The sequence below is a fragment of the Pinus tabuliformis genome, chromosome 8, assembly GCF_031772625.1.
Source record: "Pinus tabuliformis cultivar Carrire ecotype Pingquan chromosome 8, CPIR1, whole genome shotgun sequence".
Classification (NCBI taxonomy): domain Eukaryota; kingdom Viridiplantae; phylum Streptophyta; class Pinopsida; order Pinales; family Pinaceae; genus Pinus; species Pinus tabuliformis.
In genome coordinates this window covers 1,476,454,534-1,476,598,712 of record NC_142294.1, presented here as the reverse complement: position 1 = coordinate 1,476,598,712, position 144,179 = coordinate 1,476,454,534, and the positions used below count along the sequence as shown (strand labels likewise).

Sequence of the window (144,179 nt, the reverse complement as noted above, 5' to 3'; positions counted from 1 at the left end):
TTAATTAAAGTGATAAGAATGGTTATTATGAATTGTACTTTGAGAGTTATCATACATTGGGAAGCTTTCTTTAACCCAAATAAGGAGGAATTTGTGGCGACATTGGTTTGGGTTCAGTTGTACTTTCTCTCAATTGATTTTTGGATACCAGAAATACTAGAAGGCATAGGACAGGTGCTTAAACATTTTTCAAAGTCTCTGAGTTTACTAAACGAGGGAGGAATATGTCTTATGCCCAACTATGTGTATATATGAACACCTCTCAACCTCTACTAGAATCCATAGTTAGGGTGAAATATGGAATTGACCAATTGATTAAGAACATGTTCCATTCAGAGGTTGCCTCTGCCACGAGCATGGCCATTTGATTCGAGATTGTCCAATGTGACGGAAGGAGCAAGAAACAAGGAATCTTTTGGGAAACAATGGTTTCACTAAGTCCACTACAAAGAGACATAACCAGAAGAACCATAACCCTTCAAATGTTAAGTTGATGGAAGTCAAGAACTCCTTCTTTGATTTGGATGCCATGGAGGAAGACTTTAACAAAGCATAGGACACATAAATGGTTGATAAATCTTCAGAATTTGCTTCGAACAAACATGCCCAAAAGTGAAAATTGGAGAATGAAACTACTCAATAAGGGGACACTAAATTATTTTCTTTACCAGGTTTTGAAGAATTTGCCCTGTTGTTAATGCAAGATCTGAATGAACTCTCAGAAGAAGAACACATGTTTTTTAGTATGGTGCATTAAGGGAATTTTAAGGTCTAAAATGGACCTCCTGAGAAAAATGTACAACCAAAATAAACTTTATAAGAACCAATATGATTCAAGATGATGATGTCAACCATGGGGAATGATTCACCATTTTTGGAGTAAAAAAGTTAAAAGATTAAAAAACAATAAAATAATAAAACTACTTTTTCAACTCTTATTTTCAACTTATATCCCTAAGTTTTTACTCAAATTTCAAGCAGGAGAACTCGTTGGATGCAAAATTTAATTTCTCATCCAAAGAGTACCTATGTTGCATACTTTTGATGGACCTTGCTACACGAAAAATGCGAAATACATGAAAAAATATTATTACAATCACGTTTTTCATGTATTTCTCATTTTTCGTGTAGCAGGATCCATCAAAAATATGCAACATGGATACTCCTTGGATGAGGAATCAAATTTTGCATCTAACGAGTGTTGCCACTCGAAATTTTGAGTAAACACATAGGGAGATAAGTTGAAAATACGAGTTGAAAAATAGTTTTTTATTTTTTCCTTTAAAATTTGATGATGTAATTTAATCTTATTTTATTATTTCCAATATTATTTTATAATTTCTTTACGAGGCTCATTTTAGACCTCAAAATTCCCCTAATGAATGAGTGGGCCAAACAAGATCTGAGGGAGTTAACAAAGGAAAATCGGGAGCAATATGCTAATGGTTACCTCAATTGTAAAACAAAACGACGTCAATCTCTATGAGCTCACTCTTTACAGGTCCTCAAAGAGAAAGGGAAATAAATCCGCCTTAAGGATCTCACCAAAGAGCTCAAAAAGAATAGAAGAAAGTATGAAAGAAGAAATGCAGAATTGTCAAGCCAGGTAGTAACTCCACGAATTAATTCATTGATTTCATTTAGGTGGGTGTTTATTATATACATGAGGGAGAGGCTATTCATTTCATCTCCCGGTGACTATTCATATTCTCCATTATTTATTTACATTAATTTCAGTTATTCATCCAATCCTGATGATTAGGTGTCAACATTCCCCCCCTTAATCTGAGAGATGTTCGTGAGTCCAAGTATCGTTTTGAATCTTTCAAGCTTTTCTCTTCCAAGCGCTTTGGTGAAGATGTCTGTAATTTTCTCGTTCGTGGAACAATGGCAGAGATGGATTGTTTTGGCCTCAACATGATGTCGAATCAGATGATATTTAGTATTGATGTGCTTCATTCGATCATGGAACTTTGGGTTCTTGGCCAACTTGATTGCAGAGGTATTATCAATTCATGAGTGGAGTTGATTGTACTTGTTTTACCTGCAAATCTTCAAGAATTTTCCTGAGCCACACAATTTCTTTTGTTACCTCAGCTGCTGCCACGTATTCTGCTTCTGTTGTGGAATTTGTTGGAACTTATTGTTTGCATGATCTCCAGGAGACAGATCCTGATCCAAGACTCATAGCATATCCTGACATATATACCCCAATTTTTTTGTCTCCATCGAAGTCTGAATTAGAGTATCCAATCAAGCTGAAGTCATCCACCTGTGCATACTTGATTCCAAAGTTTTGAGTTCCCTTTAAGTACCTTAGAACTTTTTTTCAGCAGACCAATGTCCCTCACAAGGCTTTTGCATAAACTTGGAGAGGATTCCAACAGCAAACGAAATGTATGGTCTAGTAGTAGTTAGGTAGTTGAGATTTCCTACAAGCTGTCTATACTTTGTTGCATCCTCAAATTCTTTTCCTTCAATAGATGTGAGCATTAAGTTTTGTTCCATTGGAGTAGTAAGAGGATTGCATTCTATCATGCCAAACCTGTTCAACAGATCTCCAATGTACTTCTTTTGAGAAAGAAATATGGACTTCGGATGCTGAGTTACTTCAATACCAAGATAGTAATGAACATAGCCCAAATCAGTCATTTCAAAACTTTTCCCCAATTCCTTCTTTATGGATGCAATGTAGCTTTCATTGTTCCTTGTCATCAAAAGATCATCTACATACACCACAAGATATACAACAGTTTTGCCAACCTTCTTGACAAATAAAGTTGCATCATCAAGATCATAATGTTTGAAATTGAGTTTCAGAAGATGCTCAGTTAGTTTTTCATACCAGGCTCATGGTGCTTGTTTGAGGCCATACAAGGATTTCACAAGTTTTCATACTTTATTTTCATGTCCTTTCACTGCGAATCCTTCAGGCTGAGACATAAAAAAAAATTCTTTTAGATCTCCATTCAAGAAAGCAATTTTTACATCCATTTGATGGACTTTCCAACCGTTTTGAGCTGTTAAGGCAAAGAGTGTCCGGATGGTAGCCCATTTTGCTGTGGGGGCGAAAGTCTCCTCATAATCGACCCCTTCCTTCTGTGCAAAGCCTTTTGCCACAAGCCTGGCTTTGTGCTTGTCAAGTAAGCCATCAGCTTTATACTTTTTCTTGTAGACCCACTTGCAGCCAATTGGTCTTGTTCCTAATGGAGGATCAACTAGCTTCCAAGTGTCATTCTTTATGAGGGCATCATACTCCTTTTGCATCGCTTCTTTCCATTCATCATGAGAAGCAACTTTTTTGAAGGAAGTTGGTTCAAAATCTTTAGACAAGTTCAATTCACAATCATAAGAAACATCCATATCAATAGGTGAATTAGAGTCATCTACATCACTTCCATTTTGCCGGTTTGAATTTCTAGTTCCTGTCTTTCCAACCTCATTAGGATGAACACTTTCAAATGTCTTTGTCAGCCACTTTGGGGGACCTTTCTCATATGGTCCAGGCTACTTCGTTGATTGAGTTGGGACTGAATCAAGATTGAGTCTCCCAATTCTATCAATCACATCACTTAAAGCATCATCCGTTGTTGGAGTTTCATGCAGGGGAGAGTGTTCTTCAGAAGAAGATTCCACATGTTGATCTAGTATAGGAATCCCCCCTTTAAGATGTGGAATCTGATTATCAAATTCTTGAAATGATTTTACATTTGTGAATCTATCCAAGTGATCAAGTTGCCACTCAACGACATTGTTAGTTTTGGATGATTCAAGAAAAATTACATCTCTAGATACAACAAGCTTTTTATTGACTTCATCACAGAGACAGTATGCTTTGGAGGTGTTTGAATACCCCAGGAAGATACACTTATGACTTCTAGCACCAAGTTTGTTTTATGTACCTTTGGTATCAAGGCATAACAAGTGAAATCAAAGACCCTGAGATGCTTTACCGAAGGAACGTGCCCATACCACATTTCATATGGAGTCTTGTTTCTAATAGCATTAGATGGGCATCTATTCTTTGTATATGCAGCACATAGAACAACATCAGCCCAAAACATTATCTTTACATTTTTGAAGAAGAGCATGGAGCGTACCATATTTAATATTGTCCTATTCATTCTTTCAGCGACACCATTCTATTGGGGATTATAAGGTACAGTTGTTTGATGTTTGATCCCATGTTGGCAAATATAGTTTTCAAATTCATTTGATGTGCATTCTTTTCCATTATCAGTGCGAATAGACCCAATATGAGATTGTGCATCATTTTCAATCCATTTATGAAAGTTCTTGAATGTTTGAAAAGCATTTGATTTGTTCTTCAATAAATAAACCCAACACATTCTGGTGTAGTCATCAATAAATGTCACCATATATTTATTTCCATTTGCAGAAGGAACAGTTATTGGACCACATAAATCTGAATGAATGAGTTCAAATTTTCTATGTGCTCTTGAATGTGAATCATGAAAACACTGTTTGCTATGCTTTCCTAGAATGCAAGCATCACATTGCTTAAATTTCCTAGGAATTGTAGGCAAACTAGCAACACCATTTTTCTTCAACAAGCGGAGGTTGTCATAGTTCAAATGTCCAACTCTAGCATGCCATAATAAACTTGATGGAAGTGTACCTTCTTCATGATGAGAATTGTATGTGAAATGTTGTACACGAGCAGAGGTACCTTGCAGCTTGAAAAGCCTTTCTTCTTCTATTCCCTCATGAGAAGTGAGTGGTCATATGCTTTTCTCACCTCAAGCTTGCCATCAAACATATGAATGGAGTGACCTTGCTGGCGGATGTGGACCAAGGACAAAAAGTTTCTCTTCAGCTGTGGGAGATAGAGAACATGATGCAGAAGAAAGTCTGGAAGACCAAGCAATTTAAGCCTCATTGTGCCAAGCCTTGATGGCTTGATTTTTGATTGATCTGCAAAGTATACTTCTCCATCAACAATGTCAGTAAATTCTTCAAAAAAAAAATTTCTATGAGTCATGTGGCAAGTTGCTCCTGAATCAAGCAACCAATCATTTTTCGAAGAAGCAAGTGAAGCATTAAATAAATCTTCATTTACTCCAATATTACATTGTGTTGTGCCACAACATAGTGAGCGGATTTAGGTGCTTTACCTTTGTCTGTATCATCAATTTTACCTTTCTCTTGGTTTCTTTGCTGCTCAATTTTGTCCCATGGTAGCTTGCATGTAGAGGCATCATGTGATCCATTTCTTTTGCAGTGTATGCAGTGCAAATCTGCCTTTTCTCCTTGAGAGTGCCTACCCCCCTGCCTCTGAAATATCTTCCTCTTCCTCTTCGACCACCTCTTCCTTTGGAAGAATCTTGAGCAGGATTCTTTTCTTTATGAGCAAGGCACACAGCCTCTTCAAAAGATTCAGGGGTTGTCTTCTTTCCAAAAGCTTTCTCTTTTTCAGCAAACTTTTTCACAAGAGAGTCAAAAGTGATATCTTTGAGATTTCCATTTGCTTGCAATGACTCAAGATAATTGAAGTAAGTAGGATAAAGTGCCTTGAGAAAAGCGATAAGAGGAATATCCAATTCAACCTTAGTGGATTTGATATCATGCATTATAGATTTCATTTCGGATGCAAGAGCAAGAGGATCATTTTTTTGCAATTCAAGAGTGAAGAGTTTAATCATGAGTTGAACAACTTCAAGTGCAGAATGTGAGTCATAGAGTTCTTTCAGCTTTTGTAAGGCTTCAAAAGTAGTTGAAAATGGCGAAATATAACAACTCACCTCTTCATTTACAGACACTGCAATTAATGCATAAGCTTTGCTGTTCTTGTTTTCCCAAATGGCGAGCTCTTTGTCTGAGGTAGGTTGTTCTGGCTCTTTGTCTTCGTCTCCAACACACACTCATTTCCACAACTCATTGAAAATGAGGGTGTGTTTTATTATCCAAGACCACTTAGAATAGTTCTCATTTCCAGTGAGAACTATTCCCACAATGGATACGATTGAATGCATTGTAAAATCTTGTACTGTAAAAAAATGTGTACTGTAAAAGATACTTCTGCTGGCAAAAATGTGTTTCAGAATAATACAACCTTATTCTTTCTTCTTGATTAGGTAAGAATTTTATTTAATTTACAAGAGTAAAACTGTATTCTATATAGAATATCAACTGCTCAAACACCTATCATAACTTGAATTCTGATGTAAATACAATTGATGTAAATTGTAAAAAAAAATGGACAGATGCTTTTCACCGCACACAGGTGTGCTGATCACACTCTATTATCACGCTCTTAAATAAATCTTCATTAAATATTGGAATTTATCAAAAAAATGGACGGATGCTTTTCACCGCACGCAGGTGTGCTGATCACACTCTATTATCACGCTCTTAAATAAATCTCTGATACCATCAACGCAGCAGTGTTTCATGCACCATTCACGCAGTAAACTTGATACCATCAACGCAACAGTGTTTCACGCACCATTCACGCAGTAAACTTGATACCATCAACACAACAACGTTTCACTCTTCAACGTTACACTCTCGCAGCAGTGTTCCTTCACACTTCAATGGTACACTCTCGCAACAACGTTTCTTCACGCTTCAACAATACACTCTCGCAACAACGTTCCTTCGCGCAGGTATGGTGCGCAACACTCCCTCACACTTCAACAATTACTGGCAAGGGAAGGCGAAGCAATTACTGGTAAGGGTATAAAGGATATTTCATTCCTAGTAACTAGCAATCTTTGAAAGAGCGAGCCATGGCGGAGAATCATAACACACAAGATGAGATATCATTGCCACATGCAGATACAGATTATGGCACGAGTTTGAAAATCAAAGGCGGTAGACTGTAAAGAGATGGGCACAGGATTTCAACCGAGAACGTTCAATCATACGGAGAACGATTTTCGAAAACCACCCTCTGCAATCGAACGCTGTTGCCAGGTCAGAGGTGTCAGTTCTGAAATATGGGAAGAACAGGAAAATAGGCAGAAAATGGAGTTACAAGGGCAGAAATACTAAAAATAGGACTGGCTCTGATACCATGTCAGTCCAGGTAGTAACTCCACGAATTAATTCATTGATTTCATTTAGGTTGGTGTTTATTATATACATGAGGGAGAGGCTGTTCATTTCATCTCCCGGTGACTATTCATATTCTCCATTACTTATTTACATTAATTTTAGTTATTCACCCAATCCTGATGATTAGGTGTCAACAAGAATATCAGAGAAAATTTAGCTAATTCTAGCCAGGTAACAATCTTATCAGAGCTAATCCCACATCAACCCAATCTTTCATCATGAATTTGTTCTCATGGAACATTAGGGGGCTTCATAGCAAAGGGAAGCAACACTATCTCAAAGAAAGGATTAAGATGGAAAAACCACCAATTGTTATTCTATAGGAAACAAAAATAATGGGTGATAAAATGACTCAAATTGTAGCACAATGTTGGAAAGGTTGTCAATCAATGTCCCTTGACGCGAGGGCTAGTTCAAGGGGTTTGGATGTATGGTGGAACCCTAGTGAGGTAGTTTTTCAAGACTGGATGGCCAATACTAGAGTTTTGACGAGAAGGCTCCAATATGTAGGGACGAAAGAGTGCATTTTCTTAACAAAAGTTTAAGGTTCTTCTTCTGTTGGGGACAAGATCCATTTTTTGAAGCAACTTGTGGACACTAAAAAAATGGTAAGAGACTCCTTATGGATTTCCGGTGGAGATTTCAACCTCATAATATCGCTGGAGGAGAAAAAAGGAGTACGAATGCTAGACAAAGTATCGATTGCCTTTGATGGATGTATAGAGCAATTGCAATTGATGGATATACCAACAATCAATGGTCTATTTACATGGAATAACCGTCATGGAGGAACACATCAAATAACTAGTTGGTTGGATTGTTTTCTTCTTTCAGAGGGAATTTTAGACAATGATATTTTTGTCGAAGCAATAATTTTTGCATGCATGAGGTTAGACCATTGGCCAATCAGACTAGAGCTCAACTTGAAGGAAGCCCCCCTTAACCATACATTCTGGTTTGAAAGCTTCTAGTTTCAGGCCCCCGAGTTTGTCAACCTTTTAAATAAATGGTCGTTGGATATGGATATCTAAGGTAAGTCTAAAATGCAAACCTTCTAGCTCAAGTTAAAGGCGTTAAAGCTTAAAATAAAACAACAGAACAAACAAGTTTTTGGTAACATTTTTTAGGATAAGATAGCCTTGAAAGGGAAAATGGCAAGGATACAACAACATATGATTCTTGAAGGTAGATCTCTAGAGTTGGCGGTAGAAGTGGAGATGACTCTTCACAAACTGAAACAAAGATGTCAACAAGAAGAAGCACTTTGGAAGCAAAAATTGAAGGTATAATGGCTTAAGGAAGGGGAACATAATTCAAAGTTTTTCCATAATACCATGATACATCATTGTCATATCAATAGAATCTTCTCTATTCTCACTAATGGTGGTGAAAGGAAATTGAACATGAATTGGTAACTTATTATAATGATATTTTAACTGAGAATTCCTCCCAGGGACAACCATCTATTATTGTAGTTCTTCAACATATCCCACGTATAGTCAGTAAGGACTAGAACATCGCCATGATGAGAACAATTTCTTTTCAAGAGGTGGAGATGATGGTCATGCATATGGCCAAAAATAAGGCACTTCGCCCTAGCGACTTTACTTCAGATTTTTTCAAGCGTGTTGGGGATTCCTAGGCGAGGAGATTCACGAACTAGTAGAAGAATCGAGACAGACCAAATTTATTAAGGTTGCACTTAATGAAATGTTCTTCACCCTCATTCCAAAAGTAGGTCACTCAGATGTCCCCAATGGCTTTGACTAATGTGATATACACAATTATTTCATCAATAATTGTCAGTTCCAATGCTTCCACTTCTAATATCACCCAACCAGACTGTTTTTGTTTAGGGTCGAAATATTGCAGATCGAATCATTATGGTGCAAGAGATTATTCATTGTCTCAGGGTGACAAAGCACCCAATTATGATTATTAAACTCAACTTGTCCAAATCTTATGATTGGATAAGTTGGACTTATTTGTTTCAGTTTCTTCGAGCTTATGGTTTCTCTAGACAATGGATATCTTGGGTGTCATCTCTTATATCTATTGTTTTATTTTCTATCCTCATCAATGGGTCACCTTTGTCCACCTTTACCTCTTCCATAGGTTTGAGGCAAGGTGATATGCTATCACTTTTTCTATTTATATTATCAACGAAAGGGCTCAGGAGAATGTTGCAAAAATCATGTGATTTGGGGTATACATGGTCTACCTTTATATGGTGTCAATATTCCTATCTTGCATCAATAATTTGTTGATGATGTAGTCCTCTTTGGGATACCCACTATGAAAGAGATGAAAGTAGTAAGAAAAATTCTACATACTTTCATGGATGCATCCAGAACAATTGTAAACAAGGATAAATCAAATATCAGTTTTTTCAATTGCCCAAAGGTTATTCAGATACATTTGACCCGAATTTTGGGTTTTAAAAGGGGCCATCTGCCTTCCAAATACTTGGGGGTACCTCTTGTTACATAGGTGGCAACCTAGGAACATCAAATAGAAGGAACTCAGAAAAAGGTTAGTAATTGGACTTTCCGGGCTCTTAATTTTCAGAGCCACCTCATATTGCTCAAAGCAGTATTAAAGGCAATTCCAAATTATTAGTTAGTGGTTATGCCTATCCCAAGATCAGTTTATCAATGTCATCATTCAATATGGAGTGACTTTTTGTAGAGCGGTGAAATGTGCAAGTGGGCCTTGTAGGATGGAATAAATTAAAAATACCAAAATCGATGGGAGGATTGGGTCTTCGGGATCCACAACTGACCAACTCTGCTTATGGTATGAAGTTATGGTGGCTTTGGGTTCAGGGAGGCCCTCAAATTTGGCTAAGTATTTTTTTTTTTCACACTCAAGAGGAGTGATTACATTTTGATGGTAACATCAAAGGAACCGATATCTAGAACTGGGAGCAGGAAGGCAAGGATCTTGTTAGACGGTATGCATTTTGGGATGCCAAAGCAAGAATGATCGCATCCTTCTGGGAGGATTCTTGGCAATAAATACCTTTCTTGGGGGAGATTGAGAGGCTTTAACTGATTAAAATTCTTTCAAAATCCCTGGGTGCTCATAAGCTAGTAGATTTTTGGAAACCACTAGAGGAAAAGCAACAATGGAGACAATGGAAGGACAAATCGACTGGCCAAGAATGACATCTACCCCTGGGAGGAGTTCTAAGAAATACTTGATAATAGACAAATTAGAGTCTCTCAGTAGCAAGATATTATACGTTGGGGGAAACAATCATCTGACACCTTCTCACTAAAAGAAGCATATTTCTTACTTGCAAGGCCTCAAATAACTAATAATGAAATTCTCTGGAAACAGTTGTGGGATGGCTCATGGTGGCCAAAGCCCTCAACTTTTCTCTGGTTGATTGCTTGGGGTTGCACTCTCACCTCAGATCGCCTATGAAAAAAGGGTTATGAGGACCCATCTTCATGTCCACTATGTTTTTAAGGAGAAGAGTCAACTGGAAACACATTTTCATTACTTGTCCCTTTGCAAAATGTATTTGGAAACTCATACCAAAAATATTTAGATGCAGTTTACCCTACTCGGGAGATGTTAAAACTTTATCAAATCAATGGTTTGGTAGAGGGTTTAAGAATCCTATTTTTTTACAAGCTTGGCAATTGGCTCTTGGCTTCACCCTATGGAACTTGTGGAAAGAAAGAAACTTGAGAGTGTTGGAAATGAAGAAAAGGACTACATATTCATTAAAAGAAATCATCCTTCTCAACATTTAGGAGACTCTTTTGGTGTCCTCCTTCACTACGAAAAATTGGTCAGCTGATGAGTTTGAGGATTTTTAAAAGTCTTTATCTTCACCACTCTATGTTGATACCCTCTCCAACTACTGCACCAAGTTCTAAGTATAAAAATGAAAATTCATTTACACCTCCTTTGAGAGCCTTCATGAAATTGAGTTCTGATGGCACTTCCAAGGGAAACATGAAACAGTTGGCTATAGCGGGATCAACCGAGATGAAAATTCCTACCCTATGGCATCGCAACTAATAATCTAGTATAATTTCGTGCTCTTGAGAAAGGTTTACAAACTGCCTCTAGAGAAGGGTATCGTTTGATACAGGTCCATGTTGACTCTTAGCTTGTCATACAGTGCTTATGTAAGATGCTACATGGCAAATCGGTGGATAAATTGAATCACAACTGACACCTTCATGAAGTTGTATTAAATATTAAAAACTTGCTTTCAAAATTCGACTATATTATTCCCTAGCATACGCGGTGAGAAGGCAATAAGGTGGCAGATACATGGGAAAATTAGGGTAGTCTCAGTCAACACCCGACCTTCGATGAGCCATGGAGGATCACGTCACTTAATGAAGACATCTAAGAAATTAATTGGTGGGTGGAACAAGACAAATCATCTGCAGACGATAACGTCCTTGATGGGGGTGGTATTAAGGGTCATAATAAAGTCGACCAACATGATTAACATGCCAGACACATGAATGGAAAATAGGTTGGTGGACCTGCGACTGAGAGCCATTCTCTTCACCTGTCACGAGTTGATCCATGCATGGCGCCCTTACCGTTCACAAACCCTGAATCGCCTACCCTTGTCCCATCAGCTTAAATGCGAGCAAATGGTTGCATATGAGTTTGAGTACGAAATTCCTTTTGACACCAGGGTTCATCCTCAACAATTGTAATGGGTAGCCTTCCTCATGGTGGATTTATTACGAGTGGAGGAGGCCCTGACACGCAAATTGCAGAGCTCATTCATGAGCGCATGATTTTTGGGTTTAATGTGCTTGTTAAAGAGTGTGCCCTATCCTACACATGTCTCTCCTTGAATTTTGCACACTTTGGTTTTCTCACTCAATGACTTGATCCTCTCATGTCTACACCCCATTATAAATGCATGGGAAACATCTTATGGTGATGAAATTTCTATGTTTTAGGCTCTGGTAATGAAGGGTTCCAACCATCGTGTTGCTCCTGGATGCTGAGGTTGGTTTCCTCAGGTCTTAAGGAAGGTTTGTTTCAATACTTGTTTCCATCATATTCATGTTGTTGTTGACCATCTAGCTTCTACTTGTCTACTGTCTTCTCTGTAGTTTCTTCAATTTACACATGGGTCAATGTTCTTCATGCTTTTTCTCCATAACTCGGGGCAACATCCTGCTTTTGAATTAGTGGTTGTGTTGCTCACCTTGTTGCCTTAAGTCTCTAATTCGACTGGAATTTTGTTCAACTGCCTAGTGTTGGTCTGTGGAGTTTGGTACCCAAGTACCTTCTCCATTTGGTTTTGATATTGTCAAAGGTCCGATTATTGGTGCAGTAACCCTAAGATCTCTTGCCCCAGATTCTTTCTGTCCCTTGCAAATTCTAGTCTTTTGGGAGTTAATGTTAGCTTTTCTGTTCAAGCCCCGTTGCATCATTTATACCCTCCACCAAAACAGAGTTCGTTCTTCTTTCTCATGGTGGATGATGTTTTCATTGTTCTCAATTTTACTTCACCCTTAACACTATGTATCCCTAATTGTCTGTTGTCTGTCTCTCCCTTATTCTCCCACTCTCATAGTTCCTATGTAACCATGGCCCTAATGCAGAGATTGCCCAGTCGCCATGGTGGTGCACCAGGTTCATCTTCTTCTTGTTGTTAGTGTTTGTTTGGATGGGAATCAATGGCCAACCACTTCAATTCAAATTCTCTTGAAGTGAGGAATGAAATTCTTCACTTAGAGGCAAAGGAGTTTGGGGACCGCTTATATTTTTTCGATTCCAAGATTGGTGGCAACTGCCTCAAGTGGATTCTTGATCCAGTGAAATTATGAAAGAGGAGGCTCCACTTCATTCATTCCCTATCTTGGCATTGTCAATTGGAAACATTGCTCCATATGGTCATTCATGACAAACAGGTCAATAATTACAAACTATTTGCAGGTCAGGAGCAATTTAAGAGAATTCTTCGGGATATTCACTACAATTTGGATGATATTGTGGCCAAGCTAACAAGGATGGAGTAGTTTATGGTATCTGCCTTAGATACTGAGTCTAATGCGCAACATGAAGTTCTGACAATCATTAATGCACCTACTGGGATTTGTCCTTAGGACAACTCCTCTCCCCTCTCTCTGGTCATCATTTCGGACTAAGGGTTCATTGTGGATATTACACTTCTCTTTGCAGTTGGTTATTATTGGTTTTTTTGTACTAGTTTTTATAATGGGTTGATGGCATGCCACTTTGGAACACTTGTTCTTTTTGTCTGGGTCTATTCATAGTAAAATGGATGTATCTTGACTGTAAGTGGGTAGTTGGTATAGTAGTAATCACCATGTTTTGCATAATCCCATCATCTCAATATCGTCTTCTTTTATGTTTGTAAAAGTCTCAAGATAGTCAAAATATGGTATCTTTGGACTTCACTGGTAGTAATGGTGTATTTTTGGTCACCCCTGGTTGAAGATATGAGCTCCCAAGGTGCTTTTTTTTTATGTAAAAGGAGTTATCAATGTAATATCTATTATCAATGATGGAAATATATTGACCAAGCTTACAAAAAAAGAATTGTACTTTGAAATTATATAATATTTAGTATTTTAATTTAATTCAATCTATGATATATCGATGGTTATAGTGGTAAAATGGAAAGTGTGGAAAAGAGTAAGCTAACATGTATGTCCGTAAAAAGGAAGACTTAGCATTACCAATCTACAAACCTAATTATCACATAGCAAGTATACACACACACACACACACACACACGTTGGTTATGGCAAAAGTTGTTAATTTTTCTTAGGGCTATATTGTTTTTTGTTTTGATAATTGGATTTCTTCATTTACACATTTAAATTCACCTCATAACATCATTACATTATTTTGATTTACATCATTATTCAAAAACATATGCAACTATGTAGAAAGAACAATATCATCATTGATGCAATGGAACATAAAGGAACAATAGAAGGAATGCTTTCACACATAGAGACACTAGGATTGGTCGGAGACCAGGGCAAAACCCACTATGGGGAAAACCCTTTTAAATTCTTCTTCTTATTAGGTCAACATTGAATGATTTAGTAAATGAGAGTACACTAATCCATATCTTCAACCATACATCTATCCAAAAATAATCAACTAAACAATATTCATAAAATGAACCCATCAATGCTTATACTCAAAAACCCTGATTCAAAAGCCTATAATGAACTGTCATTGTCTGCAGTCAATTACCGAACCTTGTGGTCAACATGCGAAAACTTCAGACAATTGAAAAGCCAACATTTATGTCCCAATCGCATGGAAGAGGAGTCATGCGTGCGACTGGAAAGGTCTAGTCACTCCCTTGAGCTTGTAAGCTAGTGACTGTGGTCAAATTCAACCTTTGGAGAGACAGGAACTATGATTTTGAAACCCTAGATGGCAATCGCATGGAGGACGAGTTGTGCGTGCAATTGAGATGCTTTGGTCGTACAGATGAACTAGTTAGCGAGCGATTATAGTCAAGTTATTATATGTCGTGCCTGCAACTGAGGCCCAAAACCCTAAAACAGAAACGCAAGCTTCAAACCCTGCAATTTCATCTTCAAGCGAACCTATTTCTACGCGGATTTGCCTTAGACTTGTGCGAACTGAATTCAAGAAAGAGAAATAGAAGAGTGTCTCATGATGATATCCAAATGAGGTAGATGTAGATGTCACTTGTATTTATAGCCTTCTGAGGCTATCCACTTTGCTTTAGGGTTGACTTGATCAAATATGCACATGTGGGCTTATAATTCAAAAACACACTTTCTCTTATCCAAATTAGATGGCCTATAGGTCCCTTTTGTGTTAGGATATTCCAACACATAGGAAATAGTTAAGTATAACTTGGTCTAGTATAGAGTTAGGTAAAGTGTGTTTCTTTACCATGTATATTTTGTAACTTACAATCCGATAGTCACGATATGTAGTGATCCGACGGTCCATTCTCTCCTCGATATTACCGACACTTGATCTGTGGCTTAACACCCGATTGGTCCATGGTCTCTATTTAAAGAGCATGGAGGGTCATTTGTAGGGTAACCGTCCATGAGAGAAGCTTATGTAAATTTTTCATTCTTTTATTAATAAATTGCCTGAAGTGGTCGCGTTGGCTCTGGCCGTGGACTGTTTCCCTCTTTGAGGGTTTTAACCACGTCAAAAACACTAGTGTATTGATCTGTGATCTGTTTGTGAGCGGTGTCTTTTGGTGTTCTGTCTGAGGAAATTACCCTGTAAATTCCTACATGGTATCAGAGCTATTTGAGGGTCGCGTCTGTTGGTGATCCAAATATGAAGCCGGTAGAACTGCATCTGATTGTCGTTTCCTAGATCTACTGTTTCTGACTACTTTCGGGCCGATAGGACTGCTCTATTGTGTTGGGAGCATCTGTTCCAGTGAGGAACCCCTTTCGTTTCACGCGAAAAGGTTTCCGGTAGCCCTAGCTACGTCATTTTTAAGATTTGGAGGTATACAGTGTTTATTTGCAGTCTACAGTTATTTTTTCTCTGTTTATTTTGGTTTCGGTTTATTTAGCTTTTTTTTTATTACTGGATCTATACCTTTAATTTCTGCGTATGCTCTTTGCCCCGCGACTTTGTGTGATCTGGGCAAATTAGAAACAAAAAGGAAGGATTTTTCTCATGCGTATGCATTTTTCCGCGACGCTTTAGTGTGATCTCGGAAAATCAGAAACATTGAGGAAAATATTTAGTTTCTGGCTAAAGCTAACTTCGAGCCGTAAGGTTCGTTTTTTTTGTATGTCCGTGTTGGGTTTTGTGTTTTTTGTTTTATAGGGAAAAAGAGCTTTCTCAAAGTAAGCACACAGTCCAAAGCTTCAGCGACTACCAAAAAAAAAAAAAACCTTCCACTTTTCCAAAAATTACTAAACTTTTAGTTTAGGTCACTTGGTCCAAAGCTACTTTATGAGAGTAGAGGTATTGAGTTCAAGTCTTCTTTTTGTTGAGCTAATTAGATTAAGTTTGGAAAGGGGGCGGATTTTTTTTAACATTATCATTCATTTCCGCACATTCCCGCTCTTCGTCGGCATCTTCATCAAATTTTCTTCAAAAAGCCATAACTTCTTCATCCGGAAGCCGTTTTCAGAGCCGTTTTTTTTGAACCAGCCTAATTTTTCGAGATCTTTCCATTGGAACACTTAGTTTCAGCATCTATAGCTTCAGTTTCTGTTAAAATGGAAAGTCCATGCCAAGTTATTATTGACAACACCAACTACTTCCAATGGTGGTCCTACATTGTGGATTTACTTAGAAGTAAAGGTCTCTACAGAATAGCCTCAGGCCAAGAAACCAAACCGAAAGATGAAGATAAGATAGCTAAATGGGAAAATAGGCAAGATCAAGCACGAGGGTTGATAGGGATGTCTATTTCTCCAGATCTTAGATTCCATATTGCGGAACTTGATACTCCTGAGGAAGAAATGAAACAGATCACTAAAGTTTTTGGAATTAAAAATGGACTTAAAGCCCATCAACTCAAAAATGAGTTGCTTACATTGGACTCCAATAATTTTGCTTGCATTGAAGATTTTTTGTCCAAGTTCAAGACCCTTAGACTTCTCTTGGAAGGTGTTAAGGTTAAGAAAGAAGATAGCAACCTTATTTATTCCATTCTTACTAAGTTGGGACCAGCCTATTCTGTGTTTGTTTCCACCTTCCATTCTACAAGAGAAGCCTTCATTTCTCAAGGACAAGCCTACAAGTCCCCTTCCTTTGATTCCTTTTGTGATTCTTTAATAAGAGAACAAGAAAAACTCTTACACCTTGGTCTTCTTAATCTTGGAAACTCTTCTAAGAAAGCGTTAGCCGCCCAGCAGCAACCAAATTCAAAGAATCCTAAGAAATTGTATCCTAAAAGGAATGGTCCTAAACCAAACAAGGGTCCTAAGCAATTTCAGCCTCAAAATGAAAAATCATTTCAACAAAATGATAAGACAAATAAAAACAAAGGGAAGAAGATTGATAGACATTGCAACTTTTGTAATCGAGATGGCCACTTAGAATCCAAATTCTTTAAGAAGATGGAAGCCTTGGAAGCAGCAATGAAGAAGCATAACATCCATTTGGAGCACTCTTCAACGTCAACTTCATCTTCAGGAAGAGCACTTTTTGCATGTGGTTGTCAAGCATCTCGGTCTGGCTATGCACTAAATGTATCTTCTTCTTCTCATTCTCATGAGTGGCTCATTGATTCTGGAGCTTCTTATCACATGGCCAAAAACAAAGCCATGTTTTCTTCTTTAAATGATTGTAACACCAAAAATATATATGTTGGTGATGATAGATCTCTTAGTGTTGTAGGGACTGGAACTGTTCATATAGACAATGGTCAATTTAATGATGTATTATGTGTTCCAACCTTATCCTGCAACCTTCTATCTGTATATCAGATAACTCATTCAGGTGAAGGTAAAATCGTTGAATTTTCACCTCATGATGTTGTAATTAAGGACCTAAGAGATCCTAGACAGATTTTAGCTACTAGCATTGCTGATGATTCTACAAGGTTGTATAAGTTTCACAACTTTGGGTCATCAAATCTTCCCTCGGTATTTGTTGCTCATAACGATGAAGTGAGCAAACTTTGGCATGAGCGATTTGGTCACTTAAACTATCGCTCTCTTCAGAATCTATGTAAAGAAAATATGGTGACAAGTCTTCCAATGGTATCTTGCAGAGATGGTGTTTGTTCCGAATGTGTACTCGGAAAACATCATCAGGATAGTTTTGAAAAACGTGCCTCTTGGCATGCCTCAGCCCCTTTACAACTTGTGCATAATGATTTATGTGGACCACTTCCAGTTGTTTCATTCTCTGGCTACACGTATTTCTTAACTTTCATTGATGATTTCTCCAGACGCACTTGGGTATACTTCTTAAAACTCAAGAGTGAAGTATTTAACATGTTCTTGGCCTTTAAGGCCTTTGTTGAAAAACAATCTGGACATCAAATTCTTAAGCTAAGATCTGATAATGGCGAAGAATATGTTAACAACAAATTCATCAACTTTTGCACTAAGAATGGAATTCAAATGCAACATATTGTTCCATATACTCCACAACAAAATGGTGTAGTTGAAAGGAAGAATCGCACCTTAAAGGAAATGGCTAATTGTATGCTTCAATCTAAAGGACTTGGTCTTAATTTTTGGGCAGAAGCAATTAACTGTGCAAATTACATAATAAATCGCACTCCTACTAAGGTTTTAAAGAATATCACTCCAGAAGAAGCATGGAGCTCAATTAAACCAGATGTAAGTCACTTTCGTCTTTTTGGAAGTGAAGCATGGGCCCATATTCCAGATGAGAAACATAAAGCTTTAGAACCTAAGAGTGAAAAATGTATTTTTGTTGGATATTCTGAAGATGTCAAAGGATATAGACTTATTCCACTTAAGTCCAAAAATGTTATCATTAGAAGAGATGTAAAGTTTGCTGAAAATATATCGGCCTACGAGCCTAGTTCGGCGGATGTGCCACATGTCCCTATCTCTTCTACTTTTGAAAATATTTCTTCTTCAGATGATGAAAGTGAGGATGACAATCCTCCCCACCTTCTCAGGATCCTCCTTTAGCTCCTCAGCTTCCAAAATGGATCCGTTCTACTCGGGATGCAACAGGTGATCTTGCCGGTGATCCTACAGATCAGCGACGTACAAGTTCTCAGTTCGATAAAGCCTCTTCTTTACTGGCTCAAGCTTCAGCAAATTATGATCCTGACACCTTTGCAGAAGCTTCAGGCCATCCAGATTGGGACGCAACTATGAATGAAGAATATCGTTCATTATTGGTAAATGATACATGGGATCTTGTTCCTCTACCAAATGGACGAAAACTTGTTAGATGCAAATGGGTTTACAGAACCAAGTATGGACCAGATGGGAAAGTTGATAAACATAAAGCTCGTCTTGTTGCTAAGGGATTTTCACAAGTTGAAGTTATTGACTACACTGAAACCTTCTCCCCTGTTGCCAAAATGAACTCTATTCGCCTTGTTCTTTCCCTCGCTGCCTCTTTCAAATGGGAAGTCCATCAGATGGATGTTAAATCTGCCTTCTTGCATGGGGACTTGCATGAATAAATCTATATGGAACAACCTATTGGCTTTATACAAACAGACTCCAGCCTTGTATGTCGGCTTAAGAAATCCCTTTATGGTCTCAAGCAAGCTCCTCGAGCTTGGTATGCCAAAATGGATAACTTTCTTTTAGAAAATGGCTTTTCTAGGTGTCATTCTGATAACACTGTCTACACCAAGAAAGTGGGCAAGTCTCTTATCATTCTTGTTCTTTATGTTGATGATCTTATCCTGACTGGTAGTGATCCCAACCTTATAAACCATGTGAAGTCTAGCCTTAAAAGGAAGTTTGAAATGACAGACTTAAGACACTTACATTATTTTCTTGGTTTTCAAGTCTTGCAATCTAAGGAAGGTATTTCCCTTTCCCAGTCCAAGTATGCCTGTGATATTCTACGCCATTTTCACATGGAAGACTGTAAGCCAGCCCCTTCTCCCTTTCAGTGTGGAGTCAAACTTTCAGTCACTTGTACTTCTCCTGAAGTTGATGCTACCTTATACCGTCAACTTGTAGGAAAACTTTTGTATCTAACCCATACTCGTCCTGACCTTTCCTTTGCTGTTGGCCTTGTTGCTCGGTTTATGCAAAACCCATATGAAAGTCATTGGAAAGCAGCTAAAAGGATACTTTGTTATGTTTGAGGTACAGTTCAGTTTTGGATTCATTATAGTGCCGAAGCATCTCCTCTATTGGTTGGTTTCACTGATTTCGATTGGGCTGGTGACCCTGATGATCGGAAGTCTACTGCAGGTTATGTGTTCACTCTTGGTTCAGGACCTATTACATGGGCTTGCAAGAAACAAGGTGCCATTTCTCTTTCTTCAGCAGAAGCAGAGTATCGTGGTGCCGTAGAAGCTAGTAAGGAAGCCTTGTGGCTTCGTCAGATCCTGTTAGAGTTCGGCTTTCAGCAGCAACATCCGACTACACTTTGGTGTGATAATCAAAGTGCCATTCAACTATGCAAAGATCCAGTCCAACATCAGCACAACAAACACATTGAACTGCACATGCACTTCATTAGAAAGCTCATTCACGACCATGTTCTTGAAGTGCAATATTGTTCAACAGATGATCAAGTTGCAGACATCTTTACAAAGGCTCTCACAGAGGCGAAGTTTACTAAACTTCGATTTATGGTTGGAGTTCAGGAAGTTGTCACTAAGGGGGATAGGCTCTAGTGCCTCCTTCCTTCTCCTATTGTGTCATATTTGTAAATCCTTCAATCCTATCCCAAGTTGTTCTTAAGGGGGGATGTTAGGATATTCCGACACATAGGAAATAGTTAAGTATAACTTGGTCTAGTATAGAGTTAGGTAAAGTGTGTTTCTTTACCATGTACATTTTGTAACTTACAATCCGACGGTCACGATATGTAGTGATCCGACGGTTCATTCTCTCCTCGGTATTACCGACACTTGATCCATGGCTTAACACTCGATTGGTCCATGATCTCTATTTAAAGAGCATGGAGGGTCATTTGTAGGGTAACCGTCCATGAGAGAAGCTTATGTAAATTTTTCATTCTTTTATTACTAAATTGCCTGAAGTGGCCGCGTTGGCTCAGGCCGTGGACTGTTTCCCTCTTTGAGGGTTTTAACCACGTCAAAAATACTGGTGTATTGATCTGTGTTCTGTTTGTGAGCGGTGTCCTTTGGTGTTCTGTCTGAGGAACTTACCCTGTAAATTCCTACATTTTGGTCCTCTTGAAAAGAGGAATCCAATTCAATCATCATATCCATCAAATGAGTTGTTCAAAGTGGAATTTGACTGTAGTTTCATATTTTAACACTCCCTGTCAACTAAGGAGAATTCCACTTGTCAATATTTGACCATCGATCAACATGTCATCCTGTCATCATATCATATCCCATATCGTCACTGTTCATCTCAATTCATCTCTTGCTTATTCCTGCTTATCTCTTGATTGTCCCTGCTCATATGCTGAACATTGTCGAATCTAAAAGAAAAAGAATTTGACATCAGAGGGGAGTTCAATCTACCACTCTTTATCCATCGGGGAACCACTGCTACCACCTGGAATCTCTTGCCAGTGGGGAGCCAAATGCTACCATCCGGGAAACATTAGCGGGGAGCTAAATCTATGATCCGCATCATCATCAAAGAGCAGATCATCAAGGAACACATCTCAACTTGGAACCACATCGGGGAGCATATCTCAACCCAGAATCCCATGGGGGAGCTAAACATTTATGACCCCATATCGAGCAATAGGTGATATAGGGGGGCTACTATTCGACCCATCTTATTGCCTATCGACGTTCCCAACAATGAACTTCAATAGTCATGTGGTAGAACACTTGCATCATAATCAACTTGGGCTGTACAACCCCAAGTACACTCTCAACCCGTTGGCCAAACGGGGAACGACAATCCCAACAAGTTGAGCTTGTGGGTATGATGCTAACTGGGATATACTCTGCAAAGACCAAGATGGGGGAGCAACATCTCCAACCATATAGATAACAGATAAGGGAGCAACATCTACAACCCTATTGTTCAGAGATCCCTCAACCCTATGAGCCCTCTATCTCAATTCCTCATACTTGGAGCTTAGACAAAAGGGAAGAAACAAAACATATGTGAATCATTTCCAATACAACTTCACCACACTTATTAAAAAAAAAAAAATTATTACATTTTCTAAAATCTATTTTAATAATTTGCTTAAATTGGCTTTTTGGCAAATTATTCCTCCATGGCTTTTTCATCGATTATCAAAACTAAGACCCAAAAAAATGCATAAGTCAAAAAAATACCTACTCCTTAACCTCCTTGGCAAATTATTCCTCCATGGCTTTTTCTCTTTAACGGGCCATCATGTAAAATATGTTAAAAAAATAGCGACCATTACAAAAGCTACAAAAGCAGAGGAATTCAAATTATGTTCAAAATAGCAACATATGTTCAACGAAATAGCAACATTTACAAAAGCAGAGGAATTCAAATTTTCTTTCGACTGCGAATTCACATTTGCGTGAATTCGAACTGTAAGTGAGATGTTGATGGCATCCATTCCTCCCTCCCAAAAAGCTCAGTTCAGAGACATTGTGACCGTTTGAGAGGGAGAGTATATAAGACGACCTCTTACACAACGCTGTCTCATTTTCATCTCATCTTCTTCTTTTCTCCTCTGCATTGTATTGGCTGCCCATGTTTACTGTCCATGTTTGTTTCCTCTGTTGCATGGCCATGCATTTTGGATTTTACAATATTTCTTGGTTGGATTTTCAGTTTTGATTGTAATTGATATTTCATGCCTCTTTCTTTTCTTTTCTCTTTTTTTTTTAATTGATATTTTTTTTTTCAATATGTTTTCATTGTTTGCCCTGGAGACTTTATTTTGTTATTGTTATGTAGAGGAGAAGAATCGCTAGAGATGAAACACTTATTATACATTGAAATGGAGGACCAGGTATGCGTTCGAAAATTTTCTCGGTATATTCAATTTTTACTAGTAATTTGTACAGTTAAAAACTGCCTGGTAGACAATGGCTATGCAGAGAACTCAAACTGTTCTACAATTTTTATTCATTGTTTCTATTTCACAGTGAAGCCGTGGAAAATTGCAAGAGCTATCACGGTAGAGGTTGTGCTTTTATTCTATTTGGCGGTTCTTGCGTAATGGTTTTGACCTCTTAAATAATTTTGCAACAGGGGAAGAGAAGGGGTCGCCATGGAGGGAGAATTTATTCATTGTTTCTATTTCAGGGTGAGAGCGGTGGGCCGCCATGGAGGGAGAATATGAGACAAGAAGCTACGGTTTCTAAATCTCTAATGTGTTCTCTCATTTCTTTCTATATCTGTTTATCCTTGTGTTTCTCTGTCAACTCTGTCTAAGGCGGTGTTTAAACTTTAATGTTTGACAGTGAATTTGGGGAGATGAGAACACACGCTGGAGAAGAGTACAATAGTGCCAGAGGATGTTCGTACACCATTTTGTCTTGTTCACTTTATTTTATTAGGCGAGCATCGACCCCGTTCTTTCCATACAATAGCTTGTTCCAGCAATATTAGGTAAGTACCGATTCTTCTTTTCCAGTTCCTCGAAAGAGAAAAGTATCGATTCTTCTTTTCCAGTTCCTCAAAAACAGAGAAAACATTTTGTCATTCTCGCTATACTATCTGCAGGCACAAATTCAGTCAATCTATGTAGACAGGCATTCCATCATTTCTTAGATACTTACAATAGACTTATACCATAAATCTATATAGTAAAGCTAACCCAGTAGAGGATGAAGGTTAAAATTAATTTATTCAGTATTGCCCTTTGCTGCGGCATTTTTATTTTATTTTGTTGCATATTAGCCGGAATTGATGTTTCTCGGTATTCTTGACATGGTTCTAGAGTTAAAACATTTAATCTATTATTTAACACTCGTAAGGGCTTTAAATTTTTGCCCAGAGCAGCGATAGTTGTCTTATGGTCTTATTGATATAAACCGTGTGCAACTTTTCATATTTTTTTGGCAGTTGCTTGCATTTTGGTTAATTACTTGAAACAGGTAAAAAGGTTTACAACGGGGCTCACCACAAGGAATCGAAGATGATAGCTCAGGTTTGTTTTGTTTTTTTTAAGCCGTGACTCTATACTTGTCTTTCCCTCTCACAAATCGTTTGCAGTGGAATTGCAGGGAAAGGATGAGGTAGAGTTACTTGATTGTCAGTGAAATTGAGAACAGGGGATGGGGATGGTATACATAAGATCTTTTCATACTCATTTTGTTTGAAGATGGGGTAGGTATGTGCCAAATCAATGGATAGTCACTCATGTAGCCCTTTCTGTACTTTCCTGCTAGGTGAACCGTTAACCCCATAGAAGATGCAGTTAAGCCAGTGAAAAAGTCATGCTAAACGGATGTAAAATAACTATCTAGAAATCTGTTTTACCAAATTTCACTAAAGATATTCTGAAGTAAGTTCAACCAGAAGTCATATAGATGAAAGGCATACTGTGACCTATGCTACTTGTGCTTCTGCATTTGTTTAATTGGGGGATTATTTGTTGCAGGATGTACGACATAATGGAAGAAGGATGGTAGAGATGAAATCCATTGGAGTGGAAGAGCTTGATAGATGATTTTGCACGGGGAGATTAATATATTTATAACTTTGAAAGTTTTATTCTTATTAATTGTTTTATACCCATAAGTGTTTTATTCGTAAAAGTTGTTTGATAGAGAGGTTACACTTTTGTTTTTGTTGATTATTTTAATTATAGATTAAATGTTTTTATTGATTATTTGATTTTAGAATGATATTTGTTTCAACAATAGATTAAATATTTTATTGATTATTTCATTTTAGGATGAGATTTGTTTGTTTTTATTTTTTTAATAGGTTTTGGTTATTTATTTTAGCTTGATTTATGGTTTGAAATGAGTCACGATTAGGTTATTAGGGTTAGCTATCTACCAAGAAGATGAGACCAAGAATGTTTTGTTTCAACTTAAAAGTTGTTGGATGTTTTTCCTATGTAGGTTTGTTTATCTTGATTGACTATATTGTTTATATTTAATCTTAATCACTTTGGAGATTGATTCACTTTCAAACTTTCTTTGTAGTGATTGCAAAGATGTGATCACGCCCTGAAGAAGGAGAAATGTTGATAAAGAATATGATCAGGCTACTAGTCAAAATCAGGTAGGTAGACATTTTTTTTCATATTCTTTGTTAGATGGTTATTCTATAGCTAACTCCATAGGTTATATGACTATTCTTATTAGTGCTAGTTTTCTATTAATTTGATAGGTGCTTAAAACTATTATTTAGAAATATTTTTCTTGAAATTTCATTAAATGATATAGATGACACTAGAAACAAGGTTAGCTAGAAGTTAAATTATTATAGATGGTTACAATGGCCAAATATGTAAATGTATTAATATCATGTATTGGGCATCTCAAATTTTAGTTTTTTTTCATTTATTTGGGACGTTTTCCATTAAAATTGCTTGATATCTATGGTTGGGATGAGGTTAGAAATTTATAGAATTTTTAGTTCCAATGAGGAAAATAAGTTTCCTCAATGCAAGCTAGTATTTTTCTCAAAATATCATTACTTCAATACCAAATTGGTGTGAACTTATTCATGAGAATAAGAAATTAGAAGTGTAATAGATCTGAATCCATAATCACAAATGCAATGTATTAGAATGAAACAAGATGGATGATAATTTGATTAATACAATAACAACAACTAATCTAATATAATATTTGTCAAGTTCTATATTTAGTTATGTTTTTATAGAATAAGTGATATCTATCTATTTAGATCACTTTACCATAGTGATTGCCACGTACAATGATGAAGACTATTCCCAAATTTAAAACAAAGCCAACTAATTATTAAAACTAACTAAAAATTCATTTAACACAATTAATCTATTCATATCAATAACTTACCAATTCATTCTTAACAAATCAATGAACCATTACCAAATAAAATTCAAAAAACCAACACTATCTGACTTCCAATCAATCTTTGACAAATATCTTCACCACTTATTATAATTTCTAAATACATTATTGTCATTCAATTTTTTTCCGGAGAAAAAAACGAACTTTTTATTACTACAAAAAGTTACATATACATTCTATAGCTTTCATTGCTGTTATAACTGTGTGAACCTGCATAATATTGTTCAAAATCCGAGCTTTTCCTCTTCGTGGGAAGAGATAACAGCTCCCAAAAAACACTGCCATTGTTCTTTCTGATCTTTGGAGTCTATCCTCATTTTTCTTTTTCCGGGCTTCCTTTGTCATGGAAAAACGCCCTTAGACTAAAAAGATTCATATACATCACAACAAAAAGCATGATACATGTTCCTATTTCAGCTGTGTTCAACAAAAACAAAAAACAAAAATAGAGTTTGCTGATCAGCCATGTGCCATGTTATGCGTTTTGAGCATATGGAGGCTGGTCCGAAACATGGTCCTCCCCGTTGATTTCTTCCACTATTCTCCAGCTGCCAGAACTTGTTGAAGACCGTCTTTAGAAAGTTTGTCTGCCATGTCATTTCGTTCCCTGTATATATGATGAATGGTAAAAGAATTCAAAGATAATTTCAGGTGCTGAATTTCTTCTAGGAGAGGCTGCAAAACATAATTATGACAACTGCTATGACCATTTATCCATTTGATAACATTTAATGAGTCCCCAAAGATCTGAAATGTGAGGGTGTTTCTGTGTATCAGCCAGCATATAAGAAGCTTGAGGGCAGATAGTTCTGCATAGTTGTTTGATCCATTTCCCAATCCTATGGAAGCTTTTAGAGAGTGACTATTGTTTAAGTGGATAACTATGCCTGCTCCAGCTTTATCTCCGTCAAAGTAAGCCCAAGGCACTCCATCCTTAATTTGTTCCTCTTCCACCTTCCGGGGTTCCTTCTCTTCCTCTGAATCCAGGATATTTGTATATATAGATAAACAATGTACAACAATTAATTCTGCCTCTCTTTCTTTCTCTTGAAAGATATTTCTATTTCTAGCAATCCAAATGCCCCAACAGATGATAGGAGGCAGATTTCTTAATTTTCTTACTGAGATTTGGTTCCACCATTTATGCCAAACTTCAGCAAAGTGAGTCCCTTCCCAGGAAATAGACAATTGAATATGCTTGGCCACCTCCGACCATACCTTTTTGACTACAGGGCATCCAATGAACAGATGATCCATAGTTTCTGAGTCATTTTTGCATAATGGACACCTTCCCGGCCCTTGTTTGAATCCTGCTTGGAGAGTGTCCCATGTTGGGACTTTCCTTTTCAGGATTATTGTCATTCAATTTATATGAACTTTTCCTTAACTTATTATTACTATTTATTTCAAAATTTTCTTTTAAAATGAAACTAACTGTTATAAAGAAAATATTTATCAATCATTACTTTTATTACCATTTCTAAAATATATTTTGATAATTTTTGGATTTTTCAATTATACAGTTATATAAATCTTATATCCATCTTAACCATCAAAACTATAAATATGTTAAGTTAAAAATATAACCACATATAAACATGAATAAAACCCCTCCATCTTAACCATCAAAATTATAAATCTGTTAAGTTAAAAATATAACAACATATAAACATGAATAAAACCCCTCCGTTTCCATATAGCTACATATATTTAATTGGGAAAAATGTATAAAGTTAAAAAGAACCATTTGTCTAATCTTTGGAGGTGTCACGCCCTAGTGCCCGTAGTGTAAGAAGATACAAGTAATAAAAAAGCAAGTCTTATCCCAACCGTATCTTAAAACCTGGCTGGCAAAATATTCCACCATGGCTTTTTCTCTTGGACGCAAACAGAGATTATGCTAATGAAAAATATTTTCACATAAAACAAAGCTTGATAGAGTTTGAAAGAACAAAGCTCGATGGAGTTTGAAAGAGATAACCATATTCTGGCCACATTTACAAAAGCTACAAAATAGAGGAATTCAAATTTGCTTGAATTCGAACTGTAAGTGGGACGTTGATGGCATGTCCACCCGTCCCAAAAAGCTATCAGTTCAGAGACATTGGGGCCGTTTGAAAGGGAGAGTATATACGATAATCTCCTACATTCATCTCATATTTTTCTTTTCTTCTCTGCATTGCGGCCTTGATTCCGTCTATATCTGTTTCCTCTGTTGCATGGCCTTGCATTTTGGATTTTACAGTTTTTTCCTTTGATTTTCCGTTTTGATTGTTTTTTTTTCCTGTCTGCTTGCATTGTTTGCCCAAGATATTTTATTCTTTTGTTGTTATGCAGAGGAGAAGAATGCTAGAGATGAAATGCTTATTAGTAAGTTTGTACAGTTAAAACCCGACTGGTAGACAATGTCTATGCAGAGAACTTAAACTGTTCAACAGTTTTTATTCATTGTTTCTATTTCACAGTGAAGCCGTGGAAAATTGCAAGAACTATCACGGTAGAGATTGTGCTTTTATTCTATTTGGCGGTTCTTGCTTCATGGTTTCGACCTGCTTGATAAATTTGCAACAGGAGAAGAGAAGGGCTCGCCATGGAGGGAAAATATGAGACAATAACCTACGGTTTCTGAATCTGCATTGTGTTTTCTCATTTCTTTCTATATCTCTTTATCCTTGGGTTTCTCTGTCAACTCTGTCTAAGGCGGTGGTTAAACTTTAAATGTTTGACAGTGTATTGTGGAGATGAGAACACACGCTGGAGAAGAGTACGAGGGTGCCAAAGGATGTTCGTACACTTTTTTGTCTTATTCACTATTATGTCAAGCGTGCAATATTAGGTAAGAAGCAGTATCAATTCTTCCTTTCCCGTTCCTCAATATATGTAGACAGGCATTCCATCATTTCTTAGATTACTTAGAAAAGAGACTTATACTCTCTAAATCTATATACGATAAGGATGCCTCAGGCAAACCTAACCCCGTAGAGTTATTCAGTATTGCCCCATGCTCATTGTTTGCTGAGGCATTTATATTTTATATTGTTGCATATAGTCTAAATTGATGGAGTTTAAACGTTTTTATCTATTATTTAACACTCATAGGGCTTCAATTTTTTGCGCAGAGCAGCAATAGTTGTCCTATGATATAGACCATTTGCAGCTTTTCATATTTTTTTGGCAGTTGCTTGCATGTTGGTTAATACTTGAAACAGGTAAAGAGGTTAAGAGCGGGGCTGGCCACAAGGAATCCAAGATGACAGCTCAGGTTTGTTTTGGTTTTTTTTTTTTTGAGCCCTGAGTCTATACTTATCTCTCCAGCTGACATATCGTTTGCAGTGGAATTGCAGGGGAATGGATGAAGAATACTTACTTGGGTGTCTTGGAGGAAAAAGAGGACACGAAAGCCTTTCGTACTTATTTTGTCAGTGAAATTGAGGACAGGGGGGTCAGGCTGTGAGATTACGACATTTTGGTGGACAGGGGGTCAGGCTGTGAGATTACGACATTTTGGTGGTTTACATAAAATCTTTTAATACTCATTTTGTGTGAAGATGGCGTAGGTATGTGCCATATCCATGCAGCCTTTTCTGTACTTTCCAGCTAGGTGAACTGCTAACCCATAGAAGATGGGGTTAGGCCAGTGAAAAAGTCTTGCTAAACAGCTGTAAATTAACTATTTAGAAAACTGTTCTACCAAATTTCACCAGAAAATATTCCTAAGTAAGGTTAGCGAGAAGTTATATAGATTAATAGCATATTGTGAGTTGTTTTACTTGTTTATTTGCATTTGTTTGATTGGGGGATTTATTTTATTGAAGGATGTACTACAGAAGGGAAGAAGGATGGGTAGAGATGAAACCCATTGGAGTGGAGGAGCTTGATAGATGATTTTGCTTGGTGGATTAATATGCTTATAGCTGTAAGAGTTTTATCTGTAAGAGTTGTTTCATAGTTTAGGAGAGGTTAAACTTTTTCTATGATTATTTCAATCCTAAAATAAATGGTTTTATTGATTATTTCATTCCAAAATGGTGCTTATTTGCTTTTAATTTCTTTGATAGTTCTTTGCTATTTATTTTGGTTTGATTTATGATTTGAAATGAACTCTGATTTGCAACAGGTTACAGGGTTCGATGAAAAAGATGAGACAAGGGATGTTTTATTTCAATAAAATAAAAACTGTCCAATGTTTTTCCTAAGTAAGTTTGTTTATTTTGGTTGATTATATCATCTATATATAATTGTTATCACTTTGGAGATTGATTCCTTTTCAATCTTTCTTTCCAGTCATTGCAAAGATAAGATCACATGCTGAAGAAGGAGAAATGTTGATAAATAATACAATCAGACTACCAGTCAAAATCAGGTAGGTAGACATTTTTTTCATATTCATTGTTTAGATGGTTTTTCTATAACTAACTCCATAAGTTATTAGGTTATTCTTCCTATTGCTAATTTTCTATTAATTTAATTGGTGGTTAAAACTATTATTTAGAAATATTTTTGTTGAAATTTCACTAAATGATATAGATGATTACATTGGCCAACTATGTAAATGTATTAATGTCATGTATTGTGCATGCCAAATTTCAGTTTGCTCATTTATTTGAGATGTTTTCCCTAAAGATTGTTGGATGTCGATCATTTTTCAGCAGCTCATATTCCCTCTTTGGGTCAGAAAAATTAGTGTGGGTGGTCATGATTGGGATGAGGTCGGTTAGTGCTACTTTGTGTGTAAGCTTGGATTTTGTGGTGCACAACTTTGTTAGGATGAGGAGAACTAGATGCCACCTGAAGTCCCCAAAGATACTAGGGTTGTGAATTCATCTTTGCTCAGAGAGAGACTAGCATTTTAAATTCATCTTCACCCCAATTATTTGATGTCATAAATGTAGCCATTGATCATTGATCATTGATAGAGTTAAGAATCCTTATTTTTTCACAATTAAATACGACTATTTGTGTTTCAATGTGGTAAAGAGATTTTGGCAATAATTATCATGTTGGATAGGGGATTTGGATGTGAACAATTATCCATTTTTAAAATATTTTTTCATTTTATTTTTATGAGAAAATTGTGAGGTATTTAGTATTTTAATAGGTGTTTATCCAATTGGATGGGTGGGGGAGTAGATCTATCGAAACAAATATGGAATCGGAAGTACAACATGCCGGTGAGAATTGGGGATATCCTAAGATATCAAGACCCTCCCAAGGGATCTACGGTGTGGAATTTGGCAGCCCGAAACAAACACCTTTTCCAGCAACATGCCTTCTGGGAGGTTCGCAATGGCAAAACAAACTGATTCTGGACAGAATCTTCGTAGCAAAGGGAAAGATAGGAACTCAGGGAAATATACCAGCAAACCAGGAATAGTAATATGCATGTGGTGAAACATTACTGGAAGGAAGAACAGGGTGCAGAAAGCTGGAGGAGATGGAAGACAAAAGATGATTGGAAACATGCGACAAAAACAGAGCAATGGGCAAACCTAGACAAAGAACCAAGGACAAGGCAAATAACGATCTGTCAAGACTCAGACATCTTGAGATGGGGCTACACCACTAAAGGTACCTTCACCATAAGCGAAGCCTACGATATCCAAGTTAGACAAGAACAGGAAGGGCAGGATATCATATGGAAAAAAATCTGGAAAGGTGGGTGTTGGCCAAAGGTAACCCACTTCCTCTGGATGGTTAGTAAAGGACGCATATTGACCTGGGATCAGTTGCAGAAACGAGGCTTCCAGGGGCCCTCCTTTTGCTGGCTATGCCACCAACACTGGGAAGACATGGAACATATCCTCAACACTTGCCAGTTTGCGGAACAGAAGTGGAGGAAAATGCAAGGAGTTTTTGAAAGGATGGACAGAGACCAAAACAATATCAAAGGAACAATTCTCCTATGGCGGAATCATATCTATTCCAGCCCTGTAGTAAACCGGGCCTGGAGCCTAGGCCTAGGATTCACCCTCTGGGCCATATGGAAGGAACGAAACCATAGAATCTTCAAGAACAAAGTAACTCCACAGGAAAAAGTATGGGAAGGTATTGTCCAGAATATAAGGGAAACAATCCTGGCAGAAACATGGCACAAAGAGGACTGGCAAGTGCCGCCCCAAGAAGCCCGAATCTTACAAAAGCTAAATCTAGCCCTGGGGATGATCGACACCAAAGCATGGAAGACAAGCAACGTGGGCATGACCTTCGGGTCCCATTTTACCCCCCGGAAGAAGGGTTCATAAAAATTAACTTTGATGGGGCTTCCAAAGGAAACCCGGGAGAGGCAGGTCTTGGTGGACTCTTTAGAGACCCCCAGTCTAGCACCCGTCTCATCTATGTAGAGAGTTGTGGGATTGCTAGTGACAACGAGGCAGAGTTTGTGGCAGTACGATAGGGCCTCTTAATAGCTGTCAGAATGGGATATAGAAACCTGGAAGTGGAAGGGGACTCAAGCCTAGTTATAAATACAGTGGCAAAATTAAATAATGGCACTAAGTGGGACAAACTTAGCCAGAGCTGGAGGACTGCAAGACTTATCCAGGAGATAGGAGAAATCATTCCCAAATTTGACTATATATAGGTCAAGCATGTCCAGAGAGATGGAAACAAAGGGGCCGATTTCCTGGCTAATTGGGGATGCAACCATCAGCAGGACAGGATGGAAAAGCAATGGCCGGTTCGACCATGGGATACAACATTTGAAACCCTGGAGGCAATTTTGGCCCAAGACCTCAGGCAGAGCCAAGAAAGCCGAAGCTAGGCAATCCAAGCTCCCGATCGGGATGCGGGTCGATGTTAGAGAGGCCAGACTGGGATGTGATATGGGTAGTACGAAGGCCATAATGACCGCCGCCCCCCACATGCTCAAGGCAGGGGGTGCGGTGTCCTTCGGAATGAATGCATGGATGGTGAGTGGGCAAGGTGGCAGAGAAAGGAATAAGGAAGGGTGGTGGAGAAGGTTAAGGCATTCGACGTGCAGGATAGGAGAGAGCAGCTGTGGAGATGGGAGGCGACTCAGAGCTGGGGAGGGGCGAAGGCAAGCAAGGAACCTTGGCTGCGGACAAGAAACGAATTCCCAGTATGTAATTTGGTCATGCTCCTATATTGATTCCATGATCTGGCTGGGGGGAAGGGAGGGGAAAGTGGCCATCGCAATGGGGATTAGCTTTGTATGGATGCACTGGGGGTGGAAAGGGTATGCCATGGCTTGGTTTTGTTTTCTGATTCTATCCCAATCGAACCAAAACCTTGGCTGCGGAATTGGCAAATGCGGCTGAGAAGATATGCGGAATTGGCAACAACGACATACCGAGACGGGACAGATGCGAGAATTCAGAATCTGATCGAAGACTGGGAAGCGAAGATTAAGCAAGAAAGTGAATCAGAGGAAGAACTCGACAATTGGAGGATGCTGGTCTCAGACCCAGGGAATACTCGTGGGAAAATTACTCAGTTTAAACACACCCTTTATTTGTACTTCTTAATGAAGAGCCTTCTTGGAAAAGCTATTGAGCAAATCTCTGTGGGGATGGCGGTTACAGTGCAAGGCCTGCCAAACTATAAAAAAGGTATGGAGAAAATCCTCTTCCAGTTGCACAAACAGGGCATTAGGATGGATCGAATCGACCACCACATCCCTTGCATTCTAGAGCTGTATGGAATGCCAGGGACGACTGCTGAAGATCTTGCTCCTGTTGCTTCTGTCTCAGATGAGCAGAAAGACTAGACTCCCCATGCATAGCTTTTGTTTATGCAGTTAGCTTTTAATTTTCCTGTTGCATACGCTAGTTTTGACAGTTATGTAGTATTTGGACATGGAGATTGAGACTTATCTAGCTTGGCTAGAAAGACTAAAACAATTCTGTTTTTGGGTGGCTTATAGCGCTGATTGGTGGCCAACAGACTTGGTTTCCCCTTGGGGCAAGTTGAGGTCACCCGGTCAACCTGTGTGGTGTAAATTTGCCTAATATATAATAGAAAATGGATGGATCTGCCAAGCTTAACAAAAAAAGAAGGTGTTTATCCAATTGTAGGAGTCATAGAGATGAACTCTAGATAACAACTATATAAACGCTATTCAAAATTTTGTACTTTTATAGCAAAGCTTAGGTGAATTTCGCAAAACCATTTTAATATCATAATTTGATTTTGTATTTTTATAGCAAAGCTTATGTGAATTTGTAAACCATAATAGAGCATTTTCACCATAACTTGAGCATAGATACTATTTTGGCCATACTCACACCCATCTTTAAAAAGATAAAAAAATGCCTATCAAATCACATTATACTAGAAAAGGATTTGAAAAAATTGCAAATTGCGTTCACAAATTTGGCCTAGACTTGCATAGTGCATATTCTACATTGTGATCAACCTAATTCAATTGGTGATGGGAGTTTTTCTAAACACACAAAAGTTGAAATTTATAACTTTTATTACATGGTAATCTCTAATTTTTGCGTAGGTGTTGCTTGTAATCTTGTGAATAGCGAAATCATATAGTGTTTGCCTTGTATCAATTATAGTCTTGTTCTCCCAATCCATTGAAAAGATGCACTTTTAGTTTGTTTTTCAAGAGGGTCCTCAAGTCAATCTCAAATGTGTTTCCCTCCATCCATCGTTGTAGAGATTATTTATGAAGAAGCATGAGTTGTGATGCACATCATAATCTCACTACTTCGTAGTCCATCCATCTTCAGTCTGACTATATCTTTTGCATTGGAGCTTTCCTTAATTCAAATAAATATACTTTCTATTTTAGCCAGATGATTTTAGGATTTTTTTTGAAATAAAATGTTAAATTTACGCCACTCATTCAAGTCACTTGGACTCAAAGGCTTTGAATCTTTGTACTAACAAGATGAGATTTATTATACATGCTTCCCTCATTAATCATGGTTGGTTTTTTATATTTTCAAACTAAACATTGTTTTCTCAAAGTGAAGCTTTTGATATTTGAATGCTATAAGATTTAAACTAGTTACCAAATATATTTTCCCAAATGAGAGGTAAATATGTGTTCCCTCATGAATCCCCATACACAATCATTTTCTATAAGATCCCATTTAATTCTTTTGGATTGCTTTTTGTCCAATCATATATCCCACTTCCTCATGGATTATTTTTTAAAGCATGAGTGCAAGTCATGCATCTTGCTCGGTTTGTCTACTTGCTACCTAAAGTTTAACTAATTTGAATCAAGCTTTGTTTGTGTGCCTACTATTTGGATTATTTGTTGTTGCCATAAATGAGATTGACATCCAAACTTGCAAAATTCTTTCTTTCTTACTCATTTTTACAACTTAATTATTTATATTTTGCAAGGGGAGGTCAATGACTTTGGCTTTTGCAAGGGGAGGTCAATGAATTTGTAGGAAATAATATATTTGCTAAACTCACCTTAGACAATGGCCTAAGGAACCAATTCAATTTTGTTTTGGGATTTTTCAATGGTTGTGAAGGAATTTATCCCCCTTCTTTCAGTTTGGTGTTTTTACTAACTCATCTAAACATAATAGGCTAATGTGAAAGGAGTAGATAAATGAAGTAACTATTTTTCTTTTACTATGACATATGCAAAACATAGGAAACGTGAAGCAAAAAGCATCGAAACAAGTACAACTCCAACAACCTAGATTATTAAATCTTCTCTTTTTAGCCTATCATTGCCTTGTCCTCATATTTACCTTGGACCTTACTTGGCTTAAGCTAGCTCTTGAGCCATTTGCTTCCTTTAGATTGTGACAAGTATTTTGACTATTGAACTATTTGTTACATTTTTTGTTACTCCACTATGACCCCACATTAGAGTCTTGAACTAGTTCATTATTTAAGTGGGTTCCTTGTGGTTGAAACCCACTATTTGTGGGTTGCATTCATTGCTTTTGAGGTTAAAACCCTTCCCCCCCTCCCATTCCCTTTCTAGTTCCTTTACCCTCCCTTTTAAATAATTGCTCCCCTTGTCTCCCAACAAGGCCTTTTTCATTGGTGAATCCTTTGGTATCTCTTCTAACCCTTGTGGTTTTTGTCCCTAGTCCACATTGGATTGTTTTGAGAAAGATTTTGAAGAATGTAACTAGGTTCGGTCTTCATAATTGTATTTGAGTCATAATGAAATGTATTTATCAAAAGAATGAATAATATATATTTTTAATTATTATTATGACTTATTAAAGCATGGGTTTCATGCTTGGGTCATCATGTTTTAGGTCAAAGTCCCCATTGAGGACTTCTAGGATTTATACTAAGTCATTAGAGTCATTTTCCATTTAAGAGACCCTTCTTGTGCTTTTGAATCATGTAAAAAGAATTAATATTGAGTAAAATAAGTCATATGTCACGTCCACACCAAGTTGACCTCAAGGAAATCAAGTCGGCCTCAAACAGGGTAATTTGACCTCATCAGAAGGTTATATATTGGAGTAGTTCGATTCATTTGGAGGACATCTCTCACACAAGTTCGATATCCAAGAGGAGCAAAAAAAGTGCGAAGTTGCAGAAGAAGGAGAAGAATTGCTGGAAGATCGGATTTCTAGAACATCTCTCCGAGACGTGTGAAATTGTTGGGTTACTTCTGGAAGATCGAAGATTTTGTTGGGCTACTGCTGGGTTGAAGTTCTGTTGCTGCCGCAAGTTAGGTCGAAGTTATTACTGAAAGGGTTATCATCTACAGAAGGAAGAAAAGGCTGCCTTGGTGTGGAGAAAGTCTATGTCTAGGTCAAGAGTCTTGGATTATCTTGTGAAACTATTAAGGAAGAGTTGTTGACTGGGTTTTCTCCTAGATAGGGGTTTTTCCCTAGCTGTCTGCCTACATCTGATGTCTATGATCTTTGTGTTATTGTTTTGATAATTGCTTGGTGAACTAAAGATAAAAGAGGAACATAAGAAAACATAAGAATATCACAAGTAATTATCAATATAAATAAAATCTTTTTGCCTTTCTGATTTTCTAACAAAAGAGGCCTTCTTGTTCCTTTTCATTTTAGGACCTTGTCTCTCTCCACGTCCCTTGGTGCATTAGATTTCTTATGCCTTTCCTATATTTTTTACTAGCATTGTCGTTACCTAAAAAATTATCATGCCTACTCTCACCCATGTTGGTGGAGCCTCTTTTCCTTTCTCTAGATTTATAAGACAACTTTTGCTCCAATCCCTAATACTCACTTGGCCTTGCTCCTCTGGTTGTTCCTTCTTTCACCTTGATTTGCTCTCTTTGTAGCGTTTTCACTTTTCCAAGGGAATCCTCTACTACATTGTTTTGTTCCCTCTTTATTTTTTTCTTATTCTGTATCTTCTAATAAGTGGGGTAGTTTAGTAGATCCCTTTCTATAGGCAAGATTACATCCTCCTATCACTGTTAGTGGCGTACAAACTTGTACAACTTTACTTTGCACATTGCCTCCATTGATCCATTAATTGTCCATGAAGGTTATAAAGAAGGGTATTTATCCTATTATCATTGTCAATAGCCTGTAAGCTGTTACAACTTTCTTTTCCAACCTTTCTCCATATGCTCATTCTCCCCTCTTTGGTTTTCCGTTTCTTGCAATAGCTTGCCCACTTGCATAGCCCACATGGTATGCCTCACCCTAGCTAACCTTTGACTCAAAACCATTGTGTGCCCTACCTCTTAGTCTTGTTTGCATCCCCAAGTTAGTCTTAGCCTTGCTAATGACATGCTTTTATGTCATAATTAGTGTGAACCATTGCTCTTGTAGTGTTGCCCATCATAGTTTCATGACTTTACCTCATCTATAATTTGTTGTCCTTTGTGGTCGAAAGTGTGTTTGTGGTCCACATGTGCCAAACCCTACATTAGTCATTTGTTCGTTTGCTATTTGTCGCTCTTGACACTTCCTTCCCTTCATGCCTTGAGCATAAGCCTTCCTTCTTTGGCTTCCTTGCCTTGAGTTATTCTAATACTTCTTTTGGGCACCTCCAATGCACCGGGGGAAAGTTTTCTGGTTTTTTTCTATTTTATGAGTGGCAAGTCCATTGGTTGTTTTCTAAAATGTTGGCTTAGAAAAACTTGGGGGCTTGGTGCTCTTGCATGGTCATTTTTGGCCTCTCAGCTACCATTTCAACCTCTAACCTCTTCTTTTGGTCTATTCCGTGTATGGTGTCTTGGTCTCCCTTTCAACCTCACTATTGCCTTTTTTGGCCTCATGGCATCTCTTTTTGGTCTCTTGCCCCCTCTTTTGGCATTTCGGCCTCCCTTTAGCCTCTTAGCCCTCTTTTTGGTCCTCTCAACAACCCTTTTAGACTTTTGGCCTACCTTTGACTTTTATTATCTCAATCCATCTTCTCCTTATCCTAATATGTTTTTTGTTGCAATAGGCGATGTTAGAGCATAGGTCTAGTTTACTTGTTGGTAAAAAGGGAAGCACATCCTTCCTCCTTTTTTCTTATAATCACCCAATCATCATTTCTCTTCACCATTACCCCATTGTGTGAAGGAAATATTGGTGAAGAGTCAAATAATTGGGTTCATTAGTGGTAGAAACCATGTTTGCACTATATAGGTCATGTTCCCCCGATGGCGAGAAAAATATAGCACAAAAAATTTGACATTTCAGGCTATTTTGCCCAATGACTTTTGAAAGTTCTCCAACTTGACACAATAGCTCATTATTCTTTTCCTATCTCTTTTTCTACCCTCAGTTTAATTTATTTAATTGGTCTTTCTATTGTAGTTGACACTTACCAACATTGACTAATCACATTATATTATTAGCCATTCCAATACTATTGTCATCATTGGTCTCTATCCAAAAGAAGGGCCAACCAAAAGTTTTGAATTTGACTTCTTGGTTTAATGTGTAGGACACATACATCTAATTGAATTGGTTTATTGGAGGGTTCCTTGCCTTTTTCTAGCCTTTGTTTTTGTTAACGAATCCTCTCCTAGGTGGGGCCTATGTGTCTTTTTCTTCATTTGGGAATCAAACGTTTGTCCTTTTCCTTGCGCTCATGCCTTTATAATTTGGAAATTCCCATCCTTCGTGTCCTTATGTTTGTAAGCCCGTGGACAAAAACTTCATTAATCCAAGGAAGACAAACCCAAAAACGCTAGGAAATTAGGTGGTTTGATTGAGTGAAAGTTGTAATATAAACAAAAAAGTATCAGCCAATAGAAAGTAGAGAAAAATTGTGGATGAATTGTTCAATTATCATTCTTCATCAAGGCCTCAATAGACAATTAGAAGTTCAAAAGTGAAGAATAAATTTTAGAATATTATCCAACCCTGTTAGAGCTAGTCCTCCATAATTTAATAGACCCTCGAGTCTACCTGAAGGATGTGCTCTCATTCTATTAGATATGAAAGTGAATGTAACATGGATGCAATCTAGTATGTTCGAAATCCATGCACCCCAAGTCTGGTCTATGCTTTAGCTAGAAAACAAAAACACACTGAGAATGCCTAACTCTAAAACTTTTGCAGATAGGAATATACCAACAATTAGATTAATGCACAAGACACAAAATTTAACACCTTAAAATTATTTCTTATTAGTCCTTCAATATGAAAATTTATTGCTCCCGTACCAGGGGAAGTGGTCCTTTACAATCCTTCGTAAAACCAAATACACAAAGAGGAAATTACCATTGTTTTGTCTCTTCAAACTGCTATCTTAGGGCACCTTGTAGACCTTGCACAGGTTAGCCCTTCTGCTTGGTCACTGTTGTGGCACAAACTAGTAGGCTTTGTGAAGAGGCAAAAGCTAGAGGGCAAAACAACACTTGGGACAAAGGCCCACTGTCACCACAACCCAAGTCCCCTACTCTTCTCGGATTTTCACTAATGGGAGGAGTCCCACTACTACTCACTTGTGATGAATGTCTTTGTGACAGGTTTGAAGTGAGGTAAGGTAGCTCATTTGATGGAAAGTTCAACAAAGGTGCGAGCTTTGGGAGAGGCTAGAAATACCTTACATGAAAAACCCCTTTATAACAAGGTTACCTGAAACCTAGGGTTGAGATAGACCACAAGATATACGTAATATCTTAGGTTAGGGTAGATGAGAGAAGAGGCATGATAAATTTACTTCAGCAAGTACCAAAATTTTGCCTCAAATAGTCCCCAAGTTGAATGATTAGCCTACTAGGTTCCCTCTTGGTATGGAAACTAGGGCTTTCAAATTTATGGATGAAATCTAGGGGGGTGCCCACCAAATTTGGTGGAGAGGTAGTCTTACACCTAACATTGATGTTTAGGCTTCTAGATTATTGAAAAACTACCCTCCTTGAATTTTGCACCAAGCCCTATTTAAGGCCTCCTTATCCTTAAGAGTACGAAAATGTAGGTTAAAAGAGAAATAATTTGAGTTTTTGGTGACCACCACGGAAATTTGACTAGTGCCTAGACCCTTGCAATTCTCTCTTCAGGGAGACCTAAAGGAACAAACTTTCGCTACCCCTTTAGATATTTACCTCTTAGACACTTGTTAATGGAATTTCAAGGATAAAATGCAATAATTCCCTTGGAACATTCATTCATTCACTATAAAAAAAGTAACACATGCAAAATTCCCAATTGTTACAATTTGAAACAATACTTAAACAATTAAGGCACATTAATAGCCACAAGACATTATTCCATGCATTAAACATTAGCAAAAATCAGAAATTCGTCATAAAAGAGCACTTACAAGATAGTGAAGAGTGTATCCATCCATAATAGAAGCTCCAAAAATGAGACAATTTATCCACACATAAAAATGCATCCATTAACCAAAGATCCTCTCTAAAATTGTAGGTCTGAAATTGCCAATGAGACTGAAAATCCAAAGAGTGATGGTGAGATCTCAAATGAGGTCTCCCTAATATATACAAGACCTGTGAGGTCGAATTACAAATGAAAAAGTCCCTGTAATATGTCTAGAATGCTAATTAACCCACCCATGGTTACAAGCCAACCATGATGACTTTTAAAATTTAATTTATGTCTCTCCTAAGCCCACACAAGGCTAATGTCATGCATGCAAAGAGGCCTAAAGAATGAACATCGAGGCCTCTTGTGCTAGAACTGTGGTAGAGGGACTCAAAAATTATGATGAAGAGGGTGATGTACTCATTATGTTGCAAAACACTCTGGGACCCCAATTTTGGGATTGGGGCTCCAAAATGGGTCTCAAAGTGGCTCAAAATCAAGTTTATGCTCCATCAATGAGGGCTCAAGGATGACACATGCCCTCCCATGTCTCCCTAGGAAAGACATAACCTCCGCTAGGCCTTGGATCAACTGCCAAGTGTTGGGTGCAATGTGTAGCCAACTAGGGCATCATGGTCCAAGTGCATCATCTCTCGAATAACTAGGGAAACTAACAAGCTACTAATGGTGTTGAAGAAGCCGTCGCATGGAAATCAATGCTTTGCATGAATGGAGGCCCATGGCTCTCAATGTGCACCCGACAAATGCCATCGTTATCCTTTGGAGTGCTTGGATCCTGTATAGGGAGGCCAAGTCCAGGATGAAAACCCACCTGCAATCCTATATAAGATCCAATGCGCCTCCTCACCTTTAGACACAATAATTCATTGGTGTAATTGAGTAAATAAGCTTGTTAATCAAGGGTAGAAATGCAACTTCATAATGGGTTTCCCTTCCAAATCTGGGCCTTTGATCATGTAATGGTGTTACCTTTCTGGGTAGGAGTGGTTAATAAAGAAACCCTATTGGGTGTTCCAAATCCTTAAAGGGAAGGACCATTTCAAGGTACATCCTTCAATTGGTAGGTGTCATGTGGAGAATGATGAGGTGGATGGTGACACAGGGGTCTCAAGGCCAAATGCCATAGGCTCAAGGGTGGTAATGATGAGGGATGTCCACATATTTGAGTGTATGAATGTAGGATGGAGCAATTGTGGTACATGAGTTGCCCCAACCTCTATGTTTCCTAGGAAAATTTCTAAAGCAAACAAGTCAAAAATCCTACTATAGCACACTGATTTGCATTACCTACTTGTGTTCTTCATTTTAACAAGTTATTTTCAAATTATTCAGAAAATATTAATGCAAATACACTGTAGCCTACACCAATATACATATCAAGTAATGAAAAATAAATGAGACAATCACACAAAGGACACACTTATTTTTGTACTAAACGTCCTCGGAAAAACCTAATATGGGAAAACCGGTGCAACAAATGAGGGTTTTATATTAAGCAGATTTTTGAGTACAACTAGGGTACCAAATCGGGCTCACCCAACAGAGAATAAACCTGGCAGAAGTACCTCTATCTAGAGACAAATATTTTGGCGAATCTAACAATTGGATGAACAAACCCCACAGGTGACTGTGTTGTCCCCAGTGCTATGCAGCGATGGCTGCTCCAAGCTCTACGCTGGAACTGTGTCACCCCCTCTAGGAGCTGTGTCACCTTCCTAGTGAGCCTTCTCGGTTCAGAAATTGATTTGTTGAACTGCTGCTGTCTTGCCTCACAAAAACCCCAACGCTGCCTCTAAGTGACTGCATCAGCTTCTCTAGCCTCTGTGTCACCCTTTTTGGAGTTGCGTTGTCTCTCCCTGGTGCTGCTCTGCCTCTCAGCTATGTATTCTTGGCCTTGGACTGAAGTCCCTATACCAAACTTCCCCTCTCTGCACTAGAAACTCACTCTGAAATTCTTAGCAAATCACGCCCCATAATTTCAAATTAGCTCAAGTGCCTCTCTTTGTGTGTCTTCTCCAACTGACTCCAAGCCTCTATTTATACTTTTCCTGTTGAGAAATCAATGACTGAGATTAAGTCTCTAATCAACGACTAAGATTAAATTAGACTTGATCCTTGTCTCTTAGAAGCTTCTCACCCATATTTTCATTAATACCCATTAATATTTTAATTTTCGTAAGTTTAGACTTAGCAACCCCATTAAAAATATTAATTATTTTAATAAAATACAATTCGGGTGGAATTTCTCCAAACGAAATCTGGGTTTTGGAGATCTCATGTTTTCTAGTCCCTCCACAAAATTTCGGAGCTAGAGCACATCCGATGCTACCCAAAAATCAATACTCCCTCTTAGTGAAGAATGTGCTCTAGCAATACTTCCCAACAGAAGTATCACGCTGATCCACAACATCGGTATTGTGCGTTGCTGATGCTCGGTGTGTTGCCCTTCATCCACTGCGTTGTTGCAGTTTGCACTGCTGCCCATGACACTGTCGCTATCACTGTCGCATCTGTATTGCAACTCCCTCTCAATATGCTGCATCATGTTGCCCATAGCATTGCCACTTCTAACTACTGCACTGCAACTCAGTTGCTGAGAAGTAAGCAACTGAAAAGCCACCCAAAACTTGACGTGTTGGTCATTCAGGATGTCCCTCGATGCTGGAGCTACCTCTATTGCTAATTTGTGCTGGCCCTCTGATGCTACCGCGCTGCTGTTGTATCTGCTCTGTGCCTCCCACACTACTGCAACACTCTACTGCTTTGCTTCAGACTTTGGCACTCTAGCTCTGCCACTGTTGCTCCATCATCCCTCGCACCGACTCTCGTCATTCTGCTACTGTCATTAAGGGCTCTCGTAGCCGTATGTGATCCAAGAGTTTGGGCACCTCAAGGATCCTGCCCCCTTTTTTATTTTTATTTTCTGTAGTCCTCTTGACTACAGCTTAATATCGCCCCACCTCTTCTCTGGATGCATGAGCACTCATGGTGCAATCCTCATCGTCCTCCTTGTCAGCTTGCGCTGGAGCAACCTTTGAGTCAAACTTGTCTCCTTTTCCCTTGTTTTGAGGGCACTGCGTGGCAAAATGACCCATTTCTCCACATCTGAAGCATTTGACTTTGGATAGGTCCTTTTTCTTTCTCTTCTGTTGCCTTTGCTGTCCCGCTGATGCGAGAGCCGCATCCTCCTCTTCCTCCTCCTTGCCTCTGATCCCTTTGCTACTGCTTCCCGCCTGTGTCAACCGTCTGATCTCTTCCTGTCGAAGAGTTGCCCACATCTCCTCCCAACTGGGAAGAGAAGCCCTGCCCAAGATGCTTTGGACAAAGGTTTCCCAGTCTTCAATGACTGCATTCAAGGCATTGTTGACCATGAATTTAGGGTCTGGTGTAGCCCCTATGGAAGTTAGTTGGTCATGGATTGTTTGCAACCTGAAAAGGAAGGGATCAATTTCTTCTCCCTTTTGCATCTGAAACTGTTTCAGCTGACTCTCAAGCAACATATTCCGCTGAATGGAATTTCCCTCGTACAAAGTGGTCAAGGCCTCCCACATTTCCCTTGCTGTGTCTTTCTCAGCAATATGTGGGATCACATGATCCTTGACTCCGTCCAAGATCATGCACTTTGCTTTTGCTTGAGCCTCCTCGTACTTCTTGAGAGGATCAACATCAACCGGAACAATAACCATCTTCAAGGCATAATCCTTGATGCGATTTTTATCCAAAATTGCCAGGATCCTGGCCTTCCAGATGACAAAGTTGGATGCTCCATCCAACTTGTCCTAATCCCTCAGTCTGTTAACGACCATCTCTGCTCAAATAAATGTCGAACTAGTTCTCTTCTCCCTCTTTCGTTGCTGCCCCAACAAAACTTGGATCTGGATTTCTTTGGCACTAGAAATCCTCTAAGGTACAAGATCCCTCTGAATTTCGATTTCCTTCACGGAAATCCTTCTGCCAACCACTGTCGAACCACTTCTCTCTAATCTCTCTTGTTGCTGATCAGCGTTGGATCTAGATTTCTTGGCAAGAAATCTTTTGAGGAACTGATTCCCTCTATGCTTCTACCCCACTAAGTACTGTTATGCACCAACAGAATTAGCTCCCCACCAACAACTCCAGATGAAATTTGCACTGCACCTCTAGCCATGGCAACTAGAAAAACGAGACTCAACAGTCTCTGTGCTAGCCCAGTAACCACTGTGTGCCCTCTGCAGCAACAACATCACCCAATCAGGCTGATGCAGGCTCTGTGTGAGCCTCCCTTGGTGACTGCGTCACCCCTCTGCTCTCTTGGCCTGAAACTGCGATGTCTCTTGGGACAATTGCCTTCACACACAGGTTTTTCTCTGTCCTTTCACTGATGGCTTCAATCCTCCTTGATCTGCAATCGCTCCGATACCATGTGAAAATTTCTGAATCAAACAAGTTAGAAATCCTACTGCAGCAAACTGATTTGCATTACCTACTTGTGTTCTTCATTTTAACAAGTTATTTTCAGAATTATTCAAAAAATATTAATGCAAATACACTGCAACCTACAATATATAGATCAAGTGTTGAAAAATAAATGAGACAATCACACAAAGGACACACTTATTTTTGGACTAAACTTCCTCGGAAAAACCTAATGCGGGAAAACCAGTGCATCAGATATGAGGGTTTCATTATTAAGCAGATCTTTGAATACAACCAGGGTGCCAACTCCGGCTCACCCAATAGAGAATAAACCTGGTAGAAGTACCTCTATCCGGAGACAGATATTTTGGTGAATCCAACAACTGGATGAACAAACCCCACAGGTGACTGTGCTGTCTCCAGTGCTGTGTAGTGATCGCTGCTCCAAGCTCTGCGCTGGAACTACATCACCTCCTCTAGGAGCAGTGTCACCTTCCCAGTGAACCTTCTCGACTCAGAAATCGATTTGCTGAATTGCTGCTGTCTTTGCCTCACAGAAACCCCAGCACTGCCTCTAATTGACTACGTCAGCTCCTCTAGCCTCTGTGTCACTCTTTCTGGAGTTGCGCTGTCTCTCCCTGGTGCTGCTCTGATTCTCTGCTATGTATTCTCGACCTTGGACTGAAGTCCCTCTGCCTAATTGCCTCTCTCTACACTAGAAACTCACTCCAAAATTCTCAGCAAATCATACCCCAAAATTTCAAACTAGCTCAAGTGTTGCTCTCCTTGTGTGTCTTCTCCAATTGACCGCAAGCCTCCATTTATACTTTCCCTGTTGAGAAATCAACCGCTGAGATTAAGTCTCTAATCAACGGCTAATATTAAATTAGACTTGATCCTTGTCTCTTAGAAGCTTCTCACCCATATTTTCATTAATGCCCATTAATATTTTAATTTTCCTTTAGACTTAGGAACTCCATTAAAAATATTAATTATTTTAATAAAATACAATCCGGGTGGAATTTCTCCAAACGGTTTCTGGGTCTCGGAGATCTCATGTGTTCTAGCCCCTCCACAAAATTTCAGAGCTAGAGCACATCCGATGCTACCCAAAAATCAACATTTCCATCCTTCTTCATTTTCCTTTTGCCTTTGATTTATTTTTCTTTCATTTTATTGCTCGGGGCTCAAGGGAATGAGAGCATGATGTGTATGATATAAAAATGATTACCCCCTTAAGGAGAGACAGTTCATTGCCCACCAGGTAATGGCCATAATGATAAGGGGTAGAGCTAAGGTTTGGTTTTTGCCCACGTGCTAAACTTCATCTATCCCAACCATCTTTTGCATTTTGTGGTATATTTCCTTATGTATGTGACCATGATATGCTTTTATCTCTTTTTTTTAGCTACATCAACCTCTGGGGCATTCTTCTGGCCCGACCCAGACATGTGGACAAGGCGAGGGGAATATCAGAGCCTTGTGGGCCTAGAGGGTGTAGATGATGAAATAGGGCATGTAATGTATGAAGGGGAGTGAAAAAATGTGGAACGGGAAAATGGGACCACACTACCAAAATTGGGGTTTCCCAAGTAGTGCCCATCCTAATGCGCTATAAGCCAATAGAGGAGATCCCACAGTACTAGGGTTGAGGATTAACCCCCTAGTTAAGATAAGGAAACTAGAGTATAGTCAAAACCCTTCCTCCTTCCAAGTCACCCATCCTAATGCTATAAGCCAATAGAGGAGATCCCACGGGACTAGGGTTGAGGATTATCCCCCTAGTTAAGATAAGGGAACTAGAGTATAGTCAAAACCCTTCCTCCTTCCAAGTCACCCAATAATCCATACCCAAGTGTACCTAAGAAAAACAAACATAAACACCCAATTACATAATGAAAAATAATACCTTTAGGATTGGATGGCCCACCTTTAAACATATGATCTCGACAGATGGGCGAGAGTACACAATGGCTGGTTTAGGTGGAGGAGATAAAGTAGCACATTAAAGCTATTAGATGGCTGTCAGGGGCTGCTGTTGCCAACTAAGGGAGGATACATTGGAAAGAAAATCTCTCCAAAGGGGTACCCCACTTTTGGTGGGCTACAGTCACTTTGGCACCTTTGTTAGGCCCAATGACCTTCCTTCCTTAGATGGTTAACACCTTCTAAGCTGCTATTTGCTCCCTCACTAGCTGTTGCCCCTTTAGCCACCTTCAACCATCTTTGGACTACTCCCTGGTGACTTGGAAACCCTCTTGGCATGCCTTGCTCACACAACAATCCTAGTTGCACCCTTTTATCTGTTAGAGCAACCCTTAATCCTTACTGCTGTCACCTTAAGGCATTCCTAGCCCTTCCAAACACCACAACAAGATACTCCTTTAGCCCTTAACTTGTGACCTATGTTGTTGTAGCTTGCTACAACCCTTCCTACTCTGCCAAAAAATACTCCTTTGTTCTTGCGGCCTGTCCCTTTACTGCAACCCCCTCAGAATGGTTGTGGTCTCCTTAGAACAACACTGCAGCCCTTCACACAAGCTTGTGGCCAACCCCTAAGCCTTGCGACCAAATCCTTAAGTCCTTGGCTTGCCTCTTTAGCCCTCACACGCATCTACAAGATTGCGACCTGTCTTTTCTAGGCCTCTCCCCCTGCATAGAGCTCCATAGGCTTGCGACTTTTCTGCACCACTTCCACTTGAGTTCCTTTGTGTTGCCAACCTGCAGCAAGTTCTTTCTAGGGCTTGGCCCTCTTTCTTCAACACTTGGTCTTGTCCTTTAGGCCAGGGTTTGTTCATTTAGACCTTATCTTAGAGCTCTGAATTCTACTCCCAAATTTTCCTACCAACCCATCCATGTTGGTTTATTTATAGTCGTTGTAAGGCCATGCGAATGGGTGTGACTCTCGAACTGTTGCGACTCTTTGGTTCCCAACAAACCCTTCATATGCCTGAGTCAACCTACCATTTCTTAAGCCGACTTATCTTTAGCTCAATATAAAAATTATTAAATACTTTTCCTTGGGTGCAAAGCCTATTAACTAAACTAGAAATCCCCAAGGCTTTTTCCAATCGGAAATACCTTTCGAGCTACCAAATTTCAACACAACATAGGTATGCCATTTTTCCAACAACTACATCCTCTCTTGCTGCTAAAAATGGATACGCATTTTGCTGAAAACTAGATGTATGCATGGATCTGAATGTAGGTCTAAAGTGTGACTCCCTTTAGGTGCTAATATGATGACCAAACTCCCTATTTGGCTCACCTTCACACATTTTGTGAACTCAACACATGAATGGGTCTAAGAATAGGCCAACAACACTGAATTTGATGTATTAAAAACAACAGAGAAGATCTCATCTCCAACTAAGTGCATCCTCATTCTCGCATGAAGTATTCCACTAGCTCTTCCAAAGTCATGCACCCCCAATACTTTCTAAAAGTATGCCTATAATTTTTGACAGGTAAGTGCATGAATATATTTGAGGTCCTACATGGAGTGTTCCCTCTTATGTGCAACAAAACCAAGCACAAACAAGAACAAACCACCAGGGTGATGTGTTCCCTTTGTTCCAATACATAACTGACATATGCTAGAAATAGGTATCAAGAGGATCACTTGTTAAGAGTGCCATGGATGTATGTTGCATCTGGTAGTGGCTATAAACTCTCCATACTCCAAAACAGGCAAGGTATTATCAAACATCAATTCTCCAATCCCTAGTTTATCCATATGCCAAAATTAACCAAAACAATTCATTGTGGGAGTGTAGCCTAATAAAAATAAAAAATATATGGTAACTCCACTACATGCATGAGCCTTCGAACTGCTGGGAAAAGGATAAGTATGTTGTTGTTTCATCTTATCTCCTCTTTACAAGGGCTATGTAATATTCCTAGTAGAAATTTTACAATGATAACAAAGACATGCACAAATAAATAACACATAAAATTTCAGAAATGCATACACTTAAACCAGAAATTTCTGCAAATCCCCAAACTGGCCAAATTTTATTAATAATATCTGCTGTGGTACAAATTAGTTGGAGAAATTGCACCTGGGCTTGCACAAGGCAAGCTACAAGCACCAGGTGATGAGTACGAGAAAGCCAAATGACTACAATAATCAACACCTCTAGAAAACTGTGTTGTTGCTCCAAAACTGCATTGCTGCCTGACTTCGCCCCCTGATTTTCCCACTCTAGAGTGCCCAGAAAATTCTATAAAATTAGGAGAGTGCTCCTTGCCCAAAACCCAGAAAAACCCAGAAAGGGTTTCCCTTAGTTCCAACTTTCGAAATTTGACCCTTCACAGCTTGGCCCTCCACCAAATTCGAATTCTGTTACTGTGGCTACTCTTGTCAATCTCTTCTCTCCAAACTCTAGCAATCCTCCTCAAATTTCCCTCCCAATGATTTCCTAGCACCCCAGCTCCAAACTCCCGGATGATGCTGCCCCAAAAGAGTCTCACTCCAATGACTGCGTAGTCATGGAGGAGATGATGCAGTCCTGTGTATGATAAAGTGAGAGTTGCATGTAGGTTGGTCCTCTTGGCTATAGCTATCCTCCATAGTCGTGAAAATGATCAAAGAATACTCCTATAGTTTCTTTGGTCAATACCCCAATAACCCAGCGCCACAAACAACCAGTGAATCCTCCCTCTGTGCAATGGTGGCTCCCAGACTGCGTGCTCTACTCCAGAAATGTGTGGGACCTGTATTTGATGCCTTTCCCAGTGTCAATGATGAAGGAAAGCCTTCCTAGGGTGGCACTCGAAGTCCACTGAAGAAAGGTTGAGCTTCTCTCCTTGGGAAGCTCTTGTGCTAAACAACACAATATTAACTCAGCTAAACAACTAAGGAAAATTCGATTTTCAAATAGACAAAAGACCCCTATTGCTCCCTCATTCCTTCCTTTTATAATTACTGGCCATGCATTCTTTGTGGGTCCCTCCACCAATTCAATTTGCCTCAAGGAATTCAAATTCTTTCTTCCCCAAGTGTGTACTTTATGTGGGCCCCATATTCCACTATCAATTTAATCTTTCATTTTCTCTAATGTTGGTGGCCTCCATCTCTCCAAAAATTAAGTGGGGACTCCCTCCACCCAATTTTCCTAAGTTTACATGCCAAAATATTTCCCAACACCCAATTGCAAAATAGAAATTCATCTTAGCAAAATTAATTTAATTGGGGACATTATAGTCCTCCCCACCAAAAATTGCTTGTCCTCAAGTAATGCCTAAACAAGCACCCTCTCGATCAACTGACCCCAACAGTCTCTGCACACAATACTGGGGTCCCAAATGTACCACTCAGCCATCCCTGATCTCTGACTCGTCTTGCCAGGATCCCAAGCCATCCTGATCAGCATGAGGCATCCCTTGCTCCACTTGTTGTCCAACTCAGCATAGGCACTAGACGTCCCTTGCATACCGCCACTAAGTAGAGCATCATGGTAGTATAAAATCTTGATCATCTCCTCGTGAAACTGCTCTACCGAATAGTCTCTCTCATGCACTTCAAGAGTAGATCCCTGAAGACACAATCCAGTCCTTGTGGGATGGAATCCTTGCCTGCCTGCGCTTCCCTTGATCTCCTCTTGCTGATCACCCTGCCACACTGGTGAAGTCTGCCACACCACCAACAAGTCACTAAAACCTAATGGAAGATATGTATGACCTTCCCCTATAGAAACCCGCTCACCTCCACGGGCAGTTGAACTGCTAAGCCCTGCTAGGCCAAAATCCCAAGCTAGTCCAAAAGGGGTGCCACCATGATGTCACTGCACCACTCTGATCATGATGGTTTGCCCGTTATGTGCACACTATATCCCCCTCTCCTGGGACCTGATGGAAAAATATCTATGGAGTCCCAATGCATCTGGCCTAAGAATCCCCACGATGTCATGACCTACCCATCCAACACTCACTCTGATTTGTAGCAGCAACAAGGAAAACCAGTCTTGCCATGCGACAAAGGCCTCAATGCTCCCTCACATGTCAAACCAAGTGGGAGTTGGGTCATCCTCTGTCCTGCTCCTGCTCATCATGAAACAAAGTGTCCAATCAACTGCCAGATCCCTGGATCCCACGACCATAATGGTTGCGGCATAGTCCTGCCAGCTACTGTGCCAACCTATGCCACATCTTAAGCCCCTGCGTGCAATCGATATATGGCCTTCGTACATCACAAACAAATCTGGTGCATACGAACTTGCCCTGCACCGGCCATACCACGCAGTGGGATCTATCATCTTGCCTCTTGAAAGCGCTCCCCAACACCGCCTGGAGTCTAAACATCCGCCTGCATGTAAGGTCCACAAACTGTTGTGGATGCTCCTAAGACACCTCGGAATGTCTTACCCAAAGGGGGTCATGCATCTCCCTGAGTGTGGCCCAAGTGCGGTGCAAGTGTTACCTCTACAGAAGATTGGACTACTCGCAAGCCTGCATCCACCAACCTGTGCCTTGCCCATATGCCACAACTGGAAAGCCTCTCTCCTGATGCATCGTGCCTCGTCCAACTATCTCAGATGAACCTCCTGGGTTCTATTGCTCGCAATGAGAGCATCAAGGAATGGTATCAAAGTCCCAAACATCAGTGTGCAATGCTGGTGAGTGATAAAGGGAAGCTCACAGTTGATCCTATGATCAACTCGCTCTCCAAATTTGAGTGTGCCAAACCTAATGGATTTCCTGATGCCCTCGTCAGGAGATCTCTTTGGTGAAAATACCTCAAAAAATTGTTGTGCATCATCATGCTCTGCTGCACACAAATGCACACCCCAACACTCCACTACATAGCCCTGAACTCCGTGGCACAACTTCATGCACCACTGGATATCAATGCTTAGTGCCATGCCACCATGTACCATAGGCCATCCCATATGTGCCCATGCATCCACCACTCTGCTAGTACACCCACCACGATGTGATCTACACCTCCTCATCTGCCCAGGTACACCTATGTGGCTCAACTCCTCACATGCAATCGAGACTAACGCTACCATGTCGAACCTCAGTAGCTCTAGTGCCCAATACATCAATGAGAAAGCACTGTCTCCATATGATGCCTTGTCTGGTGGCCTGACAATGCCACCTCCTCCTACCAACTCTTGCCAGAGTAGTCTAACCATCCTACGATCCCATGTCAACCCAACATGCCATGACAACTCATGAAATCTGCCTGCTCCTCTGCCAATCCATCCTGTCACTAGTGTTGTCAGGAATTCTGAAGGGGATATGAAAAGGTGTGTGCACCCAACCACTGAGTCCATCACGTAGCTGCTACCATGACCTACCGACTCCACGATGTGATGGAGAATCCCACCTGGATCCCAACAACAGTTTGGCCCTCGAGCTCCTCTGGTAATCCACAGCCTCCACTGAGCTGTGGCCATGGATGCATCTAACCTCCTAGCCAACTCCACTAGATACCAACTCAATATCTCTCGCCATCCAACCCCAAGGGAAGGATCGAGAGCATAAACTCCCGTACATGGAACTAACCCTCCATCCTGCCAAGGATGCACCCTGCGCAACTCACGTCGCCTCATCTCACTATCTTGGTCAACACATAAAATATGTCGAGGTGACTTTGCCTCTCCCTCTCCAATGTGTAGTGGTAACCTGCTAGTGCTACTGGCCTGTAATGTTTGAGTAGGGTTGCCCCATCGCTCCAATGTGCACTCCAACTGAACCATTAGGGAACCCAACTGTTCCCCAACGCGAGTTAGTTTGGTTGCTGACTCAGCACAAACCGCTCTCATGCCCTCCAACTCCTCGTTCTGCTGTAGAATGGCCTCTCGCACTGTCGTGGCCTTCTTTCTCAACGCTAGAAGGCTAGCCCGGAACTGATGAAACTGTGGAGGGTGGTTATCCTCTGTAAAATCGATCACCGCTCTGGACCCCTCCGTCTCTTTTGGTACCTCCTCAATGACAAGTATGCCTCTAGGCACCTCATCAACCTGTTGTGGGCGACCATCATCTAGAAACTGGGTCATAGCATTGGGTACCTCATCAACTATTGGCATCTCATCAATAGATGGCCCTTCGAGTGTATGCTCTACTCCCTCAACCGAGGTGTTAGTTGGAGCTACCAAAGAGGCCTCCAACAATGGTGACTCCTGCGCCACACTGGGTATATTGATGTGACCCTCACCATCCTACATGTCCTCCTGCTCAACCTCCTCCTCGAGCTTTTGACATCTAAAGCCCGGTCTCCACCAGTAGAAATGCCTCCTGGTCTCATCCTCTAGCTTTCCTCATCCTATCCACTCCCTTTGAGGGGGTCTAGTGTCCTTTTGGTCAAATCTCTCCACGAGCCTCTGTGTGAACTCTTTGTAGGATGTGATATGTACATGACCCAAAGGGATCAACCCTTGGTACCACTATTCCATAGCATCTCCATCTAAGTGAAAAGTGGCATGTCTAATAGTGTCTGCCTCCCTCATGGGGTTTAGTCGGAAATATGTGTCCAATTCTTGTACCCATTTTCTCATAGAACTCCTAGCTGAACCATCAAAGTGGGTGAGGGTCATTTTTCCCTCAATGATACTCAATCTCCCTTGAGCCATGGGTTTGTCTATAGTTCACTCATCACAGTGCATACATGCCCAAATCTTCCATGATCTTGCTAGATACTCCACAACTGGCCAAGATCATGCTCTGATACCACTGTAATATTCCTAGTAGAAATTTTACAATGATGACAAAGACATGCACAAATAAATAACACAAAAATTTCAGAAATGCATACACTTAAGCCAGAAATTTCTGCAAATCCCCAAACTGGCCAAGTTTTATTAATAATATCTGCTGTGGTACAAATTAGTTGGAGAAATTGCACCTGGGCTTGCACAAGGCAAGCTACAAGCACCAGGTGATGAGTACGAGAAAGCCAAATGGCTGCAATAATCAACACCTCCAAAAAACTGTGCTGCTACTCCAAAACTGCATTGCTACCCGACTTCGCCTCCTAATTTGCCCACTCTAGAGTGCCCAAAAATTCTATAAAATTAGCAAAGTGCTCCTTGCCCAAAACCCAGAAAGGGTTTCCCTTAGTTCCAACTTTCGAAATTCGACCCTTCACAGCTTGGCCCTCCACCAACTTCGAATTCTGTTATTGTGGCTGCTCTCCTGAATGTCTTCTCTCCAAACTTTGGCAATCTTCCTCAAATTTCCCTCCCAATGATTTCCTAGCACCCCAACTCCAAACTCCCCCGGATGATGTTGCCCTAAAAGAGTCTCACTCCAATGACGGCGCAGTCATGGAGGAGATGATGCATTCTTGTGTATGATAAAGTGAGAGCTGCATGTAGGTTGGTCTTCTTGGCTGTAGCTACCCTCCACACTCATGAAAATGATCAAAGAATACTCCTGTAGCTTCTTCGGTCAATTCCCCAACAACACAACTCCACAAACAACCAGTGAATCCTCCCTTTTTGCAGTGGTGGCTCCCAGGCTATGTGCTCTACTCCAGAAATGCATGGGACCTGTAGTTGATGCCTCTTCTAGTCTCAATGATGAAGGAAAGCCTTCCTAGGGTGGCACTCGAAGTCCATCGAAGAAAGGTTGAGCTTCTCTCTTTGGGAAGCTCTTGTGCTAAACAACACAATATTGGCTTAGCTAAACAACTAAGGCAAATTCGATTTTTAAATAGACAAAAGGCCCTCCGCCAATTCAATTTGCCTCAAGGAATTCAAATTCTTTCTTCACCAAGTGTGTACTTTATGTGGGCCCCATATTCCACTATCAATTTAATCTTTCATTTTCTCTAATGTTGGTGGCCTCCATCTCTCAAAAATTAAGTGGGGGACTCCCTCCATCCAATTTTCTTAAGTTTACATGCTAAAATATTTCGCAACACCCAATTGCAAAATAGAAATTCATCTTAGCAAAATTAATTTAATTGGGGACCTAAGTTGCACGAAACAAAGAAATGGGTACGAGTTTCCGAAACGTGCACGAGTACGAAACGTGACCCCCCCAAATTTTGGAAGCGGGGAAACACAATATATATATATATATATATATAGGACCTAAGTTGCATGAAACACCGAAATGTTTCAGTCTTCAGAGTTTCTGAAACAGGTACATTTAGAAACGTCACCTCCCAAAAATGGAAACGTCAGTCGAAACGTCGTATATATATATATAAGTGATTAACACATTATCTTTGCAAGAAAAAAGGGAATAAGGCTCATAGATGACAATTTAGAAGGGAAAACAAGTTTATATTAACTCTCATAGATGATTACATGATGGTCGAGTTTCGACCAAGTTTCGAAGTTTCGAGTATGGGTACGGCTCGAAATGTCGGGTTCCTAGAAGTTTCCTGCAACATAGTTGGGGACATTACAGGTTATGCCTTTGTTAGCTTGTCAAAGCTAACATATATACTCCTTCACTGGAAACTCTGTGCCAACATGCCCTTAGGACTAGTATTTACCCGTCCTAAATAAGACCTAGATCTGGAAAAGAATGAACCTAATATTTGCATTCACACGTTGTCTAAGAACAAGGCACAATTCCTTAAAAGCACGTACTAACTTGTTAATGGTTTAGGAATTGAACAGGTCATCTAAAAGAGATCCATTGCTATTGCAAATACGTAACCCGCTTCTCAACCATTCTCCTAGCTAGGCACCTTAACATAGAGGTAAGCTATCCTAATTATTGCACCGTCACTTTGCTGCAAAATTCAGCATTCAAAACAATGTTTCTGCTGATTGAGGGTAGAAATAAGCAGCCATAAAGATTAGGAGAATAGAGCCTAGCCTATTTTGTTAATAATTTACCCAAAAGGTCATTGAAAGCACACAAAAACACTCTAAACGACATTAACATTTTGCTAGTCTAATGATAGTATCTAGGGATGCAACCCTAGATTGTTTATAGCTCCTAAACCCAAATGTCTTATTGCTGCTACAGGTTGTGTTTTAATGGTTGTGCTTTGAGTTTAGAATCAAATAGGATATAAACCCTAGATCATCGAAGTTAATGCATATCTAGGGGATTTCACAATTTGTTTAATATTCAAACTATCATTAGCTAAAAGACTTTCATATGAATCCACTTTGACAAAATTTGGCCAACTACAAGGATAACATACACATCTTCAAATAATATTGTAAAATCATGTTGGTAATACAAGGTTATGTCCTTGAAAATTTTGAGTATCACCAATAATCATTATAGTCTTCTAGTAGATCAAAATTAGGTCTAAAACTCTGCTTTCAACAATATTTGATCGTGCTTCTGCCCCCAACGCCCTCTTTTATACTTTTTGAATATCCCAATGTCATGGAGGATGTATCGCTTAGAGAACCTTTACTGCTTCAATCAAGTACACCACCAACCTCATCTTGATTACTTAGATTCAAATGGGTAGCATCTTTGCAAGGGAAAAATTTGTTGTAACAAGTCCTTAGGCATCCATGGCACTTAGTCTTTGTAATATTGCTTTTATTTTCATGTCTAAGAGTGAGGAGTTGCTTTATGACTCCCATGGCACTCAATATAGTGTCTATTGACTCTATTAGTAGTGGTTTTTTTCACAAGAGTCCAGATTCAACTCATTTTTCTTTGATTACCTTGATGGTTTGTTTCCATAATAGTGGGAACCTTTAATTCATCGAGGATCACAAAGGTCCTCACCTGCAATTCCCTTTTGATCGTTGAAACCTAACAACCTTGCACTATGCCAAGCTACTTCCCTCATTACCCCTTTCAAATGTCTTTCTCGGCCTTTATTCTATGTCATCTTTTCTCAATGCCTCCCATTCTCACCTTTGCTTGGCCTTAAGTTCCTTTGCTTGGAGCTATAGGAAAGAAATAGCCTTTGATATCACCAAAAGACAATGAGTTAAAGAACCTTATTTCTAGTAACTCTTGGAGCACACAAAATAAGATCTCTTTCTTTCCTCTCTCATAAACTTTTATGCACTAGAAACACAAAGTAGGTTTGCATGAATGAAATTGAGGGAATAAACTATTTTTTTCCTTTTCAATGGCACATAAGGTAAGTCCAATCTTATAGGTATAGGTCCTAGGGAAATCTTGAAAGTCTCACTCACTGTCACCTTAGTAGAACCTCCCTTCACTTTAGGTTGGCTCTTCTTTGACACAAGGAGGGTTTCTATTAGCATGAATTTGAAAATTAGACTAGTGATTTTTGTGTTTAATAACCTTATTTGGAATAAAAGGATGGGAGACAAGCTAGAGCAAGTGCCTTTCCCTTTGGGAAAAAGGAATTAAAGCTATACTTGATGAAGAAGATTAGAATGCAAGGGAAAAATAGCAAGTTATAAACATTGCTGCTCCAAAAAGCCATATGGATATACAAAACAAGTGAAAAGCTCTTAACAATGTCATTTCATCTCCAACTCAATATCAACCAGAAAATGATGCAATTTACAATGTAAAGAGAGTTGTAAACAATCATCAAAATTGTCAGTGAACAATAGCCTATCTTCATTAACAACTCTGGTTACATATAAGGTTTAGAGGGGTGGATAGCTCTCATAAAACACTTCCCTAATACCCCAAACAAACCTAGAGAAAAGGTGTAACAACCATAAAATAGCAGAACCATAGGATATTCAATGCAGAAATATACTTCCACCTATGTAACTTCATATAAATATTCAAAGCAAAATATAGTTCCAGCTATGTAACTTTGCCATGGAATATGTGATATACATCCTCAATGTGTAAATATGCATGAAAACATGTGGATAAGGGCCCAAAAAGGTGTATTTTTTCCATGTTACCTATCCATGTGGCTGACAGATAGGAGAAAAGTTTTCTCCCATTGTTTCAACTTGCTATCCAACAAATCTATGATGATCCAAAGATAACTAGTCTTAGGTGCCTCTCATCCATGCTTAGGTCAATGATCTATCTCATCTGAGAAAGGTGGGTCATGTATTGTAAGGTACATTAACCATTTTTATATTTGACTGTTTTCACATGTTTAAGGGCATTCTAGCATGGACCATAGGTTGAATTGGATGATAGACCACTTTTGGTTGTACTATTGTTCCATGCTTCACCTTGACGGTTATCACTTTCCCCATGCTTCCTTGAGGCCTTTCTTTCATTGTTTAGGAGAGGCACAAATAAGAGTCTCTGATTGATGTTGTGTGTCCATGGTAACCCATACTTAACACTTTCTGCCTCTCCCTTGTATCCACATCCCATCTTTAGGTTGATTGCTGTTTGTCACATGTATCAACTACGTATTTTCCTTATCCTTGAGGAGGGGCCTGCAAACTTTTCCCTAAGAGGTTTATGCAGTAAAAACAAAGGAAAGAGCATGATCCGTACTTCTAAAATGCAAAAGACTGGCAAGGACAAATGAAAGTTCATGGAAAAAAGCCTAGCCTGAACTCTACCCCATCATTAGCAATTTAGCCCTGACCTAGTTTTTGGCTAAAGCAACTTTGAATATCCTAACCTCGATGAACAATGAAACACTTCATCTTTATGGGGTCAATGATGAATCAATTAAAGTTTGCAACCCAATCTATGCATGTAAAAGAAAAATCAATTAAGAAAAAGGTCAATAAGAGGGGTAGTAAAAATAGGCCGAGGGAAAGGGTAACTTAGGTTCCACCATTGTTCTCTCTTCTCATCATAACATCTAAGGATGTTGGAATCTTCATAACTAGTACTAGTCTGTGGCATCCTCCATGAAGTAAACCCCATACCATGTCATTGATCACTTGCACCTGTTGATTGATGGGTTGGCCTAGGAACTATTCCTCCCCTTAGGGATGGCAGCACCTAATAGAGCCTTATGATAACCTTGCGATATCTAAGCATGGAAGCTTGTTTACAAATCATAAACTAGAAAGACATTTGAAGATGATATTTGTGTAAAGTACTTTGATGCCTTTTACATTATATATGGCCCACTTTGATACTCTTATGGTTTATAATGTTACTATCACTTGATTGCGTGAGTGGTGTTAGATGTTTTCTCCCAGGTACAACTACCATCCTTTGAGGGATTGTGTGATGCTTCTTCAATACTTCAGGGAGGACGTCCAACCCACTTAATGACTTCAATGGGAACTTTGACCTAGAACGTTGACCACTTTTGAGGATCATTGACCTTGGGATGCCTTATGCACAATTGATGACACTCTTCTCTTCCTCAAGGATCTAAACGCTGCACACCCGAGCTAGGACATTTCTTAGAGAGTTGATGTACCTTAGAGATGACAAGATGCCCCTAGGCTAGCATTGCACCTTCTTGATGGATGTTGCTATGTTTTTGATGTGATTTGATGACGATGATGACTTGAGACTCCTTTGGTGGGGATGGTACATTCTTTTGCACGATGTCGTTATGCCCTAGCTCCATGACATCCCTTCATGTGGCTTGGATTGATGATGTGGGCTTATTTTGATGATGATGTTTTGTTGAGGGAGTATTGTGTGATGATTGGACACCTTTTGATGAGGAGATGTGACTTTTGGGATGAGATGCACCCCCTTGAGTCATCCATGGCACCTTTTGATGAGAGACATATCTTTTGGAGGATGACATCACCATTGAGAGATTTTAGCTCACACATGTGGATTAAATGAGCTTGTTTTTTATGCTTTATCTTTGAGCTAGCTATCTTTGGGGGTTGACTTATGACCTATGCAACTTGTAATCACATTTAGTATTATTTGTAGGGATTTTAGTTTAAATTAAGAGAAAATTGACCTGGTTTCCCTTGTATAAATAGAGGAAGGTTAATTTCTCTTGGATAGTTAGCTTCTTTTGTCTTGGTCGCTATGGAGCATTAAATGAGAAAATATGTCTTGGGGATAATATTGTGATTGGATGGTTCTCTCTCTTGGATGGTGAATGATGATTCTATGATGATTTTGTGTTAATTTATTGTTTGTATCTTCTTCCATCTTGTACTTGTTGAAGAATTAGGTTTTTGATGAAATTTTCACCAAATTGTTGTTGGATATTTTATGGCTCTAACATTTGCTTGAATTTTTTTTTCATCAAGTTTTTCGTGAGGAACTTAAGTGTAGCTTCCTCCCATTTAGTCTTCAAAGAAGACATAAGGATGCTAGGGTTTAAGGTATTGAGAGACTTAAGTGTAGTTTTATCTCTCTCCTTGAAATTACTTACATATAATTATAGACTTATTGTTAAAATTGGCAACTAGGGCCAAACTCCATGTGGGTCATCTTATTAATGGAAGATGATATTTTTCTTGGATCCCTCTCATCGAGAGGTGTAGGATTGATCTAAAGATCATCCGATTCTGATTAGTATTCATGGAGATATGAATTTATTTGTGTTATGGGACAATTCATCAAGGTCGGCCAACAACCAAATAAACCCCCCTTGTGCTCAACATTTTAGTATAAATAGAGGTGGCCTTCAAGTCATTTCAACACACTTGGGATCTCTTCCTCTCTACTTGTCTTTGGGTTTTAGTAGGAGAAGAGATCCTAAGGGATAACGCTGCCCTAATCCAGAGGGCAGAAGCCGGAATTGCCGGGAATAGCTGGAATTGCTGGAGCTGTCGACACTGCTGGAACTGCTGGGAATAGCTGGAATTGCTGGAATTGTCAGAATTACCGGGAATTGTCGGGAATAATCGGAATTTCCGGAACTGTCGGAACTACCGAGAATAGCCGGAATTGCCGGGAACAGCCGAAACAACAGGGAAAGCTAACGCAGAGGGCAGAAGCTGGAACTGTCGGGAATAGCCGGAATTCCCAGGAACTGCCGGAATTGCCAGGAATAGTCGGAATTGCTAGAACTGTCGGAACTGTCGAGAATAGCCGGAACTGTCGGAACAATTGGAACTGCTGGAACAGCCGGGAAAGCTGACGCAGAGGGTAGAAGCCGGAACCTTCGGAACTACTGGGAAAAGCCAGAACTGCCGAGAATAGTCATAATTGCTGGGAACTGTCGAGAATAGTTGGAATTGCCGGAATTGTCGAAATTGCCGGGAACAGCCGGAACTATCAGAACAACCGAGAAAGCTGACGCAGAGGGCAGAAGTCGGAACTGCCGGGAATAGCTGGAACTGCCGAAACTGCTGGGAATAGCCCGAATTGCCAGAACTGTCGGAATTGTCAGGAACAACCGAAACTGCCGGAACAGCTAGAGCATCTGTCTCTGAAGGAGAGCAACATGCAAGGGACAACTAACTAACATTGGGACAATTGTATGGTACTTAGCAGCAAATACACCAAGCATGCAATGTTATAGCTAGCATGCAAGGGAGAGCTAGCATGCAACAACAAGCATGCTAGGGACAACAAGCAAGCAAGATGCAGCGAACACATAGGTCAGTGTGGCAACATGATGCAACAATGGCACATAATGCAATATAGTGATGGGTACAATCATGATTAATGAAGCATGATGAGATGCAGCATAGTGATGATGTGTGCAACACGGTGAGGTGCAACATGATGACGAAATGCAACACAACGATAGGTGATGGAGTCACTTTGGAGAATCAATTGAAGCAACATGTCTTCAACTGATCTCATGTATCATCTTCTTAGAGATGATCTATGCTCTTATCTAGATAAGTCAAAGTGTTGACTTCCGTTGTAAACGTACTTTCTCTCTCTCTGTTGAACTATTGAAGAACATATAAGAAGAATTGATTAAGGGTTTCTCCACATTGGGGTTTATCCCTGGCTAGCGCCACATCTTGTGTCCTCTTGTCTTGGCTTGTCTTCTGCGATTTATGTTTATTTTCTATCTGCAGTTTACTTTAATGCTGATGTGATTGCTAATCTGGAAAAGATATTGAGCTAATTGTGAAAATTGAAATAAATTGCTCTAAGCCTAGAACATACCTAAAATTAACATGGTATCAGAGCTGAGGTGAAGACAATGCCCAAGCAAGAGTGAAAGAGCAATCACCGAAGACAGTTGGGAAAGGACAAAAGGATCAGTGGATTCCTCATCCCTCTTCAAATTCACCAAGGGTGAAGTTGAAGCAGAGAATATTATCAGAATGGCGCAGTAGAAATTTTTGATGGCCTACCTAAAGATCACTTCAATGGGAAGTTCGGACCTAAGGGTGGAAGGAAAGGCAGATGCCTTAGTTGTAATAACTTAATAAGTTTGGCCATTCAATGATCAAAGGAATGACAGGTAATGCAGGTCATCAAGGAAATGACCGACTCTTCAAAGAAAGCAAGGAACCCCAAGTATGAAGAATCAAATGTTGTTTTTGATAAGATAAAGAAGCATTATCTTGTATTGGCCCTCTCCTTCAGATTCTTTGGGAATCTGGCTTATTGATTGTAGTGCTTCAAGACACTTCATCGGATAGAAGGGTGCACTCTCTAATTTGGTAGAGATGGAGACAATCGTGGGATTATACTTGGAGCCAATGCCACCTATCCCGGAAAGGGTGTAGGGAATGTTACCTCTCAATTGAATGAGGGTAACTCGATTCATTTATAGAATCTCTTTTATGTACCTGATCGCAAGAAGAACCTGGTGTCCATTTCAGCAATGGAAGTCAAAGGTTACAAGGTGGCACTCATCGATGGAAAGGTACGTGTTTGAAAATAGAATTTTCAAAGATGTTTTTGAGTTCAGGGTTTTATCAAGTTGCAGGAAGTCCACTGGGGACCATGTCCATTGACACATAGCACTGGAGGTATGTGAGTCAGATGGTGACAGGGATGTTTGAATTCAAAAAGAGCATGAAAGTACATGTCTGAGATGTACCGAAGGAAAATCTTACAAGGGGACCATTCCCCTCATGTAGCAGGTCCACAGGTTTGGAACAACCCGAGGGGTTTGAGATTTGATGATCAGGAATCTCAAGTATGCAGGTGGTAGAAAGCCCTCTATGGCTTGAAGCAAAACTCCCCGGGCGTAGTATGAGAGGATTGATAGTTGTCAAATGAAGCTGAGATTCACAAAGAGTGAAGCTGATCCAAACCATTGTTTGAAGGTTGTGGATGATAGACCTGTCATACCAGCACCTTATGAGGATGACCTATTTCTGACAGGTGTAGACCCTCTCATTTGTAGAAGTAAGAGGGAGTTGGATTCCGGATGTGGAATGATAAACTGCAAGTCTGTGACTACGTCGAGGATCTTAACTTTCAGAAGTTATATGGTAGTGATGTCGGACCAGATTTGGGAAATGCCTCTGAGTTTCATAAACTCATTCACGTTGATGTTCTTGGTGGACTTCTGTCTGAATATATGTTTTGCAGTTAACATGGTGAGCTCATATTTGGTTGAGCGTCACTGGATTGGTGCCAAGAATCTTCTGAGATATCTTCAGGGCACAATCTCTCATGGATTGAGATACACTGCCGGAAATATGAAACTGCATGATTATTCAAATGCTAACTGGGCAGGCAGTGTGGAGGATCACTAGAGCACTTTTCAGTGCTGGTTCTCTTTGGATTCTGCTTCGATGTCATGGATGAGCAGGAAGCAGAAGTCTGTTGCTATAAGCACCGCCGAGACCGGTCACCGAATACATAGCTACGGGTATGATCTCGTGTGAAGCTGCATGGTTGCAGAAGTTCTTAAGTGAGTTGTTTGTACACATGATGAATACCACTGTGATTCTCTATGAAAACCAAAGGGGGGATTCGATTATTGAGGAATCCCATATTTGATGATTGCTCCAGCAGATAGACATCAGATACTGCCTTATCTGGGATATGGTAAGTCGATGAGTGAGGAGGCTCCATCGCATTGAGATTGATGTACAGGTTGCAGACATTTTGTCAAAGCCCTGGGGAAAGGTCAAATCTGTGACTTTCCTGAACGACTTGGAGTCGTTGAGAGACCTTCTTATAAGGGTCCTGCATGTTGCATGCATTGAGCTCTGGGAGCTCTGGGGGGCTTGGGGTACTTACTGGAGCAACATACGACCACAGGGCGACTCACCCTCCCCTGGTGGTGCGTTATGTACAAGATGACAGGTTCAACCTTCCCCTGTGATACCCCGTGGCGACTGTGGAACAGGATGATTAGTTCTCCTGTGGGCCGGGATGATTAGTTCTCCTGTGGAAATTGTGGAACATGATGATTAGTTCTCCTGTGGGCCGGGATGATTAGTTCTCCTGTGGCAACTGTGGAACAAGATGATTAGTTCTCCTGTGGGTCGGGATGATTAGTTCTCCCGTGGCAACTATGGAACAGGATGATTAGTTCTCCTATGGGCCGGGATGATTAGTTCTCCTGTGGCAACTGTGGAACAGGATGATTAGTTCTCCTATGGGCGGGGATGATTAGTTCTTCCGTGGCAATTGAAACAGGATTAGCTCTCCTGTGGGCCGGGATGATTAGTTCTCCCATGGTGACTGTGGGGCAGGATGATTCGTTCTCCTGTGGACAGGATGATTACTTCTCCTATCGAGGCATCCTACCCATGCAGTTTGGGACTCATGGGAAGTACCTCTCATCTGATCAATGAGCAGGGAAATGGGGTTCAGGACCATAGTAGTACTCCCTATGCTAGGATGACCTCCATTGATCTGGGATCAATATGAGTGGTTTGAGACACTCTTTTATATTGATCTGGGATCAATAAAACTGACTTCGGGCCAGTAGAGAATGGTATGAGACATTCTCGATCAATTCTTCTTCTTCATGGTTCAGCAGAGCAGTGCAGGGCACTGATGGCAGAGATAGTACAGTCGGACATATGGATCAGCGGATGGAGTTCTCCCTAGTTGAGAGGGAGTGTTAAAATTGGCAACTAGGGCCAAACTCCATGTGGGTCATCTTATTAATGGAAAAATGATATTTTTCTTGGATCCCTCTCTTTGAGAGGTGTAGGATTGATCTAAAGATCATCCGATTCTGATTAGTATTCATGGAGATATGAATTTATTTGTGTTATGGGACAATTCATCAAGGTCGGCCAGCAACCAAATAAACCCCACTTGTGCTCAACTTTTTAGTATAAATAGAGGTTGCCTTCAAGTCATTTCAACACACTTGGGATCTCTTCCTCTCTACTTGTCTTTGGGTTTTAGTAGGAGGAGAGATCTTAAGGGATAACGCTGCTCTAATCCAGAGGGCAGAAGCCGGAACTGTCGGGAAAAACCGGAACTTCCGAAAAAACTGGGAATAGTCAGAATTGCTGGAACTGCCGGAACTGTTGGGAACTGCTGGGAATAGCCGAAATTGTCGGGAACTGCCGGGAATAGTCGGAATTGCCAGAACTGTCGGGAACTGCCGGGAATAGCTGGAATTGCCGGGAATAGCCGAAATTGTCGGGAATAGTCGGGAATTGCCGGGAACTGCTGGAACTGTCGGGAAAGCTGACGCAAAGGGTAGAAGCCGGAACTATCGGGAATAGCCGGAATTGTTGGGAATAGTCGGAACTGTGGGAACTGTCGGGAACAGTTGGAACTGTCGGGAATAGTCGGAACTGTCGGGAACAGTTGGAACTGTTGAGAATAGCCGGAACTGCCGGAACAACCGGGAAAGCTGACGCAGAGGGAAGAAGCCGAAATTGTCGGAACTGCTAGGAAAAGCCAAAACTGCTAGGAATAGTCGGAATTGCTGGAATTGTTGGAACTGCCGGAACTGTCGGGAACTGCTAGAATTGCCGGGAATAGCTGGAATTGCCGAACTGTTGGAATTGCCAGGAATAGTTGGAATTGTCGGGAACAGCCGGAACCACTGTGAACACTCGGAACTGCCGGGAACGCTGACGCAGAGGGCAGAAGCCGGAACTGCTGGGAAAAGCCGGAACTGCTGGAATTGCCGGGAATAGCCGGAATTGTCGGGAACAACTGAAACTGTCGAAACAGCCAGAGCATCTGTCTCTGAAGGAGAGCAACATGCAAGGGACAACTAACTAACATTGGGATAGTTGTATGGTACTTAGCAATAAATACACCAAGCATGCAATGTTACAGCTAGCATGCAAGGGACAGCTAGCATGCAACAACAAGCATGCAAAGGACAACAAGCATGCTAGGGACAACAAGCAAGCAAGATGCAGCCAACACATAGGTTAGTATGGCAACATGGTGCAGCAATGGCACATAATGCAGTATAGTGATGGGTACAGTCATGATTAATGAAGCATGATGAGATGCAGCATAGTGATGATGGGTGCAACATGGTGCAGCACGGTGAGGTGTAGCATGATGACGAAATGCAACACAACGATAGGTGAAGGAGTCACCTTGGAGAATCAGTTGAAGCAGCATGTCTTCAATTGATCTTATGTATCATCTTCTTAGAGATGATCTATGCTCTTATCTAGATAAGTCAAAGTGTTGACTTCCGTAGTAAACGTACTATCTCTCTCTCTCTCTGCTGAACTATTGAAGAACATATAAGAAGAATTGATCAAGGGTTTCCCCACATTGGGCTTTGTCCCTGGCTAGCGCCACATCGTGTGTCCTCTTGTCTTGGCTTGTCTTCTGCGATTTATGTTTATGTTCTATCTGCATTTTACTTTAATGCTGATGTGATTGCTAATCTGGAAAGATATTGAGTTAACTGTGAAAATTGAAATAAATTGCTCTAAGCATAGAACATACCTAAAATTAACACTTATACTTCATTAGCACTAGATTTAGAAGGGCACTAATCCGTTATTTTTCGTTAGTTCCTGTTACCACATAATCTAGTAGGGCCCTAAAGAAGGGAAAACCTAAGGTACAACTACTAGACTAAGTGACAACAATGGCACAATGACCCACTGTCACCTTAGTCTAAGTCCCCTGCTCTTTATGGACTTTCATCGATGGCAGGAGTCTTGGTAGGAAGGGAATCACTAAGAATGAATAGATCAATGATTTAGGTATAGCGTGATTCCATAAGTTCGATTCAAGGAGAGACACATCAATGGTTCAATGTTTCAAGGAAGCTAAATTCTCTCCAAGAAAGGCCTAGGAGGAGATCAAGACCTAAGGTTTTAGGTATGACAATAGTACTAGGTATTCCTAAGGTCAAGACTCTAAGAGATGAGGTAGGACCTCTCAAAGAAGCTCTATGTGATGATTTAACACTTCCCAAAGGATGAAACTTGGGCGAATGCCCACCAAACTTGGAGCATAGGTAGCCTAGACCCTGAGCCTGATGTTTGGACCCTTAGATTCTCAAAAAATCACCTCCCTAAAATTTCACAGCAAGCCCTAGATTTCCTAGGTTTTCCCTCATAGAGTAACACCTAGAGAAAGAGATTTTATGGATGAAGCTCGGGTGGATGCCCACTAAACTTGGAGCATAGGTAACCTAGACCCTGAGCTTAATGTTTGGATCCTCAAATTAGCAAAAAGTCACCTCCCTAAAATTTCTCTACAAGCCCTATATTTCTGCCCTACCTTTAGGGGACTAAAATTTATAAGGAGAAAACGAGGAAAGAGAAGTTGATCACCAAACCTGTTGCACCAGTTCCTAGTCCTTCAGGCTATGGAGTCCTAGATGTATTAGATTGGCCAAATTTGTCGTCAAGGAGGTAAAAGTTGATGCCTTAGCTACCAACCTTCATCAATTACCTACTTTAAAATATGGAGTTTTATGAAGAAAAATAACATTTCATCACTAGGAACATTTATTGCATGTTATATCATGAGTAACACATGCAAGATCCAACCAAATAGCTTCCAATTTTTTTTCTTCAACAAAATTAGGGCACAATAACATTTACATTAGTTGCAACAATTACATACATTAGACATTTCCAAGAGAAATAATTCATCAACAAAAGAAATTACAAGATAATCATGCAATATATCCATCCATATTCAAGAAGTAGCTCCAAGACAATATCAAAAATCAGCTCCAAATATCATAGTGCATCCAAGATGCTCCAATAGCTTCCAAAGAAAAAGTGCGAGTTTTTTTACAAGAGAAGAATCCAAGTGATGATGATGATGCTCTCATAAATGAGAGTCATTTTTATTCATATGATCCTCTAAGTAGTTTGAATTAGCCTAAGATGCCCCTAAAAATATTTTAATGTGCAAAATAACGTAACTTTTGTGACAAGCCCACCAAATAGTTCATAATATGAAGAATAAGCCATCCAATGCTTGTAGAAGTGATAGAATGATAGCCAAGAAGGCTGTTGGAGGGCCAAAAGGAGTCATCTAAGTGCCATGATGAAGAGGAGGGCTCCCAAAATGATGATCAAAACGGTGGCCCCTTGATTCCCAAGTAAAACATCCTGTGGTGCTCCCAAGTGGCTATGGGGCTTAATCAATGGTCTCATGGTTCTCCAATGGATCAATAACAAGTGTATGCTCCATCAGTGAGGGCTAGAAGATGATGCTTGCCCTCCCATGTCCCTTCGGATGAGAAAAACCCCATCTGGGCCCTTGATCAACTGCCAAGTGTTAGATGCAAGTTTGTGGTCGGATGGGCAATGTGGTCCAAGTGCATCATGATCTGGGGCACAAACAAACAATGTGTGGTGTTGAAGAAGCCCATGGCATGGCAATCAATGCTCTGCTATGGTGGAGGCCCATGGCTCTCAACGCTCACCATACAAGTGCCATTATGACCCTCTGGAGGGCTTGGACCCCATATAGGGAGACCAAGTCCAAATGGAGACCCACTTGCAATCCTGTATAAGATCCAATGCATCTCCTCACCTTCCAGTACAACAATCCATTAGTGTAATTAAGTAAATAAGCTTGTTAACCAGGGGCAAAAGTGGATATTTCATAGTGGCATGCCCTTCCAAATGGGCTTTAGAAGGTACATGTGTTTCCTTGCTCAATAAGAGAGGTTAATAAAGGACCCTATTAGGTGGTTTCAACCTCTAAGGGAGCAACATGTCCATGGTACATCTGTCAAATGGCAGGTGTCATGTGAAATGATGGTGGAACGGAGTGGGGCAACAGGGAAAGCTCCAAGCCACATGCTATGGTACAAGGGTAGCTATAATGAGGGAAGCCCATACATTTGGTGTTCAAATGTAGAAGGGAGCAATTGTGGTACATGAGTTACCCCGACCTTTGTTTTTCCACCCTTCTTCATATGTCTTTTTCCTTTTATTGATTTTTCTTTCTTTTAACTGCTTGGGGCTCCAAGGGATGAGAGCATGATGTGTGTGATAAAGCAGTGATTACCCCCTTAAGGTTGGGAAGTTCATCACCCACCAGGGGTTGGGACAATCATGGGTTCCTTAATGATGCAGGGGGCACTCATAAGGGCCCTAGGAACCAGGGCGATGACCATAATGATAGGGGGTAGAGCTCATGTTTGCCTTTTTCCCACGTGCTAAATTTGTATGTGCTGACCATCTTTTGCATTTTGTGGCACATTTCTTTTTGTTGCATAATAATAAAAACCCTCAGCTGCTGCATCGGTTTTCCCAAGTTGGGTTTTTCTGTGGACTTAAGTCCAAAAATAACTGCGTTAATTTTTATGTGTGTGCTAACATTTCTCAGTTTCTAGTGCTATTTTCTTCCGCAGTTTATTTGTGAAGGTTGCAGTGTGAATTATTTGGTATTTGCCATAGAAGAAAAATTGTTAAATGAATTAACAATCAGAAAAATAATTTCCAGTTGTTGCAATAGGATTTCAATCGTGAAATTTTCAGAGCTCAGAAATATAAGCCTCTATGCTACCTGTCTACCTCAGCTGTGCCAACCCTCCAAAGTGCATTATGGGTCCTTCCTATCAAATCGCTCTATAAGACTTCGTGGAAACTCCCTGTAGGAAGTAATAGCTACATGACCCGGGGTGATCAACTAATGATACCACCACTCATGTGCATCTATATCCAGGTGCAAGGTGGCGGACTTAATCAAGTCTGCCTCCCTCATGGGGTTCAGCTGGAGATAGATGTCTAGCTTTTTCACCCACACCCTAGCAAGACTCCTAGCTGACCCATCAAAGCTCGAGAGTGTAATCTTCCCCACTATCCTCTGCAAGTCCTAATTTTTCCGACCTCCCCTGTATGATGAACCAACTCTACCTCCATGCTTCTCTTTCAAGTGGAATAACTCCCCAAAAGACATGGCCATCTTGATTCTTGGGTCCAATGCATCATACTCCTCAATCCCCTTCAAGAATGACCTCATCAAAGCTACGAATGAGTCTGGCTCTCCTGAGGGCCCATCTACAAATTGTGTTATAGTGGAATGGTTGGAATGATCGGTTATAGGCAGGGTCTCCTGGTGGTTTATGCATGCATGTGTTTGGCTCCCTTCACTAGTGTGGGATCCTCCTTCCCCATTATTGCCCTACCCCCCCTGGTTCATGAATTCTAGCCAACTGCGTAAGCATGTCCATCATGAGCTTTTGTTGCTTGGCCAACTATACCAATGTCAACTCCTTGCCCCTTGTTTAGACTCTCTTTTGTTCTCCAAGGGCTCTTCATCCCAGATATCATGCTCCCTAGTGTGCTCTACTTTTGTATCTGAAGAAGGGTCAGGCCTGTTGAAATTTCCAAGTATTACCCGTTAGAAATTTTATCTGTATTCTCTAGTTTATTTCGCCTACTTGTTTAATTACTAACAAGTTATTTAACCACATAAATACTGAAATAAACACAATACAAACTCAACCATCTACAGATCAACAATTGAAAGAAATAGACAAACACACAAGTGACACCATTATTTTTGGACAATCGTCCTCGGAAAAACTCAACTTGGGAAAACAGGTGCAGTAGTTCTGAGGGTTTTTTATTATTAAGCAACTTTTTTGAGTACACTGGGTGCCAAACTGGCTCACCCGACAGAGATAACCTCTCTTTGGAAGCAGATATTCTGAAATACTGCCCCACGAAACCCTCACCAGCATAATCTGAAGCTTTGCATCAGCCCTCCTGGCCTTTGCGTCAGCTTGATGAGGCTCTGCGCAGCCTCTCTGGCCCTCTGTGTCACTCCTGCAGCCTCTGCGTGGATGATGCAGGGCCTTCTGGCCTTTGCGCAGTCACTGCTAGCCTCTGTGTGGCTCCTTCTGCCTTTGTGTCTGCCTCTCTACTTCTGTGCTGGTCTTCTGGCACTATTTCTGCCTCTCTGCCTCGTACTCAATGCCCCTCGTTGCAACTATGATCACTTATTCGATTTCTCTTAGCAAACCCCGCTCTAGAAAATCAAATGACTGATCACTTTGGTGTATTCTCCAACTAACCCTCAAGCCTCCTTTTATACTTTTTTCTATTGAGTCCTCAATGGCCTAGATTACATCTCTAATCAACGACTAAGATTAGATTTGGCTTGATCCATGTCCTTTAGAACCTTCTAACCCAGTTTTATATTAAAACCCATTAATATTTTATTTTTACCAAGTTTAGACTTAGGAACTCCATGAAAAATATTAATTATTTTAATATCCCCTTAACTGGGCAGAATTTGCCCAAACCATTTCTGGGTCTTGGGGATCTCATGTGCTTTAGCCTCTCCACCAATTTTCATGGCTAGAGCACATCTGATGCTACTCCAAATCAACACTCCCTCTTAGTGAGGACTATGCTCTAGTAATGCTCCACCACTGAGCATCACCCTAATTATACGACACCGGTACCTGTGTTGATGCTAGGCCTCCCCGCCCAACATCCTCTGCACTGCTGCATCCTGTACTACTGCCCATGGCTCTGCCACTGCCACTACTACATCTGTACGACAGCTCCCTCTGCATCCGTGTTGTTGCTAGTCCTTTCTCCCAACATTGCATTTGCATTGCAATTCTCTCTCATCATGCTGCATCGTGCTACTGCTATTGGACTGCAACTCAGTTATTGAGAAGTAAGTAGCTGATCCGCCCAACTATTAACATCCTTGTCAGGCTAGAAAATCTCCCAATGCTGAAGCTCTCTCTGCCGCTATCCTGTGCTCCCTTTGCTACCTTTGCGTTGCTGCAACAACTCTGTGTCTCTTGCACCGCTGCAAACCTCTTTGTGCCATCCTGCATTGCTGCAACCTCCTCTGTGCTTGTCGCACTATTGCAACCCTTTCTGCACTGCCTGGGACTACTGCACTCTAGCACTCTTTGTCGCTCCATCCGTAGCCAGGTATGATCCAAGAGTTTGGGTACCTCAAGGAGCCTACCCTTCATCGCCTGTAGTCCTCTAGACTACAACTCGATGTCTCCCCACCTCTTCTCTAGAGGTACATTGATGCAGGAGCATTTAGACCTAATCAACAATGTGGTGGTATGATCACATGTTGTGACTAACAAAGGGTTGGAAGACAAGAGATTAGTTAATTTTACTTATTTAAATCTATAAGAGTGTTTTATCTGTTGTCAAATATGAGAAAAGGGTATAAGTGGCTGATTGATCCTCCCTGCGTGGAGATCAGGCCAAGCAGTTAGATTATTTGGTTTGAATAGGATGTGAGGGGTTTGAAAGCTTAAATTAGCATTTGGTTGAGAAAAGAGTGGAGTAAAGAGATTCTTTAGGAGAGAGTGAGAGATTTCTAGATTTGAATTAAGTTTGGTTCATGAATCCATTCTTGTATAAATTATGATCTTTTTGCATAATTCGAGAGGTTAGCTAGTTTAGATTCAATTGGAGAGAGGATACAGGATTGAGTGAGGCGAGAGTCGAGTGATATAGCGAGGATTTCAAGATTAAAACAGAGGTCTTTCAATCGTTGTAATTGAGGCGAAGGCCGAGACTCTGTAACCATTTTTATTATGAATAATTGATGCCGTGCGTATGATTATATATTAAATATGTGGAAACTCTTGTTTGCCTTTGTTTCTTTATATTCAGGACAGAGTTAGTTGTTTCTCCATTTTCATGCTTTATGATATAAAACTTTGAGTTAACGGGAATCGCAGTCCTTAATATTGTTAATCGTGTTGAAGTCCCGCAAACATTCTTGACCGTAGATCTGGAAGTCAATCCAAAGGCCGAAGTCAACTGCGGGGGTTGGGATTTGTTTTACCCCGTGGGGTATTTGAAGCCCCACCGACCGTTGGATCAATTCATATCGCATCGCAACTATTTGTTACAAAGGAATGGACCGCAGGCCTTGAAGAATTATGATATGCGATAATCGCGATATCGCATCGCAATGAAGCTTTGTGTGTTATCGGGCCTCAAGTCTTGAAGAATTGCGACATGCGATTGCGATATATCACATCGCAACATTCTAGTTGGAATGGTAATGGGCCTCAAGCATGGGAAAACTGCGATGAGCCAAGAATGTGGGGAAGCATCAACCGTTGGATTGATAGTGGCGATCAACGGTGGAGATTGAAGTCCATTGCAATATCGACGATCGTGAAACAAGGATTTGTCATAGTATTTATTTCGCATGCGATATGCAATACAGCTTGGGCCTGAAGCGGACCTGAGAAGTTTATAGATGCAATGTTGATTTCCTTTGAAATCCGGTCTTCGCGTCCATCGGCGGGTTGTGGTGTATTTCCTTTGTTTGCCTATTTGCAGGGGTGTAAAGGTGAAGACCGCCTATAGGGAGCTCTTCCGATGTAAGTGTGGACCTAATTCATTGGCCACATGCAGAAATTAGTAAAATCGCAGTCATGCTGCGTCATGTTTGGTATCAGAGCTAGACTAATGCTTTGTGGAAATTGGTTGAGAAATTGAATTTTAATCTCAACATATGTATAATTTGCACTGAAGTGAATTTGAAACAGATGGAGATCAGAGCACAAAGGATACTGAGATCAGAATGCAGAAACAGTGAATCTTCTGGTGAAGGTCTGGTAAGAATATTTATTTTGATGATTTTGTAGAGATTTGTTTTGAATGTCTGAAGAACAACAAGGGATTGAAATTTCAAAGGAGAAGATGTTTTCCTTTCAGGAAAATGAAATTTCCATGTAAGTTGATTGAATGATTGGTTTGATTAAAAGGAAAATTGAAGTAGAAGGTTTGGAATTTAAAGTTAAATAGAAGAGTGGTTTGCTATGGCACTGAAGACATTTAAATGATTTGAAGAATTTTGTGGAAATTGAAGAGTGAATGAATATTGCTTAAGTATTGTTGAAGACAATGATATTGATGGTTGAAAGAACAAAGATTGGGTTTAATAGGACTGAAAGAAGAACCACTACAAGGAATGAATTTTGGAATTTGCAGAAGCAAGATAGGATTTACTTACAAACAGGTTATCAGAAGGAATTTGTAGTGTGTTATGAATTATTAAATATAGGTGAATTTCAATCTTAATCATAAGATGAAAAATAGTTGCTGACTGTATGGAGTCTTTTGAATGGGAAAGTTTAAATGAAATAGTGAACAGATGAATCATTTTGCAAAGATTTAACTGATTGAATGGGAATTAGTTTCAAGACATCTTTGAAAAAAAATTGCAGGTTTAAAAGGTACTTTGATGCACCTTGAGATAAGATTGTGCAGGTCAATGGAAGCAGTGGAATCGCTGAAAGGTAGAATGAGTTGTATCAGCATCATAGCATATGAGCTATGTTAAAGAAGGTAGAGCAGGAAGAACTCACATATGAATGAAAGGTGACAGTACCTAACAGTAAATGAAATTATTGAATGAAAGAAGGAAGTGAGAAATTGAAGATGCAGAGCCTAGAGCAAGGAGTGTTCAAGAGAAGCTGAGAACAACTTCCAACTGTGGTTGGGTAGAAGTTGTTGAGACAGCTCCACAATTGTGATTGTGGGTAGAGTTGTCTTAAAGATAACAATTCCAGCAAGAGGGGTGCTGGGTAGAATTGCTAGTCGGTGAAAGGTTCGGGGAAAGAACCAGTAGATGCCAAAAGGCTGAACTCAGAAAGTTCACCAGAGGAAGAAATGGAATTGACTATTGATAGTCATAATAGGGGTACAAAAGAAAGTCACGGACAAAGAGAAAAGAGTGGTAAAGTGGTTGGACTCAAAAGTATGAGTAAGGAAGAAATTGACGTAGAGGTAGCTAAGATAAAGACAGAACTCAGTGATTTGAAGAAGCTGGTACTGAAAAGAATTAGAGAAGAATGGAAACAAGGATTTTATGTGGGAAAGAGAGTTAAGTGGCTTGTCAGAGAATTGTTTGCTGAGAAATTAATACTCCGAATAGTTGAGGATGAAGGAGTAGAATACATCTGTGAATCAGAGAAAGGATCTCTCCTTGGGGAAGGAGACAATGATGATAGTGATGAAGAATTGATCTATGCAGATCAAAATGTGAGGAAGGTGCTGATAGCATCTTTACAGACAAAAGAGTCTCATATTTTGGGGATTAATTATTTACGTGAATGTAAAATTATAGGTATGCAGCCTAATAAATGTGAACCTGTACATGAAAAGGTGAAAGAGGCAGAGGCAGGAAACCGACAAAAGGAGATGTATAAAGACTTTCAAGACCTCAATTGGTGGAGAAAACTAAAAGGTATGAGTAAATGGTTGTCTTCTCTTAGTGAAAACTTATTGGATCATGTTAGAAGGAATTTTAGAATGGATAGAAGACCAATGGGAATTGGAGAGAAGAAAAGCTGACATAGAAAACTCTGTTGAAGAAGTTAAGTCAAGGAAAACCTTGAAGGATCAAAGTCTTATCATAGAAGAGGAGGAGACATTGTTGTCTTATTTGGATAAACTGAGTGCTGGAGAAAATTGTGTAAGGAAAAAAGGAATTCTATGAACCTATGATAAAGTTGCCAAGCATAGCCAAGAAGCTACAGTACAAGAAGTATTCTTTAATGAGAAAGAAATCAGAGATGTTGAGGAAGAATTTCTCAATAATTTAGTGAACTATCAGAATAGTTCAGAGAAGCATGAAGATCTGATCACTGAGGCTTCAAATGAAGAGCCTTGTATTTTTGAAACTGACATGTTGTGTATGTTTTCAGGTTTGACAGGTGATGAACAACAATTGGACAATGTGCTTATGCATGTTGATGAAGAAGTGAGATTACTGGAAGAGATGGCTGAAACAGAAAGATATTTTGAGCATGTATTTAATAATTTTGAGAATGATGGTATTGACAGGGAAATTGTCATGATTAAGGAAGCTGAAGATAAGCAAATGAAAGTTTGTGATGATAACCAGAATGAAGTATCTTCAGTAGAGAATCAAAATGAAAGCATTATGGAAATTGTGAAGGAATATATGATGATGTTGACAGATACAAAAGTTCAAGAATTCTATGATTTTAAAGTGGATTATTTTTATGAATCTGTAAACCATGAAGAAGCTTTAGAAAACCAGAATTTTGTTTCTGTTGTAGGTGAAGATGAAACAACATCATTTTGTTGCAATGGTATAAGTATAGAAGATGAAAGGATACTTCATAATGATATGCTCCAAGAAATTCTAGCTATTGAATTGTTGAATGATAGTCTTGTGTCAGAACAAGGAACACTGTGTAATGCAGAGGAAAGTATTGAAATGAAAATTGATGATAGTTTCATAACTTTTGCAGAAGGACAGTATAAAGATTTGATGGCAGAATTACCTATGGAGATAGAAAATCATAGTTATTTTGAATCTGACAATTGTAATGAAAATTCTGTTTTATACAGGAAGGAGGAGTCATATGCAAATGACATGCTTATTGAATATGAAGGAAATTGTATTTTTATGAAAAAGTTATTTAGTGAACCTGATAAGATAAAGAGAAAGATTATCTTTAGTGATAATGAAAGGGACGCTGTAGAGTACAAACAACAGTTTGTAAATGACAGAGGGGAAGAAGAATCAAACATAAATTTCATAATTTCTATGGTAAGGAAGAATGTACAACAGGCATATGTCAATAGAATTCAGTGGAGAACAAATTGTAAAGAGGAAGTTGAGAAAGTGTGGAAGATGAAGTCAGTTAAGAAGAGGGATAGCAAGAAAGAGAAATTAACAAAAGAAATTTGTATCAACAAGGAAAGAGGATAGCAACAACATAAGGTTAGGAATCCTGGAAGAACAGAAGTGACAGTGGCAGAAGAATTGACTCAGTAGCATGATGAAAGTGATGACCAGTTACAAGGTAATGTTTGGGATACTGGATGATCAGTAGAAGAAACACATGACCAGGAGGTCATGAAAGCTTTCAACTTTGGGAGTCTGATGCAGGAGCATTTAGACCTAGTAAGCAATGTGGTGGTATGATCACATGTTGTGACTAACAAAGGGTTGGAAGACAAGAGATTAGTTAATTTTACTTATTTAAAAGTATGAGAGTGTTTTATTTGTTGTCAAATATGAGAAAAGGGTATAAGTGGCTGATTGATCCTCCTTGCGTGGAGATTAGACCAAGCAGTTAGATTATTTGGTGTGAATAGGATGTGAGGGATTTGAAAGCTTAAATTAGCATTTAGTTGAGAAAAGAGTGGAGTAAAGAGATTCTTTAGGAGAGAGTGATAGATTTCTGGATTTGAACTAAGTTTGGTTCATGAATCCATTCTTGTATAAATTATGATCTTTTTGCATAATTCGAGAGGTTAGCTAGGTTAGATTCAATTGGAGAGATGATACAGGATTGAGCGAGGTGAGAGTCGAGTGATAGAGCGAGGATTTCAAGATTGAAACAGAGGTCTTTCAATCGTTGTAATTGAGCTGAAGGCTGAGACTCGGTAACCATTTTTATTATGAATAATTGATGCCGTGCGTATGATTATATATTAAATCCGTGGAAACTCTTGTTTGCCTTTGTTTCTTTGTATTCGGGACAGAGTTGGTTGTTTCTTTGTTTTCATGCTTTATGATATAAAACTCTGAGTTGACGGGAATCGCAGTCCTTAATATTGTTAATCGTGTTGAAGTCCCGCAAACATTCTTGACCGTAGATCTGAAAGTCAACTCAAAGGACAAAGTCAATTGCGGGGGTTGGGATTTGGTTTACCCCGTGGGTTATTTGAAGTCTCGCCGATCGTTGGATCAATTCATATCGCACCGCAACTATTTGTTACAAAGGAATGGACCGCAGGCCTTGAAGAATTGTGATATGTGATAATCACGATATTGCATCGCAACATTCTAGTTGGAACGATAATGGGCCTCAAGCTTGGGAAAACTGCGATGAGTTGAGAATGCGGGGAAGCGTCAACCGTCGGATTGACAGTGGCGATCAACGGTGGAGATTGAAGTCCATTGCAATATTGACGATCGTGAAATAGGGATTTGTCATTGTACTTCTTTCACATGCGATATGCGATAAAGCTTGGGCCTGAAGCGGACTCGAGAAGTTTATAGATGCGAGGTTGATTTCCTTTGAAATCTGGTCTTCGCGTCAATCGGCGGGTTGTGGTGTATTTCTTTTGTTTGCCTGTTTGCGGGGGTGTAAAGGTGAAGACCGCCTATAGGGAGTTCTTCCAATGTAAGTGTGGGCCTAATTCACTGGCCATGTGCAGAAATTAGTAAAATCGCAGTTCTGCTGCGTCATACATGAGCACTCATGGCACAATCGTCATCCTCCTCTACCTCTTTTTTCACCTTTGCTGGCGCTGCCTTGGAGTCAGACGTCTCTCCCTTATTCTTCTTCCTCGGACACTGGTTCGCATAATGCCCCAGTTCCCCACAGTTGAAGCACTTTATCTTGGAGAGTTCCTTTTTCTTCCTCTTCTCCTGCTTCGCCGTAGATGCCAAAGCTACATCCTCTTCCTCTTCTTTCTTGACCCGGGCTCCTTTGTTACTACTTCCTGTCTTAGTCAACAGTCTGATCTCTTCTTGGCAAAGAGCTGCCCACAATTCTTCCCAATTTGGAAGATTCACTCTGCCAAGAATGCTCTAGATGAATGTCTCCCACTCCTCGGAGACTACGTTTAGGGCGGTCCTCACCTCAATTCCTGATTTGGCGTGGCCCCTATGGAAGTCAGTTGATCTCGGATCTCCTGCAACCCACTGAGGAAGTGATTTACCTGCTCCCCCTTTTGCATCTGGTATGACCGCAACTGGTTCTCCAGTAGCATCTTCTTCTGCACGAAAGTGCCTTGATACAATGTCTTCAAGGTATCCCACATTTCCTTTGTCGTCTCCTTCTCAACAAAATGCTGGACCACATGATCCTTGACCCCATCAAGGATTATGCATTTTGCCTTGGCCATTGCATCCTCGTACCTTTCATTGTCAGCTGGGTCGACTCGGATAGCCAAATTTCTCAAGGCGAAGGCCTTGATGCGATGTCTATCGAGAATGGACATGATCTTGGCCTTCCTGATGACAAAGTTGGACGCCCAGTTCAGCGTGTCCTGATCCCTCAATCCATTCATGGCCATCTCTCTGCTCTTCTTTTCGACTCCTCTAAGTCTCTACGTCCCTCCTGGAAGTTCTCTCTTCGACTCCCGCTGAGTCGCTACTTCCCTCCTGGAAGTTCTCTACTAGACTCTCTCTGAGTCTCGATTTCCCTCCTAAAAATCCGCCTGCCAACCAGCGAGTCGCACCTCTCCGATCACCTATGCACCTGCAAGTTGCAACACTGTTATGGATTTCTTGGCTAGAAATCTGCCTAGGTAGCGACTCCCTCTACCTTGGTTTTGCCTCGTTAGGTACTGTTTTGTCTCGGCAGCAACAACACCCCACCAGCTTTACTCCTTGCAATCTGCCCACAACTTCCTACTGTTGATCTAAAGATGATCTGAGGTTGTCATTGATGTCAACCCAAGCAGCACTAGGGGCTACCCTGATCTTGCAAGGGAATTTTGACTTGACAACTTACTCTATTTTGAGTCAAGGATCTTCTATATGGATTATACTCGTCGAGATGTCTCCGTTGATATATGGCACGCCAAGTAATTCTTCACGGTTTGAGAGATATTCATCTTTGAAGTTAGTAACCCAGTTAGTGGGCTAAAACCCTATGGGGTTGTGGCATGGCACTCATAATTGGTTTTGGTCATTGAATAGTCAATAATTAATAATTTTTTAAGCTCCTAAAATCCCTCCAACATTCTCTATAGAAGCCCCTCTCAACTCTATAAAAAGAAATCTCATATATCCTCCAAATGAAGTGATTGTGGCATTTTCGCTATAACTTCATTTCTGCAAAGTCTTAGATTTTGAAATGAAAACCCATTTGATTTGCAATCTTGATGAACGTCGTGACCGAATTTCAGATCTTGGTTCACTATATTTTCAGAGATATGATCTGTGGAAGTTAGGGTTTTTGCAGGTTCCCGAATTTCATCTCAAAGAAGTGACCTTGGGAAAATCGTCATAACTCTCTCTCTGAGAAGAGGATTGGAATTCTATAAAAAGTGGCGGATAGTGCACGGATTGTAGTTTTATGTGTATCAATTTCAGAGCTGAAGGAGGAAACGGTGACATGTGGCACGCCGTACAAGTTCGCTCTACTGAACTAGTCCATAATTAGGTCATTGTGAGAGATTGGGCATAACTTTGCCTTGAAGAGTCCAAATCGGGTCAGACCTATGGCATTGGAAAGAAGACTCAGAGGGATACTATAGGACCGAAGATCACATATTGGGGATCTGAAATCACAGAGATACATTAGATTAAATATTGTGCTCCTAGAAGGCGAGAAAAACTAGATCAAGTGCTGTCAAGGGGTGCAAAGGACTAGACTTTCTAGGGCAGCAAAGAGCAAGGTGCAGCAAAATGATGCAGCAGAGGTAAGCTACAGGTAAGTATCTTCTGTATATGCATGTTCATTTCTTAATTGCATTAGGTTCTTTGTATTCTAATTTGTTGTTTTTGTTTAGCACTGACATATGCTTTGCAGGATGAGGTAAGTTTTGCTATTATCATGTCATAGATATTTCCTTGAAGACTTTTTGCAGGTATTATGTATTCATCAAGAGAAGACTCAATGCATAACCTAATGTTCTGAAGAGTTAGAAAGGATAGCATGACAAGAGCATCAATCAAGGTGCAGAACAGCAACAAGAAGTTCACCACATGAAGTCTTCAGGTGGGAAGCACTGCATACAATCATTGTAAAAGTATCATTGTAAAAGCATCATTGTAAAAGTTGTACAAATGTCTATTTGCCAAGAGTTGAAGAGGCAGTATCGGGAGGTCTAGGATCATCATTCGGTGGTTGTGTCATAGTTGGGGTTATGGTGCATGAAGTCAGCAACAGGTTCAAGCCTGTGAAAACTTCAGGGTGGTAGGGTGGTGCTAGGGTGAGTTGTAGCTCATTGGGTGTTGGGGCATTTGTTCAATTGACTAGTGAAGGATCTTGGGTGTTGAAGCGTCCATCCAGTGGGAGCTGGAGAAGAATGCTTTTCTAGATTCTAGGAAGTTGGAGCTTTCTTTTCAATTGGAGTTGAAGATTAAAGAATTATTAGAAAAACGTTCGATGGTTTTTGACCCGGGAGGGGGTTTTCCACCTAGAATTTTTGTGCCTCTTGTGTTCTTTTATTCACTGTTGTTACTGCATAAACATTAATGATAATTGAATATTAACTAATGTTATGAAAAGATTTAAAAGTGCTAATTGCTAAGGAATACTAATTCCCCCCCCCCTCTCAGTATTTTCCAACAATTGGTATCAGAGCTTGGTTCCTTCAGTAACAACTTAACCACTGGAAGTCAGTTTTCAGAGCATAGAGATGGGAAAGTCAAAGAAGCGGGTTACAAGGATTTCAAAGGAAGGTACATGTACAACAAAATCTCAAGAAAGTGAGTATTGTGTACCAATCCCTGATTTTGATGCAGATAATTACTGGATATGGGAATCTAGGATGGAAGTATCTTTGCAGGCACATGGAGTATGGGAATCAATTGTTTCTGGAGACACATCTACCGACGAAGCTAAAAGGTACAATTCAAAGGCCATGAATGTAATTTTGAATGTTTTGCCAAATTCTGTGAAAACAAAAGTTGGTCAATGTTCAACAGCTAAAGCTCTTTGGGAAAAGCTTCATAATCTCTATTCAACAAAGAAATCAGGTCAAGATGTTATTGAAAACTTGGATCCTTCTGAGTATGATGAAGAAGGGTTGACCATAGAAGAATTTTCTGAGGCAATCAAGCTTATAAAAGAGCTCAAGGCTGAGAAGATCCGTTCCAATACTCTTGAAGAACAAGTTCAAGGTCTCAAAATTGAAGTTGAAGAACACAAATGTATTGAAGAGTCACTTCAAAAGAAGTTGGAAGAAATCAATAATACAACGACACGAGACCTCAAGAGAGAAGTCCAACAGAAGCAACAAGAACTCGACATAGCATTTGCAGAGATTAGCAGGATCACACAACAGATGCAGGAAGCAGAAATTGAAAGGAAGGAATCTGATCAAAGATACATATCCGCCGTTGACCAAAAGCAAAAGCAATTAGAAACATCTTCAATAGAAATAAGAAGGTTTAGGATTAAAAATGAGAAGCAGAAGGAACAGATATAGGTTCTCAACAGAGAAGTAGAGAAGATCACTCTTCTCAAGCTATAGGTTGAGGAGGCAGAAAAAAGAAGGAAGATCTTGAAAAGATGGTTTCAGGAAGATCTTGCTCAAAAGCAAGAAGAACTTGATGCAACTTGTGATGAGATCAACAAACTCAAGGGATCGCAAAAAGAATACTTACAAGATAAGACAGATGAAGAAGCGAAAATGAAGGCAATTAAAGATGGTAAAGCTCCAGTTGATGAAGGTACAAGCTCCACAGCTTCGTAGGATGATTCTAAGAAGGAAGTTGATCAAAGTGAAAAGCCAAAGAAGAATATTGCAACTCTAAAGAACAAGACCAAAGCAATCAATAACAAAGGGCCACAAGAAACTACAAGACCGCCTTCAAAGAAGAATGAAAAATCTTCCAGGTATGTTCGTTTATTTAATGGTTATTGCTTTTTATGTGCTAACTATGGACATATGGCTAGGGATTGTGAAGTTTTTGACAGGTACAATCATTATCTGCAAAACCCTAGAAGCAAGTTTGCAGGATCACGAGACAGGTTCCATGATGATTTTGTCAGAAGAGAATACGTGCTAGATGGGCCAAATATTGAATGTTTCAAATTCCATAACTATGGCCATAACGCTCGTGGTTGCAGATATCAGATGGAATCGCCTATGGACAACATTGAATGCTTCAAGTGTCATAACTATGGGCACATGGCTCAAGATTGCAGGAATAAGAAGGTCTGGAAAAGGAAATAGGTACAGGAAGACAAAGCAGATAACAAGGTTTCAGCAGTTATGCTTTCAGGATTTGTAAAAGCAAAAGGTCATGAGGAATTAGCAGTTGCTTCAAATAATGACTCAAGTCAAGATGGCCCGTTAGGTGACTCACTATTTTGAACAATATGGCTTGTTGACTCCTTAATGTTTGTACAAGAGGAGTCTATGCAGCAGTATATGGCACAAGTCTATGATTGACAGGAAGGTAGTTTGAACAAGATGGTAGTTTCATTAAAGGTTCAGGGGGAGCAAAACAGTTGAAGGATTACAGGTTACCAGGAACAAGACAAGATTAGTCTACAAAGGATATGCACAAGTGGAAGGAATTGATTTTGACGAAACATTTGCACTAGTTGCCAGAATGGAAGCCATTCGGATGTTTCTTGCCTATGCATGTTCAAGAAAAATAAAAGTCTACCAAATGGATGTTAAGTCAGCATTTCTGAATGGAGAATTAGAAGAATAAGTTTACATCGAACAACCTGAAGGTTTTCTACTATCAGAAAAAGAAGACTATGTTTGCAGGTTAAAGAAGGCTCTGTATGGTCTCAAGCAGGCTCCCAGAGCATGGTATGCTCGTCTTGACGGATATCTACATCAACAAGGGTTCAAGAAAGGTACTGCTGATAGCAATCTTTACGTACAAATAGATAAAGATAATTTAACAATCGTTGAGGTATATGTGGATGATATAATCTTTGGTAGCAATGATGATCGACTAAGTAAGAACTTTGCTACAAAGATGCAAAGTGAGTTTGAGATGTCTTTACTTGGTGAGTTGACATACTTCTTAGGGCTTCAAATATCTCAACAAGAGAAAGGAATATTTATATGTCAAGCCAAGTACATCAAGGAAATGCTCAAGAAATTCAAAATGGAAGATTGCAAACCCGTCCTTACTCTGATGGTAATAGGTTGCAAATTGAGCATAGACGATGCATCTAAGGATGTGGATCAGAGGTTGTACAGATCTATGATTGGTAGTCTTCTATATGTAACAGCCTCCCAACCAGATGTTATGCAAGCAGTTGGACAAGTAGCAAGATTCCAAGCAGCACCAAAAGAATCACATATTATTGCCGTCAAAAGAATTCTTTGATATCTAAAGGGCACAACAGAATATGGCTTGTGGTATCCCAAGGGCAACAATCTCATTATTCAAGCCTTTACAGATGCAGATTGGGCAGGAAGTGTTGATGATTGTAAGAGTACTAGTGGAGCAGCATTCTATCTAGGTGGTTGTCTCGTATCATGGTTGAGCAAAAAGAAAACCTCAATCTCGTTATCCACAACAGAAGTAGAATATATCACGACAACAACTTGTTGTACTCAAGTTCTCTGGATGAAGAAAACTTTTCAATATCTTCAGGTCAAGTTTGATGAGCCTATTCCCATATTTTGTGATAACACTAGTGCCGTCAGCATCTCCAAGAATCCTGCCATGCATTCAAAAACAAAACACATTCCGATAAAATATCATTTTGTTAGATAACAAGTCATTGAAAAGAAATCAAACTTGAATATGTTGGTACAAAAGAACAAATCGCTGATATCTTCACTAGACCTTTACCTCGTGAAGCATTTGAATATCTTCACCAAAAGCGTGGGATTCTCCCAAGTTCTCATTAGGTTTTCCTTGTTCAGAAAATAAAGGGGGAGTGGAAGTGTGCACAGGTCTGCAGGATGGTTGTGTGTCCAGGGGAGTTACCTTTTGCCATTGATGTCAAAGGAGGAGAGAAGGCAGTAGGAAGAGGTGCCTTGATCACATGGGGAGTACTTGTGTTGCCATCAATGCCAAAGGGAGAAATTGTTGATCTAAAGATGATCTGAGGTTGTCATTGATGTTAACCCAAGCAGCACCAGGGGCTACCCTGATCTTGCAAGGGAATTTTGACTTGAAAACTTACTCTATTTTGAGTCAAGGATCTTCTAGATGGATTCTACTCGTCGAGATATCTCCGTTGATGTATGGCACGCCAAGTAATTCTTCACAGTTTGAGAGATATTCATGTTTGAAGTTAGTAACCCTAGTTAGTGGGCTAAAACCCTATGGGGTTGTGGCATGGCACTCATAATTGGTTTTGATCATTGAATAGTCGATAATTAATAATTTTTTAAGCTCCTAAAATCCCTCCAACATTCTATAGAAGCCCCTCTCAACTCTATAAAAAGAAATCTCATATATCCTCCAAATGAAGTGATCGTGGCATTTTCGCTATAAATTCATTTCTGCGAAGTCTTAGATTTTGAAATGAAAACCCATTTGATTCGCAATCCTGATGAACGTTGTGACCAAATTTCAGATCTTGGTTCACTATATTTTCAGAGATATGATATGTGGAAGTTAGGGTTTTTGCAGGCTCCCGAATTTCATCTCAAAGAAGTGACCTTGGGAAAATCGTCATAACTCTCTCTGAGAAGAGGATTGGAATTTTGTAAAAAGTGGTGGATAGTGCACGGACTGTAGTTTTTTGTGTATCAATTTCAGAGCCGAAGGAGGAAACAATGACACGTGCCACGCCGTACAAGTTCACTCTACTGAACTAGTCCATTGTGAGAGATTGGGCATAACTTTGCCTTGAAGAGTCCAAATCAGGTCAGACCTGTGGCATTGGAAAGAAGACTCAGAGGGATACTACAGGACCGAAGATCACATATTGGGGATCTGAAATCACAGAGATACATCAGATTAAATATCGTGCTCCTAGAAGGCAAGAAAAACTAGATCAAGTGCTGTCAAGGGGTGCAAAGGACCAGAATTTCTAGGGCAGCAAAGAGCAAGGTGCAACAAAATGATGCAGCAGAGGTAAGCTACAGGTAAGTATCTTCTGTATATGCATGTTCATTTCTTAATTGCATTAGGTTCTTTGTATTCTAATTTGTTGTTTTTGTTTAGCACTGACATATGCTCTGCAGGATGAGGTAAGTTTTGCTATTATCATGTCATGGGTATTTCCTTGAAGACTTTTTGCAGGTATTATATATTCATCAAGAGAAGACTCAATGCATAATCTAATGTTTTGAAGAGTGAGAAAGGGTAGCATGACAAGAGCAACAATCAAGGTGCAAAACAACAGCAAGAAGTTCACCACATGAAGTCTTCAAGTGGGAAGCACTACATACAATCATTGTAAAAGTATCATTGTACAGAGTCATTGTAAAAGCATCATTGTAAAAGTTGTACAAGTGTCTATTTGCCAAGAGTTGAAGTGGCATTTTCGGGAGGTCTAGGATCATCATTAGGTGGTTGTGTCATAGTTGGGGTTATGGTCTAGTGCGTTTTCTTCTTCTTCTACATCATTCTATATCATTGTAAAGTGGACATTTTCCCTGGTACAAGAGTCCATTCTTCTTTTATTCTTCTATAGGGTGGTAGGGTGGTGCTAGGCTGGTGCATGAAGTCACCTACAGGTTCAAGCCTGTGAAAACTTTAGGGTGATAGGGTGGTGCTAGGGTGAGTTGTAGCTCATTAGCTGTTGGGGCATCCGTTCAGTTGACTACCTAAGAATCTCGGGCGTTGGAGCGTCCATCTAGTGGGAGCTGGAGAAGAATGCTTTTCTAGATTCTAGGAAGTTGGAGCTTTCTTTTCAATTGGAGTTGAAGATTAAAGAATTATTAGAAAAGTGTTCGGTGGTTTTTGACCCAGAGGGGGTTTTCCACCTAAAATTTTTGTGCCTCTTGTGTTCTTTTATTCACTGTTGTTACTGCATAAACATTAATGATAATTGAAGATTAACTAATGCTATGAAAAGTTTTAAAAGTGCTAATTGCTAAGGAACACTGATTCACCCCCCTCTTAGTATTTTCCAACACCTACGCCCCAACAAATTAAGAACTGAGCCTCTAGGCTCTGCGCAGTCTCGACACTGGCTGAATTGCTCCCTTGGCCAACTGCATCAACCTTCCTGGTCTCTACGTGGCTCTTCGTGAGCCTCTTCTACCTTCCTCGGCCTCTATGTTGGCCTCTCTCTGGCTCGAACTAATGACGCATGCCCTCTGTGTCAACCCTTCTCTGCTTCTTTCTGCCTAGGAACAACTTTTGTCACTCGGGACAGTTGTTTCTGCTACAAATGCTCTGATTCAGCTGGCGCCTTCAGCTCTCTTGTGATCTGCAACGCTTTGATACCATGTTGAAATTTCTAAGTATTACCCTTTAGAAATTTTATCTGTATTCTCTGGTTTATTTCGCCTACTTGTTTAATTACTAACAAGTTATTTAACCACATAAATACTGAAATAAACACAATATAGTCTCAACTATCTATAGATCAACAGCTGAAAGACACAAGTGACACCGTTATTTTTGGACAATCGTCCCCGGAAAAATCCAACTTGGGAAAACCGGTGCAGCAATTCTGAGGGTTTTTATTATTAAACAACTTTTCTAAGTACACTGGGTGCCAAACTGGCTCACTCGACAGAGATAAACAATCTGGCAGTAATATCTCTCTTCGGAACCAAATATTCTGAAAGTCTGCCCAAGAAACTCTCACTAGCACAATCTGAAGCTCTGCTTCAGCCCTCCTGGCCTTTGCGTCAGCCCTCTGAGGCTCTGCGCAGCCTCTCTGCCCCTCCGCGTCACTCTTGCAACCTCTGCGTGGATGACGCAGGCCCTTTTGGCCTCTGCGCAGTCACTCTAGCCTCTGCGTGGCTCCTTCTGCCTTTGTGTCTGCCTCTCTTCTTCTGTACTGGTCTTCCGGCACTATCTCTACCTCTCTGCCTCGTACTCACTGCCCCTCGCTGCAACTTTGATCACTGATTCGATTTCTCTTAGCAAACCCTGCTCTAGAAAATCGAATGACTGATCACTTTGGTGTATTCTCCAACTGACCCTTGAGCCTTCTCTTATACTTTTTCTGTTGAGTTTTCAACGACTGAGATTACATCTTTGATCAATGGCTAATATTAGATTTGGCTTGATCCGTGTCCTTTAGAACCTTCTAACTCAGTTTTATATTAATACCCGTTAATATTTTATTTTTCCCAAGTTTAGACTTAGGAACTCCATTAAAAATATTAATTATTTTAATATCTCCTTAACTGGGTAGAATCCACCCAAACCATTTTTGGGTCTTGGAGATCTCATGTGCTTTAGCCTTTCCACCAATTTTCATGGCTAGAGCACATCTGATGCTACCCCAAATCAACAAGGCCCTCATCCTCTACCACATTCTCTTCTACCTCACTTCTATGAAAGACCACCTCCAAAACGAGGTGGCATCATTAGTTCCCGCTCCCACAACTGGCCAAGAACATGCTTTGATACCGCTATAATATTCCTAAATGGAAATTAACAGTAAATACCAAAGCAATGTGCAAGGAACAACAAAATAAATAAAAGCCACAAATACAATTCAGTACACAATAGACACCAACAAAACATTCTGAGCCATTTTATTAATAAACTAGGAATGGGTACATAGAGTGAGCTAGAATGATAGAATCTGGGCTTGCTATGCAAGCTATGCAAAATCCAAAAGAAATATCCTTGACCCAGATGAGAAATGGCCCCGAACAGGAAATGTGCACTGCCCGGAAACATTCTATTGTTGGCTGCTAGCTGGAACAATGATTTAGGGCTGAATACTCCTCAGAATGCTTTGAAAATTTAGACCCAGACTCCTCACCCAAATCCCACAAAAACCCGAAAAGGGTTTGTCTTCACTCCAAGCAATGATGAAGCCCTCTGAAAAGTGCATGCGACCCAACTGTTTCATTGTGCGTGCCCCTGTGAGAAATCAACTTGTTGGAAATACCCCTCAACTTTTGGTCCAAGAAACTCCTCCAAATCAGAAAATTAGCCTCTAAAGGTCCAACTCCTTAGCTCCTCAACTCCCCAAAAATTCTGCTCCAAGCCCCGCGCAACCTTTGCCCAAGATGGCTCAAGCATTGCCAAGAAAAAGGAAAATTCGGGCCTCATGTATGGTCTAAAACCACTACTACAAAATGCCCCCAAAACTGTGGCTTCAAGAGGGGAAATGCAAATTCTAGTCACCCCAAACAATTAGGTTGATTTGAAAAACCGATGGGTCGAACTACTTCTGTGCTTAAGAAATGCGCACCATTGAATAAACTACTGCAAATAACACCCTGTGCCACTACTACAAAATTCCCCCAAAACTGTGGCTTCAAGAGGGGAAATGCAAATTCTAGTCACCCCAAACAATTAGGTTGATTTGAAAAACCGATGGGTCGAACTACTTCTGTGCTTAAGAAATGCGCACCATTGAATAAACTACTGCAAATAACACCCTGTGGAAGCCCGTAATGGACTCCCCAATTTTTCAGCTAGGGAAACACTCGAAAATCTCCGAAATTGGTGTGGAATCTCACTTGAAATCTATTGGAAATACTGAGAAGGGGGTGAATCAATATTTCCCTTTCGTTTTACACAACTGGTTAATTTTTTTAATTATTCAGAGTATTGAAAGAAAGCATGAGACATTACACAATTTTTGGCTCAACAAAAGCTCAATTATGTATGATGTACATACAACAATTTACTAGGTAAGCCTAGAAGGAAGTAAAGTACTCCTTAAGGGTTTTTCTAGCAAGTTGGAAGGAAGCAAATGCTCCCTGAGTGGTTGGGCTCCCATACTAGGGATAATGGCCCAAATACAATGAACTTCTCTTGCAAGCTCTACTACTGCTGCCTATGTCAACTGTTGTTGTTTTGTTGTTGCGACATTCACTACTACTTACTACCTCTACTACCACACTCACTACTACTACCCATACACATCATCAAGCCATACTGCTGCCACTAACACTGATATTGTCCATCATTACTGCTGCCTACTATTGTTATCACTACTGCTCAATCTAACCACTTCCACTATCACTGTCAACAAGGTTCTATCATCATCAGGTCATTGTTCTGCAATACAACTATCAAGTCATATTACTATTCCACACTTACCTACTGCTGTTACATTTAAATCATTGCCAGACCCATATATCTTTTGCTGCAAACCTTGGCTCATTAATCAAGTCTAGGTCACTGTTCTGTTCAACATACTCTCGCTGAAGACCAACAACATTGTTATACATGTCAAGAGTACAAGATTTATAATGTAGGCTATAGGAATCAAGGTCACTGTACTTATCATCACATAATATATGTTTGGGTTGCTTTCTACACAAATCAATACATAAATGTCACTAATGTCACAGCCAAGGGTCACTGTTATAAAAGGTTACATTAATATCGCCAATTTACTATCAAGCAACCACTGTCACCATGTCACAACTTCATTAAGTTTATTTTGGTCCTTGTGCAAACCCAAACTAACAATCAAATGTGACACTATCAACTAGATGTCTCATATGTTTTCATTCATCAAGGGGCTCGATCAAGACTTGCAAATCACTTAATTATGAGAGTAAGCCAAACACAAGAAGATCATCTAGGTTTTGCATTGTACTATTCAAATGAAGAACCAAAATTCATACTTCATTGTCCAAAGTTCAATGAAGTCAAATGGAATAGTTACTGTATCAAACAGGTCCAAGGTTCAATGAAGAAAAATGGAACAATTACTATATCAAGCAAGTCCATGGTTCAATGAAGAAAAATGGAATAGTTACTGTATCAAGCAGGTCCAAGATTCAATGAAGTCAATTGGAACAGTTACTGTATCAAGCGGGTCCAAGGTTCAATCCCTTGCAGAACATCCAAATTCGAAACAACTTGAGGGATGATATCAACAGTGGCTCCGAAGTCCTTCTTGTTTTCAAGTGAGGGGCCTTATTTATATAAAGGAATTTATCACTTAATTTCCTTGAAAGGTTATTGAAAAAAACCAGTCGCTCAAAGCCACATAAAGAACGAGAGTCGAGAGTGTTGCTCTGTCACGAAATCCAGATCCCAACATCCCAACAGAGGGATTAGCAATTATTATGGTGATAGATATGTTTAAATACCATCAGAGGTGATCTAGGTGGATATTGGTGGTCACACTCCATTCCACTTGGACTCCCACCATTGTTTCTTTCAGCGTTTCAGTTTCCTTAATTGTAGCAGAGTTTACTATTTTTAGCAGTTTTTTGGGTCCTGAACTTCCGGAGTCGTTTTGAGACCCTAAACGACGTTTTTTGGGAAAACTGGGAGCAACATGGGTCCATGGATTGATGTTGCTCTTCCCAAAGTTGTAGTTCTCGGATAGATCTTTCTAATGATATATTGTGCGCGTCAAACGAAGATCGTATGCCAAAGTTACAACCCCGGGAAGTTGATGTACCAATTTACCCAAACGGGGCCCACAGTTTGGCGTTTCATCTTCTAGGGTTAGGTTTTTGGATGTTTAGGGTTTTCCATTGTTTCTCAACAATAAATAGGCCTTCATAGTTCAGAGGCATGTAGCCGCCACATCTCTTCTCAGAGATAAGCTACCATCGCCTTAGCTGGTTTATTTCCATTTCTATTTGTAAGCATATTTCAGTATTTTACATTAATGAAATGAAGTATTATTTCCGTTGCATCTTTGTGTTTATGGTTATCTCTGTAATTTGTTGCGTTCCTGTTTAAATCTGGATTAGTGGTACCAGAGGGGTCTGCTTTTTCTCTGTTTATCTTTGCATGTCCCCAACGAGGTCGGGATATAAGGAGTTAGGGCTTGAACTGGTCGAACCTTTGCAAGGCCAGCCTTGCAAATCCCGACGACCTCTCATGGCAGATGAAAAGAAAGACGAGGGGGCAGGAGATCCTATCAAAATCTTGCTCGAAGAAGCCCTTGAGCGACAAAGGAATGCGATGATGGACAACTTTGCCTAGATCCTTCAGCGGCTACCCAAGGGCGACACATCGGCGACACATCGACTTCCAAGTGTTACTCTGGAAACGCCACACCGTTTAAGGTACAAGTTAATTTTGAAATCCCCATACTCGAGGGTTAGATAGACGCAGATGTCGTCGATAAATGGTTAAATCTGCTAGAGGGTTATTTTTCTGTTCATGATTTTTCCAGTCAGGAAAAGATTATTTTCGCTCTTCTCAAAGCAGCCCCCCCACATCAAGGACTGGTGGGAAACCTACTGCGAGCAGAAGGATGAAAGTACAGGCTAACTATTTTCAGCCGCACCCACTTGGAATTCATTCCGGGATGCCATTAAGGAGCAGTACTACCCTGACGAAAGCTATGAGAATCAATACATAAAGTGGACCACGCTGCGGCAGGGAAGGGACCAAGACATGCTGGAGTTTACCAATATTTTCCATACCCTTCGCACAAAGTTGGGTATCAAGGATTCAGAGCAGCATTTGGTACTCAAATACCGTGGTTGACAGGGTACCAGAGGTAGCACTGCCTACCGCCATCTCTTTGGTTACTGCAAAACAATGCAGTGAGCTCATTTCCAAAACCGGGAAATTTGTTTCCCTGATGATACGCCCTCAAGGAAAGAATAAGACGGTGGCCACGACCTCTAGACAGGGCCCCTCTGCACGACAACTACAGATGGACAAGGTCGTGAAGGAGTACGAGGACATCTTCAACTCCCCCGCAGGGGTTCCTCTACACTGTCATGTCAAGCACTCCATTGATCTGAACCTAGGTGGGCCGCTGCCCAATGGGCCAATCTAGTGGTGCTCCGTTTTGGAGAACGATGAAATCAAGAGGCAGATTCAGGAGCTGTTGCAGAAAGGTCACATCCGTCCGAGTTCATCACCCTGTGGGAGCCCGATCGTGTTGGTATAGAAGAAGGATGGGACTTGGAGACTCTGTATTGACTATCGGGCGCTAAATAAGATCACTGTCCATAATAGGTCCTTGATCCCACGGATTGATGACCTCCAGGAACAATTGAAGGGGGCAAAATATTTCAGCAAGATTGATTTGAAGTTAGGATATCACCAGGTACCAATCGAACCCTCCGATTTGTGGAAGATTGCCTTTAAAGCCAAGGAGGGCCTTTTCAAATGGTTGGTTATGCCTTTTGGATTGACGAATGCTCCTGCAACCTTTATGAGGCTAATGGATGACATCTTGCGGCCATTCACCAACTCATTTGTAGTGGTATACTTGGATGACATCCTGATCTTCAGCCAGAGTTGGGAAGAGCACCTCCACCACATCCGACAGGTTCTCCAAACACTGCGGCAACACAAGTTATGTGCCAATTTGGAGAAATGCACTTTTGGCGTGACCCAGGTGCAGTATCTGGGGTACATTATTGATGAACAGGGGTGCATGTGGATCCAGCCAAGATCCAAGTCATTCAGGATTGGCCATCTCCAACCACTCTGACAGAGCTCCGTAGCTTTCTAGGTCTTGCCAACTTCTACTGCAGGTTCGTGTTGAGATTTTCTCATATCACTTGGCCCTTGAGTCAAGTCACCAAGGGAGGAGTGAAAGCAAAATTCTTTTGGTCTGAATCTCAACAGAAGGCATTCACAAAATTGAAAGATCGTCTCTGCTCGGCACCAATGCGTGCATTACCAGACTTGCAACAACCATTTGAGGTCGAGACAGATGCCTCTGACTATGCTATTGGGGCAGTCCTTACTCAACATGGGCATTGAGTGGCATATCATAGTGAGACACTTTCAGAGACAGTCTGGAAGTATCCCTCTTATGACAAAGAGATGTATTCCATTGTGCAGGCCTGCCGACAATGGAAGTATTACATTTTGGGGAAGGAAACGGTCATCCACACAGACCATCGACCCCTGCAGTTCATATAGAACCAAGGGAAATTGTAGAATGATCACCATCAGAAGTGGTCCACGTACCTGCAACAGTTCCATTGAATATGAAGTATAAGAAGGGCAACACCAATAATGTTGCAGATTGACTCAGTTGACCACCGATCATGGCATTAACCACCGTGGTCAACTCTTGTGGGCACGAGACTTCTGATTGGCCACTTCTCTGCAAAAGCAACCCAGGATTCGGCCACACATACCAGACACTCTTGGAGGAGCAGCATGTTCCAGATTTTCACCTCTAGGATGCACTGTTATGCCACCTGGGTCACCTTTGTGTTCCTTCAAGTGAGCGTGCCAAGATGATTTGGGAAGCAGACTACAGTCGGGCTGCTGGGCATTTCGGGGTTGAGAAAACGGTGGCAGTGCTGCACAAGTATTTCTATTGGCCGAATCTTCGACAAGATGTCGGGAAGTACATCAGATCATGCACTGTGTGTGCCATTGCCAAACCGACCATCAAGAAGCAAGGCCTCTATACCCCGTTGCCTACCCCGAGTTGACCTTGGGAATCCATCTCCATGGATTACATGTCAAGCCTTCCTTCCACTAAGCATGGAAACGACTGTGTTTTTTGGTCGTCGACAGGTTCTCAAAGATGGCCATTATGGTGGCCTACAAGAAGAATATCACAACAGAAGCCACTGCTAAACTCTTCTTTGAATGAGTGTGGGTACACTTTAGGATCCCATAGTCTATCATCTCAGATCGGGACAACAGGTTCCTCAGTACATTTTGGTCCAGTCTCTGGTCGATGCTGGACACCAAACTCACTAAGTCCACAACCTTCCATCCTCAAACTGATGGCAAGACAAAGATTGTCAACAGGATGATCGTACACATTCTGCATGTACAACTCAAAGCATCCACGCACATGGGACGAGAGCCTCCCCTATGTTCAACACAGCTACAACCGAGCTCTCCACAACTTGACTGGCCACAACCCTTTTCAGGTGGGTTTGTGATTCCAGCCACTATGTCCAGTTGATGTGGCAATGCCATTTGCAGCTACTCACGCAAATTCGGCTCATGTCCAGTCCGAAACAGATAAAGCAAACAGCTTCATTGAGCACATCCAACATATTTGCCAGCAGGTCCATGACATTCTGGAGAAATCAAATGCCAAGTACAAGTAGCGACATGATTAACATCGGGTGCCACACAAGTTTCAGGTGGGCGACAAAGTATGGTTGCATTTGCAAAAGGAACGCCTTATCGGAGCCTATCAGAAACTCAAACCACTCCGATATGGTCCTTACACCATTACCAAGGCTGTGGGAGACAATGCATTTGAGCTCAGCATTCCCCCATTCCTTGGCTTGCACCCAGTGTTCAATGTGGACGCCTTCGGCCATACTTTCAAGTTTCCACCATTACTAGACACATCTGACATTGCAGAACAACTCACACCCACAGAGTTAGATCCAGATTGCATGGAACAAGCTACAACTGATTGGATCATGGACACACAGATCAAGCACACTCGCCAACAGAATATCCAACTGTATCGAGTTGTCAAAGCAGGCCAACTCCTTCACCAGTGCAAGTGGCTCACCAGGGACCAAGTTCAACAGAAGTTTCCTCATCTCATGGAGGAACTCCACGCAATGGGGACCATTGCTTCCTAAGGGAGGAGGAATGATCCAGGTGGATATTGGTGGCCACCCTCCATTCCACTTGGACCCCCACCATTGTTTCTTTCAGCTTTTCAGTTTCCTTAATTGTAGTAAAGTTTACTATTTTTAGTGGTTTTTCGGGTCCTAAACTTCCGGAGCCGTTTTGAGGCCCTAAATGACGTTTTTTGGGAAAACTGGGAGCAACATGGGACCATGGATCAATGTTGCTCTTCTCAAAGTTGTAGTTCTTGGATAGATCTTTCTAACGAGATATTGTGCGCGTCAAACAGAGATCGTATGCTAAAGTTACAACCCCGGGAAGTTGATGTACCAAGTTACCCAAATGGGGCCCATAGTTTGGCATTTCATCTTCTAGGATTAGATTTTTGGATGTTTAGGGTTTTCCATTGTTTCTCAACAATAAATAGGCCTTCGAGCCTCATTGTAACACAGTTCAGAGGCATGTAGCCGCCACATCTCTTCTTAGAGATAAGCTACCATCGCCCTAGCTAGTTTATTTCCATTTCTGCTTGTAAGCATATTTTAGTATTTTACATTAATGAAATGAAGTATTATTTCCGCTGCATCTTTGTGTTTATGGTTATCTCTGTAATTTGTTGCGTTCTTGTTTAAATCTAGATCAAGAGGCCACAAGCAAGCGTAATATAGAACCTCAACTTTCTGAATGGTCGGAATAGTAATGCAGATGAGGTTCTCGCAACAACAACTCCAAAATGTCAAAACATTCACAACAGGGAACCAAAATGTAGGTCGAATTTGAAGATTCTTTCACCCTACCACCCGCCATAATGTCGCTCGAGGTGGTATTACAAAAATCTGGTGTTGTAATTAGATGCCACTGTGAAATAAATATGCCACATAGATTTAAAATTCAAACAGATCCCATGTAGTTAGCGTAGAATATAGACCATATAACACGAGGTCACAACATGTTTAAGGCTTATTGATTTCTCCCTGGCCGAGAGCTTTAATAGAAAAGAGACCAAACTTCTTTAAGAGTTGCAGTTGTGTTTTGTCTTCATCTCCCGCAACAAAAGACAACAACACCCTGACCACAATTCATAAACCATTGTTTGTACCAAGAAGACCTTTGTTTGAACTCTTCAGAATTACGGCTGAAATGTTTTGTTGTGGTAGCCCTCCATCAAACCCCGAAATTAAAATAAGCCCAGACAAAACCCTTGAAACCAAGTCAAAATGGTGATTCTCCTTGCCGCAGAGAAGACCCTCTTCGTATCCAGGTTCAGAGAGCAAGTAGTCAAATCTATTAGCCAACGATGAATCACAGGTGTGCCCAAAACCCACAGAGATATCGTAGAGATAATTAGGGATTTTGAAGCCTTCAAGATCTACAAAATAAAAGAAAAATGAAAATCCTTGTTCTGATGAATAAAGAAAAACGTTGTACTCTTCCGTCGCCGGAATATTCGAGAACAACCTCCGAAAAAGTGAGTCGATTTGATACCCTTGAGAGTCCTCATACCTTTTCTTATATAGATTTTGAAGAATGATCTTGAAGATGTTGATTTGATACCCTTGAGAGTCCTCATACCTTTTCTTATATAGATTTTGAAGAATGATCTTGAAGATGGCTGACTAATTTTTTGAAGGGAGCGAAATTCAATATTTTAACTTAATCCCCTTGGAGAAATGTCTAGAAGGGTGGCACATCAATACTTAGAAATTTAAATTCCTTTACCTTTATTTTTGACTATGATAATAGTCCAAATAACTTGACCTCCATAAATATTTTCATTTTTTTATTTTTTTGAATTAAAATCTTGTCATACACATCACCTTGTCATCCTTTTGGACCAAAAATAATTTTCCACATCATCAACCCTTTGGGGTTTTGGTCCATACGTTGGAGCGCAAACTTTGACTAAGCATTTCTATCAAACTGTGAAGGTCCAAAGAGTGCTCCACATACCACCAGAATCAACAAGACGAGTAGAATCTAATGACAAGGGTCTCCAAGGCAAATTCAATGATATTCATCATCAAAATCCTTAATAATTACGGGGTGTCCTCATTGTCTCAGGAACCCAAACCCTAAAGCTAGGGTTTCATCTAGTGGCTAGGGTTTTATCATTTATCTGCAACCTCAATGATGATCATGACCTCAACAAATCATTACATTAAGCTACGCACCAATATCTCCAACATGGGGTCCATACATTGGCGTGCAAACTTTGACTAAGCATTTCTATCAAACCGTGAAGGTCCAAAGAGCGCTCCACATATCACCAGAATCAACAAGACGAGTAGAATCTAGTGACAAGGGTCTTCAAGGCAAATTCAATGATATTCATCATCAAAATCCTTAATAATTATGGGGTGTCCTCATCGTCTCAGGAACCCAAACCCTATAGCTAGGGTTTCATCTAGTGGCTAGGGTTTTATCATTTATCTTCAACCTCAATGATGATCATGACCTCAACAAATCATTACATTAAGCTATGCATCAATATCTCCAACATGGGATCCAAACCCTAGGGTTATGGTTTCATCCCTTTAATTAGGGTTTTTGCTCCAACTAGGGTTTCATAGTCACACTGCATCATCTTGTGAACCCATCACATTAATGGCCTCCAAACCCTAAAATCAATGACGACATTTGCATTCGGCACCAGCTTATACATGCTGCATATGCCGTTGCTTTTACATCAATGACAACATACACAACAATCCTATGCTTAACAACATTCCAACCCTTGAGCTAAACAACTCCAAGAGAGGTCGAATTCTAAAATGTAATAGTCAAAGGATGAGGAGAAATGCTTCCTTGCTTCTTTCTATAGTCATGGTTTCCTTCTCTCCCCTTGGTGGCCCCCACAATCCACAAATTCATCCCCCTTCCTTGAGGTTTGAATTGGTAGGCCCCACATTTCACTAAGGGTTCAATATTTCCCTCTTGGGTGTATATTGCCTCCCTTTCTAGAGCGTGGGACCCATCTACCCACTTTTCCTAAGTCCAAAATGCCCCAAAATTGTCTCCAACGCCAAAATTACAAAATTATGCTATAGTTTAGTTATTTATGAAATTGGGGATATCACATGTACCTCAATATTGGTGGCATTGATTGTCGAATACTGTTGGGATCACGATTGTCGTTACAGCAAAACCCGCAAGTGTTAGTAAACAGATGCATCGCCAGAGTTAACGGATCCTCGAGAGGCGGTTAGTCCATGTCACGAAACACACGGGGAGCGCTGGATTATCCAATGCCCAACAATCTCCCCCCCAACGCGAGCCTGGTGTGATTTGAACTCGAGAACTTTGGCTCTGATACCACTTGTTGGGATCACGATTGCTGTTACACCAAAACCCGCAGGTGTTAGTAAATGGAGGCATCGCCAGAGTTAACGGATCCTCGAGAGGCGGTTAGTCCATGTCACGAAACACACGGGGAGCGCTGGATTATCCAATGCCCAACAAATACCTCTATCATGGCCCTAGTAAAAATGTATCCTTCACTCAAGCGAAATCATTGATTTGGCATGTTAAGCTTCTTCTATTTTACTTTAATGCTTAGAAGGTGATATTGATCATGAGGATCCTAGTATAGGCAATAATTTTGACGATATGTAGTTGTTTATTGTAGCATGATTTTTTCTGGACTTTAAAGGCCATTTAGAACCTCATTGTTAATCTATGTAGCACAGGGACCCATCCCCCCTAAAAAAGCCCATGTACCCTGCATCCCCATGTTCCAATGACTTATGGACACTTAGGAAACGTCCCCAAATTGTTGGGGACTTCATTGGGGACCCACGGACTTGCTAGCCATCCCCAAGGCATTCTGGTAGATTTCAGGGACATTTTGAACAGATTTCAGGGACGTATTGAAAAGATTTCATGGATTTTTTGGGCAGATTTCAAGGATAACCTGGACATATATTTTTAGTTTTTGAAAATCATGGACATTGATGATTGGACAATATGATCACTTTTCCCATCCCTTATTTTTGGATTGCACTGAATCTAAATCCGTTATACAAGTTGCAGCTCAAAACGTGGCTTTTGTATGATGATGGGTTTCAATTGGGTTTCTAGTAATTTAAATATTGTATTTTCAACAAGAAAATTACAATAAGCAAAGTCTCTATGTCAAGAAAATAGGAAATGAAACATTTCAAATGGCTGATCCTTGTGGTTATTGCTCTTTCTTTTTCTCATTTTTCAGGCCATCTTAGCTTTACATATTGTATATGGGTTTCCAAGAGACATCAAGTCTAATGCTTCCACCATCCCAACCTCAAGCATTGTGAAAACCAATTAGATAGTATTGACTTGGATTGGGTACTAAATGTTTGAATAAATTCCTATTCAATCAACTTGTTAATAAAATATGAATCTAATCTCTTTATAGAATCAAATTGTTTTATAGTGGTTTTAATACTGTTGTATAAGTTTGCAAAACCTCTTCTCTATCTCATTGACCGCTCATGGACTTTATTGCAAATTGAAAATAGTTGCACTTAAGTTTCCTAAAGCTAAACTACATTTTACTCATGTCTAGCAGCCAACAATGGAAAGTCACTCACCCGATTTTTAAGTTGCTTGAGATTTTTCAAAATTGGCAAGTGTAAGGGCTGTGCATAATACTATAAAATATAGATTGTTATGCACATAAGCTTGAAACAAATACAGATGCTAATAGTGAGTTCTAAATTTTTAATATGTATATATATATATATATATTTTCCCATCCCCTACAAAATTTGGGTGTGCACTCTAGCCATCCCGGATATCTGTTCCCCCGTCCCGAAAAAATGCAACATAGTTGTTAATGTATTTTTGGTACAGAGATGAATTGCAGCTTTGGTTACAGGCACCCTTGCTTTATATATGAGAAACTTTGCATATTTGTGTATAATGGTTTGGATTCATATATATATATATTCAATTTTTGAATAGTTTTTTGGTCTGATTTTGTCTCATTCTGGTCCAACTACTGGTTTTGGACTTGACTGGTTCAATGACTGGTCTGGTTCTGGTAACATTGTTAGAACATCATCATTTCATATGCCATCTGAACAAAGTTCAAAAAAATGGTGAAAATGAATGAAACAAGGATTCGATGCTATAGGGAAGAGACTGTGAATAGAAGTGAAGTGGGATGTAAAGGATGTTGAGATTGAACTATAATTGCATTAGCATGTGTTGTGGTGAATGAATAAGACATAACAATTAGTATCAGAGTTATGTTGATATAACGAGGGGCAATCTTTTGGTTTTGAACATGAGAGAATCAACAAGAAGATTGTAACAGTTCTCATGATTCTTATGCTGTTGTTATTTGATTGCATTTTATTTTCATATATGTCTTTCAGTGTGTTGTCTTGATAAATCAAAAGCTACAGGATAAGAGGGGTTATGTCGAATAACTAAAATGTAGAAAATCAGCACATCACCTGTGTTGGTATTCTCACCCCATATGGATTAATCCACTGAAGTTTTGAAGTTGTTTTTGGGACTTTCTTCTCCTTCTATGACTGGCATGTTCACGGATTTGAATAGTTCTGCATCCCTTGTGGACACTCAGTGATCAATACATATTGGAATCTAAGAAAAAGTTGTCATTGTTTATTTGGTTTAGTGTGGAAGTGGTAGTGGTGGTATGAAAGAGAGCATTCTCTTTAGATATGTCATAGGGGCACAATAATAAGATAAGATCAGGTAATTTTATTAATGTCCAACAATGTAATTCAAAGTGGAAGTGCATAATCAGGTTTTACGGCTACATTAACAACAACAACAACAAAAAATCTAAGAACATAACTAAAGACTAGCTCAAAGACTAAAGAGACAAATAAAATGAATACACAAGAAAAATCTCATCAAAAACATGTCCACGGGTATTGGAACTAGAAAGCTTCATGCTAGATAATGTCCTCCATAGAGCATAAAGAAGAGGCAAGGGGTAACGAGCTCAGTGTCAAATCATAAATGGATCTACGAGTACCATCACAAAGTTGATGAACTCAGCAGGATTTGCAATGACATTCTCATAATTATTGATATCTCCTCCCCTTTAGCACGGGAGAGTCTACAGTTTTCTACTACAAGATGTGAGACCATTCTTCTAATCAGTTGGCTAATGATGTGAGTGTAGTGCAATTGAATGGGACTTTTGGAGTTTGGGTTGCTAAATGCAATTTGTGAAGGCAGTTTTGAGTGACATATTTTTATGTTGGAAAATATTAATTTAAATTGTGTTGGATCAATATTATTGTTCCTTCTACCAGGATTTGTATTTACTATGATAGAGAGATACCATTTCCTTGTACTGATTTTGTTTGACTTCTATATATTTTAGGAAGGGGAATTATTATCGACATTTTGCAGAATTTGGCGCTGGAAATGAAAGGAAAAAAGTTGCAGATCAATCTTGGGAAGCTTATCAGGTGAAATGATTAAACATTTTTGGGAAAAGCAGGCTATAAATGTTTTACAACTGGAAGACAATCAAGATCTGGCATCTAGCATTCAATCAGGCTTTGGCTGGCATTGAATTTATCCATTTTCCATATGAAATTCTGAACTTGCTTGAGAGGTGGACTTTGGGAGTTTCATTACTTGAGGTATTTAAGTATGTCCCAGGCCACTTTCCAATCAGGGATGAGTATGCAATCCTCCTTAGAAATTCCTCTTTGGTTTAATCGTCCGACTTTCTAGTAGCAATGCTTATTCACCCTCCTAGTCTGTACTCCACTACTTTAAACACTGTCATGCCATCAAGCTTGTTCTAACTAGTTTCAGTACAGTATATAACTAGAAAATGTAGTGTCAAGAAATTCCATGGTGTTTAGTTCTCGAGGCATACATGGACTTACTTTCAGCTCCATGGACTTACTTTGAATGATATCCTGTTTCGTTTTCTCTACAGTGAGTGAGTATGTAGGACAACAAACGTTAACCTCTTCTCCTCCATCGTTCTGTCTGGATGGTAAATCCCCGTAGGTGTGTTTTATATGACGCAGGGACAGTTAGATCCAAAGATAGGCTTTGGAAGAGATTGACTTTACCTACTAAGTGTTTGGGCATAACGTGAAGTCCCTTTCTCCACAATTCTTCAGTGGTGGGAAGTTGAGCACAATGGAAGTTGTCACTTGAATCAATTCAGCTGCTAGGAACTTTTGATTGCATTTATTTCCATCCTTGTACATCAGTGTTATGGTTGATACTGTCAACACTTCCGGCTATGTTAATTAGATGTCCCATTGATGTTTGTGCTCAATTTTCTGAAAATATGCAACTAACATTGCCATGTTATACTAGTCTTTGAAAGGGAGGGTTTGGTGTATCTTTCACGTCTTGTTCAGAGGTGTACTAAGCATGACATTACTAACTAATCCAAATAGTATCAGCATTGACACAATACCCAATTATGATTTATATAATAAGACGTAAATATATCGATATAATGTAATGCAGATTGATAGCATATTTAGGGGGAAAATAAATTGTGTCGAGTCAAAGGCTATATTGCTTACTTTCCATGATCCTGGGCATGCAATTTTGGCTGAATATTACTTGTTTTCACCATTTGTGTTATGTTTTATCGCGATTTTACAATCAATAAAAAAGGAGCTTCTGGTTGTCATATTATTTATTGTTATAATTTTCTTTTGGACTCTGAAGTTGAACTGGGGGATTTTGCTGCAATTTTTGTTACTATTTTGTATTAGATTCCAACTCAAAGCTTAAAGATAATTGGCACTAATTTGACGTCGATAATGATTTGTTTTAAAACATTTTAGACATCCATGTTGTTTGGGAGTGCATTTTTGTTTAATTTTAAATTAATTTGGTGAAGTATTAAATATGATTTCACGTAATGTGCTGATTGAAACTTCATTTTAACTTTGGTATGGGAATCTTAAAATGTATAGGAAAAAAATTCAAAATGCAACGCTTTCAATAATTTTTTAATCACTTTTAAAATTAAAATTAAGATCAAAATAATTTTACATTATTTTATTTATAAATAATGTTTGAAATTATTTAAAAAACTGAAATCTACTTTAATATTATTATAGAATAATATTTTTCATTGAAATATTATTTTAGGATAAAAGTTTTATTTTTTTCATTTACTTATTTTTGGAGATATGTTAATTTGAGAATCTTCTATATGGTTTGATATTTTATTTTATATATAACTTAAAACAATTGAAGAGGAAATACTTTGAGATAACATAGAAATAAATTATTTGAAATAGGTGGTTTAACAAAACACTTAAATGAAATTGATGTTATTACTCAAGTTTTAACACAATGTTGTTTTTATTGAGTAAAACCAACCTAGATCCATTTTAACCCCCGATCTATTAAGCACCAAGAGAGATTCAATCTCTTAAGGTGCAAACCTATTTTTTCAGTGCAAACCATGAGGAAAGGTTTGCACTTCAAGAGGTTTGATCCCTCTTGGTGCTTGATAGATGTGGTGATAAGATGGATCTAGGTTGGTTATATAATACTATATAATATCTATATTTGTATCTACGTGCCCCTTTCTTATTCCTTCTCTCTATATCACCCCCTAAACATACACTCTCTTTCTCTCTCCCCTCCTCTCCTTTCTCCCTTGTTACTCCCTCTCTCTCTCCACCTCTTTTTCTCTATGTATTTTTTCTTTCCTTTCTCTCCCTCTTTCTCTCCCACCTCCCTCTCTCCCTCTCCCCCCATAACTATCTTTCTCTTTCTGCCCTCATCTTTGTCACTATCTCCCTCCCCCCTCTTAAATTTGACCCCATTATATTGTGTTTAAGAAAGTATCTAAATTAAAAAAGCTCAATTGATTGTAAGTTATTAAACCTATATTTTGGATCAATCATGTCAAAGAAAATACAATAATGGAAAACTTGAAAAAATCATGTATTATCTTTTATCTATTATTGTTAGTCACTTTGCTTGCTCTCATCACTTTGATCTGTAATTAAAATCTTATGTTGGTTCTCGATAATACTATTTATATTATATACATTTCACAACTTTAAATATAAAAGTATTCATTTTAAATTTTATTAAAACCTTAATTTAATTTCTATGACCATATTTTAAGTAGTCCTTAGAGGGTTTAGATATATCTCAAAAGTTATTACAACATTTTTCCTTTTAGTTTCAATTAAAAAATGTTATAAAATTAAATTAAAATAAAATATTATGGTTTTTAGGGATGTGGTATTGTAACAAAGCCTATTTACAAGTTAATAATATCCATAATAAAGTGGCGGTGGATATCCATAGTTAAGAATCTTGTCATATATTTATAAAATATTTTGATAGTGAAATAAGTTACAATTTTTTGGCATGTGGTATTGATAAACCATGGTATTGTAACAAAGCCTATTCACAAGTTAATAATATCAATGGCAAAGTGGGGGTGAATATCTATGGTTTAGAATCTTGTCATATTGTAAAATAAGTTTGTTTTTTTGGGCATGTGGTATTGATGAGCCATGGTATTGGCCCATGATACTGTAACAAGCCTATTTACGAGTTAATACTATCCATGGTAAAGTGGGGTGAATATCCATGGTTAAGAATATTTTCATATTGTTATAAAATATCTTGATTGAGAAATAAGTTATGTTTTTTTTGGTGTGGTATTGATAAGCCATGATATTGGCCTATTGTATAATAACAAAACCTAGCTTTTACAAGTTAATGATATCCACAGGTGAATATCTATGGTTAAGAATCTTGTCATATTGTTATAAAATATTTTGGTTGTGAAATAGGTTATGGTATTGGCCCATGGTATTTTAACAAAGCCTATTCACAAGTTAATAACTAAATCAAAATATAACATTGAATTTTATTATTTTTATTGCTTTAACTTTTTACTATTAATTGAGTCAACATTTAAATGTTTGCACTTATCTCCAGTATCACTTTTAACCTTTTTTTGTTTAATTAAGCCTACATTTAAAATTGTTTACATTCATACTTTACACCTACACATATACCCTATATTGGGTGGTAAAGTGCCTCTCATAAAACTAGGGATATATCTTAAGAGTTGATTATTTGTACTTAAAATATCCTTTCAAGACACTCTTAATTTCTTTTTCTTTCCTTTAACTTTTAAAAACTATTTTCAGGAGTTAATTTTGATTATTTGTACTTAAAATATCCTTTCAAGACACTCTTAACTTCTTTCCTTTAACTTTTTAAAACTATTTTCAGGAGTTAATTTAACTTCTCTAGGGGAGAGATGTATATTGTTGTGTAGTGACCAATAGTTGTCATAATATTGGTTCTACTTGTTGGAAAATCCAGAAAATTGAAGATAAATGTTGATTTTCCTTCATGATAATTACTTGTGATATTTGCTGGCATTATTATTACTATGTTTTTCTTCTTTCATCAAGTAGTTACCATAATACAAGAACATGAAGATCACAGAAAAACAAAAGATATAGGCTCCAATCCAGGGCAAACCCACAAAACCCCTTCCAAGGGGAAAACCCAAAAAATTCTCTTCTTATAGAATCATATCAAAGTGAGATATCCGAAACCCAAGACCACATAAAACTTCACCCTCTAGATGCCATGTCAGACCCTCCTTTAGCACATCAAATCCATCATCAAGAGACCAACGATAAGAGATGTACCAAGGTAGAACTTCCACATACTTAAGCTCAAGAAGAAACTCCTCTCATACTTCAACCCTCCTCTTCATATCTATCCTTTCTGAGATATTTTAGACCAAACACATCCAAAATTGCATGTCCAAATGAGTTCCATCTTCTCTCTATTTATATTGTTAAGAGGGATGTGAATAAACATGTCCATTGGGGTAGGGTCTACATGACAGGTAGGTTGACTTGGAACCTAGAGGGGTTTTTGACCCAAAATTACATATTTAAAAATTCTTTTTCCTTTTTCTTTTCAAAGTCCAAATGGGGTTTGACTATTTGAATCATGACAAATATTCTTTTGACTTTGAAAAACCCCAGAAGCATGAAGAACATGTTTGACCTAGATGACCAATTAACTCGAGCATGAAACCCATGCTTAAATAATATTTCTTTTTCTTCTTTTTCATTTTACATAAAATATTTAATGACATAAGTACAATGACAATTATGAAGACTGAACCTAGTTACATTTTCCAACGCTCCCTCTTAACTAGGGAGGTATTCGTAATTCCATAACTAGTACAAGGGTACTTCTCAAATTAAAATATTACCATAAGAAGAGTCAGATCAACATCATAACCAACATATACAATTTCAGGGGTCTAGATACCATCTAGGCCACTGTCAAGGTATTAACCCAATTTATTTCAGGGATATAGGTACCATCTAGGCTACTGCCAAGGTATCAACCCTAATTACCATCATACATGCTATTCAACCTAAGGTACAACAACCAGTCACCATGATCCATTTTATGCCTTAACCTCATGGTATACAAACTTGTACATGTTTGCCATCATTAAGGTCAAACCTCCAAAAACATACAAGTTCCAACTATACAAGGTTGGTCAAACCTTAGAGGACATTCAATTCCTCACACCACAGGTCAAAACCCTAAAGGATCCTTACATTACAGGGTTGTCATTATCTTGGTTAAGCCCTAACTTCACAGGCCTCACTCTAGGCCAAAAATCTTACTCAACAAGTAACTGAGCCTGACAAAAGGCACCCACTCTCATAGAATGACTGGGCCAACATTACTCTCTTGAGTAACAGGGCCTAAAGGACCATGCCAAGGTATCAACCCTAATTACCATCATACATGCTATTCAACCTAAGGTACAACAACCAGTCACCATGATCCATTTTATGCCTTAACCTCATGGTATACAAACTTGTACATGTTTGCCATCATTAAGGTCAAACCTCCAAAAACATACAAGTTCCAACTATACAAGGTTGGTCAAACCTTAGAGGACATTCAATTCCTCACACCACAGGTCAAAACCCTAAAGGATCCTTACATTACAGGGTTGTCATTATCTTGGTTAAGCCCTAACTTCACAGGCCTCACTCTAGGCCAAAAATCTTACTCAACAAGTAACTGAGCCTGACAAAAGGCACCCACTCTCATAGAATGACTGGGCCAACATAGAAAGGCACCTACTCTCTTGAGTAACAGGGCCTAAAGGACCATTCTTCCTAAACTAGGAGAATTTGTGCTTTCAATAATTGTCTGGTCCATTCTTCCTAAATATGGAGAATGGTTGCCCCTATTTTTATCTTATTAATGCTCCCTTACCAAGAATTTATCTTAACAAGTCCAAGCTTGTCCCTAAAGTACATGTACTTCATCCAGGATAAAGGTTTGTCAAAAGCCTATCACAACTTTAGCCTTTAAATATAATTTAAATATAGTACTTAAAGGCATACCTTGAGAGTTGAACTACTCCCTCTGAATCAAGACTTCCTTTTAAAATCATAGTTCTTACTGGATCCAAAGCCCTTTCAGGATTCAAAGCTCCCTTTGAATCCAGGACTTGTTACTGACTTTTGTTTTGATATTATAACTTCTTCTAGCCTAGACAATTTTTAGCATGTAACTGCAATCCTATTTAGCGCGATCACAAAAGAGTAGCTACAATCAAGTAATAAAATAAATCAAGAGACTAAATTTACTAAAGAAATCAATATTAGTACAAGAAGAGGTAGACTGTTTAATTTTATGAACAATAGCACCTCCCTCTTAAACTTGAGCTATAAGATCATTTTTCACCATAGTCCTCTTCAACAAAGTTGTTATCTTTTTTTTTTTTTTTTTTTATAAATACACCTCAAACTGTTAGCTACTAAACCATAGATAATTCCTTTAAACTGCTAGTAGTGTCCCAAGGAGGAATACTCCATAGCTCCTTACACTCATTGTGTTTTAGAGTTCACATATTGAAGTCAATGTCAAATAATATGCTTCTCAAATAATTGAGCTCATAATCCAAAGCATTGTAGAAGTATTTCCATATTATTGTCACTTCTATTGATGATTCAAGCTTACAATATAAAGCTTGTCACTGCTATGTATGGTGTCCTTTGTCATATTTGAAACTTTAATTTTTGGACCTTGCTAAAACGCAACCAACACACAAATTGCGCCTTCAACCACTAAATCGATGCCTCTATCATACGTTCCAATTCTTTGAAAACAAGAGTGATAAAATTCAAAACAGGATTCCATAGTTCATGAGCCCTTAGTCACATACTTTGAAATTTATTCTACGATTAATTATGTATATATGAGAGAGCCATCAATGCGTGCAAACCACCATGCCACAAGGTATATCAACAAACTATTGTCTATCCATAAGTCATTGTAGATACAGAGTCGTTGAACCATTTATTAAGGTTAGGTGTGAGGTGTATTCTACGCAATGTCAAGTTGTCATATGAGACCATTGCCACTGTATTATTTAGCCACTATCAAATTATGGACATCGTCATATCTAGATCACTGATATATGACAAGGTCAATGTAGTGTATAATCATATGTATCACTATCACTGCCTTATAAAAGATTAATAATAAGTGTGAGCCGACATGGTATGCAATCCACTGAGTGTATAGATCATGTATAACAAGTCAGAGCATTGTGTATACAACTGTGGATCAAAGGGTGATACATGTTGGAAAATCAAAGTGGATTTAGATATATGTTGATTTTCCTTAGCTTGATAATTATTTGTGAACTTTGTTGGCTTCTTATTAATTTCTGTGTTTTTCTCTTCATTAAACAATTACCAATATAAACATGAAGATTACAAGAGACAATAGACACAAGATGTAGGCTCCACACCAAGGAAAAGCCCCACAACTTCGGGAAAACATGAACAATCTCCTTATAGAATCAGATCAAAATGAGACCTCTAAGACCCAAACTCTAAAGTCAAAATTTGCTCCAAATACCAAGTCATCCCTCCACAAAATCACTTCTTCAATAACAAAACAAGATCTTCCAAGGACAACGACAGTCAACTCCTATTTTGTTCTAGAAAAGATTTTGACCCTCCTTCATATCTATAACTTCATCTGCAATACTCGACCCTGCAACAAGTGCAAAAGCCTTAGAATCTTCGCATATATGGATAGAAATGGCTAGAGATCAGATCTCTTCCCTTGCTTTGTCTTTCTTCTTGTCTTGCACTTCTAATCATCCTTCTTCTTTTTATCGTGATCGAACTGCAGAAGTCTCCAAATGAATTGAGCTCTCCTTCATATGAGGTTGACTCTAGTCCTCTTCTTAGGCAGACTTGATCATGATTAGGGTCAAATTTTATGTGGACGATTATTTGACTTTCTAAACTCATAATTAAATTCTTTTTTATATTACAACATGCTTTAATGGGTCTTATACAATTTAACATTGATTCTTTTGACTCAAGACAATGACAAGTCCTAGAAGCAAGAAGAACATGCTTGACCTAGATTGACCAATCAAATTATGGGTCGAATTTTATGTGGAGGATTATTTGACTTTCTAAACTCACAATTAAATTCTTTTTTATATTACAACATGCCCTAATGGGTCTTATACAATTTAACATTGATTCTTTTGACTCAAGATAATGACAAGTCCTAGAAGCAAGAAGAACATGCTTGACCTAGATTGACCAATCAAAAGAAGCATGAAACCCATGCTTAAAAATAATAATTTTTGTTTCTTCTTTTTCTTATTACATAAGATATACATAAGTACATAGACAATTATGAAGACCAAACCTAGTTACTTTTCCAACACTCCCTCTTCACTAGGGAAATATTCATAATGACTCAACAGGTCCATTTCAAGTTGAATTATTCTCATAAGAAGGATCCAGATTGATAAGTATCACAATATCATCATAGTCAACATTGTCACATTACTAAGGCCTTAACATGTACACTCTATCTTTCACAAGATCAAAGCACAATGCTGGAAGGCATTCCATGGGACACCATATTGTCTCACCAAGGTACATACTCCACCTAGGATACCTAGAGTATATCTACCATCGGACCATTTCCCTCAAGGAAATGCTTGTCCATCATGCCATTCTTATTCAAGTCCATGTGACTTAGGGTATCTATCCTAATCCATCACATTACATGACCCAAGAATGTATTTCCATGATGCTTATCTAATCCATCATTCTCCTTATCCATGTCTATGTACTTGACTGGGGATATTAGTCGTAATCTGTCATAGTACCGAACACAATGGGAACCAAGCTAATTCAAATCATCATTCTCCCTATCAATGATGCATGTACTAGACTTACGACTATTAGTCTTGGTCTAGCACATGGCATAGGGAGTGTTAGCACATGGCATAGGGAGTGTTATCACAATAAAATTCATTTTTTAAAATTTTCAAAAAATGCTAACAGTTTCAGTGTCAGCATTTTAGTTGTAATAAACAAGGAAAATTATTGATAGCGGGGCTATCAGCGTTTTAATGATCTGATATGGTCTGCTGAAGGAATTCACTTATAATGGGTGTATCGACAATTTTCATTTTGACTAACAAACAAACTATCAGTGCCAAAACCATATTTTAAATTTAAAAAGTGATGACTCTGTTGACCACGTCAGCGTCAATGATATCATTGAAACAATCTCTATCTATTTTGAAGGGGTAAAAAGTACTGGTTAATGATTTTTTCTCTGTTGCTACGAGTGAATGCCATTTAAAATGATTTTACCATATGACACGAACTCCATTCGTAATCATAACCTAAATCTTCGTGATTATTCACTCGTCAACTGTAATATCTCATCCGCATGTCGAGTTGTTTTACCATGTCCCGTCAATAGTTTTGATTTTGTTAGTTCGGGGTTCAACCACACTGGCATTGAAATTGTTTTGCTCACAGGGATTCAGGATCAAATCTCGGGAAGATCACACAACGTGATGGGGAAAGGAGGCAAAGTGAATCGGATTGAGCCCAAAGTGTTGGATTTGCTGGACATATACCCCGAAATTCATCAGTTGTTTCAGCAAGCTCGTTGGAGTGAATTTCTCCATTGTTGTACCAACTACCATGATGCAGTGGCTCGGTATTTTTCTCATGGGTTTGATGGAAATCCTGCAGAGGTGGGGGGCTTGTCATTTTCAATTTTAGAGAAAACCATTGCTAAGGCCACAACCTTACCAGCAGATGGAGGGAAGATTTTCCAAAATCACGTTTTGGCAGGGATTGATGTCCCTTTCTTCTTCAAAGAAGAATTCAAAAGGAAAAATTAGAGGGTTGGAGTTTGAACGGAGTGGTTGCAGGACAAATGGCATGTCCCTTTACACCTTTGTCAACAATATTTTCCTTGTGGAGAATGGTTTAATCGAGTAAACCTCTACCACTTTTATTTCCTCTCACATCTTGCTACTCAGATCATAATTAATCCATGTTTTAATTTTCTAGAAAGCCTTAAACATATGGCATCTAGGTTAAGGCCCCCTACAGATCCCTCCTCTCATTTTATACACCACAAAGCCCTGATAAAATTGTTAATCAAAAACCATCTAGCCAAGGTAGAAAGGACTTGGATCCATTTCCTTTTTTGGGGAGGTTTTCAACGTCAACCCCTTAAAAGACGAAGAGGTCGACCAAAGACTTTCAAAAAAGAGAAGAAAGCTAAAGATCAAGCCCCTATTGAGCCACCTCCCAGCAAAGAATACTTAGAAGTTCCATATACATCATCTAGTCCAAAGAGTCCCAAAGTCTACCAGAGGAAAAGTGCTAGGTTTCATAAACCAGAACTTGTATTCCCTGTAAACCCACTTGTTGATATCATCTCTTTCCAGGCTGACTCCACCTTTCAAAAATTCCGCTGTAGACATAACTAAAATAGAGGTTCCTAAAGGAAAAGAAGTAGAGGTTGAAGGAGAAGAGGAGGAGACATTGTTTAAGGTTTTTAATGGTGGCGAGGGACCCCATACAAGGCCAACAAACAAATTAAGATACAAAATCAAGCTCAGAAATAACCCAGAGTTGGCCAAAGAGGTGATTGATGTTGACAATATGCCACTGAAAGACCTCATCATCAACAGGAAGAAGGCTATAGGCTCTAAGAAGAGTAGAGACAAAGAAACTGTGGAGAGGGGTCATATCGAGACAAGGAGGAGAAAAAAACAAAGACTGGAGAAGGTGGATGTACTTCTCAGGGCAGTTAGTACTCTCAACTAAGAGGATTGGAGGAATAAACTTGAATTTTTTCCCATCTATTTGATGAAGCAGGGTTTTTCATTTTATTGCTGATAGTTGGCCTTATATTTTTACATACAACGGAACAGTTGGGACATTGACAATTCCCATCATCAACATTTTTGGTAAAGTTGACAGATTCATTGTTAGATATTTTGGGGCAGAACTGTGTGCCGGTTGATAGAAAACGATATAGGGACAAAAGCCGATAGTCAGTTTGTTAACGATTTTGGAGCCAACATAAATCGCTGACATCTCCATTGTCAGCTACATTCAGACAGGCGAAAATGCTGACCTTCCTATTGTCATCAATTTTTGAAATTAGGCGGATAAAAAAATTTTGACAGTCAACATGTCAGCGAAAGCTACAAATCAGAAAACCAGTGAAGTTGACAACAACTTCACCAATGTTTTTAACCAAGTGGTTTGAATGAAAGAAAGGATGAAAATAAAAGCAATTTTGGAGTAATTTTGGACCTATTTTGCAGAGGGGCCTTTTTTGCCAACTAGGATGTTGAGCTATTAGTTAGGGACCTGTTTCTTTTTTAAGGAAGACAATTTGAGAGATATTTTACCTATATATCAACATATTTTCTAGTAGCTATTTTATGGAAAAACTGAATGTATTTAAGTTTTTATTTTACATCCATGAACTTGAAGATATTTTAATATCTTAGATTATTGTAATTAATTTGGATACTATTATTTTGCAATCAGTTGATCTAAGTTCTATAAAACAATTTATGAAGAATGAAGAAGGGTTGGAATTTTATTGAAAAACATTTTGCATTATGGTATATTTGAGCAGTCTTAAATATATTACAGTTTTTAATGGGCATTTTATAGGAAACTCATGTGTTGTAGTTCTTTGTCAATTTCCTGTTTGTTATAAAAAACTTTCTTTCATGTTTGAAAATGTTAGTATCTAAGATTGGGATTCATTTATGCTCCTTTCTTGTATTTATCAACCATTAGTATTTGTTATCTCTATCAACTATAAACTCTGTTTCATTTAAGTTCTTTTCTTCCAGTTTCTCAAACAGTCAAAAGATTTGCTGCGATCATGCTTTTTATAGCCTGCTCATTAGATTTGTAACCTTACTTGTTTAGAACTGGACTCCATGCCCAATGGTATGTTTTGTAAACCACTAAACTAATTTTATCCTATGATCTATATCTGGCCACCGAAGTCAACTGCGAAACCTACTACTGTGATGACCATAGAGTAGTTGAGTTTTACAGGGAGATACCTCTCTGTGTTGAAGGGATAGCTTTCAACCTAAAAGTGGTTTGAAGTTACGTTAGGGTTATTTTGGCGCCATTGTCGGGGAACAAAAGACATATTTTTCCCCAAATGATTTAATTGTTGAAGATCAGATCTATGAGGGCAAACAAAGATTTGTATATCAGTTTGGCTGCAAGGTGTTTGCTCTGGCAACTCCATTTTCAAGAATCCAAAGTTAGAAGCTTCCATGGTGATTTCATTGTCAGAAGGATTCATAGCTCAAATCATTCAATGGTTATTTTACTAGGACAATGAAGAATTTAGACGATGCTATTATTGTTTCAAGGTATGCAAGTTTAGATTTTACAGTTATTCCTGGTTTTCCTAATCATCTACCCAAAGATTAATATTTTCTAAGAAATGGACCAAAATTTAGTGGTGATGATTTGAGCATGACTTTGAAACATATTGCAAATTTTCTTGACTTTACTGATCTTCTTAAAGTCAAGTGTGAAGATGTATACATGAGATTATTTTATGATTCATTCCAAGGGAAGTGCAAAAAATGGATTAATTGTTTGTTTGTGAAATCCATAACAAGACTTTTGGTTATCTTCTTGGAAACATGGATGGAGAAAAAATACTTTGTAGTAGATCATGTTTCCATTCAAGGATTTAGAGAATGGAATGATGGGTTACTGATGGTGAAGTGGATAAAAAAAATTGCATTTTTGTCCTATTTAAAACTCATGCAAATGTAGCTTAGAAGAAAAGATTCATTTCTTATAAGAGTATTCCAACTAAATTCAGATAGAGCTTGTAATCTTAGAGGATTAGCATATTTTTCCATATCAACATCATTCTTTTGGAATTTCTTCTCAACAACAACGAAAAGACATATTGCTTCCCTCTGTTACTGAGAGTGGGAAATTTTTTGTTTTGGATTATGAATCTGAAATAGAAAACATTTATGAAAAGTTCAACCATGATTATCCAGTCATTCAATACCTTGAGGGTCGTCACATAGATCATTTTTATGAACCCGTAGTTGACTACATGGAGGGTGTTTGTTTGAATTTTCAGTCATTTTTTCGTTGTGGATACAAGTTACATCATGAGTTGCCTTCACCACTATATTGTCTAGTTTTGATTTTGCTGAAGCACAGTAAAAAAGCCACAATATTTGAGCAACTACTAGATTGCTTGCATTGGCATTTTGGTATTATTTGATTGGTCGATTATTTCAGTTGGTTAGAATAAGAACAATGTACATAAATAAGCTCACAAGACGGAGCATCCTTTCATTTTGGCATTTCAGTTGTTAGTTTTCATCAACTGGTGTTTAGGTTGAAACCAAAGTTCGAGTGTGGATTCAATTGTAATAAACAATTTTACGCTTTCACATTGCAGTATAGTTTTCAGTTTGTAGTTTCAATATGGACAACTTACAGGTTGCATGGTTACTGGTTGGGAGCCACCCAATGGATCAGGCCTCTGGTCTACAGGGTTTTGGCTACCATCTATGATCGACAACATCCCCGTGGAGCCAACTGTTATTACAATAAACTTCGTTTTTTAAAATTTAAAAAAAATGCTGACAGTTTTAGTGTCAGCATTTAGCTGTAATAAACAAGGAAAATTACTGATAGCGGGGCTATTAGAGTTTTAGTGATCCAATATGGTCTGCCGAAGGAATTTGTTGACAATGGGGGTATCAACAATTTTCATTTTGACTAACAGGCCAACTGTCAGCGTCAAAACTAGATTTTAAATTTAAAAAGTCATGACTATACTGATCAAGCCAACGTCAACGATATCATTGAAACGTGTCTCTATCTGTTTTGAAGGGGTAAAAAGTATTAGTTAATGATTTTTTCTCCACTTCTATGAGTGAATCTCATTTAAAATGATTTTACAATATCATACAAACTCCATTCGTAATCATAACCTAAATCTATGTGATTATTCACTCGCCAACTGTAATATCTCATCCGCGTGTCGAGTAATTTTACCATGTCCCGTAATTAGTTTTGTTTTTGTTAGTTCGGGGTTAAGTCACACTTGCCATTGAAACCATTTTGCTCATAGGGATTTAGGATCGAATCCTGGGAAGACTACACAACGTGATGGGGAAAGGAGGCAAAGTGAATCGGTCTAAGCCCAAAGCATCGGATTTGCTGGACATACCCCGAAATTCATTAGTTGTTTCAGCAAGCTAATTGGGGTGAATTTTTCCATCGTTGTACCGACTACCATGATGCAGTGGCTTGGTCTTTTTCTCAAGGGTTTGATGGAAATTGCGTGGATGTGGGAGGCTTGTCATTTTAAATTACACAACAAACCATTGCTGAGACCACAACTTTACTAGCAGACGGAGAGAAGATTTTCCATAGTCATGTTTTGGAGAGGGATTGATGTCCCTTTCTTCTTCAAAGAAGAATTCAAGGGGAAAAATTGGAGGGTTGGAGTTCGAAAGGAGTGGTTGCAGGACAAATGGCATGTCCCTTTACGCCTCTATCAATAATATTTTACTTGTGAAGGGCGGTTTAAGCAGGTAAACCTCTACCACTTTTATTTCCTTGCATGTCTTGCTGCGTAGATCATAATTAATCCATGTTTTTATTTCCTAGAAAGCCTTAAACATATGGAAGCTAGGTTCAGGGTTGGCACAAATCCCTCCTTTCATTTTATATACCACAAAGCCCTGATAAAATTGTTAATCAAAAACCAGCTAGCCAAGGCAGAAAGGATTTGGAGCCATTTTCTTTTTTGCAGAGGTTTTCAACCTCAACCCCTTAAAAGATGAAGAGGCATACCAAAGATTGCCAAAAAAGAGAAGAAAGCTAAATATCAAGCCCCTATTGAGCCACCTCTCATCCAAGAAAACCTAGAAGTTCCATCTACATCATTCGGTCCAAAGATTCCCAAAGTCTACCAAAGAAAAAGTGTCAGGTTTCATAAACCATACCTTATATCCCCTATAAACCCACTTGTTGATATCCGCTCTTTCTAGGCTGTGACTCCACCTTTCAATACTTCCCCTTTATACATAGCTAAAACATAAGTTCCTAAATGCAAAGAAATAGAGGTTGAATGCGAAAAGGAGGAAACATTGTTTCATGCTTTTAAGGGTGGAAAGAGACCCCATACAAGGTCAACAAACAAATGCAGATACAAAATCAAACTTAGAAATAACCCAAAGTTGGCCAAAGAGGTGATTAATGTTGACAATATGCCACTGAAAGACCCGATCATCCACAGGAAGAATTCTACAGGCTCTAAGAAGAGCAAAGACAAAGAAACTGTGAAGAGGGGTCCTATGGAGAGAAGGTGGAGCAAAAAACAAATACTGGAGAAGGTGGATGTACTTCTCAGGGCAGCTAATACCCTCAACTAAGAGGTTTGGAGGAGTAAACTCAAATTTTTTCCTATCTATTTCACAAAGGAGGGTTTTTCATTTTATCCCTGACAGACGACCTTATATTTTTTACATACATCGGAATAGACAGGAAAGCTGACATTCCCATTGTCAACGTTTTTGATAAAGTTGACAGATTCACTGTCAGCTATTTTGAGGCAAAACTATGTGTCGGTTGATAGAAAACAATACAAGGACAAAAGCTGATAGTCAGTCTGTCAGCGATTTTGGAGTAAACAGACAACCTTGACATCTCCGTTGTCAACGAAATTCAGACAGGTGAAAATGCTGACCTTCCTATTGTCAACAATTTTTGAAATCAGGGGGGAAAGAGAATGTTGACATTCAACATGTCAGTGAAAGCTACAAAGCAGAAAACTAGTGAAGCTGACAATAAGAGTATCAATGTTTTTTTACGAGGAGGTTCGAATGAAAGAAAGAATGAACATAAAAGTAGTTTTGGAGGAATTTGGACTTGTTTTGTAGAGGGACCTATTTTTCCAGCTAGGATGATGAGCTATCAGTTAGCAATTTGTTTCTTTTTCCAAGGAATATAGTATGAGAGATATTTTACTTGACCTATATATCAACATATTTTCCAGTAGCTATTTTAGGGAAAAAAAGAATGTATTTAAGTTTTTATTTTACATGCATGAACTTGATGATATTTAGATATCTTAGATTATTGTAATTAATCTGGATGCTATTACTTTGCAATCAGTTGATGTAAGTTCTATAAAACAATTTATGAAGAATGAAGAAGGGTTGTAATTTTATTGAAAAACATTTTTCATTCTGGTATATTTGAGCAGTCTTGAATATATTACAGTTTTTAGTGAGCATTTTATAGGAAACTCATGTGTTGTAGTTCCCTGACAGTTTCCTCTTTGTTATAAAAAACTTTCTTTCATGTATGAAAATGTTAGTATCTAAGATTGGGATTCATTGATGCTCCTTTCTTGTATTTATCAACCATTAGTATTTGTTATCTCTATCAACTATAAACTTTGTTTCATTTCAATTCTTTTCTTCCAATTACTCAAACAGTCAAAGGATTTGCTGCTATCATTATTTTTATAGCTTGCTCATTAGATCTGTAACCTTACTTGTTTAGAATTTGACTCCATGCCCAATGGTATTTTTTGCAAACTGCCCAACCAATTTTATCCTATGATCTAAATATGGCCACAGAACTCAATTGCAAAACCTACTACTACAATGACCATAGAGTAGTTGAGTTTTACGAAGAGATTCCTCTCTGGGTTGAAGGGATAGCTTTCAACTTAAAACAAGTTTGAGGTTACCTTCCGGTTTTTCCTGCAACCAGGGTTTTCCCTAAGTGATAAAATCTTGGCGTCGTTACCGGGGAACGAAAGGCATATTTTTTCCCCAAACGATGAGGGCAAACAAAGAATTGTATATAAGTTTGGCTGCAAGGTGTTTTCTCTAGTGTCTCCATTTTTAAGAATCCAGAGATAGAAGCTTCCATGGCAACTCCATTGTTAGAAGGATTCGTAGCTTAGATGATTCAATGGTTATTTTACTAGGCCAATGAAGAATTCAGACATTGCTACTATTGTTTCAAGGTATGCAAGTTTATATTTTACAGTTATTCCTGGTTTTCCTAATCTTCTACCCAAAGATGAATATTTTCTGAGAAATGGACCAAAATTGAGTGGTGATGATTTGAGCCCGACTTTGAAACATATTGCAAATTGTAACACCCCCTCCTCCCAGGTCCACCCAAGCAACCTGCCAGTCGGGGTAAACATGGGACGAGAGATGCTACTATAAGGGATTCAACTTCCTTGGTGACCTTAAGGAAATGGAACCGACAGAACATATCAAACAAACTGATCCACATCAGCAACAACACTCTCAGGAGACATGTCAGCCATTTAGACATCTTGTCCCTGAGTCCCACTGATGATTTGAGCCTTTTAACCCCTAGTCAGTCTCATGTTATAGGGATGACATCGTCTAGAAACCCAAAGTCGCTCTCATAGGCTTATGGACCAACGACTGTGGACTTTTCTCAGTAGACCTGTGCTAACAACCCCAATATTTGAGCCGCTTTTTAGAATCCATCAAAGAAATGATAACAATATTGATAAATAAAAAATCAACCTCAGGACTAGGCCTGAACATCCCCAACAGGGACCGACATTCTTTCAAACACTTGGCATCAATGCAACTTACAGGTCTAGGATACAAGTCAGAGCATAAATGACTAAAAGAACTTATGAAACATAACCAAAAGGATCACCTCCTTCTTCATTGAACTATTATATCATCAATTAGGTCTTGCATCCATCTATTTAACAATTACAAGTAAATACATGAAATAACCATGACATGAACCAGTCATTTAACCATGCTTATAACCATCATAAAACCATATAAATATCATAGGTATGGCAGCCATTAAATCCACATATAAACCAGTGAAAAAGTAAGAGAACTTAGCTTTTATTTAATCATAGGAAAATCTGACTAGGTTCAGGACTTCCACGTAACACTTGATCATAGACATGGCTGAATGAGATCTCTCTTTTAGCCAGTCACCCCCGTGCCATATTCCAAGCATGAATGTAGGATCTCATAGAACAACCAATCCATGAACAACCAAGGGAATCCAGAGGTTAAACCACCTCCACCCTCATCAACCCGTGATCACACCAAAACCGATGCTTTGATCACAACCAAACTGAATTTGGAATGCCATCCGGAATCCATCACTATCCTTGAGGAGTTTTCCATCTCCTTGTCTCTCAAGCTTTATTGAAATCCAATCCTCAATCATTAGGCCATAAACTGAGAGCAGTGTCTCAAGCTTTACCACAATCCAAACTTTGATCACTAGGCCCTAAACCGAGACTTCTCCCTCAGGCTTTACCATGTATCCCGCCAAAACTGCTTAAGGGATTCCTAAGCCTTTAGGAATGAACCTTGAGACCACCTTTGCCCCGAATTCCGAAATCCATCTGGCAAACCAAAGCTCAAAACTGAGATAAACATCCCAACATACCATGGCATTCGAAAAAAGACAAGGCTAGGTTGAAAACCACTGTCATAACCCGGCAAAACCATGCCACCAATAGCAAGAGAACCATACGCCAACATGCAAAGTCATGCATGTCCAAACCAGCTAGGAAATCACACATGCAAGTATTCCTACTAAAGTTGCTTGATCCTGCTCTTCTTCCTTGATCCTTTCTTTCCTTCCTTTCCCTTTGCTTGCTTTTCCTTCCTTGATCCAAAACTACAGTGCTCCAAGAAAACTCTAAGTGATCAAGAGTGAGAATAGAATGAGAGAGCTCCAAACTTGAACTGACAAAATGTTACCAATTGATCCTTAGAAGCCCTTTTATGAATGAGGCCTTTATTTTCTTCATTTTCCATTGTTTTCCTTCTATTTCCTCCTCATATGCAACCTGTGACCTTTCACCTTACTTTTCTTCTAATTTCCTTTATTTTCAAAAATAAATGTGCCGAAAATTTCTTTTTGCCTTAGCCTTTGCCAATTTCCCTTAGCCAAAACACACATCTAGTGATGCCCACTAGGATATCTTTGCTCGACATTCAACTTGGAATAAGTGTCCCTTAACCGTGGTCTTATTTTGCCTTTATTAACTTTTATTACATGAAATTTTCACCAGGGTTGTTATAGAACCCTCCCCCTTGGGGAATACCATCCTTGGTGTTAAACCACATCAAGACCTTAACAAAATCATTGAGAATAAAAACATATTGCCCATGGAGCTTTATAACTTAGCTCGTTGCAATATTTACAATGAAATACCTGCTCAAAAGAAAAACATCATGACAACATGACAATATAACAACCATAATAACATGACACCCATACCGCTTATTGGAGCTTTATAACTTAGTTCATGGATGTATGTACATCCATATACATATACATACATATACCAAAACATCAACAAAACATATGCCAAACATATACCAATATCAAACCAAAACTACTTTGCCCCAACTGGCAAACAATGATGGCTACAAAGCCCACATCTAATCCACCATCTCCCATGTAGCTTTCTCAGGACCAAAGTGCTTCCACTACACTTTAACTTGTTATATGGCTCTGTTCCTGAGCATGAGCTGTTTCCACTGCAATATGCATTGAGGCTTCTACTGGAACTCTCCTTCTTACTCCACTTGCAATACATACCAATCAATAACATTATCAACATCCTTTATAGACTTATTAAGCATTGAAATATGGAAAACATCATGGAATTTCACTGTTGGAGGCAGTGCAAGTCGATATGCCACCGGTCCAATCCTATCAAGGATCTCAAAAGGCCCGCAATACTATAGTGCCAACTTGGCACATCAACCAATCCTCAAAGAGCTTCCCTTGGGCTTCATGTGCAAATACACATGCTCCCCAACTTGAAACTCCTTGAATACCTTATGTTGATTCGCATAACTCTTCTGTCTATCTTGTGCTACCTTTAGATTCTTCTTTATAACTTACATTTCCTGCTCCATGTCTGGTCCAATAAGTACCCTGTTCACTGGATCACTCCAGCTAATGGGAGTGTTACAACTTTTCCCATGCAATGCCTCGAAAGGACTCATCCTCAATGACTCCTGATAACCATTGTTGTATGTGAACTCAACCAATGGAAGATAGTCCTCCCATTTCTCCTGCTGGTGCATCACGTACATCCTCAACATATCCTCCAAGATCCTGTTGACCCTATTTGTCTGCCCATCTATCCACGAATGATAAGCTAATCTGAAGGCTAACTCTGTACCCAAACCTGCAAATAACTCCTTCCAAAATTTGGATGTGAACTTTGCATCCCTGTCCGACACAATCTTCTTTGGAACACCATGTAGTTTCACTATCTCTCTAATGAACACTTGTGCTACCTCACTGGCTAAATATGTAGTCTTTATTGGAATGAAGTGAGCTACCTTGCTCAACCTGTCAACCATGACCATAATAGAATCATGTTGCTTTACCGTCCTCAGAACACCTATGATGAAATCCATGGAAATGACCTCCCATTTCCATTCCAGAATCGCTATAGGTTTTAGTAAACCACCTGGATGCTTACATTTTGCCTTGAATTGTTGATAAACTAAACATCTAGCCATGAAATCTGCCACTTCCTTTTTCAAATCTGGCTAATAGTAGAACTTCTTTACCGCCGTCAACGTCTTCTGATATCCTAGATGACCCGATTATGGCTTCGCGTGAAACTCCCTCAGGATAAGCTTCTTGATCTCATTGCAATTTGACACATAGATCTTGTCTCTAAACCTCACTAAACCATCTGCCGTGAGATGATAGTCTGCATCCCGATCATCTGTACTTGTACCTACACCTATACCTGTACCTATGCTCTGTTGTAACATGTGCATGATCTCCATGTATTTTTCATATCGCTGTCCTACCTACAAGATCCTATCCTATAACTCTATCCCATAAGAGCTCATAGATGCTATATGATTTACATGTACCTTCCTGCTAAGAGCATCCAGAACCGATTCTCCTTCCCCTTGATGTATCTGATCTTGAAGTCGAACTCACTAAGGTAGCCAACCATCTAGGTTTCCTAGCATTTAGATTCAGCTGATCAAATGAATACCTCAACCCATTGTGATCACTCATCAATGTAAACCTCTTGCCAAGAAGATAATGCCTCCACATCTTCAATGCATGTATAATTGTTGCTAGCTCAAGATCGTGCGTTGGATAATTCTTCTCATGCTCATTCAATTTCTGTGACTCGTAGCACACTACTTGTCCTTCTTGCATGAGAACTCCACCGAGTCCTCTCTTGCAAGCATATATACACACTACAAACTCCTTGTCCGGATCCGAAATCTTTAGCACTCGTGCATGTGTCAACAACTACTTAAGCTGCTCAAAACTAGCCCACATTCTTTTGTCCATTCAAACTTCTTACCTTTCCACTGCAATGTGTGAAAAGTTCCTAATGAACCTCCTGTAGTAACCTCCAATCCCATAAATGATCTCACCTCATCCACAGTCTTAGAAGTTTCCCACTCCATGATGGCCCTTATCTTTTCTGGATCCGTTGCTATGCCATCCTTGGAGACAACATGTCCCTTGTAATGTACCTTTGTCTAAAAGAAGTTGCACTTGCTAAGTTTAGCATACAACTAATGCTCTCTTAGCAATATTAACATTGTTGCTAAATGCTCAGCATGCTCTTCCTCATTCTTGGAGTATATCAAGATGTCATCAATGAATACAATAACAAACTTGTCGAGATAAGGATGCAACACACTATTCATCAAACACATAAGTCTAGTTGGAGCATTAGTCAAACCGAATGCGACAACAACAAAATGATAATGCCCATATTTGGTCCTGAACGCAGTCTTGAAGATATCCTCTTCCTTGATGTGTACCTGATGGTATGTTGATCTCAATTCGATCTTAGAGAACACTTATGCTCCCTTCAACTAATCAAAAAAATCATCAATCCTCGACAAAGGGTACATGTTCTTGACCGTTACCTTATTCAACTACCTCTAATTAATGCATAATTTAAGAGTACCATCTTTCTTCTTCACGAACAACACTAGTGCACCCCAAGGTGATACACTTCACCTAATGTACCCCTTGTCCAACATTTCCTTCAGCTACAACTTTAACTCAACCAAATTAGGCGTGCTCATCATGTAAGGTGTTTTTGATGTTGGGGCTACCCTTGGCACCAACTCAATAAAAAAGTCTACCTCCATGTGAGGTGGCAACTCTGTAATGTCCTCAGGAAATACATCCTAAAGCTGCTGCAAAACTGGGTACTTGCCTAACACATCGACATCCTCAACCTCCTTACCCTTGTCACTAGAAATGTGTATTGCAAACATCACACAACCTTTTCTGCAACTGTGCTTAGCCTGCATAGCAGTGACCATCCTCGCTGATGTAGGCTTCTTCTTTCCCTGCAAAGTCCTCTTTTCCCCACTATCATCCACACACTCAATGACCTTATCGAAGCAATCCACTTTGGTTCTATGAAAGTATATCCAATCCATACCCAAAAGCTTACTATACGAACCCAATGGCAGTGCATTCAAATGTGTTGTTGTAGGCATGCCATTTAACTCAAATGCACAAGCTCTTACTAAATGGTGAATTTGCTTCTTCATACCTATAACCAACTGTACCAACCAAGATTCTGCTTGCACTTCTTTTATCAATCCACACTTATCCACCAGGTCAAGATTAATATAACTATAGTTATATCCAAGATCAATCAAAATATAAACAACTTGATCACAAAGCTTACCATCCATCTCAATGGTCGACGCTTGATGATTTGCTTGCCTATTGTCCACAACTGCAGAAATCCGAGGAATGCTATGATGAACATCACCAACTGTATGCACCTCCTAAGCACTGTAGATCTAGGGTCTACCACCACTCTGATACTACGGACAATCTAGGCTTACGATGATCCTTACCACATATCCAACACTGCAATGGTTCCCTACCACCGCCTATAGCTTGTTGCTCTCCGCGTCCCTTCTCAGCTATATTGAATCTATTGTAAGGAAATGCATTTTATTTCTCACTTGCATCTTGAGGTCTTCCTCTCTTTGGTGGCCATTTTCCTTTAGCTTTCTCATTTATTTTCAAGTCATGCTTAGGCTCAACTTTGCACTTCGATTGCTTATAACGATGCTTCAACTTTAAGATGACCTCCTCCAACGATCTAGGCTCATCGAACTCAATCCAATTTTTGTATGCAACTAGCAGTCCACTGATGAATCTCTGAACCTTGGCCTTCTCCTCCCTAAGGCAAGGCACATATCTCAACAACTCCAAAAATCTGCTAGTATACTCATCATCTATCATAGAGCCCATCTACAAGTCAGAAAAATCCTTAGCTCTGTCATCATAGTACCTCTCGGACAAGTAATTATTCTTGAAGAGCCTTTCATATGTATGCCAAGTCAAATATTCCTCACTATATATTTGACATTCTTCATGTCTTCCCACCAAATATATGCTTTACCTTTGAGACTGAAAGTGGCTATCTCTGCTTTCATGTTTTCTGAATAATCATGCAACCAGAATAATTTCTTCATACCAAGCAACCATGCCTCTACATCTTGTGAGTTCTTCATCTCTCCATCAAAAGTAGGTGGCTTTTCCTTCTTAAACTCATCTAGCAAGTATCCCCTATCACTCCTGTAAGGATGATAACGATGATGGTCATGATGCCTATCAGAACTAGAACTTGAATAGTACCTGTGTCGATCACCTATCTTATCCGAAGTGTCCAAAAACCTGCCATCTTTGACCTTGTCAGATCTATCTGACTCGTGTATACTAGGAGACCTAATGTGATATGCCCCATTAGTTTTTTCCTCATGTCCATGGCTGATTCGAAGCAGTCCCTATCGCTGCAAATTTGACAAACTCTGAAGTAGTATTGCATTCACCTCTACTTGTTTCTCTTGTGCCTGCATGATTTTGTCATTGTCTATTTTGCAACTCCTTATTTCTTCCTTCAAGCTTCTCAATGTGTCTTCCAAGTCAGAAGATTGCCCCACACCAAGTTACCCATCTAATGCATAAGGAGATTCTATGTAATCTATCACCTTGCTAGCCATATGATCTCTTTCCTACAAGGCATACTATGTCAACTAAACCAAATCACAATAAACCAACGTACCCTAGCATAATTCAGGGAAGTCTACAAGATCATCAAATCAGCGTGATACATGTATAACATAATCATAACAACATATAGACATATATCAAATAAGTGTATCAACGCATAAACATCATTCTAGCTAGGGTCCAATCATCAATGCAAGGCCATATCAACAATGCATGCTATGACCTCATGCATGACAACAACCATTACTCCAATGTACACATTGCCACATGCAACTATCAACATGCATAAGAAATGCCTAATCAACTACACATACGTATGAATGCATGTAGTCAAGCATAAGCGATCAATTCTTGTAACCAACCTACAAGACTGATACATGTAATCAAAACATTCAAGAATGCACCTAACATACAAGGATGTAGTCAAGCAACATATAATTAACATGTAAGCGACATATAACCATATTCAACCAGTAATAATTCTAACGACACATCCCACAAAATCACATCAAGTTCCTCATGTCAACTTACTACAATCATGATCAACATGATGCAATGCAACAAGCACATGGAATGTAGGTGTAAGAGACACACATGCAACAGACATGCATGCATGACCAAGCACCTTCACCCAAGGAGAGCACAACCACGCTCTGATACCAATCAGTAACACCTCCTCCTCCCAGGTCCAACCTGTTACAGGTCAATTTGGGCACATTAATCTCGACTTCTAGATCCATATTATTAGGGTTCATCAAGCCCTAATTCAGTTGTTTTCATTCCCTAATGAGGTCAACCTACATTATGCTTGCCTCCCAAGAGTTTCCATGACACCATTCATCCAAAAAGTGTCCCTAAGGAGATCAGCGCAGGTAGCCTTCTATCAGGCTGCATTGCAATGCAAAAACTGCACTGACTGGGTGCAGTGCAGTGCACTTATCCTTTGTTTCACCTGCTCTGAGCGAGATTCATCGAATTTTTTAAGTGAATCCATTGGATTCCTCATCCAATGGATACTTCTGGAAGTTTCCAGATTGATTGAACTCGCATTTGGATGAGGAAGAGGATGAATGAACCTCAATCCATTATCCCTTCCTCCATGGAACCATCTCCCAATTTTGGCAGAGCATTCATGAGGGCCATGAATGGCTTAATCTCCTCCATTCAACTATAAATTGACCAAGCATTCAAAGGCTGGTCTAGGTTGGAATTTCTTGAGCTAAGGAAACGCTGTTTGAATTAGATTAGTAAGAGTATTGTAATGATGTCGAATTGTTGCTTCATGAGGAGAGAAAGGATCGAAACTGGAAGGAGGACACTGAATCAAGCATGAACATTCATGGGTTGTAATCTTTCCTTTTATCAATAAAGAATTCAAAGCTTTTCCCATTCATGTGTTTATATGATGTATATCGTATTCTGGATTCTATGATATGTTTAATTGACAGATCTTTATTGTATGCTTTGATGGGTTTCTGTCTCAACTTGTGTGTAGGTACTTTCCAAGCGAGTTAATGTAGGAATTTACAGGGTAAGTTCCTCAGACAGAACACCAAAGGACACCGCTCACAAACAGATCACAGATCAATACACCAGTACTTTTGACGTGGTTAAAACCCTCAAAGAGGGAAACAATCCACGGCCTGAGCCAACGCGGCCACTTCAGGCAATTTATTAATAAAAGAATGAAAATTTACATAAGCTTCTCTCATGAACGGTTAACCTGCAAATGACCCTCCATGCTCTTTAAAAAGAGATCATGGACCAATCGGGTGTTAAGCCACAGATCAAGTGTCGGTAATACCGAGGAGAGAATGAACCGTCGGATCACTACATATCGTGACCGTCGGATTGTAAGTTACAAAATGTACATAGTAAAGAAACACACTTTACCTAACTCTATACTAGACCAAGTTATACTTAACTATTTCCTATGTGTCAGAATATCCTAACATCCCCCCTTAAGAACAACTTGGGATAGGATTGAAGGATTTACAAATATGACACAATAGGAGAAGGAAGGAGGCACTAGAGCCTATCCCCCCTTGTGACAACTTCCTGAACTCCAACCATAAATTGAAGTTTAGTGAACTTCGCCTCTGTGAGAGCCTTTGTGAAGATGTCTCCAACTTGATCATCTGTTGAACAATATTGCACTTCAAGAACATGGTCGTGAATGAGCTTTCTGATGAAGTGCATGTGCAGTTCAATGTGTTTGCTGCACTGATGTTGGACTGGATCTTTGCATAGTTGAATGGCACTTTGATTATCACACCAAAGTGTAGTCGGATGTTGCTGCTGAAAGCCAAACTCTGACAGGATCTGACGAAGCCACAAGGCTTCCTTACTAGCTTCTACGGCACCATGATACTCTGCTTCTGCTGACGAAAGAGAAATGGCACCTTGTTTCTTGCAAGCCCGTAATAGGTCCTGAACCAAGAGTGAACACATAACCTGCAGTAGACTTCCGATCATCAGGGTCACCAACCCAATCGGAATCAGTGAAACCAACCAATAGAGGAGATGCTTCGGCACTGTAATGAATCCCAAACTGAACTGTACCTCGAACATAACGAAGTATTCCTTTAGCTATTTTCCAATGACTTTCATGTGGGTTTTGCATAAACCGAGCAACAAGGCCAACAGCAAAGGAAAGGTCAGGACGAGTATGGGTTAGATACAAAATTTTTCCTACAAGTTGACGGTATAAGGTAGCATCAACTTCAGGAGAAGTACAAGTGACTGAAAGTTTGACTCCAGACTGAAAGGGAGAAGGGGCTGGCTTACAGTCTTCCATGTGAAAATGGCGTAGAATATCACAGGCATACTTGGACTGGGAAAGGGAAATACCTTCCTTGGATTGCAAGACTTGAAGACCAAGAAAATAATGTAAGTGTCCTAAGTCTGTCATTTCAAACTTCCTTTTAAGGCTAGACTTCACATGGTTTATAAGGTTGGGATCACTACCAGTCAGGATAAGATCATCAACATAAAGAACAAGAATGATAAGAGACTTGCCTACTTTCTTGGTGTAGACAGTATTGTCAGAATGACACCTAGAAAAGCCATTTTCTAAAAGAAAGTTATCCATTTTGGCATACCAAGCTCGAGGAGCTTGCTTGAGACCATAAAGGGATTTCTTAAGCCGACATACAAGGCTGGAGTCTGTTTGTATAAAGCCAATAGGTTGTTCCATATAGATTTCTTCATGCAAGTCCCCATGCAAGAAGGCAGATTTAACATCCATCTGATGGACTTCCCATTTGAAAGAGGCAGCAAGGGAAAGAAAAAGGCGGATAGAGTTCATTTTGGCAATAGGGGAGAAGGTTTCAGTGTAGTCAATGCCTTCAACTTGTGAAAAACCCTTAGCAACAAGACGAGATTTATGTTTATCAAATTTCCCATCTGGTCCATACTTGGTTCTATAAACCCATTTGCATCTAACAAGTTTTCGTCCCTTTGGTAGAGGAACAAGATCTCATGTATCATTTGCCAATAATGAATGATATTCTTCATTCATAGCTGCTTCCCAATCTGGATGGCCTGAAGCTTCTGCAAAGGTGTCAAGATCATAACTCACTGAAGCTTGAGCCAGTAAAGAAGAGGCTCTATCAAACTGAGAACGTGTATGTCGCTGATCTGTAGGATCACCGGCAAGATCACCTGCTGCATCCCGAGTAGCACGGACCCATTTTGGAAGCTAAGGAGCTGAAGGAGGATCCTGAGAAAGTGGGGGAGGATTTTCATCCTCGCTTTCATCATCTTAAGAAGAAATATTTTCAAAAGTAGAAGAGATAGGGAGAGGTGGCACATCCGCTGAACTAGGCTCGTAGGCCGATATATTTTCAGCAAACTTTACATCTCTTCTAATGATAACATTTTTGGACTTAAGTGGAATAAGTCTATATCCTTTGACATCTTCAGAATATCCAACAAAAATACATTTTTCACTCTTAGGTTCTAAAGCTTTATGTTTCTCATCTGGAATATGGGCCCATGCTTCACTTCCAAAAACACGAAAGTGATTTACATTTGGTTTAATTGAGCTCCATGCTTCTTCTGGAGTGATATTCTTTAAAACCTTAGTAGGAGTGCGATTTATTATGTAATTTGCACAGTTAATTGCTTTTGCCCAATAATTAAGACTAAGTCCTTTAGATTGAAGCATACAATTAGCCATTTCCTTTAAGGTGCGATTCTTCCTTTCAGCTACACCATTTTGTTGTGAAGTATATGGAACAGTATGTTGCATTTGAATTCCATTCTCAGTGCAAAAGTTGATGAATTTGTTGTTAACATATTCTCCGCCATTATCAGATCTTAGCTTAAGAATTTGATGTCCAGATTGTTTTTCAACAAAGGCCTTAAAGGCCAAGAACATGTTAAATACTTCACTCTTGAGTTTTAAGAAGTATACCCAAGTGCGTCTGGAGAAATCATCAATGAAAGTTAAGAAATACTTGTAGCCAGAGAATGAAACAACTGGAAGTGGACCACATAAATCACTATGCACGAGCTGTAAAGGGGCTGAGGCGTGCCAAGAGGCATGTTTTTCAAAACTGTCCTGATGATGTTTTTCGAGTACACATCCGAAAAAAACACCATCTCTGCAAGATACCATTGGAAGACCTGTCACCATATTTTCTTTACATAGATTCTGAAGAGAGCGATAGTTTAAGTGACCAAATCGCTCATGCCAAAGTTTGCTCACTTCATCATTATGAGCAACAAATACTGAGGGAAGATTTGATGACCCAAAGTTGTGAAACTTATACAACCTTGTAGAATCATCAGCAATGCCAGTAGCTAAAATCTGTCTAGGATCTCTTAGGTTCTAGGATCTCTTAGGTCCTTAATTACAACATCATGAGGTGAAAATTCAACGATTTTACCTTCACCTGAATGAGTTATCTGATATACAGATAGAAGGTTGTTGGATAAGGTTGGAACACATAATACATCATTAAACTGACCATTGTCTAGATGAACAGTTCCAGTCCCTACAACACTAAGAGATCTATCATCACCAACATATATATTTTTGGTGTTACAATCATTTAAAGAAGAAAAAATGGCTTTGTTTTTGGCCATGTGATAAGAAGCTCCAGAATCAATGAGCCACTCATGAGAATGAGAAGAAGAAGATATATTTAGTGCATAGCTAGACCGAGATGCGTGACAACCACATGCAGAAAGTGCCATTCCTGAAGATGAAGTTGAAGTTGAAGAGTGCTCCAAATGGATGTTATGCTTCTTCATTGCTGCTTCCAAGGCTTCCATCTTCTTAAAGCATTTGGATTCTAAGTGGCCATCTCGATTACAAAAGTTGCAATGTCCATCAGTCTTCTTCCCTTTGTTTTTATTTGTCTTATCATTTTGTTGAAATGATTTTTCATTTTGAGGCTGAAATTGCTTAGGACCCTTGTTTGGTTTAGGACCATTCCTTTTAGGATACAACTTCTTAGGATTCTTTGGATTTGGTTGCTGCTGGGCGGCTAACGCTTTCTTAGAAGAGTTTCCAAGATTAAGAAGACCAAGGTGTAAGAGTTTTTCTTGTTCTCTTATTAAAGAATCACAAAAAGAATCAAAGGAAGGGGACTTGTAGTCTTTTCCTTGAGAAATGAAGGCTTCTCTTGTGGAATGGAAGGTGGAAACAAACATAGAGTAGGATGGTCTCAACTTAGTAAGAATGGAATAGATAAGGTTACTATCTTCTTTCTTAACCTTAACACCTTCCAAGAGAAGTCTAAGGGTCTTGAATTTGGACAAAAAATCTTCAATGCAAGAAAAATTATTGGGGTCCAATGTAAGCAACTCATTTTCAAGTTGATGGGCTCTAAGTTCATTTTTGATTCCAAAAACTTTAGTAATCTGTTTCAATGCTTCATCAGGAGTATCAAGTTCTACAATATGGAATCTAAGATCTGGAGAAATAGACATCCCTATCAACCCACGTGCTTGATCTTGCCTATTTTCCCATTTAGCTGCCTTATCTTCATCTTTCGGTTTGGTCTCTTGGCCTGAGGCTATTCTGTAAAGACCTTTACTTCTAAGTAAATCCACAATGTAGGACCACCATTGGAAGTAGTTGGTGCTGTCAAGAATAACTTGGCATGGACTTTCCATTTTAACAAAAATTGAAGCTATAGATGCTGAAACTAAGTGTTCCAATGGAAAGAGCTCGAAAAATTAGGCTGGTTCAAAAAAAACGGCTCTGAAAACGGCTTCCGGATGAAGAAGTTATGGCTTTTTGAAAAAAATTTGATGAAGATGTCGACGAAGTGCGCGAATGTGCGGAAATGAAAAATCCGCCCCCACAAAAAGGAGACTTGAACTCAAGACCTCTACTCTCATAAATTAGCTTTGGACCAAGTGAGCTATACAAAAAGTTTGAGAGAGAGGGGGGGGGGGGGGTTGAAGCTTTGGGTTGCGTGCTTATTTTTCCCTACAAAACAAAAAACACAAAACCCAACAAGGACATACAAAAAAACGAACCTTGCGGCTCGAAGTTAGCTTTAGCCAGAAACTAAATATTTTCCTCAATGTTTCTGTTTTTTCAAGATCACACTAAGGCGCAGCGGAAAAGAGCATACGCATGAGAAGTCGCGGGGAAAAGAGCATACGCGGAAATGAAAGGTATAGATCCGGTAATAAAAAAATGCTAAATAAACCGAAACCGAAATAAACAGAGAGAAAATAACTGTAAACTGCAAATAAACACTGTATACCTCCAGATCTTAAAAATGACGCTACTAGGGCTACCGAAAACCTTTTCGCATGAAACGAAAGGGTTTCCTCACTGGAACAGATGCTCCCAACACAACAGAGCAGTCCTCTCAGCCTGAAAGCAGTCAGAAACAGTAGATCTAGGAAACGGTAGTCGGATGCAGTTCTACCGGCTTCAGATTTGGATCACCAATGGACGTGGCCCTCAAATAACTCTGATACCATGTAAGAATTTACAAGGTAAGTTCCTCAGACAGAACACCAAAGGACACCGCTCACAAACAGATCACAGATCAATACACCAGTACTTTTGACGTGGTTAAAACCATCAAAGAGGGAAACAGTCCACGGCCTGAGCCAACACGGCCACTTCAGGCAATTTATTAATAAAAGAATGAAAATTTACATAAGCTTCTCTCATGAACGGTTAACCTACAAATGACCCTCCATGCTCTTTAAATAGAGATCATGGACCAATCGGGTGTTAAGCCACGGATCAAGTGTCGGTAATACCGAGGAGAGAATGAACCGTCGGATCACTACATATCGTGACCGTCGGATTGTAAGTTACAAAATGTACATAGTAAAGAAACACACTTTACCTAACTCTATACTAGACCAAGTTATACTTAACTATTTCCTATGTGTCGGAATATCCTAACAGTTAAGTACGGAAAGGAGCGGAGGAATCGGTCAAAGGAGAGAAGGAGCAAGCGAAAGTTATAGGTTGGTTTCTTTTCCTCCTTCTTTTATCTGTTGATTATAGGAAAAGCAGCAAATTACTTTGTCTGTTGTTTCTAGACTAGCTACTAGGTCTAGAGGGTTAGGCGTTTGTAGAAACACTAAATTTGCCCAAAACAAATTGGCGACTCCACTGGGGAAATCTTAACTCTTTTAGTAGCTTATCACCTCCTTAGACACCTTGACATACTTTACTTGTTGTAATTCAGCCCTTTGCATTGAATTTTGGTCAAAATTTGAGGTTAGATGACTCTTGAGTGGCCTCATAGGAATCGGCACAGGCTAACCTTAGAGATAGTGCGCTGCATCGCACTTAGGCCTTCTTTGACCTGCGCTGATTAACAAAAGAATATTTTAATCAGTGCAGTTTTGCCCTCTTTGGCCTGCGCTGATCAATGCAGATTGGCCCTCTTTGACCTGCACTGATCAGTTTGAAATCAATGAAATCAACATAGTCTTTAGTGAAAGCCAGTGCTCTGCAGCGCAGTTGGCTCCTCTTTGACTTGCGCTGATCAACCTTAGGTTAAATTCCCACCTTTGAATTGAGTTTTTGCCAAAATTCTTCTAGTTTCTTGCTTGCTGAATATCAATGATGTCTTATCTATGAAAATAATTTTTCATCTCCTTAATCCAGCCCTACTTTGATTGGATTGATTAATGTTTCTTTAATGTTTTCTTTGTCATTATCAGTCTATAGTCAAAGTTAGAATATAGTTGATTGATCTTTGTCGAAAGAAAGTGTCGTAAAATCGTTTTTTCTTTCGAAATTTGAATTGTCCTAAAGTCTTCATTCATGAAAGATTGATTGATTGATGTGTGCATTTGATTTGTATTTTCATTTAAAGTGTCGAAAATATTCATTTATTTAAAATTGAAAGTGTCGTACAGTCTTCCTTTCCCTTTAAAAGAAATTGTCGCAAATCGTCATTTTCATGAAAATAAATTTTTGATCAATTGTGCATATTTCCTTTTTGTTCATCATAACATTTAGGAAAATGAAAAGAAATACATGCAATTTGCATTTTAGAGTTTGAGTTTGTGTGTTCAGAAGGAATGGTTTAGGGAATTGCATTAGTTTGTGCTCTTTGTTGTTTGTTCGAAAAGTACTTGTATGCTCTATCCCTCATAGCTAGGATTTTTATTGCTGAAAATAAATGGAAACAATGCTTCTCATTTTAGTTGCATTCTTAGGAATTTTGAAAAGCATCTCGTGGTGAACCCTCAAAGGCAAATTTTAAGCAAGATCAACCTAAAATTTACATCAATTAATCTAATAACGCATTGGAACTTAACGAAAACATCTAGATGTCTAGGCTAGAGACGTGTTTTGGAGTCTTTAAACCTAGTGGCTGTTGTTTTCACTGAGGTTGGGTGATTCCTCCTCTTTGATTCGATAAGTGCTAGTACGGACTTGTGCTCCCAGTATCGTCGAGTATATGGTGGGAGACCCCAATAGGTTGAAATCTTTTATCCCTACGAAGCCAAGTCTGTCGCCTTACCGATCACAATGTGCCGAACACAACATTCGGGAAGATTGACTGTTGTACGTTAAATCCTTGGTAATTTCTCCTTCATTTATCACCAAGGCGTATATTGCAGTTTTGCGATTAGTCTGGTAAACCCTCTTGTCTAGAATCTCTAGAGCAGTCACTTTCGTTCCTTTTTGACTCTTTGAAAGTAAAAGGATCATCTGAGCACTTGTCCTTTCAGGCTCATTAAACATCGAAGGCGGCTAGAGTCATATTTTGTTTTTTATCGACTCTTTAAAAATGAAAAAGCGAAGTTGTGTTCCAGTGTCGTAAAAATTAATTGACCACAGAAAACATCCTCCACGCTCATTCCTTAGTTGATCTTAGGTTGAAACATATGGCGACAAATCCGGAGTCCACCAATCAAGGAATTCCTTTTGACGAGAATCCTAGTCCTTTTCCTCCATTCGGAAATATTGGTGCTCCTTATATGGCTACATTGTCCCTTCCGGGATTTACCATTGGCTTGCCAGTATGGTTGTTTTCAATCTCCTTGGTTCAAAATGTCGTGATTTATTTGCAATCGAGTACACCTACAACTGGACAAAATCAACCTCCAGTTGATCATAAAGTTGACCCTTTGCCTTCTAACTCGGTTGTTTCTTCCTCCCCTTCTTCCTCTTCGCCTGGTGAAAGTATTGGTATTAGTAACCAGGTGGCTAAGAAGAAGAAGAAAGGGAAGAAGAAGAAGAAGCAGCAAATTCAACAAAGGGGAAACCAAGCAACCATTGCTTTGAATGCAACATCTGATGAGAAACCGCCCGTCAAGCCTCACAAAATTGGATATCCATGCAAACTTTGTACGGGAGACCATCTTCTTCGAAGTTGTCATGATATTCCTCAGACCTTAGAAGAATAGTCTTCTCGTTCACACCATCCTATGTCATCAACTTTTGGAGATCATGTTGGTGACACACCATCAACTAGCAGTAGTAAAGTTCATGGAAATAAGGGCAAAGTTAAGTTTTCGTGTAGGTTATGTGAAGGGAATCACCCCATTCACCTTTTTCCCTATCTGGATGAAGCCAAAAAGGTGTTGGATAACCATCCTGCTTCACCGCAGCGACTTCCATCTGGTTACAGGAAACTCTCCCTAAATCCTTCACTAGTTGATGAATTGACTGACCAAAATCAACTGTCGGTCAAACCCACTCTCTCTGAAAGTGAATCTATACTTGACCCAAATCAACAGGTCGAGGTAATAGTTGACCCGATTTCACCTTCAGTAAATCGTACCTTTCCTGAAGAGAGTGAACATGATACCACTCAAGTTCTTTTTGTTTCTTCAGATTCTAATGAGCTTGGGGGCAGTCCTCCTATTCCATCAAGACAGGAGGAAAATCCTCCCGCTCTCGTAACTCAAGGGGTTAATCCTCCCGTTTCTACGGTACCCCCTCCAAGTAGTCTAGTCACTTCCTTTGATTGGAATCGACTGGCAGGATTTCGTCTTCCTTCTTATGTGCCCTTCCAGATCATAGTACAAGTTTGTAATATGATTGTATCTGGCACTATTATAGATGAATGTGCATCAGTGAGTATCCTTTCCTCAACTGCTTGGCAAGCGCTTGGTTCGCCGCCACTTGTGCCAGTTACCCAGAATCTGTTGGCTTTTAATAGAGGAACTAATCAACCATTAGGGATCCTCCCTGGGTTATCTATTACTTTGGGAGGAAAAATCGTCTATCTGAACGTGATGGTCATCCCAGGCCCTTTAGATTATAACTTACTACTTGGGCGTAAATATGTTTATGGCATGGAAGCTATTGTTTCCACACTCTTTCGAGTGATGTGTTTCCCGCATGAAGGAAAAATTGTCACCGTTGACCAGCTTTCATTTCCTGGTCCAAATATATCTCCTAGTCAACCATCTTCCCTAAATGGTCCTTTTGTACCAATGGTATCATCCCCACCACGGGTCAATTATGTGGCAACAAGTTCCATACCTATATCGACTGACGATCAATTCAGTGATGTTGCACATCATGTATTGGGGGCATTGGAACTAAATCTCTTCTTCATGACCTCTTATGAGTTGTGATTGAATCTGAGGATAGTTTGTTGTCTTGTGTCCACCTCGTTTAAAAATGAAACAAGGAGTACGAGGATGGTTTTATTACTGTGTCAACCTTGTTAAAAAATGAAACACGTCCATGAGGATAGTTCCTAGTCTTGTGTCAACCTCGTTTTAAAATGAAACAAGGAATTTGAGCGGAGTTCCTTATCTTGTGTCAAGCTCATTAAAAAATGAAACAAGGTCCCCTGGAGAAAAGTTCCAATTGGAGTCTTTGAGTAGATCTTGTAAAATCCCAGTCGAGTCTTTTAGTTGATCTCGTAAAAGAACCTTCATTCCATCCACCTGATGGCTGCGAGTAGTCTACTTAGGTGAATGTAATGAAGCTTGGGGGGCATGCACCTAATGGTAAACGTTAAGTTTCCTTGTACGTTATGTGAAGGGAATCATCCCATTCGCCTTGTAGGTTATGTGAAGGGAATCATCCCATTCACCTTTGTCCCCATCTGGACGAAGCCAAAAAGGTATTGGATAACCGTCCTGCTTCACTGCAGCGACTTACATCTGGTTACAGAAGACTCTCCCTTTCATCATGCTGGGGGCATGTAAACCAATCTCAAGCATAGTTTTTCGTTTCGAGCTTGTATAAAAATGAAACTGAATCCAAGCATAGTTCCCTATGGTGCAAGCTTGTTTAAAAATGAACCCATTTCCATTTTTACCCTCGTGATTGCCATTCTATCAACCTGTTTTGTCAAATGAGCCTTGGTTGTTTTCATCCCACTGCCACCATCCCTTTGGCCAATCATACGCTTTCACTTGGTTGTTTTACCCTTTTTGAGGAACAGTTGCAATGAGTGGTCTTATTAGCTAGCCTCTTCTCATAAATCGACATGTTTTGAGAAGTTCCAACATCATCGGAACTAGTTGCTACCTTAGACACCACTCGTTTCTCAAAATGGAGTCCTTTTTAAGCTCTTTTCAGACTCTTTAAACATGAAAAGATTGTCAAGCGCTTGTCTAATCTAGCTCGTTAAAGGATTGGAAACGATTTCTCTCTTGTATTGTTTTATGCTTTTTCGGGCTTGAGAGACAAATTTACGAAAAAGAACTTGTGGAGTTTCCTTTTAGTCCCTTTTCAGACTCTCTAAACATGAAAAGGACCGAGTTATCTTTGTCGTTAAACTCGTTAAAAACATTTAATAGCGACAAACTTGTCCATCTAGACAAGACCGAGTTTCACCTTCACTAGACTCATTAAAACATCAAATAGCGATGGATTCACCCAAAGGGTGGAATTATACAACAAGCATATGTTATCCTCCTCAAGCTTGATAAAAAATAAAGAGGTACTGGTCAGAAATGACTAGGGAAAATGGGAAAAAGCCGAGAACACTTTATGGTAGCAGGTCGCTTTTGAACATGACACTTTCACCTCATCACCGTGACTGTGGGTTGGGTCATTCAGCTTGATGGTTATCAAACTGTTGGTCTATCATACCATCCATCACTTTGTTTTGGGTCAATGCTACTAATTCACTTCAGTGTCGCCGATATGTTCAAGAGAAGTCATTCAATTCAAAACTTCATCCTTTACAATACAGTAAACCTTCATTTTCATGCCCACCATTCCTGAACCTTGTGTCGTCAGTTGATGTTTCATCTCCAAAATCATTTACCTCGTTTCATGTCGTTGATGTGGGATACATCAAGGCCCTCCTGCGATGAGTCACTTCTTTTTGACATCAACGCATCATCTAAGAAGTTGACTTAGAAACACCCCTTCAATACCTTGAGGCTTGCATACATCAATGGCAGGTTTCTCACTTCCGACGATAGGTTGACATCAATGGCGTTCGACTGAAAGACTCTCTATGGTGTTCGACATCAAATCATTTATTCACACCATGCGAAATGTACTGCAATACCTTGAGGGTCATTATCATTATTGGTGATTCCTCTCGCATCTATTAACGGTTTACATCATTGGCTGGTAATCAGACTATGTCTCTCCATGTTCGACTTCAGATCATTTATTCACATGGTTAGACTTGTACATTGAGTGAATATTGAACGAGATTGAAGACCCCGGATCTAGTTTCATCCATCCGGGCTGCGACATATTTTCAGGAGCACTATATCAAATGAACAAATGGCCTTACATTCACGGGTCTATATATGTAGACAACTATATTTGTACATGTAATGAAAGTTTATAAGCTGAGCATCGATATGCCTTCCCTTAGATGGTTCGTGAGAAAAAATCAAATTATCATGATATTTGTATTGTAACTGATGCAGGTCACCTTCCACTTCGAAACCTTCTCTCCAAATGGTAAAGCATCTCACTCGATATGTTTATTTTCGACTTCATGCTTTAGGGGGCAACTGTTACAGGTCAATTTGGGCACATCAATCCCGATTGCCAGATCCGTATTATTAGGGTCCATCAAGCCCTAATTCAGTTGTTTGCATTCCCTAATGAGGTCAACCTACACTATGCTTGCCTCCCAAGAGTTTCCATGACACTATTCATCCAAAAAGTGTCCCTAAGGAGATCAGCATAGGTAGCCTTCTATCAGGTTGCATTGCAATGCAGAAACTGCATTGACTGGCTGCACTTAGCCTTTGTTTCACCTGCGCTAAGCGAGATTCATCGAATTTTTTAAGTGAATCCATTGGATTCCTCATCCAATGGATACTTCTGGAAGTTTACAGATTGATTGAGCTCGCATTTGGATGAGGAAGATGATGAATGAACCTCAATCCATTATCCCTTCCTCCATGGAACCACCTCCCAATTTTGGCAGAGCATTCATGAGGGCCATTAATGGCTGAACCTCCTCCATTCAACTATAAATTGACCAAGCATTCAAAGGCTGGTCTAGGTTGGAATTTCTTGAGCTAAGGAAATACTGTTTGAATGAGATTAGTAAGAGTATTGTAATGATGTCAAATTGTTGCTTCATGAGGAGAGAAGGGATCGAAACTGGAAGGAGGACACTAAATCAAGCATGAACATTCATGGGTTGTAATATTTCCTTTTATCAATAAAGAATTCAAAGCTTTTCCCATTCATGTGTTTATATGATGTATATCATATTATGGATTCTATGATATGTTTAATTGACAGATCTTTATTGTATGCTTTGATGGGTTTCTGTCTCGGCTTGTGTGCAGGTACTTTCTGTTTAGTCAATTTAGTAGGTCCTAAATTGCTACATTAATTTTCAATCCGGGAGTTGTAAACTGATGAAGTGTGGCGCACTATATGTGCAAGACAACCTCTTTCTTACTTTTTATCAATTTTATCTTGTTTTTGGGGGTTTTATCTCGGTTTGTCTCCTAATGCAAATGATAATCCTATTCCTAAGTTTCAAGAATACTTTAGAAGGCAAGTTTGGGTATAGATTTTAAGGCAATTATGTCCTCTATAATGATTTCCAGAACTTAACACTTCAGAAGGTCTTAGAACATACTAGTGATGAAATTAATATTTGAACAAGAATGAAAATGTGCTACTATTCAAATCAAACAAATAATGAACTACTGATCATGAAATCATTATCTCTATTGCTTATCTAAATACAGAAAGAAAAATGAGTTAAGCTACTACACCAACAAATCAAAAAATACAAAATAATAAAAGTAAAATCAGATCGCATCATTCATAGTCCGATAGCTTGCCAAGTAGTCTAAGCTATGGCTTTAGGAGATAACGTCAATGATATGAGCAGTTTGATATCTAATTGCAGAAAAGTAAAATTAAAATCCAATCACATCATTCATAGTCCGATAGCTCGCCAAGTAGTCTAAGCTATGGCTTTAGGAGATAACGTCAATGATATGAACAATTTGATATCTAATTGCAGAAAAGTAAAACTAAAATCAAATCACATCATTCATAGTCTGATAGCTCGCCAAGTAGTCTAAGCTATGGCTTTAGGAGATAACGTCAATGATATAAGCAATTTGATTTCTAAACTAGCTAACAAAGCAAGTGAATAAGACTGAAATCAAAGCATAACTGGAATTAAAAAAACTAAGAAAAGCAAAGTCAGCAGAGAGGCTAATCTCGTGTCACTAGTTATTGCAAAAATTGTATGAAAATGCCCGGGCCTACTCTATCCTGAAACACACACACACACTGATCAGTGTTAGCAACAATATACAAAGCTTGAAAAATCATGTACAGGAATGAAATGTTAATACCATAACAAATGAAATATACACAGGTGGATAACTATGAAATATGTGCAATGGAAATCAGGAAACAATACATAAAAACTTTACAACAATAAGGAAAACAAAACCTCAGCGTGCAGGGGCCCTCTGCACGGCCTTGGTCAACACGTTATCAGTCTGGAATTACGCTCACACAGTCATATAAAACAGAGTCTTGATATATTGCAAAACAGAGGAAGACTCCTCTCGTTACAACAACAGGACCAGTTCACGGCACAGTATAACGACTAACAACAAAATGACATAAAAAAATAACTAGTTCTATGCGTATGCAAACACATTATTTATAGGAAAAAATACATAACTGTTTTCTTATGAAACTACTTCAACAGATGACATGTAAAAGGACAACGTCCATGAGTTTAGCATAATGGTTGCCAAGATTATTCAATCTATCAAAAGTGGTTGTTGGATTCACATCGTGGGGCAGCCTACAGCTGTCAACATGACCCCAGGGATCTAGGAACAACAAGGAATCCTTCACGTGTTTGAAAACAGAGTCCTGTTGCCATAGGACTCCTTCGTTGGATCACTGTTTGACCACCGTTGACCACGGATTTCCTTAATGAATCCAGCTAAACCAATAGGACCTGATCCATGTCCAGGTCATTCCTGAACTGCCCACGTGTCCTGTTTTGCCTGATTACACTTGCAACCTAGAGTTTAACAAAAACAACTGCGGAAAGTGACTGCATTCCGCAGCTAATGAGCAAAATCTAATTCAAATAGAAAACAAAAAAACATAGTTAGAAAACCACTTAAATGCTCTTTTAGAATCAATATGCAATGATCTTTGATAGCTTATGGGGTACTGGTGAGGGGAAAAAAGTCTAGGAAAATGTGTAGGAGACATGTAGTTTCAGAGCTCAACATACCCCCACTGTGAAGGTGTTGCATGTCCCCATGCAACCAAAACTTTGACTATCCTCCCTTCAGTTCATGTGTTCTGAGACCTTTGCCAACACATCTAGCCTTATTTTCTTCTTTCTTGGGACCACTATCATCCTTGGCTTCCTCATTAGGCACTTGAATTTGAGATTGATGAGAGCCCTGCTCAACCTCCTGTTCTTTTTCTTCAATTTTATATTTTTCTTCTGCCATAGCCCAAGATGCAACATGGTGTTGTTATGAATAATTTTATCTAACCTGCCCTGTTCCTTCAATGTTTCATTTTCTCTTTTGATGTGTCTATTTAGGACCTCCAACTAAAAAATTTCCCGTTTTAGTGATTGGATTTGAGCTTCTTGGGCTGTATTAGGCTGGGCAGATGAAGTGCCTTGATCTGTGGCAGTTTTCTCCAACATTTCAATGTAATCATACATTTCTTGTTGGGTTGGATCTATCTCAGGTGTAGTCTTCCTTGGGTTGTCCCCAAAATCTGGTTGAGAAGGACTGATCTCAAAATCTAGTTGAGAAGGACTATTTTCAAAATCTGGCTGATGAATAGGAGTATGGTGTGGGCCACGGCCATGAGGGATTACTGAAGGTTGTTCTGGTGTTTCCCTTCTTAAACCAATGAAGTGGGGCCCTTTTGTTTGTACTTTCCTCAATTTTCCTTTAAGTCTGGAGCTCCTCCTTAAATTTTGTGAGCTAGTGTCTTCTTTTTCCACACTTTGTTTTTCTTTCCCTTTTCTCTTTGCTGCAACTGACTATTCCTGAAGGTAAACTAGTCTTTCAGAAAGTATTTGGTGGTCCTCTTCCGAGGAAGGTTCTAGGGTTTGATAAACAGCCTCAATATTTCTTTTCCCTTTTGATTTTCTTGGCTTCCTAACCTCAGTTCTTTCCTCCCTACTTTCAGACAGCTCCTCTCCCTGATTAGTTTCTTTAGCTATGTTAGTAGGAGTGTCCTAAATTCTCAGACTTTTTCTCCTACTTTTCCTTGCCGAGCTGTTCTCGGGTGTGTCAAGTGGATCTTGAAAGACGTTTCTAACCAAAAATTGTTCTTAGGTGTCCTTCTTTTCCTTTAACTATTTTTCAATCAAAATTTTCACAAGGCCGTGATGGTACAGGTGGGGTTCTACATCCCCCAAATTCTTTTGGACAGTTATGGACATCTTTTTTAGGCTAGTTAACAAAAAGTAGGGCAAATTAATAGTTTGATTTTCTAGAAAATTCATCAGCAACCGGGTGTGGTACATATACATGGACCCGAACCGTCCCTCACATGTGATAAACTTCTGGATTATCAATAATAGACTGGCCCAATTTTCTTCTAAAGCAGAGACAGGGATTCCACGTTTGAAAATGGTTATATCCATACCTAGATTGCGTAGGATAACCCTCCATGCCCTCTCATCAAAGCTTTTGTTTTTGAACCACCGTTCCCCTTCCTGTGGGAGTTCTGTTGCTGCAGCGATAGATGCCTCTGTGATTGAAAATTTAAGGTCTCCAACCTCAACTTACACGCCATTGAAAGACCTCACAAATGTCTTTGTAACTTCTTTGTTGTAGCCTCTGAATTTCTGAATGAACTGTAGCCACCGTGCCTTCCTTAGTATGCTCTTCAATTGTGGATACCCCTCCATGAATTTGGGCCCTTCCGGCTCTGATCTTAACAAAATACCCATTCTTATCTTCGTCCTTAAAATACGTCTGAGTGAGTAATGGATTGACGAAGGTGAAACGACTGTGTTAGTGGGGAATGGAGAAGGTTTGTGGAGAAAAACCAGTAACCGTAAGTGAAAGAGTAGAGAACAGGTAATGAGAATGAGTTCACGGCAGTGTAAACAAGTCGAAAATAACAGGCGGAATAGTATGGGAATAGAGTGAGCTTATCTTTTGAAATAGACAGCTGCAAAATAAGTGTGAGCATGTTCTCAAAATGGTTGCGGAATGTGTGGCGGGACAGAGCCGTGATCAAATAGATCATGTCCTCATAATTACCCGGTTTAGCAGGTGGAATGCCAACGTACAAATAAACACGAGTTAAATTCGGAGGCGGATCATGAGGCCGTTAAAAATTAATGCAAGGTTCGTGGAGAAATCATGTAAAGGTCATGGAGCGGTTATGGAAGCTATCAATGCTAATCATTACATATAATGGAGCTATGGTTTCATAACTATATAGAATGTGCTTTTTAAAATGCTATTTGAAATAAATCTTGCTCATACCTTGGAATTTTTGCCACTTTCATCCATTAACCTTTGATTAGCTGCTTCCTGTTGGTGCTTTAGGTGCTTTATAACTTCAAAATATTTTCCTTTGTCATACCTGCACTTGGTTCTCATCATCATTTGGCTAACATCTGACTGTTAGTGCTGAATAATAGAGTGTTAGCTGCGGAATCAATCAACTGGCTGCAGAATCAGTTTCTAGCTGTGGAAACTGAATTCAGCTGCGGAAACTGATACAGTGAACATATGACTGAATGGATATGGATGGAAATGAATAATGACTGAGTGAATGATATATGAAAACTGGTCATGGAGGGAATTTTATTGGCGAAATGAGATGATGAAATGAAATGAAATGAAATGGAGTGAGGTGCAATGAAGTGAAATGAC

At 39.4% G+C, this 144,179-nt stretch overlaps 1 long non-coding RNA gene across 6 annotated transcripts; it reads left to right on the top strand.

Moving 5' to 3' along the window:
* Positions 1–27,620: 27,620 nt before the first annotated feature.
* LOC149241373 (uncharacterized) lies at positions 27,621–102,398 on the top strand. 6 transcript variants are annotated; one of them, XR_016245620.1, is made up of 8 exons: positions 27,621–28,251; positions 28,360–28,466; positions 28,809–28,892; positions 28,964–29,187; positions 29,446–29,546; positions 29,748–29,826; positions 29,915–29,993; positions 101,300–101,524. It is a non-coding gene; the product is annotated as an uncharacterized LOC149241373 (long non-coding RNA). The 6 variants fall into 6 exon arrangements; XR_016245624.1 differs by lacking the exon at positions 101,300–101,524 and adding an exon at positions 101,964–102,398 and having other exon boundaries at positions 27,621–28,466; XR_016245621.1 differs by having other exon boundaries at positions 27,621–28,466; positions 28,840–28,892.
* The last annotated feature ends 41,781 nt before the right edge of the window (positions 102,399–144,179 follow it).